This window comes from Rhipicephalus microplus, chromosome 8 (assembly GCF_043290135.1).
Source record: "Rhipicephalus microplus isolate Deutch F79 chromosome 8, USDA_Rmic, whole genome shotgun sequence".
NCBI lineage: Eukaryota > Metazoa > Arthropoda > Arachnida > Ixodida > Ixodidae > Rhipicephalus > Rhipicephalus microplus.
Window position 1 is genome coordinate 87869285 of NC_134707.1, and position 144179 is coordinate 88013463.

At 45.6% G+C, this 144179-nt stretch overlaps 2 protein-coding genes and 1 pseudogene across 2 annotated transcripts; 1 reads left to right on the forward strand and 2 right to left on the reverse strand.

Annotated features, from left to right (window-relative positions):
- Nucleotides 1–1965: 1965 nt before the first annotated feature.
- Nucleotides 1966–20530, reverse strand: LOC119163876 (selenoprotein N-like; annotated as a pseudogene).
- A 303-nt stretch (nucleotides 20531–20833) lies between these two features.
- LOC119163875 (WD repeat-containing and planar cell polarity effector protein fritz) lies at nucleotides 20834–98331 on the forward strand. The gene is made up of 27 exons (XM_037415950.2): nucleotides 20834–21033; nucleotides 21270–21344; nucleotides 21456–21500; nucleotides 21603–21647; nucleotides 21782–21852; nucleotides 24001–24060; nucleotides 24230–24350; nucleotides 40867–41066; nucleotides 43092–43192; nucleotides 44200–44262; nucleotides 44388–44487; nucleotides 45705–45741; nucleotides 45817–45887; nucleotides 49301–49351; nucleotides 51070–51141; nucleotides 52720–52811; nucleotides 53190–53294; nucleotides 65790–65895; nucleotides 67254–67368; nucleotides 67800–67923; nucleotides 73407–73470; nucleotides 75376–75478; nucleotides 76171–76310; nucleotides 82915–83246; nucleotides 87279–87382; nucleotides 89809–89834; nucleotides 92966–98331. The coding sequence occupies exons 2-27, from the start codon at nucleotides 21284–21286 to the stop codon at nucleotides 93005–93007; spliced, it is 2451 nt and encodes an 816-aa protein (XP_037271847.1). The 5' UTR covers nucleotides 20834–21033; nucleotides 21270–21283; the 3' UTR covers nucleotides 93008–98331.
- A 1517-nt stretch (nucleotides 98332–99848) lies between these two features.
- On the reverse strand, nucleotides 99849–110310 carry LOC119163874 (leucine-rich repeat-containing protein 57). The gene is made up of 5 exons (XM_037415949.2): nucleotides 109736–110310; nucleotides 109434–109569; nucleotides 107185–107453; nucleotides 104689–104874; nucleotides 99849–100245 (listed from the first exon to the last, which is right to left on the reverse strand). The coding sequence occupies exons 1-5, from the start codon at nucleotides 109814–109816 to the stop codon at nucleotides 100204–100206; spliced, it is 714 nt and encodes a 237-aa protein (XP_037271846.1). The 5' UTR covers nucleotides 109817–110310; the 3' UTR covers nucleotides 99849–100203.
- Between the last annotated feature and the right edge of the window lie 33869 nt (nucleotides 110311–144179).

Here is a 144179-nt window from a genome sequence, read left to right on the forward strand (position 1 = left end):
CCAATTGCAAAAGCTTTGAAACAGCAGTACTCAACACTTGCGTGTTGATGGCAAGAGCTCGGAGACGCCGTTAAATAGAGTACTTGCACGGTTTTGAGACATCACAAAAGGGACATGTTAAGTTTCCTCGGTACGCATTAATGCACGCCGCAGTTGGACAGCACATATAAAATACTTTACTCCGATTATGAAGTTTTCATCGCTGAGCAATCTGCAAGCCAGCCCCAATGCAGTGGACATTATCCCAACGAGCCGACACAGCTCCACTGAGATTGCGAATTCTATGACCTGCATGCTGTCAAACTCACAGATGTTGCAGTTGGGTTCACTGCACGACAATTCACTTAGCATTGTTTACGTGCGTCACAAACAGATGACAAATTTGCCGCTAGTATGTCGCAAATTTCTGTCTCCTCGTGATATCGCATTGCGATGATACGTCACTGAGAAGCCCCCTATCCCCCGATATGTCAGCTAAAAGATTTTTTCCAAGGTAGCGGTATATTATAAATATATTCAATGCATTCTCACACCAGAGTACTCTTTTTAGGATTCTCAGCACCTGTACTTTATTTGCAGGTACAATCCGCAAATACTTTAAAATTCACAACAGTGAATTTTAAAGCATGCTCGAATGACAGCAACACTGACAGCTACATACCGTATTTACTAGATCATACCGCGCCCTCGATTGTAACGCGCACCCAATTTCCACGACGAAAAAAAAAAAAAACGTAAAATATCGATTGCAACGCGCACCCATTTTTCTCGCTGGCCCGAACCATCACACCACTCGACAAAACGACTCCTTTCGGGAGCGCCTTCCATTTAAATACGAGGTACGGGCGAAGCTTGTGCCCATCTGACGTGTAACAGAGCATTGCCGTCACTGTAGTTTTACCGTGGACTGATGTCAGCACGCGAACTTGCTTCGCCCCCTTCTCGATGGTTGTGGTGCCAGGCATGTCGAAGTAAAGAGGCGTCTGATCGGCATTCCCGATTTGCCCAAGCAGGTAGCCGTTGTTGTGCCGCAAGTTTAGGACGAACCTCTGAAAACTGTGAAGCTTTTCATCGTACTCCTCCGCAAAACTTTTTGCATATGCCCGTTCCCGTTCGGAGGGATAAGCTTTTCCTCTTCATAAAGTTAGTTAGCCAGCACCTGCTCGCTTTAAGCTGGCTCCGCATTAGCCCTTTTTCTAAGGCTAACTGCATAGCCTGCACTTGGAGCAGTTCTGTCGACATGGGCCGCTGTGCCGCTCACTACTGCTCAATCACATACTCGCCGAGCAGCTCTTTCATTTGCGAAAACCGACCCTGCTGTGGTCCACTGAAGCCTTTGCGTGAAGCTTTGCTGTCGACAATCTTCTGCTTTTGTTTCCACCGGTTCCGCACGCACGTTTCAGGAACTCCGAACGACCGCGATGCGGCCCGATTTTCGTCCGTTTCTGCACACGCGATGACTTTTCTTTTAAAAGTGGCATCGTGGTGCACTCGAGTTTTTGGAGTCGGCCCTTCCACGCCGTCGATGCTAATGCACTACAAGATGACGAACTCCTCAGCACACGTACGAAGTGCCGCACATGGGAAACACATAGGCAGAAAGGGCCGACGCGCCATGCCGACGCACGCAGGAGGCGGCCATTTTGAAATGCCGATGGCAATAGAATGACCGTATTCATTTTTTTTCGTACTAGATTCTAACGCGCATGCGATTTATGAACTCGCTTAACCGGAAAAAAGGTGCGCGTTAGATTTGAGTAATTACGGTAGTAGCCTCTCATTGAAGAGAAATCCCTTAAACGAAATTGCTGCTGAAGCGGAGCAACCCTGCTCATCACTCAGACAATGGAACTCTTTCTAAACAGAACATATTATCCATGGTTTATTTAGACTCTATATAACAAGAGTGTACTGCACTGTCACTTGAGAGTTCATTACTTCCAATGAAATGACAAACATTGCAAATCGCAAACTTAACACATTTTATTCAAACAACACAAGCGGTCTGCAAAAAGCATCCGTCATCCTTCGCCGTCACGGACGGTTTTGAAAGGCAACTTCATAAGGCAGACAAACTTGAGCGTTTGCTTTTTTTCCTCGTTATTTCAGTGAGAACGAAGAATACAAAACGAAAATGGAGAACACAAATGAAAACATCTTGGTGACGAGATTTTTCACATTTGCATCGACAGCGTGCTGGAAAAACAACAGACTTTGTCCAGCAGACTACTAAATGCCAGCATTCTTGAACACATTTTTCTTTTCGTACAGAAGCTTTGTGAATTATGAAGGCTGCTGCCAGCAAACCAATGCTATTTGCAACAAAAGTTATGGAACAAAAAAAATTAAAATGAAGGCACCAACAGTGAGCAAAAGGTCACCTCAGCTTGCAATGTTCTGACACCCTATTTTTTTTTTTTTTCGGCAAGGTCAGTTAGGGTTGTACACATAGTAAGTTTTGAGGCTTAAAATATTGAACTATTAGCACCAGCAGTCAACAGAAGAGTTTTCAAATAATGAACAGCTGTTTACATTGTTACGCTGAGAACCAGTAATCATGTGTACATTGTATTTTTTCGATTTAACGTTTTTGCCAGATCACACAGTTGCCAGTCGGTTGCTGGGTATGAAATTACTAAGTTTGTCATGTAGCAGATTATGAACCGTACATTAAAAGCACAAGGCTACTAGAAACAAGTGGGCAGTTTATTTTTGTTTTCAGTACTTTTTTATTAACTAATGTGCAGTTTAGCTAAAAAAGTTCTAGCTGCCGACTTGGCATGCTCCCTTGTAATTCACGCTTTGTGCCTACCATGGTCTGCAAGACGAAATTATCAAACTTTGCCTCAAATTGTACATTTGATATTATACAGCTGCTGAATTTCAGTATTCAAAAACTATTTGAAACATTGTTTACAGTCAGAAGTAGTGATGATTCAATTGAAAGACCAAATCAAATGGGTCAACAATCGCTTCATCGCTATGAAGTTCTTAACATTCACACACCCCTAGACATATCAATTATTCCAAGCATTCTAAGGCACACCTTGCTGTTTTCAATTGTGCCAACTCTGAGGACGCCACATGATAGTCAAAGCAGTACATTTACGGGCGGCACATTCGCAGAACCGCTCGTGGCAAAGTTGTAATTCGACTGCGCGGGACTGGTCGAAGGTGAAGTTACGTAGTATTTGCGCAAAGGTATTGGGTACATTGCACCGAAACGACGTGCTGTATTTGGTGATAACATGAGAAATTCATGCAAGATCCAGCCCACAAGACAATGCTGAACAATTGCTTTATCACCGAAAGAACTGTGCAAACTGGAGTACATTGTCATCTATAGTATTCTAGCTCTGCTAATATAACAGCTTGACTTACCGAAAGATAAAATTTTGTTGTTTCTTTAAATATATTATCCTTCACTAAAAACTGATGTAAAAAAAGTAATCTATAAAATTAGCCAGGATGTTTGTTTCATCTGAAAACACGAACGACACAAGGTGGATTTTCACGGTTGTCTTTCACCTCTAAACAAACATATACATTCGACGTCGCGAAAATGACCATAGTTGGCGGCGAGTCACTTAAACACTACATTGTCACTGACTGTACAAAGACACAATATGCATCTTCAAAGCTATAAAATAAGCTTACGTAGCTATAGAATAGACCGATAGAATAGGCAAGTTGATTATCTAGGTGTGCTGGCTGACAATTATATCAATGAACTGTGCAGATACGCTGCAGTGTTCCCAATCACAAGTAATTCACTTGAGAGCTGGGCAATCGTACATTCACCGGAAAGAATAGTTTAGATGTGCTTCCTGTAAAAGTAGGCAGCCCGAAATGTCGGTCTGCATGCAAACTAATCAGTATCAACGTAATCCGATAAGTGTTGAAGAAAAATCTTCAGCGTCTTCATCACCTTCAACTCTTGTTACAGTTGTATATTGGTCCACAAGCAGCAAGGTACGCGATTACTGATGTGTAACAGTCCTGCGGAGGTGAGATCAGACCACTTAGCTTTGTCAAAGCTTTACCTCTGGCATTGAAACATGATTAGTATGTAGAACGCGAACAGCTAACCAAATTAGTTCGGTACTGGTACCACTGCATGAACACTATAAAAGCTCTTCGTGTCCCAAGAGTTTAGGAGGGCAGATCGGTGAAGCTGTTTGCACGCTCTTCTAAACAGAAATGCCGCTGCGTTCGTCTGAAATTTTAAGGCACTGCGCTTTATATTTTGCGCACTTTGAGCAATAAGGTGCTGCTGGCTTACAGAAAATGGTGATGGTGAAAAAGAGTATCTGCCACAATACGCAACATGTTCAGCATTTGTACTAGCGCTCCACTGTGCTACAAAAACATGGCTATTCTGTCACATCAGCAATATCTACTGCAATGCTTATTTTTGCAATGGCACATTTCCGAAGTAGGTTTTGCGTTACCTTGTACTTCACGAGATTCTCTCAAGTTCTTGGAATACTAAAAAGCTGAGCTAGCGGGTGGTAAGGATTCATCATTAAAAAAAAGAATCTAAAAGAATGCAGGCATGCAAAACACGGACAAAAAAGAAAACACACAAGACAATGTGTGTTCTTCGTTGTGAACTGGTACGTTCTTACGGATTTTTAATGCTAGCGTAGTACTGTTATCACACTTGTGGCAAAAAACACACAAGTCATGACTTCCCAACAACAGGCCATCGAGCAAATCCATCGAGCAGAAATGCATACAGGCTTCTGTTGTAATTGTCAACGGTTTTTAAGGCATACATCAATGTGGGACTTAGCAAACTTAAATGTGACCATGTGATCTACACGTCTATTCTTGTACCCGTGAAACTTGGCGAACAGTGTTTTTAATGTAACGAAATTCATGCAACGTTCCCTTGTTGAGCACAATCGCCAAGTTTGTAGAGTAAAAGCTCGTTAATGCTACTCGCTTAATTCGTACTGACGCCCAAGTCTCGGAACGGCCCCGTGTATTCCTGTGGGGGGCAAACTCCCGATAATTCCAACAAGTCGGTAACCAGAGTGGCTAATACAAATTGGGAGCCCCTGGTTGTCATCACTCCTCGCAGATGTCGGCCCACAGTGATCGCGATGTGTTGCAAAACCAAACCAACTTTACTAGAGATGCAAAACAACAAAACAGCAGCATTTCTCAGCAGACGAGAATTCAGACGCTGCGCCGGAAGTCTTGGGCTAGCTGTAAACGATACTCATCCTGTCGCGACAGAATGAACGCAAGCGAACGCAAATTACTGACCACTTAATTTCGGTTGCATTAACTCTGCCATGTAAATAAATATGTTTTGGGGCATAAGTCGCGCCACATATTGCCGCGCGCTGACATTGAGGCTCTCTGCTCACACCAATGCATGTTTGTGCTACTTTCTGACCCATCGCTCGTTGATCACTTAATTTTTGCTGTTGGAGCTTTATTAACCTCACTTACAAAATAAGCAGCCACAAATGTGTAGTACGTAATGCCTAATTTGTGATAACGAGTCCAGAGGTGGCTTTTTTTGGGCCCACGCAGTGTGGTGTAATGTTCGTTCATTCTAGCACATGCCTGCTAATTCACATTTCTCTCAATTCAAACAATTTCAGAGTTGCTTTTGAATTCGAATTAACAAGATTTTACTGTAAATGCGACTGTTTGCACAAGCTGCACACAACGACAAAAGGTGGAAAGCATTAGGCAATACGCTTTTAGTCCGGCAAACAAAGAGTATTGCTGAGTTACACAAAATTATTGCAGTAGAAAAGCTGTACAGGAAATGTCTTGTGGTGTAGGTTGTGAAGGCGTTTGTTTGCGTTGGATGCCGTTCACACCTGAACGAGAGAAAGTTGGATCACGTGCCTAAACATATGGTTAGCTGATGTCACGCAAACTTTATTTTCACGTCGTACTGTTGTGAAATTTCAGTCAGTTGCGTGATTTTTATGTAAGAGCCCTTACTTTCGTCTTAAATTTTCATGTTTTATGCTTTGTACAAGATTGCCTGGCAAATTCTCTGTGCTGGCTTGTACCAGATTTTGCTCTATGTTGAATACAGAGACAGCACCGCAGGTTGTACGGAAGTGTGATGGCTGGAAAAAACAGGCTCTGGAAGAAAATCTTAAAAATGTGTACGTCTGAAAAACCAAATTGCTTACAAAAATACAAAGAGGTCGACATGAAGCGAGGCACGTAAAAAAAACGAATGGGCAGTGACGCCCGCATCGCCACAATGTATCGATTAAACTTTAGGTCTCTGGTTTACTCAAGCGACAAAGGGGCACTGCACAGTGGATGGGGATTTCTTGGTACGTTCCTCGTTTATGATTCTTGTGGAGCGATGAAACATCGCTACTGCTAGCTATGTACACACCCCAAGATTCGTCTCTCTTGCCGGCACAATAAATTATTTTATAGTGCAACAGACCTAATCACTTCATTTGTCATCAATGCTGTAGCTAGCCAAACCTCTGTGGCAATGTTAAACATTTACCACGCGTCCAATGAAAAACATTTCCGGTCAGTCTTTTATAATTTTCCTACACCAGCAAACTGGGCCGCACAATTTTGTCTTGTCTCACCAGTGCATGATAGCACAAATGACAGGGCATATTTTTTATCTGAGTGAGTTCCAGATAAAACATGAACTGTGATGATTAGACTTAAGGTGAAATCAGCTCAAGGTAAAACATGGTATGCCTAAAAGAACGCTCCCCACCATTGTTTATCGGCTGCGCAACGGCCGAGTATGATCTGCGAAAAGCCTGCACTTCCAATGGGGGTGCCGCAGCCAGCTTTGCCCGTTACTTCTGGCACCGGATTTGGAACATTTTTGCAAGGTCTGTGACGGGCCGCGGTTTGACTCTACTTTGCCTACGCCGAGACCTAGAATCAGTGAAAGTCTTGTCAAGCCTCCCATATCAACCAGCCTCGGTGTTTCCCAATCTTTACTCGGCCAGTGTAAACATCTCTCCCCCCTTTTTTTGACATCACAGGCCACCACCATTACTTGCGCATTTATTTACGCCACACTCATATTGTCTCGAGGCATTACACCAGGGTGAACAGAATTAGGCTTTTCGCTACAGAATGTGGCTCTCCAACCGCCATGTGTACTCTTTGAACCAGAGAAGTGATGTCACGCGATTCAACTTTCAATGCGAGAGTCACGACAGCATTTGTTCTAACCTCTTCCCCATTAGCTTGTGTTATTGACGAACATTTTCTTATATACAGATGCAGTCTGCGAAGTGCAGTTTTGAAGGGTAAAATTTGTGGTGGTTGGTTGGTGTCGTATCACAGTGAGTAGGCTATCACAGGAAAAGAAGAAATGTAGTTGTCGGGTGTGTATGTGTGTAGGTAAATACTTTGATTTCACATAAAGGCTAAGCTTGAGTCGCTAGCATAATTCATGCTAAGCTTGAGCTGCTAGAAGCAAAACAGCAAGTGTTGTTTAAGCGTGCATTCTGCAACTCGTAACGGACAACCTTTCAATGTATGACATTGTCGAACAAGTCGGTATTGCGTGACATCATTTATAGTAAATTTGCATATATAATAACGATGATGCAAAACGGTTTTTGTAATTTAGCGTAACTAACGTGTAAACTGTGGGGTGCAAGCTCTGAGGCAGTCAATATCAACAACATACCCTTCCTTACTAGCATCACGCTTTTGCATGTTTTGCACAAGTTCATTTGTTAATTTTCGTTTCTGGTGCTCACGTTAGTGACCATGACAAAGATAAGTTCACTATAACAAGATTTCACTCTAATTACCGCAAGATTAACGTGCGGTATGTGAAAGGTACGGCATAGCATGACCATTTGATTAGAGTGCTACATAAAATATAGTTTTCATTTCATTTGGTAGCTACCAGGTGCTAAAGCAAAAAGGCCCTTTCGTGAAAAACTTTGATTACAGTGCACAATACATTTTACAACAGGCAAAGGTTTAGGAGGCCTCGAAAAAGTGCTTGGTTCTGGCTTTTGTGACGCAGCTGCTGAGGAAGTGATGGTAAGCCATTTCGATGGGGTCGGAGAAGCTAAAAACATTGGATAAAAGTGGTACTGTTAGCAAACAGAGACAAGGTTTCCTGAATGTGAATTTCCAAAATGTATGAATGTTGAAATACATGCAGTTCCATTATTCACTTTTATGAGTAGGTGCTACTAAATAAATGCTGCAAGTTTTTTTCTGAAATCACATATATTTTTTGTTTTTAGATAGTTTCACAAGTTTAGTTTATTTACTTTCATGACAAAAAAAACAAAACAAGGTTGTAATGAAACTCAAAGCAGGTTAAAATCGCTTCAAAAGAGCACAAGGTGGCCACTAAAAACTCATAAGAGCTCATTGTCTAAGTACGCTGAAAATTGTCACCTGGCTACTTGCAATAACATTTCATATGAGGAGTTCACCAAAGCCACATGCTCCAAATAACCATGATTCCCAAGCTCTCATGATGGAAGAGATCATTTTAAAAAAGCATATCTTTTTCACATAGATGAGTTTCTATTTCAACATTTAAGATGTGTTTTTTTTTTAACATGGAATCATGGGCAACTTCCTGAGATTGGACCTCATGTTTTTGGTACTTCTGATAACCCGATTGGGATGCAATTCTTCTCGCGTATTCCTTTACACGTGAATAGTGTAATTATCTGTATTGCAACCTTATATCACTTATTAATTTACAGTGAATCTGAAGTAAGGCACTGGTATGGGCTAAGCATTCTAAAACTTCTCACATTATAATTTTTATTGTTCATTAAAATGTCTTATAGAGACCTTCTTGTTAGTTATTTGCATTTTGCAGTTACATTTGAGTAACAAAAACAAGTTGTGTAAACAAATGTGTATTTACGAAGCATCTGAAAGGGCTAAACAGACAGGCATGCGCACAAGGGTGCAAAAGACAGCCACCCCCTTAGTCACTTAAGGGGGCAGACTGGTCTTTGGAACCAAAAATTAACAAAAAAATTCAGTTTTTAAAATTGACATATTTGGTTTCTGCTAGTATTTTTCTATCTCTCTGCAATTTCTCACACACCAGGAAGTGGTTATTTTTTTGTAATGTCATTCTAAGTGTCTAGATTCTTGGTGATCTTAACATGCAGAACCTGCAAAAAAAAAAAAAAAAGGGGGGGGGGGGGGGTAACGGACTTCGAGTCTTCTTTAGAATTTGCCGGCACCTGTGTCAGAAGCTCTGCTACGAATGTATGAGCACCTTTATGAGGATTGCAAAACATGCACACCATAATTGTTGCTTTTTGAAGAAGGTGCACGTTTTCAGTTTTTTCCATTTTTCTCAAAAAAAGTAAATTTACGACTGTTCAATTTTGAGGCCTCAATATTTCTGTAGCTAGCCAGTCATAACAATAATTATTTTTGCAATGGAAACCTGTATGTGTGTAGAATACAAGTATGGAAGCAGAATTTAGAGCACAAGCCTTTTTAATTAATTAATCATCAAAATTGTAACACAATTCGAACTGCTTTTGAAAATGGATAGTTTGTTTTGCTGTAAAATAACCAAAGAAGGCCTAAAAACGAAATTCTTGCATACTTTCAATCTATAATCACTAGTCTATGTTGGCATATCTTAAATATCACTTTTAATTAAGCAATTTTTTGCTATGGCAGCCTTAAACAATAGGGGTGAACTTAAGTTATCTCGGGAACAAAATAAGTAACAGGAAAACTAAATAAACATTTGAAATCAGCAGAAGAAACTGCTTAGCCCTGTGCAGTTTGATCAAGATCACTGAAGAAATAAACCAGAAATGTCTAAAACCAGTCTGCCCCCTTACGAGGGGGTTGGGGGTGCAAAATTTATGCCACACATTGACATAATAAGGGACGGGGGCACTGCAATGAATTAACAAGAACCCTTTGGTTCAAAGGCACGCCTATGGTAAAACGCAATGCTAACCTGGTTACACGAAAAAATTCTAAATAAACTCAAGGCCTACCCTTCGAGTTTTGCTTCGTCGACGTCGTCGACAGCGACAAGGTCGTTGGCGCAAATGCTGTCGACTACTATAGCATTTGGTAGAAGGCACACAATCTGGACGGGAAACTTGTACTCGTTGAGGCAGGCGGCAGCCATTTCTTTCGTTGCTCGATCAGATTTGAAGCTGGCGTGCACCTTAAAAGAAATCTCACATGGTTACCGTGCCGCCACATGTGACAGCATTTTGCCCTTTGTTCTTAGAAAAGTTTACTGAAAATTAATTAACAAATGTCTACAGTCAAGTAGAAATTTCCATCCACTCAACCTTAGCACTAAGCTACAAGGAGAAGCTCGGGTTGCTTTGCAGCTTGTCACTAGAATTGACAACAATTTTCTCGTTCATTAAAGGGACAGTGAACAACGCCTCGTGGGCTTTTGCAGAACTAACCTGCCATACTATTTACCTTCAGGTTTATTTAATCACTAAATGTTCTGGTAAAATGTCCTCAGTAAAAATTTCCAGCAGTAAGTCGTCCATTATATACTGAACCATCGAAACACACATTTCTCAATATGCCATGGCAGCTCAGACTTCCCAACATTGGCATTCAAAAAAGTACAGCCAACTTGAAATACATTACTCGGGTCTGGTTATTTCAAATTAGCGACTATTTGGGACACCAACTGAAATCTCAGCTGATGTCTGTATGTTCTATGAGGGGATCTATATATTCATTTCCGGATAAGTAAATTAGTCCTAATCACACAATTCAAACTTTACTGGTCAGCAAGCACATGATTGAGTTCTCTGGTGACTGTCTCAGACATGCCAGGAAACACTGCGATGCAATTCGCATAGAAGGTTGGTCAACTTCTCATGATCTACTGACTTTCAATGAGCCCTTGGCAATAGTACTTCATGTGAGAAGCACGGCTCTCAATTAATGAGAAGCACACTTGACCAGCAATAGGGTATACCTTCCTAACAAGACTCTTACTGCATTTTTAAAAAGTAAATCAAGAACTTGCACGTTACAATCACAAATGCACTAACTCTGAAACATTTGCGGAATTGGGCATAGCCTGCATTAAACACTATTCTTATGCAAATGTAGTGAGAGAACCGGTTTTCGAGGAAGTTTGGTGGTGACAAGTGTTGCCTACAAAATTGCAACTCAAGTTACCTGCGAATGAAATTAAATTCTATCAATCAATGTTCAAATGAATGGAACAGAGCAAAACCGTCTCTGTCATAGCTGAATCAGCAGAACTAGGTTGTGTAAATGGCATTAGCAGGTTTTATCAAACATATGTTGCCACAGGTAATGCTATAAAAGTGAGATCACAACATATTTTCTTAATACTGTCTCCATTAAACTTCACATTCATCTGAGGCCTGCAGAGTTTACTTTGATTAAAGAATAATTTTGTTACCTACGCTAAGCTTTAAAGGGAACAGACAAGGAAATAATTCATTGCAGTTAAGAACCATTCATTGGCATCATACATTTATGGGGGATAAGTTTTGTAACAAACTCGATTGCAGGACAGTTGGTGCACGCTGTCATTATAATCGTGCAACTTTATGCTGAAAATCTGAATATGCAGCCCCATGCCCAGCTTAAATTGATTTGTATTCTGGTGCTTAACGAGTCAATTCCTGTATCCCTATCAATAAAATTCCGATTCTGAGAAACCATGATTTGATTATGAGGCACAAATCAGATATTCCAGATTATTACGCAACACTTCAAGTTTTATGAAAAGTGCCAGAATCTCAGTATACGAGCGTCTTGGCATTTCACTCGCAACAAAACGCAATCATCATGGTTAGGAACTAAAAGCCACATCCCCAACCTCAGCGTTGAAACAGAAACATCTCAGCAGCCAAATTACCACAATGTGTCTGTTATGCCCAAGCTGCAAAACTACCGAGCCATTCAGAGGACCCCGTATTCGGCCGAACTTTGCTGGTAGGAGCACTTACCTGTAGCTCGGCAGTCAGGCTCCACGAGCTGACAAAGTAAGCCTGCAGAAGCTCTTGAACCGCGGAGGAAGCGAGCGGACCCTGACGCAGGGTCCGAGCACTTCCTCAGCACGACTGGTCATCCAGCGGACCCCAAGTGACGATGGAGTGGACTAGCTTTTCGTGCCGCTTGGCTTCTGCCGCCGCTGCACTCAGGTTGTGGTACGGAACCTGTAATTGCATTAAGGAATCGAATATTTGCAGACTCATTCATTCATTTATGTAATTTAGAGCAGAATACCGCTCTCACTGGCTTATTATAGGAGTATGAGTAAGTAGAACAAAACATGTTGCAAGGCTAGCTGGTGATGCGTCTTTAAAGTATTGTAGTGCTACACTTGATAAGGACAAGACATAATTAATATGACAAAACAAACACTCGTCCTGCCGTGTTCTTATCGGTATCGCTCGTCAGATGCAACAACACAATATTTTAACTATCTAAGTTAGGTGCATTAAAAGTTAAGCTAGCTTACTATGGCAAATCTTCAAAGGATTTGAACCATCTCTCGATCTTGGTGAGAAAACACATCCTGCGGGTAAGCAAACGCTTTTATGAACATCTCAGACAAATTTTGCATTCGTCTGCAGCAAGAGAGAGTCTAAAAGCAGAGCACAATGTTGCCATCTTCTAAGGTGCCCTCTTTCCATAAGGACGCCAGTGCTCACTCTCTTCAGAACTGCTGGTGGCGGCTGTTTGATGAACTGCATACGGTATGCTATTGGCTGCATAAATATATGCCATAGGTGACATGAATCGAAAGCGATGTTTAGATCAGATGCACTTCTTGCCGTGGGGTGTCGCCACATCCCAGCACCACCATACATAGTCTACTAACATTACACAGTGAGCAAACCTACCACACCGGGGATTCACAGCATGAAAGAGCGATCGCATTTCAATGCACACTGAAAGGTTATAACGCACGCTGACGTAACTTCACCTTCCTTGCCATAAATAGCTTCCTCAGTAGCTTCTAGTGCATGTGCTAGGACTTTAGAAGAGAGAGAATGTTTAAAGCGTATGACAAACATCTGTAGCTCCACCCGTTTTTGATGAATTTGAGAAACATTTGTAGCAATCGATTTGTGTGGAAGTAAATTCCGATACTGAGATTGTTCCAAGATTACTCGAAAAAGTGGTTCAGGGCTCGTTGAAGATGTACCATATTGTACCTTCTCCAACACCCTAACATAATTCAAATCCTGCAACTATTCGAATTCATTTCAAAGTTATTTGATACTAATAGCATCCACTTCGAACCAAAAAAGTGATATTCACTCAAGAGTAAAGATCAAGCACTCACAGGTAGTGACATACCTTGAGGAATGGGAAAAACATTTGATGCAGCTTTCTGAGTGCCTCGTCCTTTTTGTCAGAGCTTATCAATGACGAGTGCATTTCGGCAAGCTGCCCACCGGGAGAGTCCAGGCTGAGTGACATTTCAGCAACCTTTCCAATATCCACTTCAGTTCGCTGGACGTCCCTGTTGTGCTCTTCCACTAGCCATTCCAAATCTGTAAGCAAATGAACGAATGAATACTGCAAGAACAAAGAGGGGCAATGGAGCTCAGGCAACGTCGCGGGATCGAATCCTAGTCACGGCGGCCGCATTTTCGACAGAGCCAAAAATGTTTGGGGCCCATGTACTTGGATTTAGGTGCACGTAAAGAGCCCCAGGTGGTTGAAATTTCCAGAGCCCTCCACTCCATAATCATATGGTGGTTGCGCGACTTTAAACCCCAACAATTATTATCATTACATTAGGGAGCTCGGGCACTCGCACTCGAAAGCAAAGGCAGAACAGAACAGCCAACCCTAACAATGGGCACCGTCTCTGCTTCTCTCATCGCACTAACTGGCTGACTAAATAAATAAAATGATGGAAAATTTACTTATGTGGAATATAGCATACCACTTTCGAGGCAAAGCATTCAGGCAGGAAATCAGGCAGTTGCTTCGATTACAATTCCAATTAATTAGAGATATTCAATTTGTTTACAAGTAAAAACCGACTTAGCTTAAGTGTGTTGACAAACAGATGCAATAGGCACACTCAAAAGTCTGTCACTTTATCACATGACGGAGCAGGGTTTCAGACTTTGTAATTTTTATTTCATTATTTACAAGTGAAAAATTGTTAATAACTTTTTAGTGACAACTAGAGTATAAATGAGTCGCTGATTGTGTGAGAAATAACAGAAAAGTAATTAGTTGAAGTTTCTAGACCTCAATACTCAAGTATAGTTGCTAATTAGTTCACTTTTTTTTTCGGGTGCACGTTAAAGAACCCCAGGTGGTCAAAATTTCCGGAGTCCTCCACTACGGCGTCTCTCATAATCAAATGGTGGTTTTGGGACGTTAAACCCCACAAATCAATCAATCAATCAATTAATTAGTTCACTTTATCACATTTATTTTAAAAGCGAAGCACTTTAGGGCGGCAGGCCACCATACGTTGTTGTTGTCACTTGGCGGAATGGAGGTCAACCCACATAGACCCTAGCCAGCTGTAGCATATTGAGCGCATGCTTGCGCCAAAGACGTATTTTTCCGGCTGTTTCTCAAGCCCCTTGATCATGATATAAAGTGCAGAAATTATTACTATGGCTAGGAAAATAAGGCAGCACAAATCATGCATAAAAGTTGAAAGAGGAAACAACAAGGAAAAAAATAGGAAGAAAATTGAAATTAAGAGAGAAAGACAAAGAAGAAACTCGAAAGAAGAACAGAAAAAGAAACTGAAAAACGGACAGAAGCAAAGACGGTTGTCCAGCTCAGCACCACTTGAGCAAAGCTGCCTTTATTTATTTTTTTCATTCGTACAATTCTAGATTGCACTATTTTCAGAGGCAATTTTAGCACAATTATACACAAGCAATAGTTAAATTTTAGTGACCAGAGCCGCGTATGACGGCAAAAGTTTGTAAACCGAATAAACACTCCAGATTAACGATGTTTGTCTGAAGTGCAGAATAAACCCAGCAAACAAATACATGTCAAAAGGAAACAGTGTTCGTCAGTTATGGAATATTTTGTACAATGAGCAGACGATAAATGCAAAGTATACTGATCAAGTTAACGATAGTTCTGACTGAAATTTGGTGAATTTTTAAAATTTAGTAATTTTTTTTCACCTTGTTGACTATAATCGCAATTCACATTTCATAATAGTTACTAGCGCTAGCCTTCACACCCGGCACTTTTGATAATTTAAAAAGTAACATTAAGCACATTGAATTTAAGTCTTGCAATAATCTTGCTTGTTACACACCAGGCTCAGTTGTACCCCCCCAGTTCCTGATATTTTTGATAACCTCGCTTCTTAACTTCGAAGGGTGAATGCTTCTTACATATGCTTTCTAGCAGACAGAGAGAGAGGAACAACTTTATTTCTTCTAGCTGACATACTTTAATGCTTATCTTTCTAGCACAGTAAAATGCAATTACAACTTCACTGTTTAAGAAAAATTAAAACATTGGCTGCACATACCAACGTTGAGCTGCCGGTTGGTAGGGACGTAAGCCTCAAAGTGATGCAGCGCAGAGCCATCATCGCTGATCACTACTCGGCCTTGGAACTGGGCGGGTGTAAACCAAAGCGGCTTCAACGGTGGTGAGCTGATCTGGAACTCGACGTGGGATCTGTCGGCACAAAGGTAACAGGCTGCTCTCTGAAGTCAGTGTCGCTTTGTGCAGTGTGGTGCGGTACACTTGCAGAATTTCGATGCGAGAATCATTGCAAATGTACAAAGGTCGACCTTAGGCACTCCAGACACACGATACAGCACAAAAAGAATGCCGTTGTAACTGTTTAAGATGAGCAAAATGGTGTAACTGCCAGTTTAAGGTTCATCTCCCGGGGCAGCATTCTGAGTTGGAGGTATAGCCATAACATCACTTTCAGTGTGCGCTCTGTCTTTTCAAGCAAGGACGAACAGTCACTTCAGCCATTAGCCATATAAGATTCTACATGGCGCAAAGTGACACTGTCATCAAGAGTAAGCATTTTAGAATACAGCTCCTGAAAAGGAAGAACACTATACGAAGGATTGAGAGACGGTGTTATTATGTAATGCTAATACTGAGAACTAACTGTCGAACACGCCAAAGAAAGTATAGGGGATGTCATTAGAGGTAATTGTTGCTGTTAAGTGTGAAGAAAGAAAATAGAACAAAATGATAACATACCACCGGCAAGTCCCTCTCAGGGACAAGTTACCTTATCATCTACTTTTGTTTCTTCACATTTACATTAAATTTACTTCTAATATCACCTATACTTTTGTTGGCATCACTCTCTGTTATTTCTCAGTAATATTGTGTCAGACAATTAAAAATGGGCCCTTAAATTTACGTCTCTTTCCCATATATAATTCTGTTTCGTGTAATATATGTTGCCATATCTTGCTTTTTTCAGGAAGCAACATGCTATCAAGTGCTCGTCTGTGTCCTCTCTGAGTGTGTGTATTATTTAGCGCTTCTTTCATCATGAAACTTTACCAACACGCCCAACTGGCAGTCATTCTAAATGCTATCAATGCTGACCGAAATTGTCCTCCAACCTGAAGAGGATATCCAGCGTGCCGTTCCCACTTCTCATAACAACTGCAGCAGTCCCAGCTGGTGCCGCTCTCGTATCAAGAAAGACGTTTCGATGAAACATGCCGAAGAGCTCGCCAAGTAGGGCCTCAGCTGGCGTTCCACACGCCGACGGTTCGTATATATCTGCGTGCACGTGTCCATCGGAGTTCCGCGAGCCTTTCCCCTCCACTAGCCACCAGGGATTACAGTGAATGTTACCGCGAGGTGGCAGGAAGGCCGAAAACCTGGACAGCGGCACTGTTCTTACGTGCTGCTGAGGTTCGTTCCATGACAGGAGGGCACGAAGGCTGCTGTTGGAGTCCTGAAATAAGTGCGCGACAAAATTTAGGGGTATTAACGCCTTCAAAAGAATAGAATTCACATCCTCAGAAATAGAGCTTCAGCTATGATGTGTACTAGTCGTGTGTTCAAACTATTGTACCAGCCATTACATAAACAAGGCCCATTTTTTATGGTCTGATTGGCCACATAATAAAAACCACAGTGAAAGTGTGATCATGCAATGCACACGCATCTTGTTCAATCTCTCTAATACGTCCACCTACCGCACGAAATCACAGCTCTCAGTTCCGAGCTCATAGCGGACATGTAAACCCGCCTTGTATAATAGACACTGGCACTGATTGCGTGCTGTAATTCAATTTCCGCATGCTGAGGGATGCAGCACAGCTGAAATTTTTCGGCGAATGAGTGATGAGTCAGAACTTTCACGAGTCACAGCAGGGTGCGCCAGAGGTGCCTAAAAAGACGATCCAGATCGAACTACAGTCGAGTCTCGTTAATTCAAAACTGAAGCGATTACGTCGCTTCGGCTTTGAATTAACGAGACTTGACTCGAGGTCAGGTGACCCCACAGGTTATGATTACTTTGATTTTTTCAGATTAAAAAGCTTTTAAGCCTTTTTAAACCCTAACTACACGCAGTGAACAGAAAGCAGAGGTGTAAGGTCCACAAGTTTATCGGCCATTTACTGCTGATCAGACCTTTTAAAGAAATCGTCCATTGCCAACTGCACCTTTGCTATATGTGTTTCAGCACAACACTCCCTATAGCAGTTGAGAAGCATCACGGTTTACCATGCACATGCTTTGTTTCAAACATTTGTTTACTAGCAAAGCCTTTTTCCTTGAAGGCCTGAGGCACTTATTTCTCATTTTTTAGACTGTCAGGATTATATAAGCACGCAAATTTTTAAATAATACTGGGAAAGCAGCAGATGTTTTCTGGTATGCATCCGCAAAAAGCATGATTCAAGCAACTAATAAAGTTTGAATTAAGAGGCTTTTAAATACATTGAAAGAATAGAGGGCCAACCCAAAAATTGAATCGTGTTTGAATTAACCAATAGTACAAATTATTAGAGTTTGAATCATCGTGAGTATACTGTAACAGAAATGTTATCAAGCACTACCCCGACAATGCACAGCTGTACGGCCCTTCTGCAACAAAGAAGCTCCTTCAGTGCTTACAGCGGGAAGTGTTCGATACGTGGCCCACTATACAGCCTGGGATAGGCTCGCTCTGATTAACATCTCTTTGCCCACATGAAACACTGGCTAGGAGCACGGGTGTGCCACTCACACAGCGAGCTGCAGACCAGTGTACAGAAAAGGCTGAAAGAACATTCAGCTGCATTCTACAAAGAAGGTATCGAGAAGTTGGAGCCCAGCTACGACAAATGCCTCAATCGAAATGGCGACTATGTAGAAAGTAGTCAGTCTAAATATTACAAAAAATGCAGTTTTGATATTCGTTTACTCTTGTATTCACCGATCGCACCTTGAATAAAGACTAGCAGCTGTTCTTTGAACGAACATAAGTGATGAGCGAAACTCCTTTTAAATGTGACACGAATGACTATGTGGCTGATCTCGCTGCTGGCTTTCATGGAGGCAGGCGGTAGGGGGTGCGGGTCGGGAGAGTGTTGGGTGCGCTCGAGTGTGGGAACGTCTGAGCAAGTGAGTGTGCGATGCGGTCACCGCAGCCATCTGGCGCCGTGCCTGCTCCCTGTGGTGGGAGCACGCACCTGTTGTTCCACTCTGCGTGCTTGCGCAATGCAGGGAGTTTCGACGGTGACGGCAAAATGCAAACTTGAGGAGCTTCGCTCCTAAAATAATAATAGTAAGCCTCGTACATATGTGGCAAAGCCACACAGAATGCCTCACATAATTTAGAATGATAATATGTGGCCAAGTTTCATCAAAAGCATTGACCTCTAGATCAATTTGGCTCAGTTGGGTTCCTCACTCTTGACTGACTTAATTAGTTCTCCGAAGCATTCGATGGGGTGTTTCTTCGCTGTAGGTGCACCTAAGCCCAAGGCTGTACCAAGCACAAAGTACAAAAAAGAAAACAAAAAAACACATACTGCACACACAATGCGATGTAGAGATAGTATTCACACTTCTGCCTAAGTATGTTTCCTTGAGCAAATTAAGGGCGATCTCACAGCGAATGTGAGATTAGAAGCTTCTCGACGGAAATTCGAACAGCACAAAATCATGAGGAGACATTAGAAAGAAATAGTGAGCAAAAATTTTTCTCCATCCAGTTGCGGTTTGATTTTGCATAATTTGAACTTCATGTATCCATACAAATTCAACCATATGTTTGATCATATTCAAGGATTCTGGTTGCATACAATGAGACTACACTGCTGCTTAAAACTGCTTTCTCCTTAAAACTATGGCAGCAATTTAAATTATACACTCCTGCTGGTTTATTCTCTATAATATATTGCATCGCTCAAGAATTCTTGTTAGAACATCAAGGGTATATTGTGTTTGTCTTCAAATTATAATTTTATACTCACAAGTTTGAAAGACACATGAAAGTGGACGACTTGTAATGTTATTGAGCTAGATTCTGTTGGGTACTTTACGTTGCCTTTAACTCTTGAATGTTTTAATTTGCTTTGAATACCAAGTACTGAAGAGCTATGAACTGCCAGTGATCGCAAAAACAAATACAAACAATATGCATGCTATTACATATTGGATAGTCGTTCATGTTTAGGAAAATGAAGAAGACGCTGGGGGAAAACGTGCTATTAGGGAAAACGTACCATCCGAACTTGAACATAGCGCAGTTTCGCTTGACAACAATATCGCGAACGGTGGAACCGAAAAATCGTATGAAACGGGAACATATGAACGAGAATCTGCTTTACTGTACATACATACATACACACACACATACAGCTCTTCCTTCAACAAAAACAAAATCAAGAATACGTATTTATTTATTCGATAAGAAACGTGTTTGTAGTGTCGTATCCAATCATGCACTGGCTGAGGCTAAAGTAACGCGAAAGAGTTTTTTAGCGCAGCAAAGCAATATCGAAGTGAGACGAACTATTAAAGACCTCGATCATATTCCCGTACATTACCAATCGCAGAAAAAGGGCGATGACACTCACCGACAACACCTCTTCGGCGACGTTTTTCGTCAGCGAACTCACGTCTATGCCTCGGAAGGAGCTTCGTATCGTGACGTTTCGGCTCTCCCATTCTCTACTCTCTCGACCGAAACCTATCGAAGCGAGTAATGCCCCGACGTTCGCGTACGCGAAAGCAAACTCAGTGTTCTTCAGGCGATCGATCAATGCGTAACAGTTCGACAATCTATCGAGAGGCCCGTCACTGCGGTAGTACGTCAGCGAAAAGATCACCGCAGCGACGGCGACGATTGCTGCCGAACCGATAACAACGATCGGACGTAACTGTCGCGACGGCGTCATAGCCGCGAGTTATGCGTTAACGTGCTACATCGTCGCTTATGCGGTTGGCACGCCGGGGAATTCGCGATCGTGGCACTTTACGTCTCGATTGTTTACATAGCGCTGTGCGCACACTTCCAACACTACTACCGCAAAACATACGCACGCGGAGCGTCGACGAGTTTCGAATCGCGTTGCGCCACGGAGGAAACCCAAACTAGGCAAAGGAACTAAATAATATTTTCTTTTTTATTCACTAAACTCAGCTAAAGCAAATATTTAGAAAATAAATATGTAAGAGGCGTACAAGATTTTATTGTGATGTAAATTATTCGTGTTAGAGTTTTAATTACAAATCTCAGAGGCAATGTTTTTCTCCGCTGAGCTTATCAAACTCAAGCACAAAAAACATCATCACTGCCTTGTTTATAATGTTAAACGCTTACGAACACAGCGCTGCCTATTTTGCAGCGGTAATTTTAAAAAGTTTTGTAAAGGACGCGAAATGTTTGTTCATAAGTGGTGCTGCTTGAGATTCTCTTAGTTCCGACGCAAAGTTCAAAGCGGTTCAAACCAAAGTTGTTCAAACTTTGTTTTGAGACGTGGGGAGTTCAGAACTACCGCTTTTGACAGTGACACAGTTCAGATGCGACCACGTGCGTGGTGTTTTGGTTCCTTGGTGCAGTAGTTGCCGCAGTCTCCTGTTGTTGACATAGCGGTAAGCAACATTTTTTAGCAGTTTCACTTCCGTGGCTTGTGGTCCATTAGCCGCTTTAGTTTAGTTGTGCTGTATTGCCAGAGAACACGTACCAACGCGCAAACGGTTCGCATTGAAAACTCTGCTTACGGTGCCTGTCGTGAGAGTTTTTGCGTGCGTACGGGCGTAAGTGCGTGCAAAGTTCATAATTTACCTGAACCAGTTACTCAATCACTCTTTCACTCCTCTCCGATCAGGCTCATTTATCACAATGGTGTCCCTGCTGTGCGAGCTGCAGTTTTGGACCATGAAAGATGACGTCGATGTCAAAGGTATCTCCCAAGTTTCTCGTCACTTCTCGCGCGTTTTGCTGGCCCGTTTCTGCTTGTCTGTGGTGTTCGCAATCGTCTTCATTTCGTCTATTATATCGTTCTCCTTGCTAGGCAGTGATCTTGGATGCTTCAAGCTTTACGACAAAGGTGACGTGGGTAAGTGCAGTGCAGTTCTCTCTTCTAACGAACGAAGTTTCCATTTCGGTTTCCTTACTGTTCAGAAAGGTTTAATTAACTCAGCCTTATTATGTTTTACAGATACAGAAGAGCTGTACATCGATGCGAAGGAGGCATATGCCAAAGGTATATGTACACCTGTACTTGTAACTTGCTGCTTTCCTTGTGCCGAGTTCTCCAATCATGTACATAGCCTTTTTCATGACGAGTTCACCTCATTCATATACAACATTTCTTTTTTTTTTTTTTTTCACTGATAGCCAAGGGTATCATGTGGACTCCGTCCAACAAGCGACCTGAGAAACTGCGAGAATGCATCTGGGAGTTTGAGGTAAGCTATACAAGAGGGAATGGAGAAACATTGAGAGTTCTGGCTCTGCACTGTAACGGTATCAGATCCTTTCATGAGAGACTACTGCATTCTCAAAAGCCCTTCTTTGCAATGAAAACTTGCAGCACCTACAGGTGGCGCAATCAGTCCATTGCACTGCTAGCACCATCAGTGGCGAATTGCAACCACTTCACTTTCATGCTCCGAATCGTTGTCTCTCCATCAGCTATGCCCACGTTGTACGCAAGTGTGGGCAAGCGACAGGCTTGGTAAAATAAGCAGGCTTTCGGAAACTTAACAGTACGTGATTCTCTTGTGGCCTCAAACGAAGAGAAAAGATATAAATTTACGAAATCAATCATGCGTTCAATGTGACAGAAAGCACAGACATACAACTGACTGTTTTGAAAGGCGGTATTTGTGCAAATGGCCAGCGTGAAACTCCAAGCATAGGCCATCACCCTCAATGTTTGTATGCATTCACTCTTCTCAATTTGTCTGCCTACTGTTAAGTAAACTATGGCATTTGTGTGTCACCTGTGTTAGCTAACCCCTTGCGATGTGCGCATGTAAAACGCACGACCGACGAACTGCAGGTGTTGCGTTTAGTAATTCGTGGCAGTTCCGCCAAGTTTTATGTGCACTAGTTCAGCTCCGTTTGTAGTGGTTGCCCGGGCTGCATGAGTCCTTGAGTAACTGTCTCATGACAGCTTTGCATGTGATATCGTAGGTGTTGCATCGTGTAATAGATATGGTGCGGCTTCGCTTGTACACAAAGTGCTGTAAAGGGCAACAGCAGTACCAGAGAAATTAAGTTCAAATTCCTGAGGTTCACGACGCGTTTTGCCTGGCATTCAAGGCTTCTTCCTTACCGTTGCTGTTCACGAACCGTGCAGTCTGCAAACTGCACTGCTAGACAAACTTGGGTACAGCAGAAAAACAGCAGCAAGTTACGGGGAGGAACTGCTGGATTTTTCAATGGCTTTTTGCCAACAAATGTAGACTACACTCGACCTCACTTTGCCAGCTGCCACCGAGTTTCGGTAGCACTGTAAAAATATCAGTTAAACAGCGGGGAGAGTAAATTCACAGTGAGCTAGCTACAGCATGTACTTCATAAACGTGCCCGCAGGATCTCCTGCTTTATGCGGCATACGTAAATGTTATGTTCCCGCCGGTTTCTAAAGCATGGTCATGGCGGAAAATTAAAAATCTTTGAGCTACGTAATCCTTATAGTTTTTGGCATAGCTTACGACACAAGTCATGCGCAACGTTGCCAAGCGCTGCTAACAGTCTAACACGGCTCCGCTCGTGGGTCAGGTGCTCCACAGAGAACATCAGTTGCTTTCCTTCATCCCATATCGTGGCTCCACCAACTCTGCGCACATTTCCAATGTACTCAAAGCTGGCGTCCTTGTGCTGTGGTATTTTCTGCTGTAGTCATTCAATGTAGGTATGTGTGCACTTGCGACAGCTTAAGACACGAAACCCTGGAGGAATTTTCAGGCATGAATGTTCTGCAAAGACGTCGGTATATCACAGCGATTTTGCCACTGACAAGTGCTGCAACACAAAAGTTATATACGCAGGGGAAAATTCCTGCATTTTCTTAGCATATTAGGGCTGTAGACAATAGGAGTATGACATACTGGTTTGAATGCTATGTTCGATAACGTTTATGGTGTGATGCAAAAGAGAGCGTTTACCAAAGCAGCTTCCAAAATTACTGTCACAACAAATAGTTGTTTCTTACGAGGCATCACCTGGCTACTCAGAAATTAGTTCCTGTTCAATGTCGGGCTGTGTGCTAGCACTTACATAGTTAAAGTCGATTGGACTCAACACTAAGTAACGACTGGCTACTCATAAATGTTACTTAACATAAGAGGGCAAGTTATACATTTTCCTTGCTTCTTGTTTACTGCCCTGATTGACCCTGAAGATTAACCAATGGCTATTTCGCTCAGTTATCCTCGCTCTGTTCTGCATGTGAAGGTTTCTCGTTGAAACAGTTGTTTTTTCTGTACTGGTCATTTCTTGTGTCAGTGTGCTCTGAAGAATATATTGCGTTTGAAATTGTACATAAGGTTGCATGAGAAATGTGTGGAAAAGTGATGTGTCAGTGCAACATCTACTCACTTGTGCAGGATATCATGAATGCCCAAAAGTGTATTAGTGCAAGATGGATTACACCTGGGCTGTTGCAGGTATGTCTACCTTTTGCAGCCAATGGTAGTTCTTGTGTGTGTGTGTGTGTGTGTGTGTGTGTGCACGTGCACATGTGTGTTTGTGTGTGTTTTACTGGCCTGCATGTGTGTTTTCTGTGAGTACGTTGAAGTGATTTCCCACCTTCATAAAGGATTTTCTTTTTTGCAGTTTTTCTTTCAAAGTGGTGTCTGCGTCTTCGTCCAAGTTGACCCCGACTCGTGCAAGCTTCGCAGGGTCAGCGTTGACCGATACCTCGTTGGCAAGCTTGCTTCGGAGCATGTCACTGACGGTGAGACATTTTTATTTTCGAGATAATTTTTCGTAGCTCATGCTGTTGGATGACCTTATCAATTGATTGATTGATTGATTTGTGGTGTTTAACGTCCCAAAACCACCATATGATTATGAGAGACGCCGTAGTGGAGGGCTCCGGAAATTTTGACCACCTGGGGTTCTTTAACCTGCACCCAAATCTGAGCACACGGGACCTTATCAAATAGCTCCAGTGCAAAAAAACAAAACAGACAAGGACAAAAAAAATCTATAAGTTCAGCACTCTACCCTGTTCTTTTGTCGTCTTTGTCTGTTTTATTGCACAGCATTTATATGTAAAGATGTAAAAACTCGCCACTGTTGAAAGACATTTTGCACTGTCGCTTGCAAACACAGTTGGTGTTTGAAGCTGATGAGGTCTGGCTTCTGCAACAGTGCTCACTTCTCGCACAGTTTGACTAGGCAGTCTGTTGGTCATATTGAAAAATAAATCTACAGCCTTAATCCGATAGACCAACTTGCAGGCTACGAGAGGCACTCATAAGGTTTGTGCTGTTGGCATGAAGAAAACAATTGTGCTGTTGGCATGAAGAAAACAAGCCAGATGGGATATTGACACGAAAATTTTAGCCTCACATTTTCTTTTGCTGCAATGTGTTCCTGGGAGCCTGTTAGTCATCACACGACGAATCGTTTTCTGCAGTGCAAAGATAATTAATTACAGGCGCATTATTACCGACATGTCTTGGTTTCGGTTTCAAAAACGACAATCCACTGGATGCAACTATCACCACCTAGCGGCTGTAGCGCTCAACCATGTCAGCACACAGAACTGTGACACACTTCCACGCAGTTCGCATCAACAAGTTTTCTCGAACAGGGGACGGGACAGCAATGTCATCAGACACATAACTTTCAACTCGGTCCGCCCGCATGGGCGCCTGCACAAGTAGGCGTTTGGTGAGTAGCGACACCACGGACCCGAGCTAACGGGGGAGTTTTGGCTCCCTCCCACGCCTAGCCGTGCGTGGCTGAGCCGTGTCCGGAGAAAAGGGGATCCTGGGGGTTGAGTTGACGCTGGGTGCTTGGACCTTTAAGGCCCCCCGGCAGAGGCAACACATCCCTTTGGCCCCGGCTTCACGTAGACGGCACCCCCCTGGGCTGACCCACCCAGGGGAAATCGGCAGTCCCCTTTTCTTATCTCTCTCTCCCTACATCTTCGTCTTTATCTCTTACTATTTATCTGTCCTGTCTTCTACTCTCTTCTGTTTACTTCCAAACTTCCTGGCGGCTAGGGTTAACCCTGTGCAAATAGCCTACCTTGGTCTAGGGGCATTGGGTTATAATAGCGTTGTACGGCTGGCATCTGCAGATTTTAGCATCCGCAAACTTGTAGCGTCCTCTCATTGGGCGGGTGGCCGCCAACGCTTCTGAAGAAAATTAAACTAGCATGCATAGAGCGTTTCCCTTGTTAAGTGATCGTACCACCTTAAAGCGCGTACGCACCGAAGACTTAGGCTTTTTCAATCGATCAAATGAAAACTTTCCCCATTTTCATGTTATACATAGTGAGATAAGTGGCAAGCAAGCCAGAACTGTATCCCCCCTTTGTAGTAGCCAGGTGTCTCACAGAAACTCTTGGGGCCGGGTACAAAGTTACCGAAATGGCCTGCGGAGACCTCCTCCTTGAAGTTCGAGAAAAAGAACAGTTTGAGAAGCTACAGAATCTTTCAACTTTTGGTGACACTCCGATCACTGTAACACCACACAGATCTATGAACACAACCCATGGAGTGGTATCTGATGCTGATTTGCTCGGCTTGACCGAAGAGGAACTTCTGGAGGGGTGGAAGAGTCAGAATGTGACCATTGTACAAAGAATCGTCATCAGAAGAGACAACAAGGTAACACCAACAAAACACCTAATACTCACGTTCGCTTCCAGTAATTTGCCAGAAAGTATTCAAACAGGGTACACGAAGACATCGATCAGTCGTTGTTTTAAATGCCAGAGGTATGGCCACGGCTCACAAAGCTGTCGTAGTCACCAAACTTGTGCACAATGTGGAGTGTCAGGCCACAATTCTGACAACTGCGAAGAACCATCACACTGTGTGAACTGTGGCGGAAATCATTCCGCATACTCACGGTCTTGTTCATTTTGGAAAAAAGAAAAAAAAATCATCACATTGAAAATTAAAGAAAATATCACATTCAAAGAAGCAAGACGAAGAGTGTCGCTATTTTACGGCGCAACATATGCTGATGCAGTGTGTCAGGGGGCAACGCTGCACCAGCCCTCGCCACTCCTCCGGCCAGTGCAGAGCGAGCCATTGGCTGTGGCGCCTGCCCCCAAGGCGGCAGTAGTTCAGTCTACTCCGCCTCCAAGCAAATTGAGGCCGGAGACTCCAGGGTCCTCTAGTCTCAAGGCCTCACCTCACCAGGTGAGGCCTAAAATCCGAACCACCAGCTCGCATGTGCGAGCATCCAGTGCCTCTGAGGAGGCAATGGATACAACGGTGCCCTTGGTGCCGAAAGAGCAGCGCGGCTCCTTGGAGCGCGCCAAGAAAAATAGAAAAACAATAACAGGGCCGGACGACCGTCCTGCCACCTGAATTAACAAGCTCACTCTAACACAAGATACCCTCTGTACACACAGCAGCATCTCTATTAATATGCAGACAGAAATATTACAGTGGAACATCCGAGGCCTTTTTCGAAACCTCGATGACTTACAAGAACTCCTCGATGAACACAATCCTGGAGGGCTGTGTGTACAAGAGACACTCTTAAAACGAACAAACACAAACTTTTTACGTAACTACGTAATCTTCCGAAAGGATAGAGATGACGCCATGCCACCATCCGGTGGTGTAGCGGTTATAGTTTTAGTCAAGGTATTGCATTGTGGGAATTGAGGCTGGCCCGCTGCCTTTGCGCGGGCTTTCCCGCCTTTTCTGCCATTCTCATGTCTCGACATGTCTGCCCTCCTTTGCTGTCTGCCGCGCTGGGAAGGGCGGAGTGACGTTTAACTCCCTCACCCGGTAGCGGATGTTGACTGTGGCGCCGCGCGGGGAGCCTCCCGAGAGGTTTTCGCGCGCTGCGTCGGGAGCGGTGAGTACAGTCCGGGACTTCAAACGGTGAGCCACGCATTTCTTTTCCGTCCGTCGAGTCCCGTCGCTCGGGGCTCGTCGGACTTCGCTGACGGCGCCTCGCGCCCGATGCGAACGCTCACCTTTTGTTGCCCCGCTGCGTACTCACGGCCGAAGGGCAGTACGGTGTCCTAGTGCGTGGCCGAGCTACGCCGACCCGTCTCCCTTCGAAGCCAACGCGAGCGCCTTTGCCCTCGCTCGAGCAACCGGGCCCCCTTTGTCCCGGTGTCTCCGTGGATTACCTTACCGCGGAGACGTGCTCGTGGCACCCTGTGTAGTACTTTGTGCCCGTGGCGTGGATAAGCCTACTTGCTTTCCCGCCGCGCCTTTTTGCAACGGGCTGTACTGCGTTTAGTGTTGCCACAATAAAGTGTTGCGACTTTGAGCAGTATCGTGTTTCCCGCCACGGCGACAGTTAACGCGTGCCCTGCGGCTCGCTAAGACCGGACCCACGCTGGTGGCCGTACTCCTTCGGGATACGTGTACACCACAGCATGTACACAATTACCCCTTCAAACTTCCCTCAAGGCGGTGGCTGTCCGAGCAGTTATTCTAAACAAACTTGTCACTGTCTGCTCTTTGTACATACCTCCGCACCACCGTCTTGAAAAACTTCAATCCCAGTGATGATGGATGGTAGCGCAGACAACGAACACGGACAAGAGAAGGCACATAGACACAACACTTGTCCGTGTTCGTTGTCTGCGCTACCATCCATCATCATGCAACCATACCAACAAGCCCAAATCGCCACCCTCATTGACTTCAATCCCAGTCTTTAATAGACGAACTACCTGAACCTTATCTGGTCTTTGGGGACCTGAACGCACATAATGGTCTGTGGGGTGACTCTCGCTGTGATGCACGAGGTCGTCTCATTGAACAATTCCTCCTTTCATCGGGTGCTTGTCTGTTGAATAGGAAAGAGGCAACATACTATAACCTTGCCAACAAAACTTACTCTTCCATAGACCTCAGTATCGCATCTCCTTCACTTGTACCATTACTTCAGTGGAAAGTCATAAATAATCCATACGGAAGTGACCATTTTCCTTTAGTTTTGAGTACACCAATAATATATGAATGTCCTCCACATGTTCCCAAATGGCTGGTAAACAAAGCCGACTGGGAACAATTTTAAAAGATTACTCACTTAAGTTGGACTGACATATGCGGATTAGGCATAGATGAAGCTGTGCAGTACTTCACGGCTTTTCTTACTGGCGCAGCAGCCAAGTGCATTCCACAAACATCTGGACTGCCTGGCAAACGACACGTCTTGTGGTGGAACACTGAGTGTCAGAATGCGCGAAAGGAACAGAACAGGGCATGGAGGTTGCTGCGGAACTCGCCGACAGCGGAAAACATTGAGAGCTTCAAGAAAATAAAATCTCGAGGCAGGATAACGCGTCGGCAGGCCAGAAGAGAAAGCTGGCACAAGTTTTTATTAGGGATAAATTCATATACACAAGAGGCTAAAGTCTGGAACATGGTTCGTAGGGTAGCAGGAAAACAAGTGCACTCACTCCCACTCGTAAACACACAGGGTGACAGCCTGGAAGATCAGGCGAACTTACTCGGTGCACACTACGAGCGAGTGTCTGGCTCGTCACACTATACTGAAGCTTTCCAAATATATAAAGCAAGGATAGAAAAGCAGAAACTAGAATACAAGTGCACAAATCACGAGGCATGCAACCAACCTTTCAACTTAGCTGAACTACAAACATCACTAAACTCTTGCAGTAATTCTGCCCCAGGCTACGACCGTGTCACGTATGAAATGTTGAAAAACCTGCCGCTCAAAACGCGAAAAACTTTACTCTCTCTATACAATGCTATCTGGCTTTCTGGCACCATTCCTGCTTCCTGGAAAGAGGCTATTGTTATCACTATTTTGAAACAGGGCAAGGACCCTTCCTCAGTTTCAAGTTATAGGCCCATTGCACTAACCAACTGCCTTTGTAAATTTTTTGAAAAAATGATAAACCGCCGACTTTTACATTGCCTTGAAACACACAATCTGCTTGACCAGTTCCAGTGTGGGTTTCGAGAGGGTATATCCACCACCGACCATCTGGTGCGTATCGAGGCACAGATCCAAGACGCTTTCGTCTACAAACAATACTTCCTTTCGGTGTTTCTCGATATCGAGAAGGCTTACGACACAACATGACGTTTTGGCATATTAAGAGACTTGTCTGACCTGGGTGTGCGTGGTAGAATGCTTTCCATAATCGAGAGTTACTTGTCCAATCGGAAATTCCGTGTCCGTGTGGGCAGTATTCTCTCCCAAACATTTGTGCAAGAAACGGGAGTACCGCTAGGTGGTGTACTTATTTGTACACTTTTTATTATCAAAATGAATTCCTTGAACCTGTCCATCCCCCGCAACATGTTCTATTCTACATAAGTCGATGACGTCCAGCTTGGCTTTAAGTCATGCAACCTGGCAATGTGTGAGCGGCAGGTTCAGTTAGGTTAAACAAGGTCTCCAAATGGGCAGAGGAAAACGGATTCCGGCTGAACCCAGAAAAAAGCACGTGTGTCTTGTTCTCCCAAAAGAGAGGCGTGCACTCAAAACCTGACATTGAACTGAACGGTCAACGTCTGTCTGTCAATGCGGAGCATAAATTCTTAGGCTTAATCTTGGACAACAAGTTGACCTTCGTACCACACATCAAGTATTTAAAAACAAAATGTTTAAAAGCCATGAATGTCATAAAAGTGTTGTCACGTACTACGTGGGGTAGTGACAAGCAACGTCTCATGAACCTGTATAGAAGCCTCATTCGCACCCGCTTAGATTATGGGGCCGTTGTTTATCAGTCTGCGACTCAAAGTGCTTTGAAGATGCTGGATCCCGTGCACCATTTGGGCATCCGCCTTTTTATGGGTGCTTTTCGCATCAGCCCTGTAGAAAGCCTTTTTGTTGAGTCAAATGAATGGTCGCTTCGTCTACAAAGAACTTGCATATTGCCGCGCGTATGTGCCAGTGGTGAGGACAACGAAGCAGCGCGAGTGTCCTTGGCCGAGGGCAAAAGACGAAGAAGTCGTTGCAGTCTGTTTCCTGCGATCGATAAATCGTATTTGTTTGAGGTGCTCTCGCCAATCTCGCGTCGTCACACTGGTGGAGGCGCGGGGTACGTCTTTATGCTTGGCACCTCTTCGCGGACCCGACATTCGAGCCCGGAATCACTACCACCCGTCGACACACCAGTTCACCGTTCCAGCCGCCGTCTGCGAGGCCTAGCTCCCGAGCTCAATCCCTTGCCAGAAACTGCCAGAAATCGCTTGCCTCTTTCAACCACCATGGCCACTGCAGCTACATCGCACATGACACTTCAGAATCCCATGATTCCTGACTGCTTTCATGGTGAGACCTATGAAGATGCACAAGACTGGCTGGACAAGTTTGAACGCTGCGCGAAGTACAACCAGTGGGCCACCCCAGAAGACAAGCTCGCGAATGTGTACTTCTACCTGAAAGACAGCGCCCAGACGTGGTACATCAACAGGGAAAGACTCATGGCTACGTGGGACGACTTCCGCAACCAGCTGATCGACACCTTTAGTAGTCTTGACAGAAAGGAGAATGCGCAACGTCTCTTGGAAGCTCGAATTCAAAAACTAAATGAGAGCGTCGCTATGTTCGCCGAGGACATGACCCGTCTTTTCGGCAGGGCGGATCCCGAGATGCCGGAAGACAGGAAGCTGCGGTATCTAATGCGAGGCGTGAAGGAGCAACTGTTTGCTGGGCTTGTGAGAAATCCGCCAACAACAGTAGCTGAGTTCACGAAAGAAGCCACAGCTATTGAACGGGCCCTACAGCAACGGTACCGCCAGCAGAACCCGGTCAACGTTCGAGCGAGTAGCCCTGTTACGACTGCGGCGAGCCTCTGGGACGACAGGCCTCTGCAGGAAGTCATCCGGGAGATCTTGAGGGAGGAGCTTCGGCAGCTTGGTTTTTTCCAGCAACTGAACCGACGCCGGCATTGTCTTTTGTTGCTGATGTTGTACGGGAAGAGGTCCGCCAGGTTCTCTCTTCATCCGGCTGTAATGGTGTGCGACGACATTTTACTTATGCTGATGCAGTCCGACGCCCCGTTGTCGCACCTTCAGCACCGCAGACTCCAATGACTGGACCACTACCAACCCTGCAAACACAGCCGCTGTCACCGCCGACGACTTTCCCAACCGCACCAATCTCGCCGACAAGACGAATGCCATTTAGCCAAAATGTGAAGCTCACAATGTGGTTCAATAGTGAGTCCCCATTTACCTACCAGCGTCGGAAAACCGATTTGTGGCGTACCGCTGACCGTCGACCGGTATGCTTTCATTGTGGCGAAGCCGGGCACGTTTACAGAGTTTGCCGTTATCGCGACGCTCAGTACTGGATATTTCCTCGCTATCATGATTACGCTATGTACGATGATCGATGCACGAACAATCACACTCCTATGAACACACCGCCGCAGAATCCAATGAGGCCCGGGTCACGTTCTCCATCTCCTGCGCGGGACAGTTCACATAGTCCTCGCAGTTTTGCCGACGTCACCAGGGGCAGGTCCCCTAGCCCGCGACGGGGAAACTAGACGCAGCGACCTCGGGGGGGTGGGGTTGCCATTAATCAAACTTCCGAACAGCTCCCATTGCAGACATATAACAGCTCGAAGCCACCGATGCCGAAGACGACGACAGCAACGACTAATCCGACGAATGGAACAACTGCCGACGTAACCGACGTTATCACCGCTGGCCTCGTTGTTCACGTTGACGGCCACCAAGTGACGGCTCTTGTGGACACCGGCTCCCACTTTTCTATAATAAGCCTGCAGCTAGCCGACAGACTAAGGAAAGTCAAGATGCCATGGCATTGACCCAATATAAGAACTGCAGGAGGTCAGTGGATGACACCGGTTGGAAAGTGCACGGCCCGACTCTTCATCGCTGGTTCCACCTTTGTCGCCACCCTCGTCATTCTTCACGAGTGCTGTAAACAGCTCATATTGGGAATGGATTTCTTGCGCGAATACGGGGCTGTGATTGACATCCGTGACAGAAGCGTAACGTTCACTGTAAGCTCGGAGACTGCTACAGATGAGGAACACCAGCCACCTCGCTTCCGTATTGCCGATGACGACGTCATACTGCCGCCACGAAGTTGTTCCCTCATATCCGTGCACTGTGGCAAGTTACAAAACGGTACTGGCATTGCTGAACACATTAAGGAGCTCGCATTCACTAGCGGCATTTCTATTGCCAGGGCTGTCATCACTGTTATTGACGGATGCGCTCCAGCAGAGAACGCCAACACAAATTCCAGCAGAGAACGCCAACACATAGTTAAAGGCACGGCTATTGCCTATTTTGACGAACTCTCGCAAACAGAAGATTGTCATTTAGTGGAGAAAGCAGTAGCGTCTACTATCACTACACTGACACCTGTCGACGTTGGTCCAATGTTATCTCCCATAGAGCGAGACCGCCTTCTCACGCTGATCAACAAGTTCCACGGCTGCTTCTTATCCACATCAAGAGTTGGTCAAACGGCACTGACAAAACACCGCATCATCACGGATCCCGACGCCAGACCCATCCGGCAAAATCCTTATCGAGTCGCCCCAAAGGAGCGTGAGGCAATTCAAAAACAGGTGAAAACCATGCTAGAAGATGGTGCTATTCGGCCATCTAACAGTCTTTGGGCATCACCTGTAGTACTCATCAAAAAGAAGGACGGTAGCTTGCGTTTCTGCATCGACTACCGTAAGCTTAATCAGATCACAAAGAAGGACATCTACCCTCTGCAGCGTATTGATGATTCATTGGATAGACTACGAAACGCATGCTACTTTTCGTCTATGGACTTAAAAAGCGGCTACTGACAAATTGGAGTGGATGAGAAAGATCGTGAGAAGACCGCCTTTGTTACGCCCGATGGACTTTATGAATTTCAGGTTCTTCCTTTCGGTTTGTGTTCGGCGCCAGCAACATTCCAGCATCTCATGGACACGGTTCTGTCAGGACTCAAGTGGCAAACCTGCTTGGTGTACTTCGACGACGTGATTGTCTTTTCGGCGACTTTCTCGAGGAACACTTACGAAGGCTCGAAGCAGTTTTTCAAGCAATACGCTTGGCCGGTCTTACTCTAAGACCAGAAAAGTGCCACTTCGACTTCCACGAACTTCAATTCCTCGGTCACGTCGTGAGCAGCCAAGGGATCCGACGTGACCCGGATAAAATTGCCGCCGTGGCAAACTTCCCGACGTCATCAGACAAAAAATCAGTGCGACGTTTTTTAGTACTTTGTGCCTATTACCGGCGGTTTATTGCTAATTTTTCGCACATCGCATGGCCATTGACACAGCTTACTTGGGAAGATACCCCCTTCAGATGGGGTGAAGACCAACAGCAGGCATTTCACGAGCTTCGTCAGCGAATGCAAACACCCCCCGTGCTGGCCCACTTCGATGAAGACGCGCCAACAATACTTCATACAGACGCTAGTAATGTGGGTCTTGGAGCAGTGCTCGTACAGTCGAAGGACAACAACGAAAACGTGATCGCCTACGCCAGCAGGACGCTGTCCCGAGCTGAAGCTAATTACACTACGACGGAAAAAGAATGTCTTTTACACTACGACGGAAAAAGAATGGGCCGCCCATTCACTGTTATCAGCGATCACCACTCTCTCTGTTGGTTAGTCAACTTGAAAGATCCATCTGGCCGCCTTGCACGACGGAGTCTTCGGCTCCAAGAATTTGACTTCACTGTTGCCTACAAGTCGGGAAAACGACACACCGATGCCAACTGTCTTTCTCGGTCTCCTGTTGAGACGGCATCCCCGGACAACGTTGATGACGATACGGCCTTTCTCGGAATTGTGGACACTGCCGCCTTTTCTCAACAGTAGCGTGGCGATGCTGAGCTGCTACCACTTATAGATTACCTACAAAGGCGAACGAATAGCGTTCCGAAGTTATTTGCGAGAGGGCTGCCGTCGTACTGCTTGTGAAATGACGTTCTTTATAAGAGGAACTTTTCACCCACCGACATCAGCTACTTGCTCGTCGTTCCTTCTTCGCTTCGCCGTCTTGCCGAAGTTGTCAAAACTTAAGTGCAGGCATGTCTAGATTGCCAGCGCCGCAAGCCACCATCCATCAAACCAGCTGGCCTGCTGCAGCCTGTCCGAGTGCCGGCAACACCGTTTGCACAAATTAGCATTGATTTTCTGGGCCCCTTCCCAAAGTCTGCCACTGGAAACAGGTGGATAATCGTCGCCACGGATTACCTGACCCGATACGCGGAGACAGGCGCTCTGCCACGGGCAACAACAGCTGAAGCGGCGCAATTTTTCATCGAAGCCATCATCTTAGGACACGGTGCTCCCGCAATAGTCATCACCGACAGAGGTACTGCGTTCATGGCCGAGCTTTTGGACACCATTTTCCGACTAAGTGGTACAGCTCACAGGAAGACAACGACGTATCATCCCCAGACCAACGGGCTCACCAAACGCCTCAACAAGACCCTGGCTGACATGATAAGCATGTACGTAGATGTAGAGCACAAGAACTGGGACATCATTTTGCCCTACGTCACGTTCGCGTACAACACAGCTCGTCAGAAGACCACTCGGAAGACACCTTTTAGTCTTCTTTACGAACGCAAGGTTACGACAACGTTAGGCACAATGCTCCCTCATGAAAATGATGGCAATGAGACAGATGCCAAAAAGTTTACCCAGCTAGCAGAAGAAGCCAGACAGCTTGCCAGGTTGCGAATCACCAAACAGCAAGACGACGATGCCAAGTATTACAACCTCCGGCACAGACCCGTCATACACAACGTGGACGACAAAGTATGGGTCTGGACACCTATTCATCAGCGTGGGCTCTCCAAAAAGCTGTTGCGAAGATACTTCGGACCCTACAAGGTTCTGTGACGCATCAGTGACGTCAAACTACGAGGTTGTTTTGGACGGCGTGCAGTGTTGAAAGCGGCGCAGACATTCACCAGAAATTGTCCACGTGCTTCGCATGAAGCCTTACTTTCAGTGACTAACTGTGCAGTTTAGGTTTCGCCTTGCTTCTCAAACGTTTAACATCGGGACGATGTTTTTTTTTAAAGGAGAAATAATGCCGCGCGTATGTGCCAGTGGTGAGGACAACGAAGCAGCGCGAGTGTCCTTAGCTGAGGGCAAAAGACGAAGAAGTCGTTGCAGTCTGTTTCCTGCGATCGATAAATCGTATTTGTTTGAGGCGCTTTGTGTGCTCGTCAATCTCGCGTCGTCACAATATCCTTTGTATATTTTCTTAAGGTGAAAGCAGACAAGAAGCACCCCTCATACTCTACTATTAATGATTTGTCGAGCTCCATTCGGTTTCAAAACAGGCCTTCGGTGAGGCAGCCCTTCTCAGTTCGCCTGAAGGGTCTAGCTGAGGAAACTGGAGTGTCACTTGAACACAGTTTAATGGCTCCGGTAGTATACCCGCCACCGTGGCAGTGGCAGATTATAGACTGCGATGTGTCTTTTCTAGAAGTTACAAAACATGCACCTATTGCCCATATTCGAAACTACTTCCTGTAACTTCAACACAAATACACACGTCCTGAGTTCTTCACAGATGCCTCCAAGACTAACTCCTCTGTGTCCTACGCTGCTGTTGGCCCATCCTTTTCGGATGCTGGCCCTCTACATCCACGCACAAGTATCTTCACAGCGGAAGCTTACGCGATACTGGTGGCAGCTAAACACATCAAACAATTACAAATACAAAAAGCAGTAATTTATACAGACTCCCTCAGTGTGGTTACGGCTCTGCACAATCTTAAAAAACAAAAAAAACCCTGTCCTCATCTCACTTTACTCTATTTTATGCACACTCTACACACTCAACAGACATGTTGTTGTGTGCTGGGTGCCAGGGCACCGTGAGATTCAAGGCAACATGATGGCGGATCAGCTTGCTGCATCCGCCCACGAAAGCACCGCCATTACACCGACATCAATCCTGGCCCTTGATCTTAAGCCGTCTCTCAAACGAAAGGTCAGGGACTACTGGTAGAGCAAGTGGGATAGACACACACAAAACAAGCTACACGTTATCAAGCCACACCTTGGCCATTGGCCACCAGTATCAAAATCACGTCTAACAGAGGTAACAATAACAAGGCTCAGGATAGGACACACATACACGACACACTCATATCTTTTGTCCGGTGGCGATCCACCATTGTGTGACAGATGTGGTGAGGCATTAACAGCTCTACGTTTTAATCCAGTGTAAACAATTAGACACTCTAAGAAGACAACACTTTCCGTTACCCTACCAACAACATATACCATTACACCCTGCAATGTTAGTCGGTAGGGAACCACTTTTCACCCATAAATCATTGCTAGCTTTTTTAAGAAATGTCGGTTTTTTACCATGTAATATACCCAGGCATTGCGTAGCGTGACCTCTCAAGAGAGGTTGCTGCTGCAGTGGCTACATTGAGAAGCACTTGCCTCTCGGCCCTTGGACACAAGGGCGCTGATGAGGCATTTGTGCTAGTGCCAAATAGTTTTACAATTGCTTTTATTATCGAAACTTTTTGTCACCCATCTTTACTATCCATATCACGTTTTACCCGCGTTAGCGCGAGGAATTTTAAAGCCCCTATACAGCCACGCACCATATCATTGTCCACATATTTAGTCACTGAAATGGCGCTTTTTGGCCACCAATTGGCCCTTGTGCCATTAAGCCCTACACATCAACTTTCAACTCGTGCGCCGCTACCACCGACTCGTGAGCCACTGCCAAGTGATAGTCTGCTGGAGGAAACGTGACCAAAGAATAGTGGCGGCTATGACATCGTCATAACTTGCTGCAGCGTTGTCACGTGAGGGAAGCAGAAATCCCCAAGGGTCTCCCTTGAGGGTGTCAATAGCACGATGAAGTTGATTGCTCATGCAAACTTCAAAATTAATTTAAAGTACCTTCAGCGCTCTATTCACTGTTTATATCTGGCAGATCATACAAGCATGTTGATGGGAATCGATCTTGCAGGCTATCTCAGCTGCAAAATTTCGTGTCAATACCCCTTTAACGAAATTCGAATAGAAGTTTATTCTTTCTCTACATGCTTCTGTAAACTTTATTTCGACATAGCGAAATCGGATATAATGAATGATCGGTTATAACGAAGTAAATGAAGGATTGGTCTGTCATAGATTCAGTGCTGCAAATATATGTTCATAAAAAATTTTCGGGTGTAACGAAGTATTTTCGTGCTAGGTGCAACATTGTTATAATGAAGTTTCAGTATACTGCCTCTGCTCCTGTAATGCATCTGTGTACTGTATGTATGCCAATGTATACTTTGGCCGATTGATACTAATGCCTTATCAGCAAAAGCGCATCACATTCTGTAGCAGGGAAGCCAGAGACTTGACATAAAAAGATTCTGTAACTTTTGTCGAGCCAAAGCGGTCAAATTATGAAAACAAATTAAAATTTGTGAAGTTGGACTTGCAAAGCAGTGTTTGGTGTCTTGGTGCGAAATCGGAAAAAAAATAAAAGGTTCGTTCGATTCACCTGCCCCATTTAAACTCATTCACGAAGTGCTGCACCTTGCCATTTTTGTCGGCAATGGAGCAATGGTGACCTCCGAACGAGGCCATTCATTTGAAATGGTTTGGGAGAGGTGCTGCGCCGGTTCACGATCTTCCAGCTCCCCCCTGTGCTGGCAGTGATGGCTTGATGCAGTTGTCCATGTGCGCACTAGAAGCTGTGCAGACGACACAGCAGTCAGACGTAGGCGCCGCACCTCATTTGCTAAATGTGGTGTGTTTTGCCGAGTTGTTCATGCCTCAAAATTGTCCACATGTGCAGTTTGCCAACAGTCAGTTTTAGGTTATAAAAATAATAATGATATCTGCAGTTTAACGACCCAAAATCACGATATGATTGAAAGGTGCTGTAGCGGAGGGCTCCGGAAATTTCGACCACCTGCAGTTCTTAAACGTCCACCTAAATTTAAGTACACGGGCCCCAAACATTTCTGCCTGAATTATTCAGCTGCCGCAGCTGAGATTCGACCCTGCGGCCTTCGGGTCAGCAGTCTAGCAGCATCACCACTAGACCATCGTGGCGGGGGTTGTCGATGATTGGTGGGCGGCATAAATTAAGCGAACAAAAACAAGACTTGCGCCATGTCGGCACCTCATCATTTGTTTCTGGTGTTGCACTATGCCTGCATCGCTGAAATTATGCACCTCAGTGAATTGGTGGCTATGGCACTTGGAGCCTGACCCAAAGGTTGCGGGTTCGGTCTCAGCTGCAGCGTTTGCATTTCAGTAGAGACGAAATTTTAGAAGCCCATGTACTGTATGGCGTCCCTCATCACACCATGGTTTTGGCATGTAACACTACAGATATTATTATTATTATTATTATTATTATTATTATTATTATTATTATTATTATTATTATTATTATTATGCATCACTGAACTTGTACAGCTCAGTTTCTGAATATCTCCTGCACAGCTGTGAAATGGCTTGATTGGTGCAAGCGAAACAAGTGAGCCTAAAATACTTACCTTAATTTCCCTTCTCATAGCGGAGCTATGGTGTTGCCGGAAAGTTAGTGATCCTAGAGATTTCAAAGAATAATGTAATAGACTAAACTGGTTTAACATCCAGTTACAGTGCCTTTTTAACATTCAGCCACAGAATATAGGTTATCTCCCCTCGACATTTATACTGTCAACGGACACATTTATTTGTGTCCGTGTTTCCATGCCCTGTCTTTTTCAATGAATCTCTCCTCTTTTTACCACCGAAAGAGGTTATGGCCCTGAGGCTGCCAGGACTGAAATTCACTCGCTGCCGTTGGTTGATCTGGTGCTCGGGACACGCAGGGCTTGAAGGCAGACAAAAGGGCAGACGCTCTAGCTTGCGCATTTTGTAACTAAGCAGACAATCCTTCTATTTCGTTGATTGTACCAACTCTACCTGTGGAGATTCCTTCACATGACAAAAAAAAAAGTGTGGGACACCTCACAGATCCCTCAATAGGAAAGAGGCCGCCGACCTTCTTAAAATTGTGGGGTCTCCATGTGGGAAGCACCACGCTCTTGGAGCAAACGGATTCAGTAGACACGGTTGGAACGAACCAAAACAACAGATGTTTATTTAACTGCCTTTAGAACAACTATATCGTCAGCCGAATAGTTATAATATCAAATGGGACCAATACGCTCAACAATCTCACACAACACTCAACAATATGACAAACACAAGGTGGTGTCGCCAACCGCTGACTCACCACAAGGGCCCCCAGCAGACGGCTTGCGGTGCTGTGCACTGGGGTCCCATCATGAGAGATAACCGTTTGTGCCAACTGCCACCCGTCAAAGAGGACCGCTCATATCTCGAGCGCCGCCACCGAAGCCTGCCATCAGGCATCACTGCCGGCGCTATGCGCTAATCATGAGGATGATGATGTTGATAAAAAAGGCTCACGAGCACTACGCCCCCTTCTGCACAGTAGTTGTCAACCCAAAACGCGGCCTATTCGTGAAACACATGCGCCGTGAGGCTCAAACAACTTTACAGGGGGTGTTAGCACCTTTACATCATTCAGATGTACGTATGTCCGTATCTACTCCAATTACGCTCAATACATTTTGCACCATACATGGTCATCTGTCCTTGGTGCGACAGTTGGCCGACTCTCTACCACATGTAGTGGGGATGTGGTTCTAAACCAAATGACCAAGCCACTATCCTCAGCAAACCTGCAACATCTAGTACGGAGCAGTGTGAGGCACAACTCACCAGCTCAGACCTTGGAGTGCAGCTCGTGCTCTTGGATCAACTTTCGTTGCTGGCTAAGGCCTATGAAGCTCTGGACATAGGATTTTAGTTATAGGAGGTCCAAGGTCCCCTTTCCCTTTCACTTGAATAAAGTTTCACTCTGCTCTTTCGTTGGCCTGCCCTCTGGATGTCGAATGGTGACGTTTGGCAGTACACTCGTACCTTGATATAACGAACCTGGATATAACAAAATACCGGTTATAATGAAGTAAATGAAGAACAGTCTTGCAATTGGTGAATCGTTAGGAATATATCCTTACAATGAATTTTTTAATATAACAAACTTATTTAGTGTAAGATTCAAATTTGTTATAACAAAGTTTGGGTGTACTATTCAAACGGCTGTTTCAGTCATTGCCAATTGTGGGCTTGGGCTTCCGATTCTGGGCAGCAGCATTTTAGCCTTGACGTAGGTGGATAGCAAGCACAGTCCTATGTTAATAAGGACAGTATGCATTTTGCATGAAGGATATTGTGCAGTGGCCTGAAGCCCATTTTGTTTTCAGCTATTCTGGAAAACCACAGCCTGCTGATTTCGTATTACGAGCCCAAGATGACTTACGCCTGTTTCGGGAAGCCGCTGATCGGGACAGACAGCGTGCGCAAGCTGTCCTCCGTCGACGCCAAACTTGTCACGTTTGACATCCTGGGATTGCCGGGACGGCGTCTCGAACGAAAGTTGAGCCTCAATTCACTGAAAGACTGGGTAAGGCGAATTTCTGGGGGTGTTGGGAAAAGGAGGCATGGGTAGGGAATGAGAGTAAAACCCCGAAAACGCCACTTACTGCAAAACGATGCTTGGTAAGCAAGAAAACGCGCAAAAAGAAAATGCGGGTGGAGACGTCATTGTCTGATTACCGCAGCCCCAAGCGCAGCGACGTCTTGGATTTCTAAGGCATCTACTTGGTCCTACGTAGCTTCTATTCGATACAAATAGAGTACATTGTCATCTAACGCACCAAGTTTCCGAGAATCTCATCGAGTCACTGTCGCAAAAAATATGAAAAATGTATTTGAAAATTTTGACGTCGTGCATGGAGATACTGGCGCAAAATTTAAAAATGAAACTTCATCTTTTATTTTCTCACTAATGATGAACTTGTGATAGTGGGACATGTGGCTCTAGAGTTCTCTGAGTGAAGTTTGTCAACATAAAGCGAGCCATTGTTTCTCCTTAGTTTTCCTTTAATGAGTACTCACACCACTTAGTAGTGCCAGGTCAGGGTGCACGTCTCATGATTATAAAGAACTGAGGGGTGACCGGTGACACCGGGAATCAAACCCAGTATCTCCTGCATTCGGGGCACATGCTCCACTATAACCCTTGCCAGTGACCAGTGCATACTTAAAATGCAATTGTGAGAAAGATTTGATGGTAATGTGTTGATCTCTGTTTTTTTTTTTTTTCTGAAAATAATCCTATGGAGAACTATTACAGATTTTTTTTATTCTAAATCGGGTCTGTATATTTTTGTATAAGAATACAGTGGACTCTCAGTAAACGGAAATCTGATTAATGGAACTGCTGCTAGAAGGGAACAACTGCCTCTGATATGATTGGTTTCATCCCTGCATAGCGCACCCCAGTTCATCTCTTGGTAAATGGAACTCCTGTTAAACTGAACACATTTTCTCGGTTTCAGGTTCCTTTTAATGAAAGTCCACTGTAATTAACTTTCAGGTTCCAAATACTTAGGTAACTTATTATTGATCACATGCATCATCAGAAAGCAAAAGTTTTAGTTTGGGTGTTGTTTCTGGTGTGCGGCTTGTTGAGCGTTGTTTTGTCATGGGGTTGTGATAGTAAGTTAGATTTCAATCAGACTGTTAATGGTGAAACTATTCATTGGGAAAACTTGTACCACAAAAATCAAGTAACTTTCACTGTACAAGCGATTAGCATTCACAAGATAGGAATATTGACTAGCGCAGTCGTTGATTGTCGAATAATCTGATGGTCAGCAAAAAATGTTTCCCTTTATGCATGAGTGATATTTCTGGTGCTCTCATAACTCATCTGCTCACGTCGTGCATGTAATCCTATTCTAACAGTTTGTAAATATTGCAAAATTTCTCTAAACATTACAGCATGGCGCATGGGGCACACAAAAAGTAACATGTGGCATATGATGTGCCTCCATAGTTGGTGTACACTCAAACCTCATTATGACAAAGTTGCATCTTAGAAGACAGTAAATGTATTGTGTCCGAAAATTTATTATTAAGGTCATTCCTAACACTTTATTTATTGCAAGACTTTTTCATTTGCTTCGTTATAACTGATATTTTGTTATATCCTTATTCACTATATTGAGGTTTGAGTGTGTACAGTTTTACATGTTGCTGTTGTAAAGGTTATAGCTGGGGCAAGTGAGCAGGTAGATTCATTATGAAACGAAAAGTGTAGTGATTCACAGAGCTCTAAGTCGTTAAGTGAAAATGGTCTTACAACGTAGAAGTGTTTTGTGTTGAAACATGCAAATACGGGGAAAGCTGCACCTTCGTGCCAACTAAGCCCACCTATGTGCAGTAAAGCCCATCTTTGCGATAAAGTTCCTCTAAAGCTTGGCTTCTCTTGCGCAGACTCGTCATTTGGTTTCACATGGTACGATCGATAGCTCGCACTAAAGATAATGTACTATATCTTTCGAACGTGTTGTGCGATTTTTTCAGCTCTTTTAGTAGAATAAATGCATGCTGTGCTAGATGGCTTGGTGCTTGTCATGTGCAGGTGTTGAACTGGTGGTCGGTAGGTGACGGGGAGGTGTGGCCCTGGATGCCGTCGACATCCAATCGGGAAAGATCGAACATGGTTGTCTATGCGTTGAATGGGTGAGCAATTGTTTAATAGTGCACACTCAGTGTCTTCTCATTAATATGCATTCTGTTGGGGTGACTAGAATTGGTGTAGACGAAAGTCGTTTTGATCAAGCGCTGATAGGATGCTTACAATAGTGGTCCGACTCAAACTTTTCAAAAATTTATGGTAATCATTGTCAAGGAATTTCTTAAATCCCTGTCAATTTATTTATTTATTTATTAAAGTTTAGGTAGGCCACTAGATGTAAATTGTTTTATTTTTATTGCCATTTTTATGTGGTACTAGACAGTGAAAACTTTCTCACTGGATTTTATTGAGATGCTCAATACTATACAATAAAAAAAAAACAAATATGCCATGTTAGTATGTTATTCGTAACAGGCTTATTATATATGGCCATGGTAGGCATCAGACTGCTCAGCTGGACTATTTGAAATAGGTGTACACTAAATGCTTGAGAAATGGCAGATTTGAATGGGCTAATCTGCTGCTTTAAAAAAAATGTAGTTTTAAGGTAATACAGGCTAGAACTAAAATGAGGTGCACCACAAGGGAAAAACTTCAAATTAATTTTCACCACCATAGTTTCCCTAATGTGCTCCTAAATATAGTGTACATACACATTTTGCATTTTGTCCCCATTTAACTGCATCTGCTGTTGCTGGAATCGAACCCACAACCTCTATTATGCAAACCCGACTTCATACCTACAGGACTGTGGTGGATGCCTTTTCTTGCGCTGTTTAAGTTTGTTATCGCGGCCCAAACTTTTCTAATTTATTTCTTGGCCTGAGCTTTAAGAAAAAATCTTTTCTAAAAAAATTTTTGTTGAGGATGACTAGTGTTGAGGATGACTGGTGTTTTGTTGAGGATGACTGGAATAGCACATGTCCATGATCCTTATTACTCGGTCCCCATCTACCAGAGTGAACCAATATACTGTCGGCCGCAGTTTTATAATGGAGGTTTTGAATATTGCTGCAAGCACGGTTTGATGAATCAATTCGCTCACTTTCAGACCCAACATTGAGTTGCTCACCTATGGAAGAATAGACAAGGTTCCAGTTTTGGTGTCTTTCAGGTGAGCTCTCAATACCTCACTCTTGCAGCATGAGCAACTTCAGAAAGCTTCAACTTCGCAGTGTTTGTACAAAGTTGCAAGTTCAATTGTGATTTCATGTATTCTGTTTTGTTCTCTCTAATCAGTCAGTACCAGTCGAACAAACTCCTGATTGTCGAAGAGGATGCTTCTCGTGGTGGCAGCGTCGCCGTTGACGTCTGTGTGTACGAGCTTGGCAGAGGAAAGGTGAGCCACCAATTACTAATCATGTAGCTCGTTGAAAACAAGACAGGCATAACGATGCATTAGCCTTGGTTGCATTTGTTCTGAATACTTTGCGTTACAGTAGGGTTATGCTTCAAAAACAGTGGCACCGATTCTAGCACATTCCTGTCACTCGGCAGTAATCGTCATCTATATTACATGCCATATCTTGACGTTACATGCCCAGTTCTTCCAGGTCACAAACATTCATGATCGGTCTATTTGTGACTTTTCATGACTCAGAAATACTGGAAGGATAAGAAACAGTCATGAAACGCTATGAAGGCGATATGGCACTCGAAAAGTAGCAACCGCACAATTTATAATAAAGGCAGCACAAGCAGGCAGAACGATGATTATCTTTGGCTACAAAGAGATGTCTCCAAATGTTGCAGCTATTTTTAAAATAAGACTTCAATGATTGATTGATTGATATGTAGGGTTTAACGTTCCAAAACCACCATATGATTATGAGAGACGCCGTAGTGGAGGACTCCGGAAAATTCGACCACCTGGGGTTCTTTAACGTCCACCCAAGTCTGAGCACACAGGCCTACAGCATTTTCACCTCCCATCGAAAATGCCGTCGCCGTAGCCGGGATTCGATCCCGCGCTTGAAGTAAGGCTTCAGAGGAAATGGCTCGATGCAGAGCTGACAAACTTTTGACCAGCTTAACTTAAATGTGCCAGGGAAACGGACAGAGACTACACTGTACCAACTTTCATATTTCACGCATATGCATACACACATGTGGAGGCGTTTGTGCATAAAACTGAAAACAAATACTCGGCATCGGCACTTCATATCAGCTACGAACAGCAAGACCACTATGCAAGCGGAAGTCACCTGCAGGAGTATCCACAATCAACAATGTCGAATTGCTTAAATTGCAATTAGTCACATCATGCACAGTTTGTCCGAGTTTCAAAGAATGCATCTTTTGCTTCTTCACTGAACTGTTGAGCCCACTGACATAACAATAATGTGGGTACCGTAGAAATTTTTCATTTGTATTTCATTGCCAAACTTGTTATGTCAGAACAGTGTTATGTTGAAATGATGGTGGTGCCAGCATCATATGGTAGTCAAATTTCCCAATATCTGAGCTGTGGCCAGATGTCTATTTTTGTATGTTTTACTCATTCTTTTCGCACATTTATTTCCTTGTTCATTTGTTTGCTGGTACCGTGTCTTTCAGTTCGAAAGGGTTTCCATGATATCGATCTCTTTACAAGGTAAGCTAACTCTCTCATCTTCAAAAACGTAGCAAACAAGCATTGATGCCTGATGACTGTTTTTTTTTTTCATAGGTCGTGTGGTGACGTCACAATGGAATAATGCAGAAGACAAGCTTGTGCTACTGTGTGATGACGCATCCTTGGTGAGTGCATATAGTCGTACCTTATCACAAATATTCATAAAATTTAATTGTAATGCGAATAACTACAGAAACCTTAGAGCTCTTTCTCCATGTCACATCACTGTTGTGGAATAGATGCTTGTCAGTTCAACAAAGGAGCCTTATAATAAGTTAAGATTATGCAGTGTGAAATGAATTTAATTATTGTCAATATACATTTAAGGCCTGATTTTTCAACTTCCTGGTAACTATTAAATTGTCTAAGAAGTCAGGTGAGCCAAAATATTACGTACTTAGCAAAACGTTATATCGAGCTAAGTAGTTGGTAGTCCATAAGTAGATCATACCGTGAGTAACGAAATTAAAAATTAGATACACTCAGTCTGATTTTTAACGCAATAGCATTAAAGAGCTCGTTTCGCTCATATCTTGGCGTCGGTGTTGTTAGTTGTGAGCGACAAACCAGTATAGCCTGTGACCGGAAAATCAAGGAAGATGCAAATAAAATAAATTGTAAAAACCTTCGGCTGAAGTGAGAAGTGAATCCAAGCTTTCTGTGTGGCAGAGAGATGAGCTGCCACAGAACTGCACTGTTTCTTGAAACTGCTTTGGAAAAAAACATGTGAATGTCACGTAGTGGTAGGAGTCTTCTTAATGCGTGTAATACGTGGCAGAAGTGTATAATCATGCGATGCATTGCAATGTGAGTTGGGCTGCGAGGGGGTGTTTCAAAGGCCCACCCATTACAAAGTGCTCAGACAGTAGACTCTCGGAAACTGAAGGGACCAGGAAAATGTTTCGTGTAGCAAGAGTTCAGTTTACTCAGAGATGAGCAGGGGCGTGGAATTCGGGCATGAAACCAATTTTGCTAGAAGCAGCTGGTTCTTTTAACAGGTTTCCATTTACTGAGAGTGTGCACTGTATGTGAAAGGGTACTGACACAAAAATTTCGCGGCCAAGATAGCCTGCCGGGTCGATTCCCGTCCCCGACGTCACCACTCTGCCGTCAATAAAACAAGTTATGGCGATGTCATAGCCGCCATTTTTTTTGCCACGTTTGTTCACGCAGTCTATACTTTTCAGCGACTGGTCCAGAGTGTGTGGCCGTGGCGCACACTTTGAAAGTTTTGTGTTTGGCGACAATGCAGTCCTGTTGCCCATATGAAAGAAATTCTTGATGCCGACCGTGTGGAAGTGTGTCACAGATCTGTGTGCTGACGCGATCGAGAACTGCACACACTAGGTGGCGATAGTTGCACCTGGCGGCTTCTTGTTTTAGATGCGAAGCATCTAATACTCGAGGCTTGTAGTGCGGCGCCGTCCGCAAGCTTCCTCCTTCTTCCACCATCTGTGCATCCCTTCCTCCTCTACACACCGCGCGCGCTTCACTCCTCCACCATCTGTGCACCATTCCTCCTCTACACACCGCGTGCTCTTCTCCTCTTCACGAACATTCGCTAGCTGTATAATGTAGCGCGCATGCGCCGTCACGCTTCGAGAACATCGGCAGCTGACGCGCGCGCATGCGCCGTCGCGCTTCGAGAACATCGGCAGCTGACGCGCGCGCATGCGCCGTTGCGCTTCTCCCCCTTCTCGAACATTCGACAGCTGACAGTGCATGCGCCGTCGCGCTGTATATATACTCAAGGTCGGCGCTCGCTCGCTCAGTTGCCGCTCGTCGGTTGGTTTGTACGGCGCGTCGACATCCAAGGTCGCGATGAAATGAATTCCAACGAATCCACAAACACAATGATCGACGTCCCTTCGACCAGCGCCGCCCTTTCGCATACGTGTGTACGTGTTCACTCATTTAACACCCCCTCCTACAACCACGTTAACCAATTTAGCCATCGACCCAAGTAAGTCGCAATTTAACACACCATTTCACAACCACGTTAACCAATTTAGCCATCGACCCAAGTAAGTCGCACTTTAACACCCCGTTAACCAATTATATGCTCCGCATCCTCCTCAGTGTTCCCCCGAGGGAAGCTGCGGGCAATTTTTTATTTGGAGCTCTCTCAAAGCGGAACTGGAACTGTTCGATAATGAGAGGTCTGTAATTATTTATCTGTCACATGCTGCAGCAAACGATGTGCCGTGTTATGGCTAACAGGCACCCTGCAGCAGAAAAATGAGGCCAGAGTTTGTGTCAGTATTCTCTCTAATCCTCATCAGCAGCAGCAAATGCAACAACTAAGTGGGCAGCTGCGTAGGGTCGCGTGTTACCTACGAATGCATAGTGGGCCCTTTGCTGATTCACTAAAAGAAGTATTATGGAGAGTGGGTGCTGTGCAGATGTACTTGCAGTAGGCTTTGTAAAATAGTTCGAAGCTGCCGATGGTGTGCGTCGTTTTACATTTCTTTACGGCATGGTTGAGGTGTGCACTGAGAATGGAAACCAGGCCAGCGATCGAGAGGGCAGTGCATGTGGGGCCCTATTTCAGCTTCAGCCGCAGTTTTGGAAAGCGTGCATGCAACATCAGGTCTTCAACAAGCAGCACCTTGGCAGCACGTGCGTGCACGTGCGACTGTGCTCCACTGTGCAATGACTGTGAGGTCCTCTCAAGATATCGCAATTGGATTGAGCGCTAAAACGCTGAAGCATTCCAGGTCAAGAAAGAAGGGAACACATGTGTCAGCGAGCCCTCAATCAAGCTTTAAGAAAAGAGAGATAGTGTTTTTGTCGAGTTAAATGTGGTATCTTAACTCATGACAGTTAAGTGTTGCAGTGTCATCGTTTTGACCATGTGACAGTTATTGTCTTTTATTTATTTGCTTTTAATTTGCATTTTTATTATATATATTTCTCCTTGCCATTGCACAGTTGTTCGTCTGCGTTTTTGTTGTTTGTTCCTTAGATTTAGTCCTGTTATCGTGCCGTTTCTTCGCAGGTGGTGGATTTTTATTCTCTTTTTTTATAGTGTGGCAATTTTTACTGATTTTGGTGCAAAGCATGCAAAATAAAACACTCTGTTCGTTCCCATGATTATAGGGGGATACAGCTCAAGCTTAATGTAAATATGGCATTCGTGATTTTGCTATGCAACAAATGCAAAGAAATGATTTATCCTAAAAAAATCAAAAGAACACTAATCACAAGAAATTAAAGAAAAATATGTTTAGTTTTCCTATGACAGGGGCTTTGTTCACAACCTGGGAATGTGATCAATGCACTCACATTGAAGCTGAAATGTTTTCTTCTTGTTCTTTTGGTGTCCATTTTTTTTGCTTGCTTTCTATGATGTTACTTCCTTACGATACAGGCTTCCATGAAATTTTCGACGTCATGTCTTACTCATCCAGCATGACATGTCCTAAATTGCTGCTTCTTTTACTCTTGTTATATACACATTTGTCTCGCTTTCCTGGAAAGTTTCTGCTAAAAGAATGTCCTTGTTTATTGAAGGCAATCTTTAAACTTGCCTCCCCAGGTTCTCTACGATGCTGTGCGACAGACCACACACTTCACCACGACTTCTTTCGTAAGCCCCGACCTATTGTACCCTTGTTCTTGTCATGCCTACTGTTTCATTAGACTTTATTGTGAACACGCTTTCTGTTGTGAACACGCTTTCTGATGCCTTTAAAATCAAGCAAGAAAGAATCTCGGAATGCCCTGGTTGCTTATTAACACTATGGTTCATCCACGTTTTCATTTGCTATTTACACTCAAGCCTCATTATACCAAAGTTCATCTTACACAAAAATAAGTTTGTTATATCTGAAAAATTATTATAAAGGTTTATTCTTAACACTATATCTACTGCAAGACTATATATATTAATTCTTCACTATAACCAGTATTTTGTTATGTCTGGGTTCAATATATCAAGGTTTGAGTGTATTAAATGACCTTAAGTACTGCTACCCAGCTTAAAGCTGCATTACGTTACTTTAGAGTTGTTGCTAATTCATATTAAATTTGATTGAAGTATTGTAATGGGAAACTTACATCATATACACTTGAAACTCAATATGATATCATTAGATAATGCAAAAAGGGATTTCTCGTTACTCAGAAAACTGAAATGGTGATGTAACCACATTTAAATTCTGCCATAGTATTGTTTTCATGAACAGCCTATGCCTACATGTCGGAGCTTGCGATGGTGACCAAGGCACACTGTGTGCTAGCGATGCATGCCAAAAGACGGTCACGTCAAGCTGTGACAGGCTGCCAATGCATGATGACACAGAGAACGAAGGCAGCGATTGTTTGAGCAGTCCGAGCGAGAAAATTTCTTCCAAGAGAGACGATTAGTACTATCTGTCACAGATACCATGTAATCACAAAAGCAAGCACCGCCCACTCTAGCACGTTCTGGAAAGCCGGAGCTGTACTGACTACCGAGTCAGTTATTCCACACATGGACACAGCGTACAGCGCCGTCAAAGTAAAGGTGGGGGTGATAGCTGTGGTGCCTAAATGTTTTAACGTGATAGCATTAGGGCGTGTGCTTGAAGAAAAACCTGTCTCAGTCAAAATAGAAAGGAATAATTGCCTTGTCAGTCGGTTATTTCAGGAAAAAAGCTTCATTAAATCAAGTTTGATGGCCAAATTAGTTCGTTGATTGGGACTGATGAGAACACTGAACCCTATGGATATTTGCCAGGGAAAGGAAATTTCTTTAGTAAAATGGCAATTTTATAAAATTGAGTTTTGTTTGATTGATTTTTAACTGTATGTTATGAAATATACCCACAAAGCCCAGCTCATATAGTATCTGGTGTAATGAAAAGCTCCATGCAGGCAACGCTGGTGTCCAAGGTGTGCAGAACAGTAGATTCTCATTAAACGGAACCTGGAGGGACCACGAAAATATGTGCCGTTTAACAGGTTTTCCGTTTACTGGGAGATGGACAAGGGTGCAGAATACAAGAACAAAACCAATCTTCCCGGAAGCACCTGTTCCCTTTAAACAGTAGTTTCATTTAACAGATTTCTGTTTACTGAGAGTCTACTTTAGTATGTTGCTATTGAATTTGCATCAATTTATGCGGTTGTAAATGCATTGCTACATTCTCGCTGAGAAATGCATATTTCAAATGCTACCAAATCGTGTAGCAGTCCTCGGTGAACATAGAAGAGGAATAGCCATGCAGAATCAAGCTCTTAATTAAGTATATGTTCAGGAGAACAGAAATGCCTTCACTTGATAATTGTGTCATTGGGTCACTCACTATTGATCGTCACTTATAGGTTGGAACAAAAGTCACCTGGCATCCGAGCGGCTCTGTTGTGTTTTTTGCCTCAGAAGAAGGACAGCTTCAGGTAAGACCTTCGTAGGCTTCATTATCTGCCTTGTTTAATTAAGTTCTTGTTGATAGTTTCACATGTTCATCAGGCACATGCATGGCAAGGACTAAAATTCAACAGATGTCATGTTGAAAACAATGATAAAAACTGGGATGCGGCCACTGAAGTCAATTTTCGCAGTGACCTTAAAGGCCTTCATGAGGCTATTACATTAGGGAAGCCCTAATAATCGACATCAAGCATTTTTGAAAGATTGTGTAGAATAAAATTAATTGGCATTTCCACAAAATTTTTGACATTTGTAGAGTTGAATGCATCTAAAGTATTAAGCGTACAGCTTTGTAGTAACTCTATCGACTAAAGATTGTATTAAATCTAAAGTAGATAAAATTCATACAGTATACAGTTGTGTCAAAGATACCATTAAGCATTATAATAATTTCATGTGCACAGTGAGTTCATGTTTTGCAGTTGTGAGATTGAGATCGTATACTTTAATAGATGCCATTGACAGAGCTGGAATAATTTTGGTGCTATGTCATGAACTTGTCAACAGTGATCTCATTGCTTTTTTTTTTTTAACTTTACAAGCGTTGATCATTCATGTCAAAATCCTCATTTGACATTGTGCTACCTACTGTACATAATTGTTACAATGTTACTTTCTCAATTTCAACAAGCTTTCTACCAATTAGTTCTGTAGTTTTCTCATAAAGACATGTCAGTAAATCCAGTGAACAGTAATAATAAAAGTAATAACATACCTATGTTTGATAGGGATGCAGAAGTTGATGTCAAGTTTGTCTTAGCTGTGCTTAATTACTATTTCTCGCTCACTGAAATAAAATTGTTCATATTTGGATGACATGTGTCTGCTTTACCTTTTGCTTGTCAGGTGTTTCTGGCTGTGACGCGCCCCCGGTGTTGGCTCGGTTCTGTGAATATCAGCTGCTGTTGAAACGCGGAGAATTAGAATGTTATGAAATCAAAACGATATTTCCTGAAAGTGGATTACAACAACTTCGTTTGCTGCCAATAACAGTAAGTAAGGCCGTGGAGATGCAGTGAAAGCAGCAATAGAGTCATGTCTGGGTCTACCAGAGAAACAACGTGCGCCCGGGAACATTATAGCAGACAAGCCAGCAGAATACAAAAAAAAAAGGCCCCTCCAAAGCCAACAGCAGATCGCAAAACAATCCTTGCACGCTTAATTACATGCGTGTGGAGCCACCAGGAAGCCATCAGCCAAGAAAGTTGGGCACAGTGACTTTGTACTCTTCAACATCTGTACCAGCATAGCAAGGGGCGAAAGTATGTGGTCTTAGAAATATTCGGCAGATGGTGCAGCTTGTGGGCCACGCTATGCAAGCCAGCATTACGCTTCGGTGTGAATTTTCAGACGCATAATAGAGATCGTACTGATGTTGTGCAACACTGCAAGTGAGAAATGCAAAAACATACCGGTATGTCATTGACCTCAAAAAGGTTAAAAAACTAGAATTGAGGAGGAAATGAGAAATGTTAGAATTTTGCTGTGCAGAATTAGGCTTGGTGCTTTATTTGTCATTCTTTATATTTTTTTCTTCAATGCAGTGCTTCGACACAGCGCTGTCCACAATACAGCTGAGGCTTAATGATGAGTCCGCTACTGCGGCGCCGACACTGAATGTGGGCTCCTATCTCAGGTATGCTCATAATGTCTTTGACATTGCAGGCAGCTAATGGCATTGTTGTCTTTCATTGGCATACAATAAGTCTTTCATGTTCCTTCTTTGTTAAAAATTGATCGATTGATGGATTCATTCTTTGGGACATCAAGCAGTATTAATAGACATTTAAATATTTGTATTCTTCACCAAAAATATAAGTCGCTAATGAGGTGCTCTCAGTTCTTTTTAATGCTTTTTGATTCTTAACCCTCCTGCTTGTGTGTGCCAGCTGTTGCATCAGAGAAAGAAATCGTTCATGATTAACATCAACTGTCTTGACCTTTCAGTGCAGTATCCTGGTACGCTTACATTGACGGGCACATCGCTCATCTTACTCTCTCTCAACTTTTCCAGCAACGGTGGTTCCTTGCATCGGTTGATGTGGCAGTCAAGCGGAGACGCCGTCTTCCGCTGCCCGACGGCTGCCACCTTCAACTGTGCTGCCTTGTTGTTTGACGGGTGAGTCTGGGCAACGGCACTGGACTTGTGTTCATTGCTGTGGAATGCTAGTTATGGCACTCAGCTACTGACCTGAAGTTCGCGGGTTTGATCCCGGCCACAGCGTTAGCATTTAGATGGAGGCGATACGTTAGAGGCCCATGTACTTTGCCATGTCACTGCACATCAAAGAAGGTCACTACAGCATCTCCCATAATCATATTGCCACGTTCCATTTCCCAAGTTTTTGTTATCGTCCGAAAACACCGCACGATTCTCAGCGCAAACCGCGCCTGCAGTTTTCTAGAAGGTTCCGGACTGTAGTAGATCATTTCGATAAGATCACGCCCACTGTGCGAACGGTACAGATTGTTCTGGAAGCTACGCCACCGCCAGCGATAACGCTAGAACATTCGACGGCAAGAGTATAAATGCCGACGCGCTTCGCCGCTTGTCAGTTGTTGATCAAAGGCCGACGCTCCGTTCGCCGCTATCAGTCCGAGACTGCTATCTGTGCGAGACTGCTGCTGTAATTGGACTTTCAGTTTACCGAGCACAGGTTCGCCCAAATAAACAGTTAAATCCTAACACGAAGTCTCCTCTCTTCGGCCACGTCACGACCCCGTGACATCTGGTGGAGGTGCTGCTTCGTTCATGTACCGGACGCCCCCGTCAAGCCGTGAACCCAGCCCACGTCGCGTAGAAGACACCGACGCCAACCAGGAGCAGCGAACAAGCCACCGACAGCAAGGGACACCACCGGAGTACGGGCTTCTACAAGACAAGGCGCGGAAGACCAAGGCCATGACCGCGACTGCAGCGACAATGACAACCGCAGCGTCCCAGCCCACGATGGTCATGCATCAACCCAGGGAACCACCAATTTTCCATGGGTCATCGTTCGAACACCCGGAGTCCTGGCTGGAGACATACGACCGTGTGGCCGCCCTCAACCACTGGGACCATGACGAAAAGCTGCGTCGTGTGTTCTTCCATTTGGAAGACACCGCAAGGACTTGGCTTGAAAATCGGGAGTCCACGCTCCGAACGTGGGATGTTTTCTGCGGCGCATTCCTTCAAACGTACGCGAGCGTCGCTCGCAAAGAGAGGGCCGCTGCTTTATTAGAGACTCGGGTTCAGCTACCAAATGAAAATGTCGCCATTTTCACAGAAGAAATGACCCGACTATTCCGTCACGCTGATCCAGACATGCCTGAGGAGAAAAAAGTTCGTTTCCTCATGCGAGGGGTCAAACAGGAGCTCTTCGCGGGACTGATGAGAAACCCACCGATAACCGTCCAAGAATTTGTAGCAGAAGCGACCACTATCGAAAAGACCCTGGACATGCGCACCAGACAGTATAATCGTCGCCTGACTGCAGACTGCGCTGCTGCTCAAGCCAGTAACTCCGGAGACCTGCGTGAAACGATCCGAGCGATCGTGCGGGAAGAGCTGCGCAAGCTGTTGCCTTCGGCCCAGCCTCAAGTGGATTCAATTGCCGACATTGTGCGAGAAGAAGTTTGGCAATCGCTTCAAATTCCCCACGCACCGCTGCCCAAGCCGGAAGCTATGAGCTACGCCGCTGCACTGCGCCACAACGCTCCTCCCCGTCCACGCCAAAACGCCGCCCCATCGCACTTCCGTCGACAGACGCCACCGCCGCCACCACCCCCACCGACGTCATACCGTTCGCCAGCGGCCCAGCGCAGTGCACCAAGGAAGACTGACGTCTGGCGTACCCCTGACCATCGCCCGCTCTGCTACCACTGCGGCGAGGCTGGACACAGATACCGCCGTTGCCAGTACCGACAGATGGGACTGCGTGGCTTCGCCGTCAATGCACCGCGTCCACAACCAGGAGAACGACCACGTGACATCGCCGACTACCTGACAGGAACTCGGTGGACACCACGAAGCCCTTCGCGTTCGCCGTCGCCCAGCCGCCGCACGTCACCGCACCACCGGCAGTACTCTGGCCCAACGCGGAGCCGGTCTCCTAGCCCGCATCCGGGAAACTAAAGGCAGCAACCGGTGGAGGTGCGGTTGCTGTGCGACGAACTACCGAAGATCCTCCTACGACGACGACGCCGCGACGGAGCTTTCCGAACACAACGCCAGCCAGGCAAAGCCCTGACGGCGAAAGCTCATTTACCGAAGGTGGCCTGACGACGCAGCATGGAAGCAGCGGAACAAGCCGACGCAGCCGTGACCCGACGCCACGCCCTAACTGTAATGCGAGACGGCGAACTAGCGACCTCGACGTTCTTATCGACGGCCACAGTGTGACTGCTCTCGTCGATACTGGAGCCGACTATTCTGTCATCAGTGGGTCGTTCGCCGCGAAGTTAAAAAAAGTTAGGACAGCTTGGAAAGGCCCTGAAATCCGCACAGCCGGAGGTCATCTCGTAACGCCTGCAGGAATCTGCACAGCGAGAGTCACCATTAACGGCCGTATTTATCCTACAGACTTCGTAGTCCTACAGCGTTGCTCGAGAGATGTCATCCTTGGCATGGACTTCTTATGCCTCCATGGTGCTGTCATCAACCTAAAAACAAAGTCGATAACGTTATCCACAGAAGAAGCACTACCGCCGCGCACGCCGTCAGGACACCATGCCTTGAATGTGCTGGAAGAACAAGTCACCATTCCGCCTCGCTCAAGCGTCATTATTTCAGTCGGCGCTCCTAAATCACCTGACTTGGAAGGCGTCGTTGAAGGCAGTCAGCATCTGTTGGTCACCCGAAATATTTGCGTCGCAAGAGGAATGGCAGAGCTGCGGGGAGGCAAAGCAACGGTTTTGCTCACGAATTTCAGCAATGAGTACAAACATGTGAACAAAGGAACAACAGTCGCATACATCGAAGAAATTGTCGATGCCACCAGTGCTTTCGCCCTTGCCGATTCTGTGGAGCCTGCTCAGAGGAACCAAGCCCCTCCCCTAGCTTTCGACGTCAATCCCAGACTTCCGAACGCTAAGCAAGAACAGCTCAAGGCCCTGCTCCTGCAATACGAAGATTGCTTTTCGTCGTCATCGAAAATTCGGCAGACCCCAATCACGAAACATCGCATCATAACCGAAGAAAATGCCAGACCACTCCGTCAGAGTCCGTACAGGGTTTCGACGCGAGAACGTGAGGCCATGAAGAGACAAGTTGATGAAATGCTGCGGGATGACATTATTCAGCCGTCCAAGAGTCCATGGGCATCCCCCGTGGTGTTAGTGAAGAAAAAGGATGGGACCCTACGTTTCTGCGTCGATTATCGCCGCCTGAACAAAATCACAAGAAAGGACGTGTATCCCCTCCCACGAATAGACGACGCACTTGATCGGCTCCATAACGCCAAGTACTTTTCGTCAATGGACCTTAAGACTGGCTATTGGCAAATTGAAGTCGACGAAAGAGACCGAGAGAAGACGGCGTTCATAACACCGGACGGCCTCTTCGAGTTTAAGGTGATGCCCTTCGGCCTTTGCTCAGCGCCTGCAACGTTTCAACGCGTTATGGATACAGTACTGGCAGGATTGAAGTGGCAGACTTGCCTTGTGTACTTGGACGACGTCGTCGTGTTTTCCTCAAGTTTCGACGAGCATCTTCGGCGCCTTGAAGCTGTACTTCAAGCCATCAAGACTTCCGGACTCACACTGAAGCCAGAAAAGTGCAGATTTGCGTATGAGGAGCTCTTGTTTCTGGGGCACGTTATCAGCAAGTCTGGAGTTCGTCCCGATCCACGGAAAACAGCCGCCATCGCCGACTTCCCGCCGCCCACTGACAAGAAGGCCGTGCGCCGATTTCTGGGCCTGTGCGCCTATTATAGGCGGTTCGTGAAAAACTTCGCCCGCATCGCCGATCCTCTCACTAACCTTACCAAGGCCGACGTGGAGTTTAAGTGGGAAACGCCGCAGGAACACGCTTTCCAGGAGCTTAAACATCGCCTCCAGACGCCTCCGTTACTTGCCCATTTCGACGAATTCGCCGAGACAGAAATACATACTGACGCAAGCAGCGTAGGTCTTGGCGCCGTTCTTGTGCAGAGGGCTGACGGACTTGAAAGGGTTATTAGTTACGCCAGCCGATCGCTATCCAAAGCAGAAGCAAATTATTCCACAACAGAAAAGGAGTGCCTCGCCATCATCTGGGCTACGTCGAAATTTCGCCCCTACCTCTACGGCAGGCCCTTCAAAGTTGTGAGCGACCACCACGCATTGTGTTGGCTAGCCACCTTGAAGGACCCCTCAGGTCGCCTCGCACGATGGAGCCTGAGACTTCAAGAATATGACATTACTGTCATTTACAAGTCCGGCAAAAAACACTTTGACGCCGACTGTCTGTCTCGTGCGCCTGTCGACCAACCGCTACCCGACGACCCGGATGACGACTACTTCTTAGGAACGATAACTACCGACGACTTCGCTGAACGACAGAGGGCCGACCCGGAACTTAAGGCCCTAATAGAATACCTCGAAGGCAGGACCGCCGAAGTCCCGAAGATATTCAAGCGCGCACTTGCGTCGTTCTTTCTACGAAACGGTCTTCTACAAAAGAAAAACTTTTCACCGCTTCGAGCTAAGTACCTTCTTGTGGTGCCTTCAGCTCTGCGACCAGAACTCCTGCAGGCCCTTCACGATGATCCGACGGCAGGGCACCTCGGTGTTTCTCGCACGCTCGCGAGGATACAAGAAAGGTACTACTGGCCACGTCTTACCACCGACGTCACTCGTTATGTGAGAACATGCCGGGACTGTCAGCGACGCAAGACACCGCCGACAAGGCCAGCGGGACTTCTGCAGCCAATTGATCCACCTTGCCGACCTTTCCAGCAGATTGGTATGGACCTACTGGGGCCGTTCCCGACGTCGGCTTTCGGAAACAAGTGGATCGTGGTAGCTACCGACTACCTCACCCGCTACGCCGAGACAAAAGCCCTGCCAAAAGGCAGTGCATCCGAAGTAGCTAAATTCATCGTCGAAAATATCGTCCTACGTCATGGCGCCCCAGAGGTCCTTATCACCGACAGAGGAACGGCATTCACTGCCGACTTAACTCAAGCAATCTTGGCATACAGCCAAACAAACCACCGCCGGACGACAGCGTACCACCCACAGACCAACGGCCTCACCGAGCGGCTTAACAAGATGATCGCCGACATGCTGTCAATGTACGTCGATGTCGAACACAAGACGTGGGACGCCATTCTTCCGTATGTGACCTTCGCATACAACACGGCGGTGCAGGAGACGACGCAGATATCGCCATACAAATTGGTCTACGGAAGGAGCCCGGCAACGACGCTCGATGCCATGTTACCCAACGTCACCGACGAAGAAAACCTGGATGTGAGCGGGTACCTTCAACGCGCCGAAGAAGCCCGACAACTTGCGCGTCTCCGTATCAAGAATCAACAGAGGACCGACAGCCACCGTTACAACCTTCGACGACGCTTCGTGGAATACCAGCCCGGTGAACGTGTTTGGGTGTGGACGCCGATACGTCGACGTGGACTAAGTGAAAAGCTTCTGCGACGGTACTTCGGACCGTACAAGGTGGTTCGACGTCTCGGCCCACTTGATTACGAGGTTGTCCCCGACGGCATCACGAACTCTCAACGACGCCGATCGCGACCTGAAGTCGTCCATGTGGCGCGCCTCAAGCCGTTTCATGTGCGTTAACAAACTGAACTAGTGTTTTTTTTGTATTATTGTTGTATCGTAATTTATTCATTGTACTTTCTTGCATTATTATTGTACTTTCATCTTTAGTTAAAGCATCGGGACGATGCCTTTTTTCAGAGGGGGGCAATGCCACGTTCCATTTCCCAAGTTTTTGTTATCGTCCGAAAACACCGCACGATTCTCAGCGCAAACCGCGCCTGCAGTTTTCTAGAAGGTTCCGGACTGTAGTAGATCATTTCGATAAGATCACGCCCACTGTGCGAACGGTACAGATTGTTCTGGAAGCTACGCCACCGCCAGCGATAACGCTAGAACATTCGACGGCAAGAGTATAAATGCCGACGCGCTTCGCCGCTTGTCAGTTGTTGATCAAAGGCCGACGCTCCGTTCGCCGCTATCAGTCCGAGACTGCTATCTGTGCGAGACTGCTGCTGTAATTGGACTTTCAGTTTACCGAGCACAGGTTCGCCCAAATAAACAGTTAAATCCTAACACGAAGTCTCCTGTCTTCGGCCACGTCACGACCCCGTGACAATATTATGGTCTTGGAATGTAAAATCCCGAATATTACCTTTATTATTATTGTTAGTAGTGTAGTGAAGAAGAAGAGCTTCAGCGGCATTTCTCGGCGCAACAGGGGCATCGCCATCAGTATAAGCTCGTGCTTGCTGCGCTTGGCCGGACGCTGCTGACTGCTTCGCTTTCTGTGTTCTGCGCTGCTAATAAACCCCGTTACAAGTGGTGGATTCTGCTGGGTTTCGATCACCCTGGAGCTTCGGAATCGCATTTTACCATCCATTATGCCTACCGATGCAAGCGCCACTCCAACTCCTCCACTGGCACCGCCTACTGTTCTCTGCGCCGGTTCTCTGCATCTGCGAGATCCCCCTGTCTTCTCAGGCACAGAAGACAAGGACGTTGACGACTGGATTTCAATGTACGAGCGAGTGAGTACTCACAACAAATGGGATGACACCGCCAAGTTGGCCTACGTCTCTTTCTACCTGTCGGACGTGGCCAAGCTGTGGTTTATAAACCACGAAGCGGAACTCCCTACAATGTCGGTCTTCAAAACGAGCCTCACACAAGTTTTCGGGCGGCCTGAGGTACGCAAACGCCGTGCCGAACAACGCTTACATACTCGGTCCCAGCAGCTTGGTGAGAATTTCACAAGCTATATTGAGGACGTTCTGGACCTTTGCAAGCGAGTGAACGAGTCACTGTCCGAAGAGCTTAAGATCAAGCATATCATGAAGGGCATTGAGGACGACGCTTTCCAAATGTTGCTTTCTAAGAGTCCTCGCACTGTCCTAGAACTGACCGAGTTATGCCAGAGTTTTGACGAGTTGCGCAGGCAAAGTCTTTCCACCCGACGTCCCTCGGTGCTCGACGACTCTTCGTCCAGCCTTTCCACCCTTGGCATAGGAGAAGACCATGCCCCTCTTCTCTCCAAGATCCAAGAGTTCATCCGCGCTGAGGTCGCTCGTCAGCTCTCTTTGATGTCCTGTGTACCCGATCAACCACGCAGATCGCCGTCTACACTCCGCGACTTCATTCAAGACCAGGTCGCACAAGTTCTTCCTCCCGCCCGTGGACCTCCCCCAGTCGCCGCACCTCTCACGTACGCCGAAGCCGTTGCTCGACCTCGACAGCCTGCGTTCCAGCCAGCGCCTATGTATTCGCCGCCGCCCTTTTCGCCGCCGACCTATTCACCGCCGACCTATTCACCGCCGCCTATGCCGATGCCACCTCGGCCGCAGTTTTCTGCCCCCCAGCCGCAAGTCGGAGTCTACTCCGACCAATGGCGGACCTACGACAACCGTCCCATATGTTTTGCTTGTGGTGGTGTTGGCCACGTGGCACGTTATTGTCGTCGTCGCCAGGCTGCCCAGAACATTCGACGAATGCCCTCTTTCGACCCTCAGTTTTCGTCTACGCCTTCAAGCCCTCCTTCCTCTTCCTTTCCTTCTGATCGTCCACACGGCCCGACCCGCCGCTTCCCATCTCCACGTCGACGTTCGCTTTCCCCTATGCGTCGCCGTTCCGGACCCACCGACCAGGAAAACTAACGGCCGCAGTTCCCGAGGCACGAACTGCGTCCCCGTCGCCATGCACAAGTCCTCGCCCCTGTCCAGCTAACGTCATTGAAGTGTCAGTCGATGGTATCGTCGTCATGGCGCTTGTTGACACCGGAGCCGCTCTATCCGTCCTGTCCATGAACCTGTGCCGCAAACTCCGCAAAGTTCTGACGCCATTATCCGGCCTCTCTCTTAGAACGGCTAACGCAGAAAGTGTAACACCTTTCGCAGCCTGCACCACACGAGTCGTCATCGAAAGGATTGTGTATATCGTCGAATTCGTAGTGCTGCCCTCGTGTTCCCATGACATGATACTCGGCTGGGACTTCTTTGCGAATAATAATGCCGTCATTCACTGCTGTCGCGCTGAACTTGAGCTATCTGCACTTCCTGATGTTGACGCTGTCGAAGCCTCCCTGCCGTGTTATAAACTGTTTGTTTCCGACGACACCACCGTACCACCGCGTTCTTGTCTGCTGGTAACTGTGTCGTGTGACGCTATTTCCGACGGTGATGTTTTATTTACGCCCTCTGCCCTGTTCATTCAACGCAAATGTTCTCCACTGCCCATTGCTCTCCTTACTCTCCACCATGGCGTCACGAAGACGCACGTGTACAATACGCTAGAAGGGCCTTTACCTTTATTCTATGGTGAATGTCTCGGTCACGTGCATCCGATCGACGCCCGTCACATTTTTGACGCTCCATCTAGTTTACTTTCTACGGACATCAGCGCACTCATTTCTGACTCTGTTGTTGACCAGTCACTCCTTGACGCTTTCCACCGCTCCATCGATGTCGCAACGTCTTCGTCAGAACGAAGCCAGTTAGTGAACCTGCTCCAAAAGTTTCGTACTTCTTTTGACAGCCACGCTTCTGGCCTCAGTCGCACATCGAACATATCTCACAAGAGTGACACAGGAAGCCATACGCCTCTACGGCAGCGCCCCTACCGAGTCTCAGCGTCGGAGCGCCGTGTTATTGACGACCAGGTTGCTGACATGCTCCAGCGGGGTATTGTACAGCGTTCTAACAGTCCCTGGGCGTCACCGGTCGTTCTTGTTAAAAAGAAGGACGGCTTCATTCGGTTCTGTGTGGACTATCGACGTTTAAACAAGATCACCCGCAAGGACGTTTATCCGTTACCTCGAATAGACGACGCCCTTGACTGTTTGCAGGGAGCAGAATACTTCTCTTCGCTGGATTTACGGTCTGGATACTGGCAAGTTCCTATGGAAGCATCTGACCGACCGAAAACAGCATTTGTCACACCTGATGGGTTATACGAGTTTACCGTTATGCCTTTCGGCCTTTGTAACGCTCCAGCCACTTTTGAAAGAATGATGGACGCTATTTTACGAGGCCTCAAGTGGAACACATGTTTATGCTACCTCGATGACGTAGTTGTCTTTTCCACCGATTTCGACACCCATTTAAATCGTCTCGAGCACGTCCTCACACATCTCACCGACGCCGGCCTTTAACTCAACCTCAAGAAGTGTCGTTTTGGTGCTCGGCAGCTCACCATTCTTGGCCACGTCGTATCGCGGGACGGCATACTTCCCGACCCCGCCAAGCTTCGAGCAGTCGCCGATTTTCCGAAGCCAAAGAACTTGAAGGAACTTAGAAGTTTTGTCGGCTTGTCGTCATACTTCCGACGCTTTATTAGAAATTTTGCTTCCATATGTGCGCCCCTTACGGACCTTCTTAGCGGCGACAAGGACCTTTCCACCTGGTCACCAGCATGCGACGATGCATTCACCAAATTACGCCACCTGTTGACTTCACCACCCATCCTCTGCCACTACGATCCTGCCGCTCCCACGGATGTTCATATTGATGCCAGCGGTGTTGGACTTGGCGCTGTGCTCGCGCAACGAAAGGCAGGGTTTGATGAATATGTCGTCGCCTACGCAAGCCGTACTTTGACGAAAGCCGAGGCTAACTACTCCGTGACCGAGAAAGAGTGTTTAGCTATTATTTGGGCCCTTAGAAAATTTCGCCCCTACCTGCATGGTCACGCATTCGACGTCGTCACTGACCACCACGCCCTTTGTTGGCTATCCACACTTAAAGACCCTTCCGGACGACTTGCTCGCTGGGCGCTCAAACTTCAGGAATACGACATCCGCGTTATTTACAGATCTGGTCGTAAGCACACGGACGCCGATGCCCTTTCTCGCTCACCCATATCGGATGAAGGTGTTTGCCTCTCTTCCCTCGAGCCTGCACTTGCGTCATCCGCCTTGCGCAACATGACGGTGGAACAACGAAAGGATCCCTGGATCAGTGGCCTCATAAGCATTCTTTCTGATCCTCTCACTCCTTCGCCGTCTCGCGCTCTCCGCCGCCAGGCTAGCAACTTTTGCCTAAGGGATGATCTTCTTTATCGACGCAACTACCTTTCTGACGGTCGCAAGTGTCTCCTTGTGATACCCCGCCATCTTCGAGCTGCCATCTGCGAAGCTTTTCACGCGGACCCACAGTGCGCCCACGCAGGCCTCTTCAAGACATACGCTAGGCTTCGACTCAGATATTATTGGCGTGGCATGTATAACTACGTGCGAAAGTTCATTCGCTCGTGTGCTCAGTGCCAACGACAAAAGTTACCTCCCGGGCAAGTCTACCCGTCACAACCTCTTCCTTGTCCTAGTCGACCTTTTGATCGCGTCGGCATTGACATTTACGGACCACTACCATCAACTCTAGCTGGTAATCGCTGGATAATTGTTGCGATAGACCATCTGACACGCTATGCCGAAACAGCCGCGCTGCCGACTGCCACAGCCCGTGACGTTGGAACATTTCTGTTGCAACGTTTCATTCTGCGTCATGGTGCCCCTCGCGAGCTCTTAAGTGACAGAGGCCGTGCCTTCCTTTCTGACGCCTTGAAGGCATTACTCAACGAATGCCGAATCGTGCACCGCACAAGTACAGCGTACCACCCTCAAACAAATGGCATGACGGAGCGCTTCAACCGTACTCTTGGCAGTATGCTGTCGATGTACGTCGCCTCTGATCATTCAAATTGGGACCAAGTTCTCCCGTTCGTCACCTACGCGTATAATACTGCCGTACAAGCTACTACTGGGTTTTCGCCATACTTTCTTTTGTACGGACGAGAACCTTCAAATACAGTAGACACTATTCTTCCATATAAACCTTATGAGTCCGAAAGTACAACTCTGTCCGAAGCTGCCCGACATGCTGAAGAATGCCGCCAGCTTGCCCGCTCTTTTTCTACCGAGGACCAGTGGCAGCAGCAATCCCGCCAGACTGGGGACCGTTCGGCTCCAAACTTTCCACCTGGTTCATTAGTATGGCTTCGGGCACCTGCTACCGCGCCTGGCCGCTCCGCAAAACTTCTTCCCAAATACATCGGGCCATACCGCGTTGTAGAGCAAATGTCACTCGTCAACTATATCGTGGAGCCCATCATCCCATCCACAGACCTACGCTACCGCGGCCGCGACACTGTCCACGTCTCTCGTCTCAAGCCATATTACGACCCATTAGTCGTTTCTTCTCCCTAATCCGCCAGGATGGCGTCTTTTTGTGCGGAGGGCGATTGTAGTGAAGAAGAAGAGCTTCAGCGGCATTTCTCGGCGCATCAGGGGCATCGCCATCAGTATAAGCTCGTGCTTGCTGCGCTTGGCCGGACGCTGCTGACTGCTTCGCTTTCTGCGTTCTGCGCTGCTAATAAACCCCATTACAGTAGTAGTAGTAGTAGTAGTAGTAGTAGTAGTAGTAGTAGTAGTAGTAGTAGTAGTAGTAGTAGTAGTAGTAGTAGTAGTTTTGGACTAGTCTCTCAAGACTGCTGGAGGGCTCTAGCTAGACCTCTTATGGCCAACTGTACAAGAAACACAAGGGGGAGAGAGGAATGAATGATGGGCACAGACTAGCAAACCCAGAACATCGAATACCATCTACATTATAATCTTCAATCTTCTCTATCTAGGTGGGCCGGTGCAGGCTAGAAGATCGGACTGAATGAGGAATTGCTGAGCGCTTGTTCATTCATAAGCCCAGTAACAGTGGCAATGTCATTTATGATGCTGTCTAAGCTAGATATCTTTGCGCATGAACATCTTGGCCGACGCTCTCAAGTCTATCAACAATGCAGAAAAGCCGTCAGTCTGTGAGCTTTCACATTTTCTCTTTGTGTTATCATATTTATACGTGTTTCTGACCATAAATCTTCGGTCGCCGTTCTACCCCTGTTGTGTTCCTTTCTCGCTCTTAGTGTATTTTAAAAATTTTTTTTGTAGTAACTATTACCAACTCACCCGGCGCTTAGTTTTTCTCAGTCTTTGATGTGGGGGCTATTAAGTACGTTAAATTCAGGGTTATTGGGAGATACGATAATAAGGTTCGCTGTACTAGTGGACTCTAATAAATTTTGACTACCTGTAGCCTGTAGTTTACGTTAATGTGCACCACGGACACTTTTGCATTTTGGTTTCTTTCCCTTTAAGAAATGCTAGACGCTCAAATATTAATACAAAATATTCTCATAACAAACTTACATATTACATGAATCTAAAAAAATTCGTTATAAAGGTAAATTTCTTAACACTATATCTATTGCAAGACGATTCTTCGTTTATTTTGTTATAACCAATATTTCGTTAAATCCGGGTTCATTGTTTTGAGGTTTGAGTGTACCCTGCTGTGGCTGGCACAACAGTCATATGGGGGTTATGGCACGTAAAACATTGGCATTTGTTAATTATTAATCTCGAGCTGCGTCTTTTTCTCCGCTGCAGTGGCCCTCTGGCCATCCTCAAGTTACCACTCGGCCTGCTCACCAGAGGGCAGCTGGGACCACTTGAGCTTGTATCAGAATACTTGAAGCACCTGCAGATTGATGAGGTATGTTGATAGGTGTTTACTATGGACCGTAGCTTGTTTGTAATTAATTGCCATTGTGGAGAAATCCCTCAGTTTATTCGCTCGCACCTTCATCACTTCCTAACTAGAGAGTGTTAGTGCAGTCCTCTTAAAGGGTCAGGAAATAAAAATAATGACTTTATTTGGACTGACAAACTGCACTTGGAAAACTCTAATGCTACATGTTTCACTTTCTTAAGACTACATGTCTCACTTGCTTAAGTTCGTTAGCAGCAGAAAAAATCAAGGTTGAAGTTTCATTTTTAGATCTCGTGCCTCAATCTCCACATGCGTCGTAAAAAATATTTAAATATTTTTCGTATTTTCATGGCATTTTCATGCGTATTTCATGCTCGATGAAGTTTTTTGAAACTTCATATTCTGGGTCTTTGGCACCCACAGATGACAGTGTACCTCATTTTTACCAGAAGTTATGTCGGATCCAGTAGTTGTCTCCAAATTCAATTACGTCGCGGTGTTTGGTGCGGGAATCTCAACGTGGCATCTCCACCCACGTTTTCTCCCTTACTCGTGTCATCTCATGGTAAGAGTGGTGTTTTCGGGATTGTGAAACTGTACTTTACTAATAAGTGCAAAAATCGTTTTGCTCTTTCGTTACCCTTAAAGCAGCAAATGGGAACATGGGGCTTTATTAGATTAAAAATTGTGTAAGCTAGGTAGGCGTTCGGTGTGTCACAATCCAAAAGTATGAATACTGTCGCATGGTAGTAGCAACTGTGAAGAATGCGGCAGTCGCACTGGCCAAGGCAAAATGCTTCATTGGATGAACCTGTGCCCAGAAAACAAACTCGAAGTACAAGCGATTCACGCTGCAAACTGATGGCGGCGATCACAGTCATCGGTAATCTGATCATTGATAGAACGGGTTTTTTTATGTACCCATTGTCACACCTTCCGGTGTTATCTGGTGTTATATAACCCTCCAAACCTTCTTATAGTTTAGGTGGATTATGTGCAAGAAATTAGAGTATGTCCCCTGTGGAATGGAAGAACTTCTTTTAATTTTTTTTGAGGGCAAGAACTAGCACATAGCTTTGGTAACACAAAAAATAATGCATGATCAGTGAAATTGTGGGATTTCATTAAACTTACCCAATACAAGTCTGAAATGGAAGTAGTATATCATAGCAGAAGTGCCAGAAATGAACAAAGTATGTATCAGTGAGGTTCGACAAGGTCTTACTATGGTTGGCTCAGCTAACTGAAGAATGTTTGTCATGAATGCATATTTATACGTTGCATTCTACGCTAAATAAGGGTTGCAGAGCTTTTCGTTATCAGCGTGCGCTGTTTGTTCTGTGGCCTTGTGAACGTTTCAGGCCGTTCACCTCCTGTTGAGCCTTGACTGGGGCCGTGTTGCAGAGCTGACCTTCCTGTGCCTCGGCAAGATAGTCAACTACCTGCTTCGACAGCCCCTGGATTCTAAACGCGAAGGTCTGTAGTCTGGCCGCCACTTGAAGTTGTTATTACTCAACTAGAGGGGTAAATGCATTGTTAATAAGTGCCATACAATTTAGGTGCATTCAATTGTTCTGCTTTTAATGCATATAGCTTTTAATTTTTCTGGTGGTTCACACCCCTCATAAGTAAAAAAAAAAGTTTAAAGTTGTGCATTGTTACGTGCTTCACTATTAACCTGCAGTTTGAAGAGATGCACTAACTTTTAAAAGCATAACCATTACTTCAGCTTGCACAGTGAGCAGGAATAAGTATCAGCAGATCTGCAGTGACGTGCATCAAGTGTTTTTTTGGGCTATTTTTATGCTGCGCAGTTCCAAAATGTGTTGATGAAACACTTGTTTATTTTTCCGCTCTGATCGGAAGTTTATAAAAACCATTGGTAAATACAAGTAAATACCTTGCAGTTCAGCTGGAGACAGCGCTGGGAAGCTTCTATGGTCCTGCTCAGCCAATACCGGACTCGGTTGTTGCCGAATATGGCGTTCGCATCAGCCACCTGGCAAGGCGATTCTTTCATCATCTCTTGAGGTGTGATGCATAAAGTGATTTCGTAGTCATACTGCAGTGTTTTATGCATGCAGTTTCAGCCAGCAGTGTAAAGAGATACCTTGGAATGTCAACTGTGTTCAACCCTTTGGGGTCTGTTGTCGATCCCTGCCCGACAGCGGAGCACAGCCCCAGCGTTACGTGGTTGCGCAGTGCTCGAAAATTTATTTTCCAGTTGATTCACATGTGCGTTTTGTTGCTTCATTATGCGTGATCTGAAGAAGAATAGAGTTTTCTACAAATACTCCAGGAACTCTGCCGCTAGTGTACATGGGAGCTGCAACGCACGGCGCTTCATTGAGCACGGGAATAATTGGTAGTAGACAAATTTGTCTAATATTCGTACTTTCGGCTCCGTTTGGCTTCACGTGGCTTGGAGTTCTCTGTCACGAAACAACAACCTGCAAACGTTCGGCAGTTTCTCTTTGCCACCTCGACATTTTTAGTCTCACCTATTCAAATCGGCTTGCAAAGTTTACAATGGTTGGTTCTTTTATTCAAAACAAAACCAGAACACAACAATAAACAAGGCCACAAGTGCATTTGAAGCCCGCAAGCACAAAGACCGGGCAAGTCTGTGTACTGGCCATTATTCCCATGGTCGCTGAATGATCGCAGCACCCGTCTACTCTCTCCTCGAACATGCCAGCACAGCGGGAAAGTAGGCTCTGTTTGCCGATTTTATGGTTGCGGGCGCGTAAGATGTCTGTGTTATAACTGGTATTTTCCTTCGTGCGTCTATGCAATAAACGGTCTGCCTATACATTTTCTATGGGCAACATATCGGTGGTCAGAAAAAACGATACGCCAGGCCTGCACAAAAGGCGCAGCACAGTCACAGTGAAAGCTAGCAGAGCGGCCTTTCAGAGACTTTTCAAAACACTCATTGGGTAACTACTGCAAGCACACTTGCTTGATACCCACTAGGTCATATTTAATAAATTTGTTTGGGTAGTAGGCCGGCATTCGCTCTGCTATTTCTTGTCATTCTTCTGAGAAGCGTGGTATCCGCTAAACACTTGCAAAGAATTTTAAGCCAATTGTTCATGCAGTGGCTGACAACGATGAGGAATTATGGCTGAAGTGGGTATGAGCCACAGTTAATAGTGGAACAAGAACTAGCTTTTGTAATGGGTTAGAGCATTGGATGACCCACTCGTTACGCTACTCGCATTGTGCGACGACTACACTACTCGCATTGTGCGACGACTAGTTCTTTCGCTGTTTTAAAATGCTTTATAAGTCATAATAATGCGATTGCTTTCCCAACATCAAGAGGCAAGTTTGCCAACAAGTCATAAGCACCAGCGTAGCTCAGTGGTCGAATACTGGGCTGGCACCCAGCAGACCTGGGTTTTGAGCCCCACTGTGTCTTTGGGGCTAGGTTTTTTTTTTCTAATTCTGCACGATGTTACAGAGACCGGCGGTGGCGTACAACTGCGCGTGACTTAAGTTGGGATCTTATAACAGCTTTCACTGTAAAACCCACGTAATAACTGGTCCCGTGCTAAACGCGGTTACGTTATAAGTGGTCTGCACTGTATATGCAGGGTACACTCAAACCTCATCATAACGTCACACCTGCCACAAAAATACCTCGTTATATCCGAAAATTTGTTATAAACATATATTTTAGTACTGCATTTATCACAAAACTGATATTCACTTCTTTTATTATGACTGACAATTCGTTATATACATGTTAATTATAATGAGGTTTGAGTTTATTTACATGAGCGCAGAAAAAGTACTGACGGTTCTAAAGAAACTAGTTTTGACGACTGTTTTGCATATTGACTAGTGCGCCACCATAGTTTTGTAAGAAGAGCTTTTATTTATTCTTAGGTTGTAAACAACTATAGGTGTATATTGTGAACTACCATTGCTTCGACTTTATTCACTGAAGGCAGCCATAACTTGAAACTGTCGAGAAGCTGTTGTGAAAACCATGTGGTAGGCTTCCAGCTACAGACACTTTATAGCCACCTGTATGCTCACTGTTACGGCACAGTGGATGGAAAGAAGGCAGAAAAAAGGGTGAAAAAGTTGTACATGAACAAATATCAGTATTACTTAGAGACACTCAATCGCAAAGCATATATTAATGTAGTAAGAATGAGCAATGCTTTATTTTTCACTTGTTGCTACATAGATCATGGATTATAACCCCTTCGGGCACCAATTCTGATGCACATTTGGAAATACGTAAAATTGACATGACGTGATTCCAAGGCACTTAGTATTACATTCTAAAAAAGAAAATGAAGGAATATGGTGTTCTTTGTTATATTCAGTAATTAATTTTAATTAGCACATTAGGTATTTGATTATTCTGAAGTTATACAGCTTCAATCTTCATACGAAAATAATCGAATATTATATCAAAATATGGGCACAGTTTGTTTTTTGGTTGTATTCACTTTGAGCGGATAAAAAAAAGAATACTGTTGACGTTGGTTTTGGAACACGGCACATCGAATGTTCGTAGAACCTGATTGGTGTCTCCAGCAAAGCGATTCTTTGCATTAATATGGAGCAGAATGAAGTTTAATGACTGCTAGTTGTCCACTTAGAAAGCCTGCGCCAATGTGCACACCCCGTTTCAAGCCATTTGAAAAAACACGCACTGCGTGATGCGCCTCCTAAGTTTATGTGTATAATTGTACACGTGGCCGCTGAAGGGAATAATCAATGCAGGAACAGGCGCGCTTGTTTCCAAGTCTGTCAAGAGGGACAATTCACCATGCTGAGCAACATTGTAGAAATACAAAAATAATTATTCCAGATTCGTCATCTTTGTTTTACAGTGTAGTGTTTGCTTTTTTTGCATGTTTCCCATTGCACGTTGACTTGTTGAGAAGCATTTGTAATGCCGCTTACCACTAGGTGTTGTTCTCCTTAGGACGTCATTGGTACATTATTGTTGCAGGAATTCTAAAAACCTAGCCTGATCAGCATGACGACATAGTGTTCTAATTAGCATAGTGTAATCAAGCTAATTATTACGGCCTATGATATCACAAATTATATTTTTAAAGTTTTAAGTGTGCAAGAGATTATTAAATGTGTACCTTAGTCAAGTTTCCTCGTCATGAATCTGAGGGCTATTTGGTATGTACACTTGTGGTTTCAGAATGTGTTATAGCATTTTATTATAAATCGGAAATGTTTAAATGTGTCAACTTTAAAACCACCAGTTGTTTACTGATTTTTTACGATGATTCACTTCCTTCTTCCCTGCTTGACTGACAGAGCATGGCGCTACAAACTCTTGGAGTGATCCTAACCTCTTTCGGGTATGGCTGCATGGCTTCTTCCCACACAAGCACATTCACAAAAAAAAAAGCATGTCCATTGCTTCATCACGGTGATATCATTTCTTTAGTTTTCATGACCTTTGATATGATATGAGCACGGAACATGTTTGTATGTCTACAAACTTTTTAGGTTGGAGGTTCAGTGACTTGCAGTTATAAATGCTTTATGATGGAGATGATATGTAGAGGCACTCAGCTATTGAACTTTTGATTCAGAATAGAGAGCTTTAGTTGGTTAGATTTTACTGCTATACTTCTCTCCCTCCAACATTCTTATCTGGGTACTGTGCCATTGTGGCACTCCTCATAGATGGGCTGTGAACTTGGGTCCATAAAGGTTTTGAATCAATGTTTTTATTAGACTTTTAGTGCGATGCTGTGCTTTTTTGTTTTATTACCAAATAGACTGTTCAAGCATAGCAGTTCAAAGCAGGTTTGCCAAACCATATCCTTCATCCATAAACACTGAAACCTCATAATAACAAAGTTGCATCTTGCACGAAAAAAGTTTGTAGTATTCGAAAGGTTGTTATGATAGGTATATTCCTAACCCCAAATCTATCGCAAGACTGTTTTTCATTTACCGTGTTGTAACCAATATTTCGTTTTATACGAGTTAGTTAAATCAAGATTTGCGTGTATTCTTGCCCTACGCACTGGAACTCATATATGGGTCGGCAAACTGAGCACTGTTCAAGAGAGCACCGCAAAGTGTCGCGGAAGAAGCACTTGCTGTTGCGCTTGTTCGTGTCGTTTTGTGTGTCGTGACCTGATGTCCCAAACTGCTCACTCGGAATGGACACTGCTTTCCATAGTGTTATCAGGCATCGAATGCACTTTGCACCGAATCATGAATGCGGACTTGCACCGGCTGTCCCATATACTTTTATGGTGGTGGCAGTGTTTGCACGCTCACACTGTAAATGCATCTGCTTGCAGTTGCACCGCTGCTGCACAGTAGCATAATGAGTTACATTTAGTGTTGGAACACGTTTATGTGTGAATTTAGAAAAGATCGTAGAGTTGGGTCTGTGCGCTTCCAATGTTTGTTCACTTAAGGACTAGATATACGTCCAACGTGGTCAGCGCATCAGGTCTCGAACCCTGAGGTTGGGTATGCTTGGTGCACTGCGGTGAAGGCAACCCTTTCCTCACTCTGTAGTTCAGTGTACACACCGTGCCGCAATGAGTAGCTTCGTAGTAGCACATCCAGACTCTCTTCGTCGAATTACTCTGTGGCTCCGCGTTATTCGCTACATGCGCAGACAATTTTTTCGCTCTCAGCTTCGCTATTCATGCTTTTTGGTTCATGCGCTCGTTTTTTCTCACTCTCTGCACTGTTTAACTTTGCATCGGAAACGTTACCCCTCACAAGCATTGCTTTAAAGAATCTGGGAGCGAGAAAATAGGTACAAAGGTTGCATTAGAGATGAAAGAAGATTATGTTGTATACTTATGATAGCGCCTTCCGAAGGCTTCCAAAGCGTTTCTTTTTGTCTCTCCGTGTCAGCGATTAACTCGTGCAAGGGATCTATAATCCCTTCGAGCGGACACAGAATCATGGGGTCATCGATCAATGCTAAGTTGACCACTGCCACGCTTTCCAAACACAGCCCACAAGCAGCCATTTTGCCGATGCCCACTGGCGCATTGTGGTCCAATGCTAGCCGCGTGGAGCACAAGAATTAGGAACATGCTCTATCTCTGCGATGGCCGCACAAAGCATGCTGAATGTCGCTGGGCGCTCCGGCTACGCCATGACGCCAGGATTCTCCACTTTTTGCCAGTTTAGCTTAACCGCATCACACGTGCATGCTTCGCTGGACTATATCTAGGCCCATAGTGCGAGCAAAGCACTAACAAAAATGCACAAAAAAGAGCATAAGTTTTAGCCATATTTAACTGCTCTTGTGTGTTTTTTCTGCTTTGCTACTAGTATATCATACTGACAAACCCACTTTTTCACCTCACTCAAGCCGACTGCAGCTGTGTTCCACACTGCATCATAGACAATGCAATCATAGTGTTAATCTTCCGAGTTTCCCTCTGCCGTCCAGCTTGTATATACTAGTTTTCTTGTAGTCATTTTATGACACACTTGTGCATTTGTGTGTGTGGTATCTTGTTGTAAATCGTCACACATTTTAGGTTTGACAGGCTGGAAAAAGCTTTTCTTCTGGCAGTTGACTTGGGGTACTGGGATCTCTTCATGGTAAGTCCGTGTTTCCTGGTGTGGGGTGTGTTCGTATCACATTGTTGGAACGAGCTGTGGTGGCCGCCATCAAACCAAGCGAAAAAGACGGGAACTACTCCTTTCGTAACCTCTTCGATTCTCCTCTTGCCCACTCAACTCCCTCACCACGTGGGAGAGGGGCAGGGTGACAATTGAACTGGTTAGGAGGAAAGAACTGCCGTGTATTTTTATCTTGGTGTGTTGCCAACCAGCACAACATCGTTGATCTTCAAGAGGAAATTTGTCTGCCAAAAAAACTCGTGTTATTCAAACGTTATTAACTGGTACTGAAAATTCTTTTTATTTATTGTCTCAATCCTCATTAACAGCAGCAGTAAAATTTTAACACATTGAAGTAGTATTACAAGACTGTGTTGATATAAGATAAATTAGCATTTTTCAGGCTGTTTGGGGCTGCTTTTCTGGTGATCAAATAAGCTTGCCTTGTTATATTGAACTCAAACATATAAAAATCTGTATCCTGTCTAGATTGAAGATTTCATTAAAGAGTCGAAATTTGGGGAATCAGCCTTCAAGAGTTGATCGTGATAGCAATGTCTAGCCCTGTCCTCATCGCGCTTTTTTTTGTTTGTCGTTATGTTTAGTTGCCCAGCTAGCTACATGCGTACCTACACATGACATACCTAAAGGTAAAGGTGTCCACCTTCTTCAAGGGCACCTATGGCAACACTGTACCAACTATGTCTGCGTAAGAGAAAGCATCTACTAATATGTGCACCCTTTGAAATGAGCGGCGTGCTTTTACTGGAAGACCAACTTCGGGCTGTTTGGGAGGTCCACAAAACGCAGTAGAGTTGATCAATTGATTGATGGACCCTTTTACCTGGTGCGACCCATCATGGGGGACTAGCCATGAAACGAGTCGAGTTTCAGGCTTCAAACCAGCAGCAAGTATGCGCGCGATGCTTTTTCAATGTTGCTTGCACCCACTACAGGTTCATTAGGGATGGATGACTGGTCAAACTTGATTTAGAGTCCCAAGAGGCTCTACTATCTGGCAGTAGGCCTCATTGGGATTAGCAGACTAAGCCTGACGCTGCATTGTGGGCTATCTGGATGGCCCAGAGCTGATCATTCTTGTTGGCGCTTATGATGACGGAGCTGCACTTGACTTGGTTGGCTTCATCGCTGCCCAGTAACAAAGGGCATCACACTGTGAGCAAATGCTCTAAACTAGCTACTTCCCCACAATCGAGGCACAACCTGTTAGTGCAAGTACAGGGATAAAGTTTCTGAAATAAAAGCCGAATTTGGGTACAAACCTCCCTGTAAGAGTCCCAAGCTGGGGAATATTCACAGTAATGTGAGAGCCTTTTGTAATGAATGGCCGGCTTTAAACCAACAACTTGTTGTGCAATTATGCCCAATGGCAATATACACTTGCACCACTTTTTTTCTGCAGTGTTACAGCTCACACTGTGACATATGCACACAGGATGCATATGTTTCTGAAGCATGAAAAACACTTTCAGTGCAGCACTGGTGTAGCTCTGTGGTAAAACACCGGCTTGCCACGCCAAAGACTTGTGTTCAGCTTCTAGGATACATGATTTTTTATTATTTCCATTTGGCGATATTTTAGTCACTACCAACAACGTGGAATTGGAATTTCTGCAACCCGAGCTCTTGAGCGCTTTTGCGTTGAAACATGGTTGTGTGTGACACTAGGATAGCTTTATTTTGTATAATGTTTGCTATAAATTTACATGTGTGCACTGCTGTTGATATATTTGGTTATATCCTATAAGTCTTTACGTTAGTGTTTGTTATATTAGAGTATGTCTGTGCAAAAGTTCATTATATGGAGGTTTTAGCTATGTTCACAAGTGTTCATGTCTCACTTCATTGATTTCACTTTTTCAGGACCTACACAACGTTGCCAAGAAAAAAGGAGAAAACGGTTTGGTGGAGGTTGCCCTGCGACGCGCAAACGCCCTGAAGCCAAGCCGAGCACTTTCTGAGTGCGGTGAGCACCTCAATACGAAGTTCCTATTTTCTTTTTTTAACCACTACCTTGTTGCAGAACCTGTGCTCCTTACCTCCTCAAGGCAGGACGGTCAATGAAATCTTCGTGGAGAAGGCACAGCTTGTGCCAAAAGACTTCTTTTGATGCAAACCCCACTGATTCTTGTCATTAGCTTTTTCAATTTCTTCGTATGCACCGTAATGTGTACATTACGCATACAGTAATGTCTTAAGTTGTGCGTGAGAAGCTTGCAAGCAGCTCTAATTTATAGCTATAGCAATGGCAGCTCATATCACATATTGCTGCAGGTCGATAACGCCAGAAAAATACACGTCATTTCGCTTGTTCTAATGCCTTGTTGCGTGTCCGTCACTTTTGTCTTTCATGCATGTGGCATTCATCATATTTCAAACTGTAGTGCAGTTTAGATTCCAAAATGTACATATATTTACGTCTACATCAGCTTCATCTAGCCAAGGAGTGTTTGCACGTCAACTTGGTTATCTGTAGCATCTATTCTGTTTATTATTTGTCTCATTGTTTCTTCAGGTGATGCTAACTCTATCCTACAGAAGATCATTGCATGTAGTTAATTAATTTTCATTACTTTTTAATGCTGATAAGGGTGCTTAAGGCACTAAAGCAAATTTAAAAAATAACTGTGCTTTTGTTTGCCTCGTACATCCCTGCAGATTCGAACGACTGTGACTCCTCAAGTGAGCTCACCGACGATTGCTGTTCGAGCGATGACGGAACTCGCTGCACTCCAGCTGTGGCTGTGGCGTCGTGCTCGGGCGCCGCGGGTTTTTCGGAACCGGGCCGCCTAAGATTGGTATGCATTACAGGGCTTGAATTCCTCATCTATGAAGATATCGTTTGTAACTTCAAGTGCATGAAAGCCCCCATGGTTAAACAGCATATAGGGAGCTTCAGTAGGTGGGCTAAATGAAAAGTTTGTTCATATTTTTTTAACACAGAGTAAGCATCAGCAATGTATATAAGAAAGCAAACTTGTTACGAAAAAGATGAAGTGTAGGACGGGCGTTAACTGTGGTGGCTCTGACTAATCTGTCCACATCAACATTTCAGTTTACTGTGGTTCGGTGATGCATGATCTTTACTAAAACTGCTGTGAAATAACACTGAGCTAGAACCCCTCGAATTGACGAATGTTATACAGGCAATGTAGGGGGGGGGGGGGGCTTGTTTGAGTTAACACAGTCACGATAAGATTTCCCGGCAGAAATTATGTACAGTAGACTCTCATTAAACGGAACCTGAAGAGGCCAGAAAAATATGTTTCATTTAGCAGGAGTTCTGTTTACTGACAGATCAACAGGAGGGCATTATGCAGGGATTAAATAAGCCCCATCAGAGGTTGTTGTTTTATTTAAGCAGCTGTTCTGTTCAGCATATTTCCATTTGCTTATAGTCTACTTACATGCTACGAATGTGAGATATTTCAGGACACTTGCCTATCAAAAGTAATGATGTCCTTTGAGGACAGCATCAGAGCATGTGTAAATGTACGATGTTTTATACTCATTTGATAGCTTGACGTGTGGAGCTTCCACAGAAAGCTAAGCTCAGCCCGATTGTCTATCGATTTACCCACTACTGCATATGGCAGCGCACGCCAGGTTACACAAAGGGACGACACGCACAAAGGGACGACATAAGCACCGAGTTGAAGTTCAGCGCTTGCATCGTCCCTTTGTGTGGGAGTTCTTTGTGTAATCTGGCGTGCGCTGCCATATGCAGTAATCTTTTACCAACGAGCCCGCCTGCACGTTTTACGCAAGATTTACCCACTTTCCCAGACAGGCCTTGAACCATCAGTGGAAGTGCATTATTCTACTCTTGTAACGAAATTTCACTAGCAAACATGTCATGTTGTACTTAATCATATGCATTCATGTCACCTAATGGCACACCATAGGAGGAGCACAGGAGGAGTACAGTAGGGTATATACACATACTGAACATGCCTGGATATGCACGATGGACAGGATCGTTCCTGGTGCAGTAATATTTTTCCTCACATATAATGCTGCCGAAGTGATGTCCCTCCACTGTTCCCAGCCACAGTTTTTTTTTATTTTTTTTTATTTAAAATTCCTTACAGGCCCTTTACAGGGCATTGAGTAAGGGGGCTAATTGGTGAAGTTTTACAGATCACACAAAATTAATTCACGCGTTACAAAGCGTATCAGCACAATGAAAATATGACGCGGTTCGCAATATAAGTTGAAGTTAACAGGCGATAACAAGAAAAAAGAAAAGGCGATTTCATAGTGCACACACGACAGTGGGAACCGAATACAGTCATTATAGCATATGAAGGCGACATCAACCAAAGATAGCCAGCTGGCTTTACCTCAACGACGTGCCGTAATTTGTTTATAAGTTGCAGAACATACAATAGAAAAAGCACCAAAAAACGCAGAACCTATGCCCATATACAGAAAACATTTCCAGTGTGCAACAAACATAATCGGGCACAAAATCCGACACTAAAAAAAAAAAAAAAAGTGCAGAACAGTGGCAAGTCTATTGTGAGAAGAGAGTAAGCAGCAACTGACGGAAAGAATTATTGTCCGATACAAATGCGATGTTATCTGGAAGACCATTCCACAAACGTATGGCGCGAGGAAGAGCAGATGAGTTGAATGAATCCGTTGCCCCGTATAATCGCTTGAAACTGAAGTGATTATGCGACCTACGTGAAGTAATGGAGGGAACATCGAGGTGGAGTGGGAGGGGTCTGTTGGTGTACACGTATTTGTGAAAGAGGCAAAGAAGGGAAATGTCGCGACGAGTGCTCAGGGGTTGAAGAGAAAGATTGTTTTTAATTTGCGTTATGCTGCTGTGATAGTCATGATTGCGTGAAATGAAACGGGCCGCCCTATTCTGAATAGCTTCAAGCATGTTAATTAAGTAGTTGTGATAAGGGGACCAGATAGGAGCGGCAAGTTCAAGCTGGGGACGGACAAAGGTTTGATAGGCTAGTTGACGGACGTGAGCGGGACAGCTATGTAAATTACGGCGTAGATATCCTAAGGACTTGGAGGCTTTCGCGCTAATGGTGGTGATGTGGGGAGACCAGGAGAGATTGGGTGTGAAATGGACACCAAGATACTTATAGGATGATGCCTGTAATAGTGCAGAATTATTGATAGTGTAGTGGAAAGTGCAAACGTTTTGTTTGCGCGTAAAGGAGATTATTTTACATTTTTCCGTGTTCAGGGACATTAACAATTTGTTACACCAGTCATTAATGTGGTGAAGGTCGCTTTGTAGAGTTAAGTGGTCGTCGGGGGATGATATTGGACGGTAAATTATGCAATCATCTGCAAAAATACGCATGCAGGAAGAGATGTTATTTGGCAGATCATTTATATAGATTAAAAACAGTAGGGGGCCGAGGACGCACCCTTGTGGAACGCCAGAAGTTACGTGGGAAAGAGGGGAAGGGTAATTGTTAATTATAGTAAACTGCTGACGAAGTGAAAGAAAGTTGCGAAGCCAAGATAGGGTAAGAGAGTCTAATCGGAGGGCAGATAATTTAGAAATCAGACGGCAATGGGCTACGCGATCGAAGGCTTTAGAAAAATCGAGGAAGATACAATCAGTCTGAAGGTTACTGTTCATATTGGAATGCAGCTCGGTTGTTAGTTCTAGCAGCTGTGTTTCGCAAGAAAAACCCTTTCTGAATCCTTGTTGGTTCAGAAAGAAGAAATTATTTGATTCTAAGTGTCGGAAAACATGGGAAGCGATTATGTGTTCAAGAAGTTTGCAGCATATACATGTAAGAGAAATTGGACGGTAACTTTCGGGTAAATGCTCATTACCGGTTTTAAACACAGGCACTATTTTACCAATTTTCCAGTCAGAAGGGAGTTGACCTGTCGCTAAAGATTGCCTGAAAAGGTGATACAAAATGTTAACAGAAACGGGGGCGGTGTTTTTGAGAATTTTAGAATTAATGTCGTCGATGCCGGCTGAAGTGGAAAGCTTGAGGTTATTAACTAGAAGAGCAATACCCTCGGCAGTTATTTCTATAGGTTCCATGTATGCAATGTCAAGTTCAAGAACGTATGGTACGTCGGATTGGTCTTCCAGGGTGAAAACAGATGAAAAAAATGCGTTAAATGCTGATGTGCAATGACTATCTGAAAGAGGGACATGGTCGTCATCTAGCAAAGATATTTGTTGGCCATCTTGTTGAGGAGAAACAAGTGACCAGAACTTCTTGGAATTTGATTTCAAGAGGGAAGGTAGATCGACAGAATAATATTTAAGCTTAGCAGATTGTACTGCCGCGCACTAGCTTTTCATAAAATTCTTGTATGTCTGCCACGCGGAGGGCGTGTCATGGCGTTTAGCTGTGCAGTATAAACGTTTCTTTTTATTTCTGAGTTGCCTGAGAGATTTAGTAAACCATGGGTTTGTTTTATCGTTTTTCACTTTTACGAGGGGGACATACTGATTAGTTAGTGTACAAAGTTTATCTCAGTACAGCACCCAGTTATCATTTACTGAACGACGGTCGAAAAGGGGTAGGAATGTGTCGTTGTAAAAAATTTCGAGTTCGGCGTTAAATTGGCTGTAGTTGGCCTTACTATAGTCGCGAATATTTTTGTGGTCGGTGCCGGAGAAAGGTAGTGGAATGTTAAGAGTTACTTGGAGGAGGCTGTGGTCGCTAAAACCATCTGTGTTAAGAACGGTACCTACTGTTTCAGGAACTGTCGTAAGAATTAGGTCAAGGATGTTAGAGCCGCGCGTAGGTTGGTTTACTATTTGAGATAGGTTAAAATTTAACGCAAGGTTTATAAATTCCGTGGAATTGCGGCAAGAGGAAGACAATTGGATCCAATCTATTTCGGGAAAGTTAAAGTCGCCGAAAATGTAGATGGTGTCGGTGCGACATAAATTAGTGGCCTAAGTTATGCTACTGCGCAAGTCGTCTACAAATGAATGGGAACAATCAGGGGGCCGGTAGCAATTGCCGATAAGCAGTGTGGTGAACTTTGTAACACAGGCAACCCAGATCATTTCTAAATCAGAGTGAACATTGATAGCATATGATTGCACAGTTTTTCTTACTGCAAGAAGTACACCTCCGCCACGCTTATTTTTACGGTCATTTCGATATATGTGGAAGTTGTTACGATCAGGAAAAATTTCGATATCGGTGATATCTGGGTTTAGCCACGTTTCAGTAAGGGCAAGTATGTCGCAGTCGCTGTCATCTAGAAATGAGCAGACTAAATCCCGTTTTGGCACCAGGCTGCGGATATTAGAAGATGACAGCGATAATGTAGGAATGGTATGAAGTGAAGTCACATTGGGATCTTGCAAGGACTTGTTCGACTTTAGCTATCTGCTTGATAGCACAACTGCGTCCGTGTTGATGTCATAGACGTATGTTTTTTTATCAATGTGCAACCTGTCAACTGACACTTTGAAAGCCTTATTTTGGGCTTTGGCAAAGCTCACTAATATGCGCCTGGCCTGTCGCGTCGCCGGCGAAAAATCTTCGCCGATAGAAAACGGTGAACCTTTTAGTTTCCGTGCAGAGGACAAAATCTGCTGTTTATCTTTGAAGAAGGTTAGTTTTGCAATTATTGGTCTGTTTTTTCCCTCGGTGAACCTGCCAAGCCTGTGAACCCGTTCAAACTGTGCACTAGTTGTTGTTATGTCGAGTCATTCAGAACAAAAGTTAATTATTTTTTCCTCGGACTGGGCCCAATCCTCTGGTTCGCTATCCTCAATTCCAAAGAAGAGAAGGTTTGACCGCCGCTGCCTATTTTCAGCATTGTCGCATCTAGACGTGATTTCCGTCAGCCGATCCGAAACGTGCAGCAGAGCATTGTCAGTGGGTCCTCCTGCGTTATTTTGCAAAGCAAGTGTTGCCTCGAGGGCAGCGATTTTAGCATGGAGTAATTTGATCTCATTTTTAGTAGTCTCGTGCTCGCCACTTAGTCGTTTTAGGTCAGCTGACATCGGGGTGTGATCAGCTTCAAGTTTTTTTATTGTTTCTAATGCCAAAGCAAACGAATCAGCTTCAGTTTTGCTCATTGGTCCCGGATTCGACTCGACGTCACCAGAAAGCATAAGCAATGTCCTTAAGGCATCAGAGCACAACCTATACGGCAAACACAACACTCGCTTCAGCACATCGCAAAACTCTGGTGGGCACGACACCGCAATGAAACAGGAATGACTACACTTGGTACAGGCAGCACCCCTCATATAACTAACCTGTAACAGCAGTGGTCGTGAGTCACCCATCCCAGATGCTGCGTCGTACCCAAAGTAGGCGGCTGAAGGATGGCGCTTATATACTCCCCAGTTGATGTCATGAGGCGATACAGAAGTTCCGCGTTGCCAGATTGAGGCGCCGATTTCATCCAAGTTAGGCCTCAGAAGGGTTTCGGTAGGCCAAGGAAGAGGCAGGCGGTCGGTGCCAGCCAGCTCGCAGGATCCGGGGACCCAGGAGCAAGCAGCCCAGATGACCACAACCTGTAACAGCAGTGGTCGTGAGTCACCCATCCCAGATGCGGCGTCGTACCCCTTCGTCGTTGTTGGCTTGGTGTCCGTGCGTCTCCAAACAGTTGCCTTTCACTGCCTCACAGCTGTGGAGATGGTGTGATTATCCAATTATTGTAAGCTTGAACACACAAAGATGTATAGCCAGTACACTATTGTATTACTGAATAGTACTACCTATTATATACACAGTCACATGCACAGTCATAACAATGTTGCTGAATTCCCGTGAACTGACCTTGCATTTATAAGTCTTCCTGCGTAATAGTATTCTTTTTGTGTTCTTGTGATATGCTGTATCTGGTGCATCTAATGTGTCTACTCTGTTATATAGTTCAATGTGAATTGCTTAATGCAGTAGACATTGTCAGTAGCATGAAGTAAAGTCATGGACAGATATAATGAGAAGGTGAACGGAAACACATTTTATTGTTTTTGTTTTTTGCTGGCATGCTGAACGTTGAAAATATTGTAGCCTGCACACTGTGTGGGGCCAAACCAATTCTTCAAAGCCACATAAAATTACTTGGGCGAGATACTGCTCTAGAGCTTGCTGGGTTGGAAGATTGGGCTAGTTGTTTTATGCTTGTAACAGAGAAAAAAAGAGCACCAGACTCAAGATGAAGAAAGGAAGATAACAGAGTTGTTCTTTTCCTTTTTTCTTCTTGTGTTCAATCATAATTTTGTGCTCTTTTTTTTCCCTCTGACAAGTTCTGTAGCTATCACCTACAGAATGTTTCACTATGTATTTTCTTGTTTGCATTTCACTTGTTCATCACTGCACAACACTGCTAAAGTCACTTAAAGGTAAACGTAGCAAGTCTAAATGACAAAGAAAAAAGCGACATAGATTATGGTCTTCTCTCGTGACAACATTATTCCAGCCTCCGCAAGGCCATTCAGCGGGTCCGCGACCATCCGGGCCAGCTGCTTTCGCAGCAAGTGACACCGGTACTAGTGGTTACCACTGGCCACCACCGCGAGCGGTGCCGGTAACGCCAGCGGCCGAAGAAGACCTCATCGACCTGAGCGATGACTATGAGTGCACGTCGGAAGGCGTGCGGGTCGCCGTGCCGATCATCGACCCTTTGGTTCCGCAGACGTTTGCTTCAGCGTCAATGCAGCAGTCCGTCATAAGACCCATCCCGAGAATCCAGCCGATCGACCCGAGAGGAGCTCCAACGGGGCTGAGCTCCGTCAGATCCGAAGCCTACAAGTGGGTGTTTTCTGCCATGGCAGCTTTCTTCAGTGCCATGTACCGAAGAAGGCAACACCGAAAAATGTGTGCTCTGATGTCGAGGATGACAATTTAGCTGAATTTAGCTGTGTTGGAGGGATGGTGGGATCCTGTGCGATTATTTATATGAGTGCAAGACATATTATATATACAGTTGAATCCCTTCATAAGAAACAAGGCTTCAACTCTTGTCTCTTATATGAGGTGTCTCTTGTAAAAAGGGTGCCAGGTATGCGTTTTCTTATCGACCCGTGCTTTACTCTAAGACACACTTGTGTCTCTTATACCAGTTTGTCGTTTACATCAGGGTCTCTTGTTAAGGGGTTCAACTGTACTTGGATAAGTGCAAGTTGTTTTCATCGTGTGACAGTGTGAGTACTGGAAAGTGATTGTTCCGAATTGAAGGTCCGTCTATTCCCTTTTTCTTTCAAATTTGCTCTTGACATTTTATTTCTGCTTTCGGCGACCATTGTGTGCTCCGTTTCCTCTGTCTGTGCTGTTCTTTTACCTCTTACCTGTCTGCGAATAAACTGTCACCTGTTCTTGTCTATTTCCTCTTTTTTCTTTGCTGTATCTTTGCACTCTCTCTCTCTCACTGCTCTTCTGTTCTAGCCATTTTACCTGTGCCTTGCAGTTCATGCAGATATGAATACATATTCAATCTGGTAGAATAAAAAAATAATTAGTTTAAAGGTCAACAGGCAGGAAAAGATTCTGCGGATCGGACTTGCGAGACAGGTGTACTTCTGTGGATCGGACTTGTGAGACAGGTGTACTCCTTTTTAACGAAACCTGAAGGGACAAGGGAAATATGTTTCCTTTAAAGGGGTATATATTCAAGTACGAAACCAAACATATTAGTAGAAGTGAAGTTGTTCCATTTAAGCAGCAATTTCATTTAAGAGAATTTCGTTTAATAGGAGTCTACTGTAGTTTATATTCTGTCTGAAATTAAGAAACAGTTTGGAACGTCAAGCATAGCGTAGAGCACAGTAACGGCGGTTTGTTATGGTAAGAGAATAGGTGCACGAAGAAAAAGCATGGACCGTCTCCCCAAAGGGAACCATGATAGGATCTGAAGCAGCAGCGGTGCACACGTCGTTGACCTAGCTGAAAAGTGCGTCAGTGCGTGTGCTGAAAAAACTGTTTGAAGCGAAACTCATTGTAGCCTTTACTCTAGTAAACGTTTCTTTAAAGTGCAAAGACACAGGAGGTGGATTGGGTTACATGTAAGTTTCATCGCAGATAAATGAGTCAAAAGAGTCTTTGTGGAGAGGGTGAAGTGAGAGAGCTGTGTGTTGCAAGCGGGTGAAGGAGCAACACCACCTAGGTGTGGTGGGAGGAGCCAACAGCTGCTGTGGCTGAGGGAAAGAGCAACGTCAACACACAGCTGCGATTTAACCTTCTTGGCATCATTCCAACAACTGTGGCGGGGAAACGCGGGGAGGCACGTTGGCACAGAGACACGGACGGACAACGTTACACAGTGTTGAAGAGCTGCTTCGTATCTAAAAACAAGCAATGTTAAAGGCATTCGAAAATAAAGTGTTATGACAAAAAAACCAAATTAGCAGGTGCAGTGTGCTAGGCATGGCTCATAACTGCATTTTGCCATCCAGTACTAATGCCAATTTTTTAAAGGCTGTTAGCCATCGTTTCAGTATTAGAGAGGCACAATCGGTGTCCCATGCTTTCCAGTAATCATCCTCTTCAATTGGCTAAAATTTCGAAGGAAACAAAATTAAGCGGAGCCAAGTGAATAGGTTTGGCTTGTTCAATGCAAAGTGCACCAATCTTCGCATGAGGAGAAACATCAACACGCTTACAAAAAACTGAAGGGCTGGGAATAGATGCACCTCCCTTTGTGCATTTCGTACAGATTGACTTTCAGGCAGAATTTCAGCATGGGCAGCTTTTACTGGGTTTTCTGGCACAAAAAAAAAATGCCCGAAAATATGCAGTAACACCTTTGAATGTATAGTATTTATAGGCATGTAAACAAGGGGAGGGGGGTAAGAAAGAAGGGAGAAGAGACTTCTGCCCTGTTAATTATTTATTATTATTATTATTATTATTATTATTATTGCTATCAATAGTAGTAATAGTAGTAGTACTAGTAGTAGTAGTAGTGCAGGCATTAATTACGCATGTTCGCGATCACGTAACATTCTTCTTTATCACCAGTTGTAAGGGCTCATTTGGTCCATGATGTGGACCCACGGAGGAAGAAACGTTTATGTGATGCAACTCCGCTCCTTGAGGCGACTAGATAATGTGACATTTCCAGATAGCAAATTCATGCTGGTGGCGTTTTGCGGCATAAAAGGGAATTGCCAATGTTTCGGTTTCCAAGCGAAGCGGTCCCGTGTTTTTCACGTTCTTTCACTATCCCGTGTGGGATCTCGATATGAACAGAGCCATGCCACGCTCTTGGAGTGAACGGACACAGCAGACGCGGTCGGGACAAACCAAACAATACACACATTTAACTACCTTTTGATCGACGATATCGTCAGCCGAATTATTAAAACATCAGTTGAGATCAACATGCTAAATCATCCTTACACAAATTAAACACCACTCAACAATATGACAAACAAGGCGGCGTCGCCAACGCCTGGCTTACCACAGTGGCCCCCGGCAGACGGTTTGCGGTACCGTGCACCGGGGACACACCGTGAGAGACAACCGTTTGCGCCAAACGCCACCAGAGAAAGAGACTCGCTCAATTCTCCCGTGCCGCCACCTAGGCTTGCTGTCAGGAGTCACCGCCAGCGCTACCAATCTAACCATGATGATGATAATGGTGGTCACCGCTTGCGAACACAATGCCACCTATCGCTCAATAGTTGCGACCCCGAAGTATGGCTTCTGCGCGAGATACGTCCGCTACGCTGCGCAAACAACTTTGCAGGGGGCATAGGCACCTTCACACTCGGAGCGAGAACGTAGAGCGCGTCGACCTGTAGTGTTTCCTTTCCTGTGTTTCGTGGTTGCGGCTTTGCACTGCAAGGTGCCCCCAACTGAAATGTCTCCGTCAGAGCGTGTTATTTTTGTATTTTATGTGACGTTATTTAGACGCCTCCGTATGCTCGTTCTAAACGGAGTTTCAGCTCCTAAATATTTATTCCTCTCTGTATGGACCAAACGTCCATGGTATGGACACTTCACCGTCACCTTTGGCCTAATAATAAAGGTCGCATCGAGTGTCGCATCATGCTTGGTGGCACAACAGTATCAACAACAGTATGATTATTTATTGCAAGACCACTGTGGTCTCCATACTGCTGACCACAATTTGGACCATCCAGGAAAGGCACTTATTAGCGTATGAAACAGATAAAAATATCAATGCGCAGGAGGTACGAATCGGACAAAAACAGATACGTGACTGTACCAACAGGATTATCAAACGTCGGCAGTTAGGAAAGTTGGCCACAACACCATGTGTGCAGAGTTTCATTCTGATATTGATTAAAGCAAGAAGGAAAAGTTTGGCATGCATTTGCTTAGGCAAAATGAGAGTTAATTAGGGTTGTGTGATTATTTGAGCACCTCAAATATTCAAATGAATATGACATTATTCAAATTCGCTTCAATAACTTGGGTCTCAGCCATACTGTGGTGTTGTTCTAATGAAATTCGCATTGCTTAGTCATTTATTGCTGGCAAATGAACTGCTGAGCTTAAGAAGCTGAGTTTGCTGACTGTGGAAGAGCAAATGCAGTTATAATATATAAATTCTGAGAAATTATATATAATAATATTACCCCAAGGTAATAATGTTACACTAAGTTGGATAACTTGCCGTGATGTCATGAAGGCATTTTTTTTCTTTCATGTATTTCAGAAAGAAGGTACACAATCACACTTTCTGTTTGCTCGCTAATAATATAATTTGATAAATGACAGCAGTATTTTTCAAAGGTTAACTTGCCGTCTTCAGTCTGCAGTAGCGCTCGTCCTTAGTGTTATGCATTCCCCGTAGCCTTGTATCTGTGTTGATTGCAGCGAAACGTCCGGCACCCCTCGTTTCGAAGAGGGCCATCTCAGGGCTGTGCCGCTATCGCCGCCCAGAGCTCCAGCCGCTGCTGCAAGCCGGGCTTCTCTGGATGGTACGTACACAAAAGTGAAGTTTGGATTAACCTATTTGTGACCAAAAAAGAAAAAAAAAGAGAGAGAGAGGAAAAGGAAAAAATGACAAAGAATTACTTTTTAATCACTTTTTGGAGCTTTTTTTTTTTCTGAATAAAGTGGTACCATTATTAGCAGAAGAGTTGATAAGCAGGCTACTTGGTATACATTCATTATAACAGCTTGGCAGCGCAAACAAACCGGACCAAATACAAACAAACGCCGCTGAATCTATGAATATGGAGTGTAATCGTAACAGAAATATATACAGAAAAAAAACAATGGGGAAGGATGTTACAGGATCACGTGTAGTCATATCAGGTGTAGTTAAGAAACGCAATCTCACAATCTAAAAGTGATACAGATGGTGAACTGACAAAAATGTCAATGTTTATTTTATAACTATTATTTCTATGAAATGTTTCTTTATTGTTCTAATTGCATAAGAAATTAGTGGATGCGCGGTATCAAAGGTGGCAATGCAAACAGAGGCGAAATAGAGGAGGAGGAATGAAATTCACAGAAAAAAAAGTGCACAAGTGGGCTCATCCCGCATTGAAAAACACAACTACAGAGAATAAAGTTGTCATTGGTTTCGCGTAGACCACTTATTGTTAGTGGTGGGTATCGTCATCGGTCCTTGTGTTAGAACACTTCATGACTGTGCTCGTCAGCAGCCGCAAAAGGGACAAGTCACAAGGCGGCCATTGCTCCTGTTTATTGAGAGGTTAAACGGAATGGTAGCCTTTCTGAAAGTGTCGGCAGTATCACCGACGACTGCAAGCGTGATTACCTGTGAGAGTCTGCGAGCATGACTAGCGCTGCAAGTCATGAGGAATCGTCGAGCAGGGGATGTCGCTGGAGTCCAGTTCACTTCTCAAGGCATGGGCAAATGTTCGACCATATTGAATATTCGTAAGAGTATGAAAGCGTTCGAATTCGCTTCGAGATGAATTTAAGATTTCAGAAATTTTTATTTATGTACTCAGATTGAACAAATAGAAGTACAATTTGCCGCATCTAACACGCCTAAAGGGATGTCTTACTGCATTGCGGGTCACTATGCCATGGATTCACCTTATGAGGTGATGTTCTCACCAATGTGTAACCACACTTGAAAGTTAAATTTACGTATTACTTGCTCCCAGATCAAATTCCTTACTCGCTTGCTTTATTATTATTATTATTAGTTCAGCTCAGAAGCATGTTATACCAGCTCATAAGGGCAAAGCTCAGCAAATTTTAAAATGTAACATAGGTATTTTACGGCTTATAGCTTTTACACTACTAGTACTGCCCAAATCTTGCTTCTATCCATGGTTGCTTTCACTTTGCTTCAAGCTAGTTCTGATTCTTAAAAATATTGTTACGAGAAGGAGACCGGCTTGGAAGAGTAGATACAGATATATTTACAGCCGGTTAAGCAAGCAGTGCCAGTCATACAGATTAGCTCATGCCAGTCTATCTCCTTTTTCCCCTTAATCTCTATGCCACTGGTGTGAAACGCTACTCTCATGTGTTTATATTACTTAACACTCATTAATGATATTAGCTTTGAACCTCAAGCTTACTATTCACCATGAGTATCAGCATCATTCTGTTTTTGTGGCAACTCGCGTTGCATAGCGCTGAGGGAGGAGGGGTGGTCGCTGGTGAGGCTTTGGTGCGGGGCAAGTGCTGGTGTGTCCCGAGAAGAAGAGGGGTCAAGCACGACTTTTGAACCCCCTCCTGCCGATGCTCATGCTATTCACCCATCCCTAGACTTCTCTCCATCAAGGCAGCAACAGTTTTTGTGCTGCCTTGCTGTTTTACCACTTGCTGCCTCCATAAAGACAACTCCACTTGCTAAAGCATTGGGCTCCAGCTACGTAGTCATTCCAATGATTTCTCATTGCTTCCATCTTTCCTCGAATTTCTATATCTTTAGCTACGCGAGCATTGCATGGCACTGCGAAGCGTGAAGGCACAGGTTCGATTCCTCGCCGTAGCGGCCTATCCACCGCAGCGGTCTTGTGGTTTATGAGTCTCAACCACTCACCTGAAGGTCGCAGAATTGAGTCCCTGCCATGGCAGTCACATTTCGACAGAGGTGAAAGGCTAGAAGCCTGTCTACTTGGATTTAGGTGTACATCAAAGCACCCCAGGGGATAGAAATTTTAGGAGCCCTCCACTACGAGGAGCATTCCTCGTAGTCATATCGTTGTTTCGGGACATAAAACGCCATCAATTATTATGCCAGGGTGGCTCATCTCGACGGGCAAAATGCAAAAATCTGCAGGAAAGACTCCATGGTAGTTTCAACCCTATGCAGAGTATTGTGATAATGCTTCTTCACGTGTAATTTAATGAGTGGTTTACATTTCCTACAAGCTCAAGATAACACCTGCAATGATGCCTTTTATTTCAGGTGAGGGATCCGGGGAGGAATTATTGGTAAGTGACGTCAAATTTAATTTCACCTTTGATAACACCGTAGGCTAATGCTTTGAAAAGTGTAGTGTAACTTGGGCCAATTTGTGTGAATTCTAGGCTTGTGCAATTAGCGAATTTTGGGTTCAAAGCAAATAGTGATTTTGGCCGAATAATTTTGAATTAAATGCAAATAGTATAATATCATATATTATAAAGAAAAATGGGCGTACTTGTCATGACTGTCCCCTACTCACATCCCCCCCCAAAAAGTAATTGGTCATAGCCTAACTAACCTGCATAATATTAAAAAAAATTGAAACAAGGCCTGTGCAAATGACAATTTTTTTTATCAAAGAAAATTCAAGAAATTTTGAAAAATAGCAGGATTTGACTTTCAGTAGAATTAAAGTGATAGCATGTAAAATATATTACTTTTTTAGTATACTTAGAGCATATAAGTTGGTGCAACAAGTTTTTAAACATGAAAAAAAAAAAGGGTAATATCCTCGTTTAACCTTGAAGTGGGGCTTTGTGGCAGTGCGAATTTTTCCTGGATATGTGTTTTAGGGGCATAGCACCACTTCACTGCAGTAAAACCACTTTTACAGAGAGTTCCATGCGAATTAGTATACACCTAGATAGATGCTTTCAAGGCTTAGCACGGCTCCACGGCAGTGGCACCATCTTTACAGTGTGTCACGTGCAGACTAATATGCACTTATTTGTTCATTTTGAATCATTCGAAATTTACAAAAATTCAAATTAGTTCGAAGCGAATTCAAATACTGCATTATTTATTTGAATATTCGAAGCATTTGAATATTTGCACAAGCCTAGTACATTTCCTTTCCCTTGGCACTTCAGCTCAGTGTGGCAGAAAATGAGCAAACAATTCAAATGTGCAGCGATCTCCATTATAGTGCACAACTGAAGAGGGTTCGTATTTTATGTAGTAGGAAAAGAAATTTTCTGAAACTATTTGCATAGTTAAACTAGTTGGTAAATAACCATCACGAAATAAACCTTTCAAGTGACATTCAGCACATTGTCATGTGTTTTCTTGTATACTCCCAGTTTCAGCACTCTTTCTTTTTTCAAAACATTTTTAAGAGCAATCTCTTCCGAGAACAGCTTATATATTTTACATATTGTTAAATACTTTGAATATGCCGTATTTTCCACGGTATGAGGCACACCTTTCCAATATTTTTCATACATCAGGACGTCTTATATATGCAAAATGGTAATGCAATTCTGCATTGAGACATCGCTCTAGTCCAAAAGTAGTCGCAGCTTTCAGCTTCCAGTCTCCATTTATGTTTTGTATGCATGTGTGTAGGGTGTCAACCATGCAACGCAATTATTGTTTATGTGTTCCTATTAAGCCTCATAATGCTTAAGACATAACACCAACGATGTGCTCCATAGTGCTTACAACACAGCATAAAAAGAGTTACTTAGAGTGTGGCAACGGCAACCCAGCGATGCAGCCTACTGAATCAGAACTTTCGACTGTGCACCTGATGATGTGGCTCTGATTGTAGGGGGATAAATATTGGTTTTTTGTGTCATAGGACAGCGTCATTTCCAAGTGTTATTCTACTGCTTACAGATATTGAAAGCCATGCGTGACTGTGTATTTTTCAATGAGCGCACTCCATGTGCGTCTTTTTGTTTGTTAATTCTTACTGAGTTAAAAATAGGTGCATCTTATACAGACGTGCATCTGATATGTAATTTTTTCCAGCGATAGATGTAAAAAGTAGGGGCTGCATCTTTTACAAAGGTGTGACTTATACACATAAAAATACGGTCTTGATTTCAGAAAGAAATATTCATTTAAAAGAGTTTCAGCATACCTTCGAGCTCGGTACTTCTTCCTCTTGCTATCACTTCATTATTCCTTTCAAATCAGAGACACAAATGAACAGTAGTGATAGTGGTTGGGCCCATCTCACGCATCTAGTGAACCACCATCATAGAAACCCATCAGCTTGTCTTTGAAACGGCTGCAAATCTTTACGAGGGTGGTGTCACAACTGAAAAGTTGTTTCCTGTTCATTCTATATGGGGCAGGGGGGCACAGGGGTGGTGCCAGGATTTTTTTTTTTCTGGGGAGCACCAACGACAATTTCGTTCCTTCAGGGGGCAGGGAGGCACAGAACTTATGCATTGTTGACAGTACCTGAATGTACGCACAGCACAACCCAGAAGTAGTTACAGTGTAACTACAGAAGCAAAAAATGAAGGATAGAAAAGAGTGCTAAGCTCTTGGAGGGTGGGCAGACGTGAATTTTCGAGGGCCAATCCATGCTGGCACTTCCCGCCCCTCCCTTGGAGGGGAGGTGGCATATGTTAGACTCCTGTGCAGTTTGCAAAAAGTTGTCATTGTCCTAGCTCTGCCAAAGTTGCCTCTATGCCCACGGAATCGACTCATGTCACCTGATATTGGCCAATGTTAGTTAAATATAGAGCGAATCGACTCATGTCACCTGATATTGGCCAATGTTAGTTAAATATAGAGCTGGATAACTCCATGTTGACTATGGTTGCCTGAATGATAGTAAGTGTCTGCTAACATAGGTTATCTGTTCTTACAATGGCTGTCCTGTCTTCATTTAATCTCAGTCTAGCAATGTGTATTATGTACAGTCGTGAGCAATATAGCAGGAAATATTTACATTGCCTCTTAAAGGTCATAGCGGTTAGATGCAGTTGGCAAGCACAGAAGCATTCATAACACTAAATGCTCAAGTAGAACGGTACCAATACGACAGTGAAGCAATGACTAGGGTTTTTTGGTTCATGTCAAAGGCTTGATTATGCACTGATTGAAAAAATCTCAACAAAGACACTCAGATGGATCGAGGTTAGTGGTACAGAGGTCGTTGTGGAAACCTCTGTCCGCCTGGGTATCTTCGCTGTGATCTTTTCAAATGGCACATAGTAGTCAAAACTTTACCAATGTGAATATGTCGCATTCATATCAGCCCGTTACAAATAAGCATTCAATAAACAAGGTTTCGGCGTTCCCTCTCATATTGCTGACAACTGTATATATACCACAGACACAAGTTGTATTGGTTACAGCTGACCTGTTTACTTGCTGTCTTTGTGTACATCTGTGCACATTGTCTATTTTTACTCCTCAGCAAGGGCAAGCCATTCAGTGCATTCACTTCGGAGTCGTCTAGCAGTGGATGGAGCGTGAAGATGGCAGCCACAAATCAAAACCAAAGACAAAAACGCAGGAGCTGGTTTTCTGTGGAGATGCATGTGCATATTTATATTCTTGAATAGCTAATGTGTGTGTGTGCAACATGGTCAAATGAGTTTGGCTCCTGTGAGGAGCAGTTTATATTACCTAATTCAGCTGGTGGTTTAAAGACTTAACACCTTTTAACGAAAGATGATGCACAAAGAATGATCTAATCCTTAAATTTTCAAAATTTAGTGTCTTTGTTATGAGTGACAGGATCATAGATTAATCATTGTTGTTAAAGAGAAAGCATAATGCACCACGAAGCAAAAAGTTCAGCAACTGTCTGGCAAGCTTTGCTGTGACCAGGTGATGGCAAGAGAACTTGTCACCGAGTGATGATGTCATCACATCATGTCAAGGGACGTCACATGGCATACTAGACATAGACGTAGTCATCACATCCAGGCGTTCTGTGCATTCACATGCATTGCACTTAAGGAGACTTCAGTGCCGGTGGAACTTTTTAGTTGTCATTTCCAAAATTGTAGCCTCATGGTTCAGCGTATTTTTGTGCAAAACAGCATTATGTGTGGCATAACAATTTAGTTATGTGTATAAATGCATCTATTACATGGAGGCTCTCGTATTTAAGCCACAATGATTGAAATTTGATGCCAAATATATAAATGTTTAAAGCGCTATACATTTTCTGTGCGTGGCACGATACCAGAGATCTGCCTATACACATTTTACAGCAAAAGCTATAAAAGCGGCACTGTAGTTATAAGAGCGGCGCCGTAGTTGTCTGCCGCCGGTGTCCGTAACCAGTATCGCAAGAAATAAGAAAAAAAAAATCACAGCATATCCACGGAGTGACTGATGATGAGTGGAGAAGAGCGTCCGTCCAACCGTGAGTCTGTCTGTCTGTCTCTCTCCGTCCGTCCACCTGCCTGTCTGTGCATCCATCTGTCCATGGGTTCGTTTGTGCTCCCGCCCATGCTTTCGTCCGTGCCTGCATTTGTCTGTCCGTCCGTCTGTTTGTCTATCTGCTTGTATGTCTGTCTGATACTGCCGGTTAAGCCTGACGCAGGACAAGGTTAGACTAAAAGGAGCCTCGTCCCCAAAAAGCTTCGTAAATAACACCGAGGACACAACGGGATTCGAAACCAGGTCCACTGCGTGCCAGCCCAATATTCTATCACTGAGCCACGCTGCTGCTTGGAACTAAATTTCTAAACTGGCCTTAGACAGGCTTGATGTAGGGAAAAAAATCTCGTTAATATGAGTAATAAAGCGTTCTAGAACATCAAAAGAACAACCAGGCATCACACTATGTGAATTGTATAACGATTGGGTCTTCCAATGCTCGAACCCACTGAAAAACTTGTTCTTGATAACCTATTGACTGTGGCGCGTACCCACTTCAGGCATAATTATTCATCATCGTCAGCCACTGCCTAAAAAAAATTGTACGAAATTCCCAGCAAGTGTGTAGCAGATACCACGCTTTATCAAATAATGACGGAGAGCATAGCCAATGCTGGTTTACTACTGAAAAAGTATGATTATTTATGGCACAATTGGTACCCAGCAAGAGTACTTGTAGTAGTTGCCCAAAGAGCTTTTTAGAAAAGGTTGTGAAAGGCCGCTCTTCCAGCTTCCACTGTGAATGTGCTGCGCGACCCGCACAGGTCTGGCGTTTTTTTTTATTTATTATTGTTATTTTTGTTTCAAAAGGGGTGGAGGCAGATTTCATCTCCACCCACTGTGTTGTGAAGTTAGTTGTCTACATATTATGGAACGATTGTACTTATGTTTAATGCACTAATAAGTGTCACAGAAAATTTAGCATAACATGCCATTGCACAATAGGGAAACACACAAAATGACTGCATCCTTTTGGTCTCCCATTTGTATGATACAACTGTACTCTGTATTTTTTGTGATGTCGCTGTAAACTATGTTTCTAACAGCTACTGGAAAGCCAGCCTTTCACTGAGCAAAGGCATGTACACTCAAACCTCATTGTAACAAAGTTGCATCTTCCATGAAAATAAGTGTGTTATTGAAAATTTGTTATAAAGGTATATTCTTAACACTATATGTATTGCAAGACTATTTATCACTTACTTCAACGTAACCGATATTTTGTTATATCAGTGTCTGTTATATTGAGGTTTGAGTGTAATGCCGTGCTGTCTGCATGGTTTCATTCTTGTAATATTTCTGAACTTATGTTTACATATAGTTTTTCCTTTTTCTTCGCTTCGTGCTCATACTGCTGTCGTGATTTCACTTGTGTCTCTGTGTTTTTATTGCAATAGCAATTATACAAACACTTTAAGCACATTGTTTAAGCACATACGAACACTTTAAGCACAGACCCTGAGGCGTGGCGGTTGTGGTGTTGCGAGCCAAGTTAGCCTGGCCTAAATGGCCAGCGATTGTTCGGCCTGGTCATCTCCTGAATTATAGGGGGTCTGTCACCAAGTGTTACCCAGCCCAGTGTCTCGCCGAAAGGCCATGGGAATTTGTTGCATGCGCCTCCACGTTGCCATATGTAGTTTAGGAAAAACGACATCGTCAAATTCTCTACGCCTGTGACAATCTTTTTTGAAGCTGCATACCATCGCTGCTCATCGCATATCAGACTGCAGGCAAAAGAGTTAGCTGCTTGTTGTACTCCATTAACATTCAAATTTGTTGCTGTCGCGTTCATTGCTTTGCCCTTGTGACATAGCTGTAGCTTCATTTCTTAAACTCTGTCCGCATCAGTGGCAGAGTGGATAAGGCGCTCGGCTGATGATTTGAAGGTCGCAGGTCGATCATGGCCGCGGCGGTCACATTGCGACGGAGGCAAGAATAGAATATTTCTGTGTATCGTGTGATGTTAGTGCACATTATAGGGCCCCTCACCAGGCTAGAGTTGTGTGTTTGATGAAGAGCATTATGGCACGAGAATTCTTTTGATCTGTTCATTACAAGCTGAGAAAACTGGCATTTTGACGCGGCACGAAACAATGATGTCAGGAGGTAAGCTTGAAACCCTTGCTGCTCACACGGTGTAGCCTTCGCAAGCCAAATTGATTCCCTACCCTCTCCAGCGTCCGAGCAAGAGGAATATGTCATGCACAAGCCAGGGCAAGTGCACACTATGGCCCCCAGCAAGATCATAGCCACGTTGTTTTGCTGAGCAGCGTTATTGTGTCGTTTACTGCCTCGCCCACCATAAGGCTTGCAACCCATTACCGAGTGCAAAAACTGCGACATTTCACTGACAAGAGTGACGGTATCACGAGCCAATACCACTTTAACATTTACATGAACCCGGTAGAATAATTAAGAATTATGAGTGCTCGAACGCACCAAAACATTACTTTTGTTTCCAGAACTTGTGCATGCCTTATGCGTAATCCGTGGGGACAGAAATGCATGCGGAACAGAGGCAGATTGGCCACACATATTGCTGCAATTCCCGGGAATAAAATGAAAAGGAAGCACACATTTTTTTTGTGTGTGCCATTATTTCTGTCAAGCTTTATTCATCTATTCAAGCAACAAATTGCACACACTACACATGTCGTGTCAAATAATTTTCGCCGTGTCACACGCTGCTGTTGGCAACATCAGAGCGCTGTCGTCTATGTTGAGGACCAACGTTGCAGCACTACAGTCTACGTAAGGAAATTCTATTGTCTAGGCCATCCCCTCATTCTCTGGGCGCAAGCAGGCAAGAAAAGAAGCAAGCGGTGTTCAATTTGAGATTTGACCCATTTCCACGGTGCTTGGTGTTGCGAATTTCAGCAGGTGCGATCGTGAATGTCTAGTGTATGCACTGCAATGGTCAGCTAAGAAGTGTCGAACCTGGTGAGGGGCCCTTTCAAGAACATCAGATGGTCGAAATTTCTGAAGCCCTCCACTGCGGTGGGCCTTATGGTCATATCCCGGTTTTGTGGCTTAAAACCTGAGGTAATATTATTTTGACTTTTTCTATGCTCATCTCATGTAGCACCCAACATGTAACAGCTGTTGTTCTAGTAAGCACTGTTTTGCTTTATAAATACATACGAATGAAGGCGTGGAAGAAATGCATTGAATAAATCTATCTGTCCTGCCTTGGGGTATGTGACCTCGAGGTACCATGTAGGAACCATCGTTATGTTCAATCACATTCACATTAGCCAAGTCCAGTGTATGCTACCTCATTACAGCAAACTTTCATCGTGTGTCATGTTTCTAGTGACGGGTAATAAAGTCTGTTTATGAATTCGCCTGAACACGTCTGCTCTTTTCTACTTCATCTCGTCACATGCTCAGTGTTTGCTCCACTTAAAGTGACTGAGTTTCATAGAGTGCTCTTTTATAACAATGTCCCCTAATTTCAACATGATTTCACAAAATCCCAAGCAAGTGCTTCCATTAGAGCAAGCACCTCTCCTCCCTCTTTCAGGAGATTTCGAATATGTGCCAATGACTGAGCAAGTGCACTCCATGCCCTCCTGCTGCTTTCACTGTTTCATTCACCGTTTTTATTTGTCCGACAAGGGCAAATTACAGTGAATGCATGCGTATTCGATAAAGTGTTCCATTGGAAGCATGTGCAGCTCTTCTGCCACTATCGTGAATTTCGATTTGTGGCCAAGCAAGGTTCCCCCACCCCCTCATCTCGTCCCAAATGTCTTTCACCAGGTGATGGTGGTGGGGGGGGGGTGTCTTGTTCTGGATTTTACAGTAGGTCAATTTATCTAGAGAACCAAAGACTGCAGCAGATATAAAGCATCCTGTTGGAATCTACCTACAGCTAATGTGTGTTGCGCCATGCCTCCCGCGTGCATGCAAAACGTTGCGTTGTCATTCTGGTGCTTTCATCTACGATTTCTCGACCACAGCGTATGTGTTCGAACTGGATCGTGCTTCATAATTTGCTAGCGTTGAGTGCGAAAACGTCTTTGCCCTTTTTTTGACTATTCTTGGTGAAGAAAGCCTTCTTGGCTGCCTAAGTAAAGGTGCCACCTGTTTCGAATTCTTGTTCAGATTACCAATCCTGTGGTCATGACAAAGGTGGCCTTTTTTGTTTTTCAGAAAGCTAGTTCACTGATTAAAAAAAAACTTTTCTCTGCAACTTACCCATGCCGCTGTAAAAATTTTATGATGGGTACCGGAACTGGATGTGTTGGTTTAACGTGTTCCAATCAAGGAGGTTCTATACTACCTCTTGTTCTATAGAACCTCCTTAGTTCCAATGCAAAAAAAGATGCGAAGACCATGACAATAGTGCCACCTTAGATAAATATCTCAGTAAAGTGATGACTTGGATATGATTGGTTTGTGTCTTCTTTAATTGTGTGCTAATTAAAAGAACCATTATAAAGAATACATGCAGACATGTGCACCTCTCTCCACAGGAGTGCCTTTTTTGTGATCTTTTAACCAGCGCCTAATGAAAACCTTTTGTATCTTCCTCTCTCTACTGTCATCCTTGCACCTTTCACCTCGGCTTATACCCTAAGCAAGTCATTATTTTGCTGAACTTTTTTTGTTAAGGCTGACAAGCATGCGCTGTCTGTGCACTTTTTGTTCAAACGTGATGTATTGCAACACCTTAAAGGGCCAGCCAATAGGCTCAGACTTCTTTTTTTTACAATCCCCCAAAGAAGCTCGGAAATTCGTAGAGTACACCGTGGCGGTCATGTTTTTTGGATATTACGGCGCTGCGAGCCGTGCAGAGCCTCCGTGTCGAAAAGCAATTCTTGCGCTTCTTTCCTACGCCTGACCGATCCTTGTTTCACACGCAGTGACAAAAAGTCACCGATCGCCGACATGTCGTAGCACACAGCTCGTCAATTGGTCTAAACCAGTCACGGCTTTGTGTTGCGCCTTCCCCTCCCTGTGAGGGAAAAGGGTGGCGAGGCCGTGCGAAAATTACAACAATTTAACTAATGCAGATGGGCTCTGCCAACAGTCGGGCACAATAGAAGACTATGTTGCTGTGGGTAATACTGTCCGGCTTAGAAGAGAATTCGTGCAAATGTGGCTGTTGATTCTGTTTGGTCATTTCCGTGATGTTGTGTGCTGCTGTGTGTATAAGTATCCGTATTTATGTACAAGTTTCTGTATAAGTATTCCTGTGTAGCTGGTTTTGGTAGAACCTCTACATCCTGGTAAGTCTTGCAGAAGATTCTCATCACCCCGCCACGGTGATCTAGTGGCTAAGGTACTCGGTTGCTGACTCGCAGGTCGCGGGATCAAATCCCGGCTGTGGCGGCTGCATTTCCGATGGAGGCGGAAATGTTGTAGGCCCGTGTACTCAGATTTGGGTGCACGTTAAAGAACCCCAGGTGCTCAAAATTTCCGGAGCCCTCCACTACGGCGCCTCTCATAATCATATGGTGGTTTTGGGACGTTAAACCCCACAAATCAATCAATCAGAAGATGCTCATCAGTGTTTTCTGCTAAACATCATACTCTAGCTAAAGGGATTTATTTTTCAATAAGCCTTGCATTTATTATTTGGCCTGGCAACAACACTGTTGCGAAAAACATCCCTCTTACTGTGGCAACGGACAGGTTTACCTTGCCATAGTGGGTAGAGGTTGTGCTGGATTCCTTGGTTGTCATCTTGTAGAAGTTTTACTACCCTATAACCTCATTATAGCGAAGCTACATCTAACAATACAAAGTTTTTTTTATATCCAGAAATTTGTTAGGAATATATTTTTGTGGCACTAGTCTATGAAAAGACTAGTGTTCATTTATTTTATTATATCTAACCATTCGTTACATCGAAGAATGAGTGTGCAACCGAGGTAAAGAAAAGAACAATTCCTTAGATGTGCGGTAATTTAAAATACAGCGTTTAATAAATATAGATAAGTCGCGACAGTGCAACTTGTAAGGCGATTTAAATGTGATAGCTTCCACAGCTGCCTGCCCAACACGAGTCGTGCTTGGGTCTAGGCTACAGTTCACGATTCGTCCTTTCTTGACAGTGCCTCCGATGCCCCTGGAATGACTACTCGCTGCAAGCGGCTACTTGTACAGCGACAATTTTTTTTTTTTCTTTCCCGCACCAAGGCACTACTGCCCTGTCATCATTTTTGTGCGAAGATCGCGAGGGAAGTGTGAGCTTGATCGGGTGCTCTTCCTTGCTTTGCCACGTGCTGCAGAGGTTCTGGGCCTCACGTCGTCTCAGAACATCTTCTTCTTGGTGGCGGTGTAACGTTCCATGTACTGCAAGAAAACGTCACGTGCTACGTTAAAATGACACAAGACGGAAAAATTATTTCCCTGGCATTTGAAATTGATTTCCATGGTATTTCAGAATTCCAAGCCCCGCTTCCCCCACCCTTACCGTGAGAACAAGCTAGATAGGTCAGGAAACATGCCGAAAAAAGAAAAATTGGCTGCATATTGACGTGTTTCGCTGCAAATTTTGTCAAAAGACGAGTCTTCTGCCGTCGTTCTTTCGTGCATAGTGTCAAATTTTCAGCACAGCCTGAGCAGCAGTCGGGTCTTTATATCTACGTATCAGTGTACTTTCTAGTAAAAGAACACACCACGTAATACATATTAATGTTGTGCCTCAGATATGATGTTTACTTTTTGATCTACAATGTTCGCAAGTATGAACGCAGTCACCAGTTCAACACAGCCACCACGCAAACGATTCTGCTTCAATCTTCACTCGGACCCCGAATTTTTAAAATTTATTTTGTTTGCATCTTTCTCGATTTTTCAGTCATGTACAAGATGATGATTTTTCGTTCACAACCAACAACACCAACGACGGAATTTCTACGAAATAAGCTCTTTAGCCCTATTGCGTTGGAACGTTCCGGCGACGACGCCATGCTGACATTCCCGCATCAAACGGTACGACTTCACAGATTTTGACGACGTCCGCTAGGCCCTACGTAGTTCCAACTCGGTAAAAAATGAGATCGACTGCCTTCTGAGGGGGCCATAGACTTAAAGGCCAAGTTTCAGGAAATTTCGTTGAGCCACTATCTCCAAAATATAAAAGATACACTTTGAATCCATGATATCGCGTGAAGCGATTTTGATGCATAATTTAAAAATGGTACTTTCACCTTGATTTTCTCCTGTGTTTTAGCAAACCTATTATGGTAAAATTAATGTTAAAGGTATCGAAGTAAAATTTGCCAACGAATCTAAACCACTCCACCGTTTGCTAGCGTCCCTTGAAAATGAAACCATACAACAAGACTTCTTATAATATGCACAGAACATGGTATAAAAGAATTTCCACACCTGTTACATGCTGTCAGTTATGTGAAAAGTGGCAGGATATGTTTTCATGTTGCCTTTTCCATGTGATCACTTTTTACCCACACTGATGTCGCTCTCTGCCAGCGTCAACCATAGTTCCTACTTATTAGCGTCGTTACAGATTATAATTACCATAAAAACACGCATATAGCCCGGGCTTTTTTTTTTCTCTCTAAATTTTACTATTCAAAATTGTTGCCCGGGATTTATATGCGAATCGCAGAAATTTTGACCTGTATTTGTAGTTTTTATTTCGAATATACACAGTGCGATTGTCATGATTAGGTGTCTGCACACTTCTGCGGTAGGTGGCCTTTTAGCATTAGTGACCCTAGTCCTACAGGCACGCAACAACGGCCATTTGAACCACTTGACGCACGTAACGACCATGATTTTACATCCGTGACTTTATGCCATGCCAGCTCCGCGAAGGCAGCATTCGCTTGCCTTTAAAAGAAAGGCTATCTTATCTGCTGAAGCTATCGGTAAGTGTGCTGCCGGGCGACAGTTCAGCGTGGATGAGCAGTGCATTCGCGGCTGGAGGAAGCAGAAAGAAGCCCTCTTTGTATGCAGCGGCCAGCGAAGAAGTTTTCAAGGGTCGAAACATGGTTTCTTTTCACGACTTTGAACAAAAGCTAGCGAAGTTTCTTCGGGAGTAATGGGCTGCACAGCTAGCTGCCAACATAGAGATGCTGCAAGTAAAGGCAAGGGAGATCGCGCGAGATCAAGGCATTGAGCAGGTGCTCTTCAAAGCGAGCAAGAACTTCATGCGCCGCGCTCGATTCTCTCTACATTGGGGTATATCGATATCACAGAAGCTGCCAAAAAAACTACGAAGAGCTGCTTGTGAGCTTTTAGATGCACATGATTTCCTTGTGAAAGGAAGTCTCCTTTTATCTGGGCCAAAGCATAAATGCTGATCAGATGCCTGTGTACCTCCATATGCCCTCAGCTCTAACAGTTCACGAAAAAGGCTCCATGCAAAATACCGTGTGATCAGCTGGGAATAAACAGGGGTGACTGTAATGCGGGCCTGCACAGTAGATGGGCAAAAGCTGCCACGCTACATCGTGTTCAAACGAAAGACGCTACCGAAGTGGCAAACGTTCCCAAGGAATGTCGTCTGCTGCCAGGACAAGAGTGGATAGATGAATCGCTCGTACTTGACTGGATAAAGTTCGTGTGGTGTCGACGGCCCGGAGCACTACTAGGGCTCCCATCGATGCTTGTGCTCAACGCATTTGGGTGTCATCTGGCAGCAGACTCCGTGAAACGATTGGTGCATGACTCCCGCAACGAGCTTATCATTATCCCAGGAGGGATGACATCCCAGCTGCCGCTGCTTGATGTGTGCCTCAACAAGCCATTTAAGGACCACATCAAGCCCCTGTATATGGAGTGGATGAGGTCTGGAGAGCCAGAAGCGGCCTCTGCTTGACTGGAGCGGGCCTCGCCAGCAATGCTGTGCTCGTAGATCGCCGAGGCTTGGACCTGCATTTCCGAGGAGCTCGTTCGTCGATTCATCAAAAAGCACTCTATCTCAAATGCCTTTGATGGCACTGACGACGAGGGACTGTGGGAGGACATGTCCGACAAGGTAGCTTCGGATGAGAGCTTGTCAGATGACGAGTAATTGAGTGTAAATAAATGTACTTTTCTGTTTAGCTCGAATTATATTCATGTGAAAAATGTTTTTTCCTCACATTTACTATGCCCGAAACGCACCTCGGACTATATGCAGGTCTGACCTATACGCTGGTTTTTACGGTACATGCCAAAACCACGATATACCATATTTACTTGCATAATAAATGCAGTTTTTTTCTTGACATATAGGAGCAAAGCTGGAGTGCGTTTATAATGAGAGGCAAATTTAATTAGAACTTTTTCGGTATGAGCAAAAAAAAATGCCGCAATGCAAAAAATTTGTGTTGCTCAGCTTCTTTGTTGCAGTTCACTCGTCTTCGGTGGTTGAAGGCGCTACTTTCTGCAAGCTGTTTCCATATAAGCATATAAGCACGCCATATAAGCATTTCGCGGCTTCCTTTTTTCGCAATCGTTTAACCGCAACAGTGGTATCTGCTGTGATCTCAAGGGGCACCCAAAAGCGTGCGCTTTGACGCCACGGCACACTTTGCCAACTTCGTGGCAACCTCGCTTGACAACCACAATGATGTCATTGATATTGCAGTAAACTACCACCGAACCATCAAAACAAAGTGTCAACAACAAGATTAAAGACAGAGAACGGCAGCCACCTCGCTTGCAACCGAAGCGAGAATCAAGGACCTTGTGCAAATAATCATGATCTTTTCTGGGCAACAAGCGATTCCTTTCTGGTTTTCCAGAAACCTGCGACGCGATGGTGACGAATGACCCTTTGCGACAGCCATAGCGGCAGGAAATCCTGTCGTCGTCGCTCGAAAATTGCGTGCACGTGGTTTGGCCTTAAAGTTTCGTACATGCAGGAAGCGACCCTCAATTGGAGCGGGAAGTTTCGTGACCTTCGCTCGCTGTGATGTCTCTGCACTCGCATCGTTCGTGAACCTCGCTGTGAGGCATAGATATTTTTAGAAATACTGGGTACATGTCGCGCACAGGCAAAAAGAAAAACTATAAGGGGCGCGGCAGCAAGCGAAGAGCGATTTGAGCTGGCCGAGGGAGGTCGGCATAATAATAAAAAACGGAGGAGATCCAACGGGCAAGGAGGCACCAGGTGTCAGTTAGCGGGACTGCAGCAGACGAATGTGGGGGGTGCGTTTATGACGCGGGGAAAAGAAAAATCCATATTTTGATGACTGAAGTCAGGGTGCGTTACCTAATTATGCGAGTGCGTTCATTACGCAAGTAAATGCGGTACTTGTGTGAGATGCCTGAGAGGAACAATCTGAAAATTTTTACTACTTTAGGTTCTTTAGCGCACACCTAAATATAAGCACCTAATTGAGCACACTGCCTGCATCGAAAATGTGGCTGCCATGGTTCAAATGCCACCATGTCATCTTGGGTGCAGCAGTTGAACACCATAACTACTAAACCAGCGTAACCGGTTGCTACGCATGTTCACTGTAGCTTCACCACTGCAGAAGTATCAAAAGTTAGGCCAGTTGGTTCATGTTTACATGTGAGAAAACCAGCAAAACTCAAAACAAGGACGAAAGACACCATCGGGCAGCGGTGCGAGTTTGAATGTGCCTTCCTCTTTTATCCTTGTCCTGAGTGTTTGCTCGTTTTCTCACACGTAACCAAGCACATGGACAGAGTTTTATTAGAACAGTTCATTCAGACACTTTTGCGGTGTCCCGTGTGGCGAACTCCGTAAACGACGAGCTCACAGAGTGTTACCATCAATGGAGAGCCACAAGATTGAGCCGCGACACGCACCGTCTCGTAGCCATCCTTCTCCTGGAAGTCCTTGAGCTCGAAGAGGTTGCCCTCGACCGCCAGTAAAGAGACATTGGAGTTGGACAGGAGCTGCGTCGGGATGGAATTGATCTGCAGGCAGTTTTCCTCCAGCCGCAGCACCTTCAGCCTCGGGCAGTTTGCTATGCTCTCCGAGATCATGGACACCTGCGAGCAGAGAGCCCTGCCGTGAATCCTCCTAGCGTAACGTGACCCTGTCAAGAGTGAAGCAACCTCCAAGAATGAAGCAACCAATTATGGGTACAACCTTTCAAAAAAGAATGTTGCACCCATCATTTTCCTTTCAATCGCTAGCTGCGTCGTCCTCAATTTAAGCTGAACCCTCTTCGTAAACGTCCTGGTTCCTGCTCCGAAGGCAAATATAGGTAAGATGAAGCTGTTCTATACCTTTCTCAAAAGTGATCGTGGTAAAGTACCATTCATGATTTGAGAATACTTGTCAGGTGTGCTCCACCCCACCCTTCTTCTAGTTATTTCACCCTCGTCGTTCAGCTCCATGGCTACTACTTGTCCTGAGTACTTTACAACTTACAGTGTCTTGCAACAATTCCCTGTTCTCTCCCGAGACTGGTGCACATTAGTTCCGTTATATGCATATTGGTTTCCTGACCTACTCTTCTGCTTTCCTTGTCCGATTCATTAGTCTCGAGTTGTCATTCGTCCCCTGAGTTACTCACTCGTCCACTGAGTCATCAGCAAACTGCAGGTTACTAAGGTACTCTCCGTTGGCTCTCATGCCTAACTCTTCCCAATCTAAGGCCTTTAAAACCTCTTGTACACATGCAGTGAATAGCTTTGGGGAGACTGTGCCTCCCTGTCTTACTTTCTCCTTTGCGATGCTGTCACTTTGTTCATGAGCATTATGGGGGCAGTTGATTCGCTGTACATTTCTTCCAGGATGTTTATGTATGCTTCGTCGACGCGCTGATTCCTCAGTGTGAGCATGACTGCTGATATATACTGAATCAACTGCCTTCACGTAATCTATGAAAGCTATGTATGGTGGCTGAGTGTATTCTGAGCATTTTTATATCACCTCATTGATTGTATGAATGCAGTCGACTGTTGAATAGCCTGTTCAAAATAGCTGTGGATCTGCTGTAAATTTTTTTCCAGTATGTTTATTATGTATTTCACTGACCAGGGGCATGGCTTTTTAAGGGGGGGGGGGTTCAACTATACTTCATGTATGTGTGCGCGAGTACATATAACTGAAAAAGTATTTTCGGAAGAGGGGAGTTAATTCCCCCCTTCCCTGGGAGGCTATGCCCTTGCAGTCAACGCCATGCTTGCGCAGCGTCTGCAAGCCAGCTAATATCCCAACCGAATCAAACGCCTTATCGTAATCTATAAAGGCTATATATAGGGCTTTGGTGTGTTCCGAGCAGTTCTCTTTCACCTTATTGATAGCATGAATATTGTCTATTTTTTAACTGCTCATACAAAATCCTGCTTTATCCTTTGGCTGATTGAACTGTAATGTCCTCTAAATTGCATTAGCTATCATTTGTGTAAATAGCTTGTAGACAATGGACAGTAAGCAGATTGGCCTGTAATTTTCAAGCCCTTGAAGTCTCCTTTCTTTTAGATCTAGGTGGTAGTGCGACATGAAAAAGAAAATCTATAAAAACTTGCAGTGTGTTTTACAACGAGTACGTGTCAAAACAAATATTCAGTGCTGCCAGCATTCCTCTCAATATTGCAGCCAATGCTTGAGGGTACATCTTTCTGTGATGAAAGCCAAGACAGTACTTCTAGTCCTACCTGAATAAATTATAGTTTTTACATAGACACGTACGATTTAAGATGTTTTCAGCACATTTAGATGAGAAATCTTGCATGCAGACATACGCACACCTAATGGGCCTCTCGTGGCTAGTAAAGCTGGCATGAGACTTCGCCTCAACACCATCTTCATTGAACAACCTAATGGAACTTTACATTGATGGAGTTCAATGGAGTTTGCTGGTGCCCATGTCACAAGGGTATAAGATTGTTTTTGCGGCTTTTGTTGAGTTAGTCGCATGCATGGTGATCGGATTACAGGCACATGATGGAGAGGCCCTTTTCATGTTCTTTTAGTGGGGTTTACTATCATTACCCATAATTTTACCACAGCACAATGTATGTTTGCTGCCAAAGCCAGCAGTCGATCGTGCCAGCACCTACAAATTACTCCAGGGCTGCTATATTATAGCAAATGTGATGCTCAATTCTGTGCTAGTGTTATTGCCCAGTCGTGGATAATCCCGTTCATGAGGGCCAACTATTGCTCTGATTGGTGACGAAGCAAGAAAAGGCATTAATTTATTCACTACCTTTATTTTTCTGTCAACAGACAATGCAGAAAACAAGAGGAGAAGCTAAGGGCTGTATTAGCCTTACACAGACAGAGCTCGTATAGGAAATTGCATCACTGCACAACAGCAGCGCGACAGCGCCCTAATCACTGCTCACCTGGTTCTGGTTCAGGTTGAGCTCCGTGGCGTGCAGGTCGCCCACAAAGTCCGGCACTTCGGATATCCGGTTGCGCGAGAGGTCAAGCACGTCCAGATGTTTGAGGCCACAGAAGCAGTGCGGAAACGCGGTGAGCCGGTTGTCGCTGAGGTTGACGTTGCGGAGATTGCTGAGCCCAGACAGCGTTTCTGGAAGCCGCGACAGGTGGTTGCTCCCGAGGTTCAACGTCTCGAGCTTTTTCAGCTTAGACATGCTGTCCGGGAGAAATGCTGTAGGGGTGGGTGGGTGATGACAGAACAGTGTTAAACAAAAAAAAAGTGGAGAAAGAGAGAGAAGGTACCGTTGTATTTACTCGAACATAACACAATTTTTTTCAGATTTTTTCCTACCTGAAGCTGATCCTTCCGTTACAATAAAACACCAATGTTCAAGCTCTCTGTACAATGCAATGATGTGCACAATTCTTTTATTTTCATTTTACTATTCTTTTTTCCTGAAAAATCACCCCTCATGTTACTGTCATGGTCACACACATTAAAGTGAGGTAAATATGGTAGTTAAAATAAACACCGTAATGGGCACACAGTTTTTTCATTCCATTCCATGGGCACACACAATGAAAGCTTTCGGGGGTCGCTTACGCAATCGCACAATATGGCTTGATGCCATCTTCTTTTCTTTTTCAGTCAATGTATTGTCCTCCTCCCCTCCTACTCTGAAAGCTATCTGCATCTAATGTGGTTATCCAATGCTTCTGTACTCTGCTTCTATACGCCACTTGTGCAGACGCCAGCTTGAGGACGTTGTTTGGTTTTACGCTACGCTTTTACGAATACCGGGCGGACCATGCCTCGCAGCGACGTGGATGACATCCACACTTCTAGCATGACAAACGCGAAGTAAGAAGCAAGCAGCTCAAAGCGTCCCACAGCAGACGCAGGTGACTCGGAGAGCCGAGAACAGATGATGCGGCTCGCCGATCCCCAAGGCGCGGTTCTGCGGTGGCAAGGTTCGTGATAAAAAAAAAAAAATCTGCTGGATGACTTCAACCTGTATGCTTCTGTTTGATGAACGAAATTCCGACGGTGCGCAAGCTCCGAGTTAGTGGCACTCGCCGCTTGCAGACGACAGGGCGCGGAAGGATACATTTAGATGTGCTCACCATTGGTTGAGAAGAACTGCAGCTTCCACAGTGCAGCACGAAACTCATAAAACAGAGAGGATCGGAGGCATTGCAAGCTGCCTCCGAGATCAAAGGCAATCCAATAATCTGCACCTCAATCGGCGCAGCACTGCCTCAGTGATCGTCCAACTTTGACGACACAGGATGATGTCATAACTATCTCACCAATTTTGCCAATAAGTGACACCATTATGATGTTGGCCACTAATGATTTTTTTTTGCATCGCTCGTATCGATGCCGCAAATGCTAACGACCTATTTTTATGTTCGATGAGGCATAGCAGGATTCCACCTCAAAAGCATCACAGCGGGGCAGAATGGCATGACAGGGCAAAAGACTTGCCTGTTGCAAAACCTAGAGAAAAAAATTTAGACTAAAGGCAGCGGGAGAGTAGATGCATTCCCAGAAAGCTTAGTCAGGGGTGCGTGAACACATGAAAATTTCAATGTCAGGTTGAATTTCTTCACGTTAGCCAAATTCATGAAATCATTCACAAATATTTCTCTATGTCAACTGCACACTAAAAAACGTGCAAAGGTACAACAACTCTCAGCTTCACAGGAGCGATGCAGTGGTATAAAACACAAAAGTTTATGCAGTTCAGCAACATCACCCCCCCCCCCCCCCTGGCTTTGGCAATGCACAATTCATCACAAGCAAACTGAACACATTTCAAAAGAACTAAACGTTGGTTAAGTTGATCGTGCACCACAGACTGAGACATATTAGATCATGAATAAAATGACAAATACAAGAAATAAGACTACATCCGAGCTGTGAGTGGTGCTTGTCTTTGTGTTCTTTCTTGTGTTCGCAGTTTTATTTCTAGCGCTTCTACGTCTCAGCCTGTAACTCGAATACTTTCAGAATACTGAGGAGCCGTTTGCACAGTTAACATAGGCTGGCGCTCACAACCTAGTATTTGGAATTTTAGCATCAAGGGCACGAACGGATCCCCGGGAACGAACGATTGTTATATTCTGGCTGCCTAACAGTGTTTAATTCAATTAAACGTTCGCACACCCCTAATGGACGCGACAGTGCAAAGGACACGACTGCACTTACCGATGCGATTGTTCGAGAGCGTCAGATGCTTGAGTAGCTCGAACTTGTTGATCGTCGCCGGGATCGAGGACAGTTTGTTGCCCGAAAGGTCGAGTGTCCGCAGCACGCCCGCGGTAAGGAACAGCTCCTTGGGGAACTGCGAAAAAACACGAAGGGCAGTCTGGTGCCCTGACCTCTGTCTTGTGTACGCGTTTGCACGCGCAGCCTTCAAGCACGAAGACGTGCCGACTTTTAGGCGCCGCGATCAAGCCCTTCTCAAAAGAAACCACGGATCGTGCGATTCAGACGACGTCGCCACTCACCTCCTTGAGGTTGCTGTTGGGCAGCGTACACACCCCAGTCTTGCCGGCATTTTGGATATGTGGCTTTATGGAGTTGCCCATCGGATCACACGCGGAGGCGCGGCTTAGTTTGACCTGGCCTTCTGTACCGCGCCTAAGGAATACGATTAACACATGACAAGATATAAACGAGCTCAGCTGCTTCGCGTTGACGGCCAACTGGCGTTGTTAGCGCTCCCCCGAAGGAGCACCGCACTGGCTTTGGATTGGCTATCGCCGAACGCTTTGATCGTAAACGTTGACTCAAAGATTCAAATAAAACGTTAACCTTTACCAATTTACCTTGCTTGGTATCTCTCCGTACATAGCATTTAATAGTTTCTTCTTTTTTCACAGTACGCAGGTTTGCGCTTTTGCGTAACCATGTTGTGATAAAAGAAAAGCGGAAACGTGAAAGAAGGGCCTCTCACTCCTAAGTAATACAGCAGGTATTATACTCCGTCAGAGTTAAGAAGAATTTAGTAAGATGGCTTAGTTTTAGTTTACGTTTAGAGTATAGTTTGAAACATATCCCCCTTCCGCACCTCACCTGCTGTCCGTGTTCTGCCTCCCTTTCCTCGCCTCGTCACAGAACACGCCTCGTTGCGACTGCAGCTCGTCGTCGCAAAAGTGCACTGCGATCGCTCATGTTTTATTAACGTTTGTTAATTGCGCAAATTTTTACATCAAGTTTTCAGCATAAAGATCGATGTTTAGATAGTTAAAAAACCAAAAAATTATATTGACTACGCTTTTCTTGCAGTGGTTACTGCAATAATGTAGATTTACTTACAGAAGTCACTTGGACTATTGTTTGTGTTTTTGCCGCTCATGTTTGGGAACACACGTTTGGAAGCACTCGTCGAGTGCTAGTAATGCGTCTCCGTATTGCTTTCTGCGGGACGGCTTTAAGCTCTCCCATGGTAGAGTACCTGGTACTCTAAATCGCTACCCATTTTTTCCTACCCCCCCCCCTCCGTCAGCCGAACTTCTCTGAGAACATTTAGCGGGACGGCTTAGTGAGTTGGTTGAGTAGGTGGTGGTGGAAACATATTTATTTATTTAATTACATGAAATTTTCTGCGGAGAAGCTCCGAGTAGTCGGACATGCTTGGCTTGCGGTGGGGGTGCCCTCATTTAGTCCAGGGCTCCGCTTGCAGCAGCCGCTCTGCGGGCCCGGTTGATCAGACTCAATTGATCTTCCAGGTTCTCGCTGGCCAGCAGCTCCTCCCATCGCTCCGCTGTTGGATTTTGTATTGGTTGTAAGGCTGTAATGTCCTGACACTCCCACGTGACGTGGTACAGAGTGGCTTTAGCTGAACACCATGGGCAGAGAGGAGAGTATGCCGAGGGGTGCATTTTACTCAGGATGTGCAAATTTGGAAACGTGCCGGTTTGAATTTGCCTCCAGCTGACCGATTACTCTTTATTTAGTGTTCGGTGTGGTAGCGAATAAGCTTTCCTAAGTCCTCTGTAATGGTTTAGGATGGCCGAATAGTCGCAAGGGACCGGAACGAGTTCTTCAGGGGCGGAGTTGGAAGGTGCTCGGCTCGCATACCCTCGAGCTACCCTATCCGCTGCCTGATTCCCCTCCAGTCCCATGTGGCCCGGAGTCCATATAATCCGATGCCAAATTCTGAGTGGATGTGTAATGGAATGCTCGCCAGTGTCTGTAACGCTCATGATGACGCTGAGAGCGGGTTGGCTGATGCGCCCCTGTAGGTAGTTGCGGCAAGCTGCTTGAGAGTCCGTGAGAACTGTCAGCGGCCTTCGTTGTCTGTAGCCGAGAGCGAGCGCGATGGCAGTTTCTTCAGCATCGGTGATGTTGCGGCACCGCACGGAAGCGCTGGTACGTTCTGTGAGTGTGTGGTCCACGACTGTGGCTACAGCCTTATTGTTTGCATGGTCGTAGTTGGCGGCGTCAACATAGTACGTAGTGTTTTTGTGTGCATAAGTTCGCTCGAGGGCTTCCACTCTGGCTTCCCTCCGGCCCTGATGTAGTCGGGGATCCATATTGCGGGGGATGGGAGCGACCTTATAAGTGGCACGAAGTTGGTCCGGAATGGGCTTGCGATGAGCTGCGTTGTGAAACTGGCTGATGTAGCCGAGGCGTAGGAGCAGGTCACAGCCTGTAGGTGTTTGCTTGAGCCGTTGCAGTTGTGTGGCGAGTTGCGCTTCACAAAGTTCTTCAAAGGTGTTGTGTAGGCCCAATGCGAGGAGCTTGCTAGAAGGAGTACCCGGTGGTAGCTTGAGTGCCGCTTTGTGGGCCTTGCGGAGCATTGCGTCTACTTGGCCCTGTTCGCTCTTGGTGAGGCGTTGGTAGGGCAAACTGTATGTCACCCTACTGATCACGAGGCTACGTATGAGTTTCAGGGTGTCCTCCTCAAGCATGCCATGGCGACGAGTGGCTACCCGAGATATCATTCGGGCCACTTGCAGTGTAGTGGTGCGGAGAAGGGAAAGTGTGTGATTCACATGGCGGTTCGACTGTACCCACATGCCTAATATTCGAATGGTGGATTTCTCTGGGATTTGTTTGCCAGCAAGGACAACCTGGAGGCGGGAGCCTTGGTTGTTCTGCGTCGATGGTGAGAGCTTGCGTCGATAAATTCGTAGAAGCTCAGATTTTTCTGTTGCACAGGCCAGGCCTCGTGCCTGCGCGTATTGTTCGACGCATGTAGCTGCCTGCTGCAGGTTATATTACCAGTGAAAGCGTATTAGTGGAGTGTACAAGTGTCAACTGGAGTGTTTGGAGGTTAGCTATTTGTTTGCCTGTGTACCACTGCACTTCATGCAAAATTTGTGTTCTTTTTGGTGATGGTTTCTTTGTCTTTGCAGATGTAAACAATTTGTATATTTTTCGCGCTTGTACTTTGTGATGACTGTCATTTCACTACATTTCTGTTAATGTACCACCTGCATGTACAATCTGTACGCCCACCTGCTATGGTCTCGGAATGAGACTGGCAGTATTGAAAATAATAATAATAATAATAATAATAATAATATTCTTTTTCTCCAAGGGACCCCCGCGTAGCCCAGACGGTGATATCGTCCGCATACATTGCGTGATGGATGCCATCGATGCGGTGGAGTTCATGTGCCAGGCCAACCATATCTACATTAAAGAGTAGCGGGGAAATCACTGAGCCCTGCGGGGTGCCCTTGTTCGGAACCTTGATAACATCTGATCGGATGGAGCCGAGACCGACTGTGGCAGTGCGGTCCGACAAGAAGGCGTGAACATAACTGTAGACGCGCTGCCCACAATGAAGGGCCTCGAGGCCCTCAAGTATGGCCTGGTGGCTAACGCTATCAAATGCGCCCTTAATGTCTAAAGTCAAGATAATGTTTTCTCCTTGCTGGGGGGCGTTATCAATGACTTCTTTTAATTGTAGCAGTACATCTTGCGTTGAAAGATGTGCCCGGAACCCGTACATTGAGTGCGGGAAAGGTCATTGTCTTCGAGGTAATCTTGCACGCGATTAGTGATGACGCGCTCGAAGAGTTTACCAAGGCAGGAAGTGAGGGATATTGGTCGGAGGTTTTCGATCTGAAGTTTTTTGCCCGGCTTCGGTATCATTATGACCTCCGCGTGCTTCCATTCAGGAGGAAGCGTGCCACGTTGCCAATGATCATTGAAAAACGCCGTGATTTCTTGTACGGCGCTGTCGTTGAGGTTCCTGATAAGGGAGTACGTGATTCCGTCTGCCCCAGCAGCTGTGTTGCGATTGCTGCTGCGAATGGCTGCGTAAACTTCGTCCACCGTTATTGGTCGGTCGAGAGTGTTATTGGCACGTCCACGATACGCAGCTTGAGATGCGGGTGGGTAGAAATCGCCAAAGCATTTTCGCCGGACTTGATCCAGCAGCTCATCGTCAGTACCCTCAAAGGCGTGTATGAGGCGCATGACTGACTTATTCGTCTCATTTTTTTGTGCGAGTGGGGTCCATCAAAGCGCGCAAAATGTGCCACGTGCGGGCCGTGTCCAATGAGCCTCGAAGAGAGTCGCTAAACTGGGCCCAATTGAGTCGCGCCAGTTCTGTAGCGTACTGCTCTGCCGGAGTGGTGAGTGTGGCGATCCTTAGCTTGAGGCGTCGGTTATGTTTTTGCGTCCTCCATCTGCGGATGAGGCTCCTTCGGGCTTCCCACAGATGTAGCAGATGGCCGTCCACTTCCGGCAGTGCAGGTGTTCTGTTAATGGTGGTGGTCCAACGCTCTCGAATATCTTTAAGTTGGGTGCACCAGTCGGTGAGGCTTGTGAGGCTGTCGAGTGAATATTCGCTCTCACGACAAAAGGCGTCCCAGTTTGTGATGCGTGCTTCTCCAATAGACCGACGCGCTGCGCTCTCTGTAACTTTTGTGCGGAGAATGAAGTGGTCGCTGCCCAAGGATTCCTGCAGGTTGTCCCAGTTATAGTTTGCACGGCCACGGGCGAAGGTGAGATCGGGGCAAGTGTCCCTGCACACACTGTTGCCGATCCGGGTAGGGAACGCGGGATCCGTAAGCAGTTCAAGCTGAAATTTTTCAGTGGCAGCCGCAAGCTGTTTGCCTTTGACATCCGAACGGTTGTAACCCCAGCGTTCGTCGAGAGCGTTGAAGTCTCCGAGCAGTAAGAGTTCTTTTCCCTGGGCCAATCGGCAGGCACCTTGGACGAGGGCATGGAAATCAGTGTTTTTTTGCTTTGGGGCGCTATATACGTTGACAATGATGATACTTCGCTTTTCTCCTTTCTTTTTTTGCCTGAGAACTAGCTCCACAATCACATGTTCTATGTTGGTGTCTGGGATATTGTCTAAGCCAACTGCGGTTAGCGCTTTGTCAATCAGGATGGCCGCTTTGCCCTTTGTTTGACTATTATAGGACTCATAACCTGAAAATATGGGTGGCGTTCCGGGCTCCAGAAGCGCTATGACATCTGGCCGAGTGTCACAGAACGAGCGCTAAAAAAAAGAGCGCGCCGCCAAATCCTTGCGACAACGGGCGGCAGAAACGCCGCGAGGTAAAAAGAAAAAAAAAGAAAGCAAACATCCAGGGCTCCCGGGCGCGCGCTCTCCCTGCAGAAGCACGGCTTCGCAGACGATCCTCCTCACCCCACATCGGCGGCCCAGCAAGGCCGCGATTTTTCTAGAACGAAGGAGGCGGGGTCAGACCGAGTGAATCATCCTCCGGAGAAGGCAGTCGAACCGTCTCGTGCCTCTTCCCAGCCTTCGCTGCGTATCGCGCCGACGAAATGACGAGAAACATCTGGAAAGTCGCGCGCAAGGTATTTAACCGAGCAGCCGAGACGAGAAATCAGGAGAAGACGGAAAGTTAGCGCCGGAGCGCGTAGGAATTCCGCCGTGGAGTCGGCGAAGGTTCTGCCCGCAGTGACAGAACAGGAGGAGACGGAAGTGAGCGCCAGAGTGCGTAGAGAGTCCGCCGTGTAGTCGGCGAAGTTTTTGGTCCGTAGGGACGGCTCGAGCTACAGGCAAGAGCGTGGGTTTACCGCTATCGAGCGAAGACGCGGGCAACAGCTGTGTGTGTGAAGCCGACGGATTTCCGGCGAAGAAGTTTGAAGCTTGGAGAGTGACCATTTGAGAACGCGAGGTTTCCTGGAAGAGAAACTTCGAGAACTACGGAACGACAACAACGCTGGACTTTGAGTGAGTGATTCTCGGAAGAGTATCATTCAGACTTTTGTTCCAAGGACTTTGGACTGAATAGGTTTTCTATCTCTTTAGTCCTTAAGTGTATTGGTTGTTCAATGCATGCGACTGCATTGTAGTGCGTATTGTTGTCTGTGTCAGTTGTTTTGAGTGTGGCTGATTGTACTGTGTAGTACGTTGTCTGATTGGTGACGTATTGTATGTAACTATTGTGGAGTGTGCATTTTTGTGTATTATTTTCGATCTGCCATTATTGAGAATATAATTTCTTTGTTTATCAACTCTCGGCTCTGTCTTGTTCTTTGGGCCACAGCCGGCGTCCGCTGGCGCACCAATAAGGACCACTTCTAAATTGTCCACGCTTTCGTGGTGCGGTTCGGGGGGCCGATACTTCGGCTCTTGGAATTAGCCCGGCGATCGCCTCCCTAATAAACGGGACAGGTGTGACAATTAATCTGGCGTCCGCGACATAGGACCTTTTGGTGCACAGTGTGTCCAAAGTAGTGAGAAAGAGCCTCGAGTTGTTGATAGTGCTATCGGAACGATTTTGTGTGTTGTTCAGTGTTCTCGTTAACGAGTCCAGGAGAGTGCTCCGATAGACTGATCTAGGCAGATACTTTTTGCACGCGGCAAGGTTTTATTTGCGAGACACCGTGGATCTCGAAAAGTTAGTTGCTCTTGGTGAAAAGATGGGTCTTTCTGGCGCCGAACTACGGAAGTGGGTCACCCAGAAGGAAAAAGAAGAAAAAGAGAGAGCCAAAGAAGAAAAAGCAGCCGAGCTGGAAAAAGAGAGGTTGGCGGTCGAAAGAGCCAAAGCGGAAAAAGAAGCTGAGGTGGAGAGAGAGAGGTTGGCGGCAGAGAGGGCGAAGGAAGAAAGAGAGCAGCAGTTGAAGTTGGAGTTGGAGAGAGAAAAGCTTGCAGCTGAAAGGGCGAAAGAAGAAAGAGAGCAGCAATTGAAGTTGGAGCTGGAGAGAGAGAAGTTGGCAGCCGAAAGGGCGAGAGAAGAAAGAGAAGCGAGGGAGCGCCAGCTGAAAGAAGAAAGAGAGGAAAGGGAGCGGCAGCGGCAGCACGAGATGGAACTCGAGCGGCTCCGTTTGCAACAGCGAAGTGAAACTCCCGTCCAAGCTAGAGTTGAAAGCAGCGAACGGGAAGATCACGGCTTCCGCTTGAACCCAAGCAAGCTGCTCGTAGCGTTTGATGAAAGGAAGGAAGACCTAGACGCGTACCTCCACAGATTTGAGACGATTGCGAGGAGCCAGAATTGGCCGGAACAGCAATGGGCAACTGCTTTGAGTACCTGCTTGAGTGGTGAAGCGCTCAGTGTGTACGGTAGGCTGACGCCGACCGATGCAGCCAACTACGCAAAGGTGAAAGCTGCTTTGCTGAAGCGATTTAGATTTACCGTGGAAGGATTCCGGGACAGATTTCGGACAGGAAAGCCAGCTGATGGTGAGACGGCTACGCAGTATGCCGCCAGACTTTGTCATTATTTCGACAGATGGATTGAACTTTCCGGGACAGCGCAGGAGTACGATGAGCTTAGAGAGCTGCTAATTAGAGAACAATTTCTCACTAGTTGCCACCCAAGCCTGTCACTGTACTTGAAAGAGAGGAAGGCTGACTCACTTGAAGACATGCTTGAATTGGCTGATCAATTCTTGGAAGCGCAAGGTGGCACTAATTTGGCCAAGGTCAAGAAGGAGAGTCCCGATGATTCGAAGAAATTGGCTCCCGAAGAAAAGAAGCGTGCACCAGAGAGCATTCCGCGATGTTTTTTGTGCAACCGAGTGGGTCATCGCGCGAAAAACTGTCGAACGATATTTACGAGCCTTACGGTTGTAAAATGTTTCAAGTGTGGTCAGACTGGGCATAAAGCAGATGCATGTCGGAACGGAGTGAGTCAAGCTCACCAGGTATCCTGTGTGCAAGCAGCACCGAAATCTGATAATAATGCCGTCACTGATGGATTCGTAGAGTTGAAGAATGGGGAGAAAATTCCTATTGTGGGGGCTGTAATGTCAAAACAGCCAACCGGGGTTACGAAGGGAATGCCAACGCTGCCTGGAAAAGTTGCGGGCAAAAAAATTACGGTGTTAAGAGATACCGGCAGTTCCACTGTTATCGTGCGGAGAAATTTGGTACGGGAAAGAGAGTTGACAGGCAGAACGAAACCGGTTTGCCTAATTGACCGTACGGTCCGGATGCTTCCCGAAGCAGAAATTGAGGTTGAAACCCCGTACTTCAGCGGGAAGGTTACTGCGTTATGCATGACGACCCCCCTGTATGACCTTGTCATCGGAAACATCGACGGGGCGCGAGGGCCAAGTGATCCAGAATGTTTGGGAGAAGACCCGAAGTTAGAGCCCTCGCCAACACAGCGGCCGCGAGATACAATGGAGGAGCATCCCGTGACGGATCTCACTAGAGCCCGAGGCGAAGCCGCGGCGCAAGAGACAGCGAAGGAGAAGACGATCGTGTCGAATAAGTTCACGGGCCGAGCAACCGGACTTACGTCGGCACGACCTCGACCGACTGACAGTGTAAAGGAGACGGAGTTGGCCAGCCGGGCAAAATGTAGAGGCATCATCAAGCGGGTAAATAAACAGACAGGACCCGTCAAATGTAAAGACGCGTTAACGGTGTCGGAAGAGACAACGATGGCTGAGACGACGCCTCAGATATCGTCGTTGGAAAGGGCTCGCCGAAAAAGAACGTGGAAGCACAAGAAGAGATCGAGCGAGCACCGCTAAAAGGGGCGCAAGCGCTGTTCGAAGTACTCAAGATAACTGCTGAGGTGGAATCAGAATGTGTTTGGCAGGGCTGAGTGACATATGTTGTGTTGATGTTCTCGTTATCCTGTGTCTCAAGTGTATGTCGAGCGAGTCAGGGTTCTGTGCGATGATGTGATGTATAGTGTTGTATAATTGTTGTATAGACAGAACCTTGTACGTTTGTATTGTTTGGAATGTGTGATGAAGTGTTGTAATCATGTGCCTGTGGTTATATTTCATGTGCTGTGGAATTGAACTACAATGTAAGATTGTATTGAGTGATATATTGTGAATGAGAAGTGTCATGAGCGACGGATTGTGTTACAGTCTGTGAGAATGTGTGGTGACTGTTCGCGCTCGTTTGTGTGGTTTTGAATATTATGAGATAATATTCTTAAAGTGGGGGGCAGTGTCACAGAACGAGCGCTAAAAAAAAAGAGCGCGCCGCCAAATCCTTGCGACAACGGGCGGCAGAAACGCCACGAGGTAAAAATAAAAAAAAAAGAAAGCAAACATCCAGGGCTCCCGGGCGCGCGCTCTCCCTGCAGAAACACGGCTTCGCAGACGATCCTCCTCACCCCACATCGGCGGCCCAGCAAGGCCGCGATTTTTCTAGAACGAAGGAGGCGGGGTCAGACCGAGTGAATCATCCTCCGGAGAGGGCAGTCGAACCGTCTCGTGCCTCTCCCCAGCCTTCGCTGCGTATCGCGCCGACGAAATGACGAGAAACATCTGGAAAGTCGCGCGCAAGGTATTTAACCGAGCAGCCGAGACGAGAAATCAGGAGAAGACGGAAAGTTAGCGCCGGAGCGCGTAGGAATTCCGCCGTGGAGTCGGCGAAGGTTCTGCCCGCAGTGACAGAACAGGAGGAGACGGAAGTGAGCGCCAGAGTGCGTAGAGAGTCCGCCGTGTAGTCGGCGAAGTTTTTGGTCCGTAGGGACGGCTCGAGCTACAGGCAAGAGCGTGGGTTTACCGCTATCGAGCGAAGACGCGGGCAACAGCTGTGTGTGTGAAGCCGACGGATTTCCGGCGAAGAAGTTTGAAGCTTGGAGAGTGGCCATTTGAGAACGCGAGGTTTCCTAGAAGAGAAACTTCGAGAACTACGGAACGACAACAACGCTGGACTTTGAGTGAGTGATTCTCGGAAGAGTATCATTCAGACTTTTGTTCCAAGGACTTTGGACTGAATAGGTTTTCTATCTCTTTAGTCCTTAAGTGTCTTGGTTGTTCAATGCATGCGACTGCATTGTAGTGCGTATTGTTGTCTGTGTCAGTTGTTTTGAGTGTGGCTGATTGTACTGTGTAGTACGTTGTCTGATTGGTGACGTATTGTATGTAACTATTGTGGAGTGTGCATTTTTGTGTATTATTTTCGATCTGCCATTATTGAGAATGTAATTTGTTTGTTTATCAACTCTCGGCTCTGTCTTGTTCTTTGGGCCACAGCCGGCGTCCGCTGGCGCACCAATAAGGACCACTTCTAAATTGTCCACGCTTTCGTGGTGCGGTTCGGGGGGCCGATACTTCGGCTCTTGGAATTAGCCCTGCGATCGCCTCCCTAATAAACGGGACATGTGTGACACCGAGCAAGGTGTGTGTTAATGTACTGTTGGAGGAGGCTCCGCTTTCTGCGGAAGCCGCGGCAGTTCCATTGCCAGACTTCTAAATGTTCGCCAATGAGTGGGGCTGTGCTGCCCATGGTTAATTCGTTGAGTGGAAAGGCGTGGGTATCGGAATCTCGGCTTGCGACGCCGATGTAGGAGTGAGGGTGAGGACGCTGGGTGTCAATGCGGGGGTAGCGAGGATTTCGGATGCATGTGATTCCAATCCTAGTCTATGGTAACCTTGATCTGTCGTGACGTGCGAGCTACGAGTGGCCCTCTTCCTGCGTATGTTTTCGCCTGTTTCAGCAATTTGCGCCTCGAAGCGTGTCTCGAGAGAGTCGAGGCGTTCTCCGAACTGCGTGAATACGGCACTGAATTGTTGCGATAGCTGCTGCGCGAGCGTTGAGAGCATTTCGCGTAACTCTTCGCGTGTGACTGTGGTGCCCGACGCAGCAGGAATTGATAGCGTCGTTTTAGGGGTCTTCTGTCTCTTGGGGGAGGTTGGGGGGTTTTTTTCGGGGGAGTCGGGCGGCGATCCAAAACGTGCCATTAGGGCATGAAGTTGAGAACTGTCCTTTGCTTGACGTGCCCTGACGGCCGCCAGCTCCTGTTTGAGTTTTATGTTTTCCGCGAGAAGGTGTTCGTATGCGGTGGACAGGGTATTGAGTGGAGCGATGGGAGGATCTACATTTGCTGACCAGCTCACCTTATTGTCGGCACCGGCTGATGGAGTGGAATTGGGCTTCTCATTATGCTTGCTGGAGGCGTGCTGGGACTGTTGACAGGTGGGTTGCTGCTGCTGCTGCTGCTGCCCCTTGGTCATCGGGTTCTTCGGATGTTGTCGCTGCTGTGGTTGCTGCTTTTGGCCAGGTTCCACAGAAGGGAGGGGCGGGAAGGACTGTGACCTCGAGCGTGAGCGGGAGTGGCTGCATGAGGTCTCGTTTTCCTTGCTGAACCACCTACGTTTGGGAGTGGGTGGGTTACGATGGGGGTTGCGACCCCTGGCTGGTGCTGCTGGTTGAGGAGGTGGCCGTGGGCGCTGGGCCTTCAGTCTCTGAGAGCACTCTTTCGCGCCCGTTAAGTGGGCATCTCCACACAAGTGACATTTGGGAGCACAGGGGTGACCGTCAACGGGGTTGAGGATACCACACTGCCGACACACGGGAGTGTTTGGCGTGGGGCATACGTCTGAGCGGTGCCCCGGTTGTAAGCAGACTTGGCAGGCTTGTCGCATCGGCTTGTACGGATAACAGGCTACCTCCCCACCGTAATACAGTACATATCGGGGCAGAAGGAGGCCTTCAAAAGTGATCACGGCAGATTTGGTAGCACCAAGCATTCGTGCACTGTGCACGATCACTCCTTGCGTGCGCACGCGGAGGTTGGCGGTGAGTTCTTCCGGAGTTGTGCCAGGGTCTATCCCATGAATAACTCCCCGCAAGGTGCCCTCAGGGGCTGCCACTTAGGTATTGAATTCGTAGGTCTTCCTCTCAAGCGTGAGGGTGGTGATCCGACGAAGAATTTCGGCCGTCTCAACATGTGGCGTGCTGGCAATGATGATGTTCGACCCGGGGCGAGTACGTGTAATGAAATGGTCACCAGTACAATGTTGTCGTGAATTGCCCGCCAGTGCTACGGCTCGGGAGATTTGATGCGTAGTGAAGTTCCGAATGGCCAGGCCCTTTTTCGGGCGCATGATGATCTTTATGTCCGTGCGTGGAAGCGGCGGCAGCTTCCGTCGTAGCTGGCGCGGCTTCGTTACGGGTGGTGGTGTTCGCGCCGGTGCGACGCCGGCCGCGTCTGCCTGCGCAGCAGGAGCGCTCGCACCCGCAGCTGCCCCGGCGTTGGCGTGGCTGGGCGGAGTGCTTGCAGGACCGGCCGGCTGCATCAATTCCGCTCGAGCTTTGTCGAATTTTTTCTGGCGTTGACGCTGGCGATGGGAAATCGCCAGTTTCCAGTTGGCGTCGGTGTCGCTCGCCGGTCCCAGCGATGCAGACGATGTAGGATGGTGCACGGCAACTTCATCTTCGCTTGCCGAGGTGAGCTTGTCGAGGTCGAGAGATTCCGTGTTAACATGGGTGTCGTTGGGGCTGAATGCAGGTTGAACGCATCCGGTAGTAGTCACGTCAGCAGTTGGCGTAGTGCTAGCGTCCATATTGTTGTGGAAGGGGTCCCGCCATTAGGCCTAGTCACCCGTACTCGCACAAGCGAGCTGGGTCGACGCTTAGGCCCAGCGGCCCAGCGCTCACATGGGTTCTTCTGAAGGCGATAGAGCAAAATGGAGATGCTCTACAGCCTCGGGAAGGGTGTGCGGTTCCCAGGACAGTTAAAACTTGATGATCCGACACAGTGCCGGCGACGATATCGAAGTAATCCGGTCAACAAGAGCACACGTTCGGCGGAGCGCATGCGACGCGCGTCCGCTCGCTCCGGCGTCCAAGCGCCCTGTCTCCTTGATTGAGTACGAAGTACTCGAAATCGTTAAACTTTTTTTTCAAACACACTCGTTGCTTACTGCGGGATGGTTGCGTGCTCTCCCCTTATTTAAATCGTAATTGAATGGTGAGGGGTTAATGAGTGACAAGTACTCTGGGACGTGGTGCTTTCGGGTGCTATCTCCCCTTCCTTTCTGACAACGGTAGGAGCATAGAGAAATAAAGTCTTCTTCTTTCTCTATGGTAGGAGTATTTCAGAACGGAACATGATGCGGAACACTGGAATCTACCTCTCTACCATAGAGTAACATGTTTCTCTATGTCTCTGCTGTGAGTTCTTGACATGCGCTGAGCAACAACATCGTGTCCTGCTGCAGCGGCGTCGATGACGAAGAATGGTCGAGCATGGGTGGAGTGTCTTATTGCTCCACTTTATTGACATATCACCTAGGCACTCGTAAATGCTGACCAACTCGTAGTAGGTTATGCGATTGTCCTCAAGTTGAATGTTAGTGTACAATAAAAAAAGTCACAGCTTTCCCGCAAATGCGAAGCAATGATCGCGATGGCAACAAATTGCAAGGTCACGTGCAAAACGGAAAGCACAACGAAATGTGGCCCATGTTTCTCACGCACAAATAACGCACGAGACGTACTCACAGGTACAGTTGTTACTTCGCTGTGCCTGAAAAGCGTGCGCTTTTCGCAAACAGAGACTGCAATCGTTGCAGTGACCTTTGTGTGCCCGGTAACTACAACAGAACTGTTCCAGGTAAAGCCCGAGGCCAGCCAAGACGTACGATCTTCCCCACCACGAGATAGGGGTGCGCGAGAGAGCGTCGCTCCCCTTCTCTAAGCGGGGCAAAGAACGCATTGGAGATCAGCGCGGGCGCTGCCGCGCGATGTGCCAGTTTTGTGGAAAATAGTAATTAATGCTTTCTCAAAGGCTTATCCTGCTTTGACCTCGTGCTTTTGCTCTTACTTTGCTTCTTTTATGCAAGTTCCAACTGATTATTATACCAAGAGTCCGATCCTGGGATGAAGGAACGCGTGTACCTCCAAGTCATGAACTCTGCGCGAAAGGTGGTTATCTTGAACATATTAAGAAAAAATTCGGTGATATATATGAGCCCGCCTGTTAATCTGCGTAAATTCACTGTAAGCTGTTCTCATTTTGTTCGACAGCTTAAATTGTGTTGCTTTCAAAATATTCTATTGGCGTAACCTCATTGCAAGCCAGAAAATCTATGACGATGTTTTGTATTATAAGTGTAGTTCTTTTATTAAGTGTCAAAATTGTAGGTAGTCAGTTGTGCATTTTGTTTTGAGAAATTTTATCTTTATATGTACACACGGACATTATATATATATATATATATATATATATATATGTGTGTGTGTGTGTGTGTGTGTGTGGAGAGAGAGAGAGAGATCTAACAGGCTACAATGCCACGGAATGTATAGGCCAAGTTATTAGAACCAATGTAAATTAAATAAGAAGAAAGAAAAGTGGGTGAAAAATTAACTTGCCGTGAGCAGGAATCGAACCTACGACCTACGAATAACGCGTTCGTTGCTCGAACGCGTTATTTACTCATTCACTAATTAGGGAGTTTTAGAATAGCACACCGCGAGCCCTTGCGGCACGGTCGCTGCCACTGCGCATGCTCCGTTACGCGAGTCGGCGTTCGCGTTCGCGAACCGCACGCAAAAATTCCGAAATCGCGTGTGGTAATGGCGGCCTGCGTGTGGCCCGCAAGCGCTGGTTTCGAGATTACGGTGTCGCTGCGGTCGTGCGTTGCGGATCGTAGCAGGGCAAACGCTATTCTAAAACTCATATGGCGCCCGCAACGCCCGCAGCGCTTGCAAACGGTATTCTAAAACTCCCTATTCACTCACTTATGTCGCAGTCGATACCTCGGGGAGAGTTCTAACTTCACAAAACTTGACAATTGGCCTTGCTCCACCACAAAGCTGCGCTCAGAAGTCGCATTGGGCACTATCCTAATCGGGCAGATTTTCTCTTTTTTTTATTTTCAAAGATTCGCCACCGACCAGCACCGAAGATGTCGAAATGAACCTCATAGACGCAGCGTGTCAAACAGACCTCCCCCTGGTTGAATGTTCCAGCTGCGCTGAAGTGCAGAAGCTGCAGTGCAAACTTCCAGCCACGAAAGAGCTGCTCCGGAAGTGTCAAGCCAAGCTTGCCGAATTTCGAAAGCAGAGATAGCGTAGGAGTGCAAATCTCTGTTGATAGCGCTCACGTGCGTGTCGACAAACGGGTGTGTAGCAGCTCGCGTGTTTACAAGCGACAGCGCTTTGTTGCGAATACATTGCGTTTTGTTTCACGCAAAAGCTTACTTCGAAAACGCGACCTGTCGCAGTGTTGAGACTGCGGGCGTTCACCGTGCCAGGGTGGCCACATTTTGATGCGGGTGAAGTGCAACAGCAGGTGTAAAAAATGCGCCAGAAGTTCCACCGCTACAACATCATGTATTGGTGCGTGAAACCGCGTACCTTTGTTTGTAAAAAAGAAATGAAGTGATTACAAGATGTTGGTTGCAGCAGTGTAGAAGCCATGGTCCCGGGCTGCTCACCCATGTTAATTCAGTCTTCAAGGTGTATTCGGATTCGTCTGCTGCTCTCACGGGAGCGAGCAGACGGCAGCGTCCAACGCTTTCAGCGTTAAAGCAACACTAAAGAGAAGCAGGGACTTAGTTTAGATTGATAAAGCGTATACTCCGAGAATTCTAATGTCATTGGTTTCACTTCCATAAGTTCATTATTAGCTAATAAAATCACAGTCAAAGTTTCATATTTAAATTTCGCGCTGAAAATGCTGCGCCTGACTTGCCCAACTTCAAATGTAGTTTCTGTATTTCCACGACATTGGCTCGGCGAAATTTTCCAAAACATCGTATGCTATGTCTGTGGCACCCAAGAATGCCAATTCACTAATTTATGGTGGACAGGCTATACGTAGGACTCAGTAGACGCATTCGAAACGTATTACGTCACGTTGTTTGGTGCGGGAATCTCAAATTAGCGTCTCCACAAGCATTTCTTTCTCGCGCGTTTTCTCGATTTGCAAGTGGAGCAGGAGTGGTGTTTCCGAGATCTAGAAATTTCACTTTACTAATTCACGAAAAATCGTCTCTGTCTTAACTATTTAGCCGCTATGGTAACGCCGCAAAGTAAACATGGCGGCACTCGTTGAAGCTGCTTCCTTGTTATGGTGCCACAACCTTCCTTCTCGAAATCATCAAAACCTCGTGGTAAGTTGTGTGCCCCGTACGTTCTATACGTTCTAGACGAGTAATTTTCACTGTATTTTTGTTCTTGCTTTTCGATAGCGATGTTTTTGTGCCTATTTTGCACTGTTTTCAAGGTGCACTGATTAATTCTCGGGGACAACTCTTAACAGGCCTGGCTGTACAAACAGATGACCTCACTAATACAGCCAAAACGTACCTGATACTTTGTAGCCAGAACGAGATGATACAAAGCGACAGCCGCGATTCCACCGTTTATTTATTGCGGTCAAGACTGATGGCATGTATTGCAAGTGCGAGTTCGGATCGAAGCGGGTGATTGCTGTGTTGGTTCGCCACGCAGTGATTCGCCGTCTCAGTTATGGCCAGTTACTGACACAATAATCAAGCGCTTATGACGTACTTGTGAATTGTGATTAGTGTATTACGCAGTGCTTTTACATTCGTGGACTAATCTTTCGTGCAAGTCTAATGCTTTTATGCCAAGGAGCGCGTCTGACATTGTTGCGTAAAGCTGTTTGCTCATTGAATCGTGTTATACAGCCTATTCAACAAAGGCTCCTCTATTTGATCAAAGCCAGCCAGGTGAGCCAGATCTAGCCATTCAACACCCTTTCCTCTAACCCTTTCCTGCTTTCGCCCATCGCCTATAGCCTTCGCGTGTGCTTCGTGGTTATGGAAGAGAGAACCCCTCATGCAGTGCATCACGGCGGAAATCGTACGAAGTAATTCTTATTCACTTATGATACAGATCCCTGGGGTGGTGTCTTGCATTCTTCGTGTTCACAATACTGGCACTCACAATGGATCTGTAAAGGATACAGTGATTTGAGATACCGTGTTGCCGTTCATGGTGCTATATGCCAGCAACCAATGGCGAAGCGTCATTGCAACGTTACTGCACGCGCTGTGATGCGGCGGTGGCATTGCTTCGAGCCACAAAGACTAAGCGCGAAGGTACAAATCTGACAGGCGTGTGATATCGCACCGTGGGGCCCAGCGATGACCCCTTCGTGCGCTGCATCACATTCATCTCGAAGGTCCGTTGGCACCACCTATTGATCGAATATTTGCTCCTACGCGGCTGTGTGTTATCTGCATATTATGTCATAAAGTAAATAACGTTCATTTTTGTGGCCGTCAGCTATTGCAATGCCACCTATAGATAATGCCAGGCCTGCTAACTGTATGTGCCGCGTGCTATGACATCGGTTCGTTTAAACCGGTGTGTTTCGCTGCACAGACGCGCCTTCGCTCGCTCTCGTCGCTCGACAGACGTGGATTGCCAAGCCCGACGAACGCTTTCGTGGCGTGCTTGTTGGCGACTCGAGAAGACCGTCTTTTGCTGTGTCCGCTAAACTGCAGCGTGGATATGTGAGTCGTTTTGTGCACTGGATATTCGCAATCTGTACGGCTGCGAGTCCGAATGATTGCGGCGATGCTGCATGGCGAATTATTGCGGACTGAAGTTGTCAATGTTCCCGTGTCCAAAGGGCAACCGAAAAACGAAATGGGAGCGTGTCGTTTGTCAAGCTGACATCGACATCCGTTTTCTTTGTGACCAGAAGGTATGTGTGTCCGTACTACATATTTCCAAGTCGTTCCAATGGCCCTATCTTCACCGTGTTGAATAAAGGTTTCAGGTGTGCTTCTGACTTGTTGGCGTAAGCTCCGGCATTAAAGTAGTAAACGCGCGTGGCAGTACGTTTTCAGAACAGACGCTTTTCCTTCAGAGTCAGCAAACATTTTGTTATTAGCGATCAGCGCCGTGGACTTCATAGATTACCTTGGTTTAGTTGGTTGAGAAAAATGAAGGAAAGGTGTTGCATTGCTTAGTGCATTGGTATTGTGCACAGTATTTTCTTGGTGGTGTTCCTACCACTTTATTGTGGCAATATTAATTTTGCGCCAGTCTCGTCAGCACCTAAGCCTACTATGCTTCTTTCAAATTTTTATACGTGTGGTAACTAACGGTAAAATGCTTTCTTAAATGTGTTTCAATTGTGGGAGCTAGAATATTGAAGAACATACCAATACCGAAATTACACCGATTCTAGAACTTACAGTGTAGTAAGAGAACCCATGTGGGCTGCATGGTTTAATACATTTTCCCCAGGCCTTAAGTTACCGACTATGCACCACGGCTACGACCGACTATACACATCACTGCGAGGAGGGCCAGAGCAAAACAGGGAACGCCGCTCCTTGTGTCGATCGCAAGAATTTTTTTGTGAGACGAAAAATTTTGTTTTCTGGTGATCTACCCATAGCGCTACACGCCAAAGATGGGCAGCGAATACCCCGAGTGGACTCCATACGCATTCTCGGCCTCCTCGTCGAGGCCACTGGCTGTCATGCAAGAACAATTAAACATATCACAGCAAAAACAGAGAACATGCTCCGACTCATTCAGCGAGTCTCGGGTCGTAGACGAGGCCTTGGAGAGGCCAACCTTCTGCGCATATACCACGCGTTCCTAATGAGTCACATCAATTACGTCGCCTCTGCCCACAACTGGACGAAGGTAGAAAAGACGAAACTAAACACACTCATGCGCAAAAGCATTAAACAAGTCCTTGGTTTGCCTCAAAACACGAGCACTTCCCGTCTCGACCAACTAGGCATGCACAACGGCATCGATGAAGTGATCGAGGCCCAGACCACGGCCCAAGTGATCCGCCTCTCCTCCTCCAAGGCAGGCCGCCGACTTCTAAGCGAGGCCGGCATGTCCCCACACCCCTGCCTTGAACGCGCAGTAACCCTCCCCAGAGTTGTCCGAGCTACTTACATGGTAACCCCATTTCCGCGAAATGTCCACCCACAACACAACGAAGGCAGACGGCTGGCCCGCGCTCGCGCGATCCTAAACCGTACCGCCGCGAATCGCAACTCTACCGCATTCGTCGACGCAGCGCAATACGGTAACTCCTCCTCTTTCGCACTCGCGGTAGTAGATGGCGACGGAGCCCTACGCTCAGCCGCCTCGGTTAGGCTATCAACAAGCGCCATAGCCGAACAAGTTGCTATAGCTTTAGCGATGACCGACCCCTCACTCACTAATGTCTTCACAGACTCTCGCGCCGCCATTCGGGCTTACGAAACCGGCAACATCGCTCCAGAAGCAGCCCGCATTTTACAAACACGGAAATATACGGGCTCGCACTACCTCTCTTGGTTCCCTGCCCACATGGGCAAAGACGTTCACCCACAACAACCCAACCTCAACGAAATGGCTCATGATCGAGCACGAGAACTGACCCGCCGTGACGATCAATCAGCCACCGAAGAGCTGGGCCCAGACGTGCAGTTTAATGACCCACTACTCACCTTCCATGAAATTACCTCCCACTACCGACACAACAGAAGCCGATACCCTTTACCCCATTCAAAACTAGAACGCGCGCAAGAAGTAGCCTTTAGAATGTTACAAACGAGATCGTACCCATCACGGGGCCGACTCAGCCATTATAACTCAGACATAAATTCACAGTGCCCAGATTGCACAGAAGTGTACTGTTCACTCGCGCACATGCTCTGGCAATGTCCCGCGTTACCTCAGGGACCTCTCACCAGTGAGTCCGACTGGGAGGAGGCACTCAGGAGCCCCAATCTCCGAAACCAACTTAAGGCAGTCCAGAGGGCCCAAGAACTGGCGGAACGCCACCACGTTCCCGCCCCGACTCGGGCGTCGCCTACGGTAGCGGCTGCTAGGATGTCCCACGTGGGCACCCTGGTGGCTTAAACTCCTCAGGACCATATATTAAAGTTCTTGACTGACTGACTGACTTCTCCTGCAGTGGTCGGTGAAAAGCCAGGGGGCGCTCGTCCAGTGCGGATGTGCGAACACGTCGGCTCCCGATTGTTCAAGTGTTCTGGCACGGATTTTTTGCCTCAACTAGCAAGAACTGTGCATCATTCGACGCCGTTTGTTGTAGTGAACCAGCAGATACCAACATCTTACCGGTGGGTGAAAAATTTTGGACATCCCCAGGACTTTTACCCACGCCACGCAGACGCCTCACGCGTCGACGCGTTTCTCGGGCGCTGCAACAGCGTCGCGACGACGCCTAACGCGTCGTAGAGCTGAAGAATGGCCTCCAACCCCAATGTGTCGGTTGTAGAAGGCATGGACATCAATCCGGAAGAAGCGGAGTGCGCGGGATGGATTGAAGTAGCCAGCAAGAAGAAGAAACTTGCCGAGCGGGCGGATTGTAACGCTGGTAATGCGCCCACGTCAGCGACAGGAAGCGGTAAAGGCGGCTCCCGCACTGCCGCCTCACAGAACGTGTTGAGGCGTGTTGTGAAAGCTTCCAGGATCCCAAACCTTCCCAGGGATCACTTTAAGACCATTATACGGCCACGTGGAGGGATGGATGTCAAGAAGACAGACCTTCTTATCTTCAAGCACTCGCTCGCAAAGGCGGCTTCCCTAACAGCAGAGCAGGTGTTCGACGACACGCTGTGCACGAACCCCTTCCAGAACATTTTCGTCGTTGCCACGCCGTTCGAGGCGAATGCGCGCGCCTACGCCAGGGTCCAAGAGATAAGTATGGGCTCGACTGTCATAGGCTTGGCGGCTTACGTGGCTGCGTCTGACAACACATGTAAAGGAGTGATCCGTGGAATCAATGTGGATCTCAGTGACGCAGAACTGACAGAGATGATCGTCAACCGGAGGAACCCTGACGCTCTGGGGGTTCGAAGAATCAAGAAGACACCAATAGTGATCGTGTTGTTTGACGGACAAAAGGTCCCCCAGCACGTCGTGTGTGATGGTGTTCGATACCCTTGTTCTTTGTATCGTAGGCAAGTGGACGTGTGCTATGCATGTGGTGATTTGGGCCACAGGTCCGATGTTTGCCCCAAGGGCGATGAACAGAAGAAATGCCGCGGATGCGGCATGCAGTCACCATCACCGGATCATCAGTGTGATCCCACGTGTGCCATCTGTGGCGGAGCGCACCCAACGGCGGACCGCAAGTGCAGAAAGCGCTTCCAGGTGCCCTACATCGTGCGCCAAAGACGGCGGCGCCGCCGTAGGCGCGCGCGGCGTGGCTCCGACACAGCTGGAGGCGAAGAAGGACTGGCGGAAGAAGAATCATTCTCCAGCGCTCATCGCAGCAGATCGGCATCTAGAGGACGCTCCCGCTCCAGAGGACGCTCCGGCAGCAAATCGCGCTCTCGCTCCAGAGGGCGTGACAAGGGCAGCAGTCGCTCCCGTTCGAGAGGACGATTGGGTTCCAAGGGCCGCGTTCAGAAGCAAATGTCTTGGGCGGACAAGGCCAGGATGAACATCCCAAGCGGCCAAAAGGTAACGCAGGGCATTTTACCAGAACGAAAAAGAGAACAATCAGAGATTTTAATGCTTAAAAAAGAAAATGCAGAACTTAAAGAAGCACCACGAACGCTGAGGGCCGAGTTCGAGCTCTTCCGCAACTCGCGTGAACCCCGTGAAGTAGCCACACCCATACCGGTTCAAGCAGGAGGGTCGAATAAGCGCAAGGCCGTTTCGCCCCCCGCGATCGCGGAAAGCGTGGCAATGCAAAGTGACGAGTCCCCCGCTCAGGTCCCTGAGAAAAATGTACTCGCGTCTTTAACGGCGATTGAGGAATCGCTCAAGCAGGTGAGAGAGGCCTTAGCCATTCAATCTAGCACAATCGAACGTATGGACGGGAGCGTCTCCCACCTGACACGTCGAGTAGGAATCCTCGAATCTAAAATGAAAATGATTGACTCTAGCAAACTCAAGACGACCAACACTGGTACGATTGCAAAAGCCAAGATAGTGCAGCAGGATTCGGACGCTACGAGTTCGCCGCAGGCTATGTTCCTTCAATAATATTCAAAATGGCGGGCCAAACCGGAAACATAACTATCTGGCAGTGGAATTGCGCAAGTTTCTTAAGGCGTAAAGCTGCTCTACTGCAGCTCATCAAAGCACAGGCGTCAATGCCGCACGTCCTGCTCTTGCAGGAAACACTTAGCGAGAAGGTAGTTCTCTCGGGCTACCGTTCGATTAGCCAAAAAGGCGCAAATGGCAGAGGTATCGCCACGTTGGTCAGGAAAGATACCTCCTTTGAGCAGCACGAAGTCAAAATTTGCGACTCGGATAAGAGATCCGGTCTCGAGGCACAATTAATTGAAATCATCCCCAACGGCAAAATCCGAAGCAACATATTCGTTTTTAACCTGTATAGCCCTCCTTCGGCTTATAAACATAATATCCGCTCACTCCTTCATAGGGTCGCAACTGCCGCCAGATCGCACCCTTTAATAGTAGCTGGGGATTTCAACGCTCCCCATCCGTCTTGGGGCTATGTTACGAGGACAAAGAAAGGGGCCAATCTAGTTGCAGCCAGTATAGACTTAAACCTAATGCTTATCTCCGACCCGCGTTTTCCCACGAGGCTGGGAAACTCGGTCGCCAGAGACACGATGCCTGATCTCAGCTTCACTAGAAATGCGGTGGTCGAGTGGTCCAACTTACAGGAGAACTTGGGAAGCGACCACAGCATCATAGAACTCCGGATGGAAATAAGAGCACCACCCCCAAGAACCTATAAATATACAGACTGGGACCTTTTTAGGCAAATCAGAGGTGAAGATGAGTCAGTACATGACACCTTCAGTGAACTTCTTGTACAAATCCAGAAGGATGTCGAGAAGGCCACCAAATAAATAGTAACAGAATTTGATGCTCCGGGGATGGATGCAAGGTTAGCGCACCTCCTGGACGCCAAACGCTCTCTCATCGCGAGATGGAAAAAACAAAGGCTAAATCGCAGGCTACGGAAAAAGATTGCGGAGCTCAATCGGCATATTGAGGAGCACTGCTCCGAACTCCATAAACAACAATGGAGGGACGCCTGCTCGGCTGCGGACGGGAAAATGCGCAAAGGAGGCAAATGGACCTTCTTCAAACACCTCCTAGATGATGGACAATCCAAAGGCAATCAGAAACTAGCCATAGACCGACTTATTAATAAGGAGAAAATGGCAGGCATCTCAGGAGCTTCCCAATTTCAGATACTTGCCAACAAGTACCTCCCGCTTAGCCAGAGCTCAACTTCTGTCCCCCACCGGTATGAGGGTGTGCCTTCCCCAGAGTTGGACGCTCCCTTCTCGGAAGCTGAGATCAGGGAAGTGCTCCATAGCCTAAACGGAAGGTCTGCCCCAGGTCCCGGTGGAGTTACGAATCGGCTCTTAAGAAATTTGGATGATAAAGCCATTCAGGCCTTAGTGAAGGAGATAAACAGGGTATGGGAGAGGGCGTCGTACCAGAAACTTGGAAGAGGGCCACAGTGGTCTTAATCCCCAAGCCAGGTAAATAACCCAGCTTAGATCACCTCCGCCCGATCTCCCTTACTTCTTGCTTTAGCAAAGTAGCAGAACATGCAGTACACAACAGGATATCGCGCTACATCGAGAGGAATGACCTATTTCCATATAATATGGTAGGTTTCAGGCCCTCACTTTCCACGCAAGATGTCATGCTCCTCCTCAAAACACAAATAATTGACTTTCTAAGCAAAGATGTAAAAGGGGTCCTCGCACTGGACCTCACTAAAGCATTCGATACTGTCAAACACGACTATATTCTTAAGGAGATATCGGCTTTGAACCTGGGAGTTAAATTCTTCTCCTTCGTTGAATCTTTCCTCGAGAGTCGGACGGCGGCAATAAAACTGGGACAATCAGTCTCGGAGCCTTTCAAACTCGGACGAAGGGGTACTCCCCAAGGGGCAGTTATCTCCCCCCTTCTATACAACATAGCCATGCGCAAGCTGTCGGCAAGCCTTTCTAAAATTCCTAATGTCGGACACGCTTTATATGCTGACGACATTACAATCTGGTGTCCCGGAGGATCGGAGGCGGCGGTTGAACAAGCTCTACAGGAGGCTCTGGACGTTACAGAGTCTTTCCTGGAAGGTACGGGACTGGCGCTTTCGCCGGAAAAGTCGGAACTCCTGCTGTACAGACAGGCCAGACGAGGTGTTAGGGGACTCACCCCTCTCGATCAGGTGCCCATTAGCGTTTGCACCAAGGATGGTCGCACAATTCCTAGAGTCAATTCTATGAAAATTCTGGGGCTTTTATTAGACTCTAAGGGATGCAACGCAAAGACTATAACCCATCTCACCACAAAAACAGAGAACATTCTGAGATTAATTATGCGGGTGTCCAACAAGAAGGGCGGCATAGGCGAGGATATCCTCCTTAGGGCCCACCACGCTTTCCTCATGAGCCATATCATATACATAGTGGCGGCTCTCAATTGGACCAAAACGGAAAGGGATAAATTGGACACGCTCATGCGCAAAAGTGTCAAAAAGGTGCTCGGCGTCCCAATCACGACTAGCACAGAAAAACTCATGAAGTTGGGAGTGCACAACACCACTTCGGAATTAATTGAAGCGCAAAGGTCAGCACAAATAATTCGGTTATCGAGTTTCAAAACAGGAAGAAAACTGCTCGATGCGGCAGGCCTCCGTCCTATCTTCAATCAGGGAGAAACTACGCAGCTTGATTATCAAACAAGGAACTCCTTTATTGTTGACCCTCTTCCACGAAACATCCATCCCCAACACAATAAAGGTCGTAGGTTGGCGAGGGCTAGGGCTTTCATAAAGAACCTCTCCGGAACAGAGACATTTGTGGACGCGGCGCGCCACGCCGGCGGCAGCGGGTTTTCCGTGGCAGTAGTCAATGACAGGGGAGAACTTGTCTCGGCAGCTTCAGTGAAGACCTCCTTGGTCGATGAAGCAGAACAGGCTGCTGTAGCGCTGGCATTACTGGACACGAAACGCACCACGGTGTACACCGATTCCCGAGCGGCCGTTAGGGCGTTCGCATCGGGATTGATAGCCACAGAGGCAGCCAGAATTCTCCACAGCAAACCCCCCTCAGACGTTATTCATCACATAGTCTGGTTTCCCGCTCACATGGGACCAGACGTACTGCCGGGTCATCATCATCATCATCAGCCTGACTACGTCCACTGCAGGACAAAGGCCTCTCCCATGTTCCGCCAGTTAACCCGGTCCTGTGCTTGCTGCTTCCAATTTATACCCGCAAACTTCTTAATCTCATCTGCCCACCTAACCTTCTGTCTCCCCCTAACCCGCTTCCCTTCTCTGGGAATCCAGTCAGTTACCCTTAATGACCAGCGGTTATCCTGTCTACGCGCTACATGCCCTGCCCATGTCCATTTCTTCTTCTTGATTTCAGCTATGATATCCTTAACCCCCGTTTGTTCCCTAATCCACTCTGCTCTCTTCTTGTCTCTTAAGGTTACACCTACCATTTTTCTTTCCATTGCTCGCTGCGTCGTCCTCAATTTAAGCTGAACCCTCTTTGTAAGTCTCCAGGTTTCTGCTCCGTAGCTAAGTACCGGCAAGATGCAGCTGTTATATACCTTCCTCTTGAGGGATAGTGGCAATCTACCTGTCATAATTTGAGAGTGCTTGCCGAATGTGCTCCACCCCATTCTTATTCTTCTAGTTACTTCAATCTCGTGGTTCGGCTCTGCGGTTATTACCTGCCCTAAGTAGACATAGTCTTTTACAACTTCAAGTGCACTATTACCTATCTCGAAGCGCTGCTCTTTGCCGAGGTTGTTGTACATTACTTTCGTTTTCTGCAGATTAATTTTAAGACCCACTTTTCTGCTCTCCTTGTCTAACTCCGTAATCATGAGTTGCAATTCGTCCCCCGAGTTACTCAGCAATGCAATGTCATCGGCGAAGCGCAGGTTACTAAGGTATTCTCCGTTGACTCTTATCCCTAACTGTTTCCATTCTAGGCTTCTGAAAACCTCCTGTAAGCACGCGGTAAACAGCATTGGGGAAATTGTGTCCCCCTGTCTTACACCCTTCTTGATTGGTATTCTGTTGCTTTCTCTATGAAGCACTATGGTAGCAGTTGATCCCCTGTAGATTTCTTCCAGAATGTTTATATATACTTCATCTACGCCCTGATTCCGCAGTGTTTGCATGACGGCTGATATTTCTACTGAATCAAACGCCTTCTCGTAATCTATGAAGGCTATGTATAGTGGTTGGTTATACTCTGAGCATTTCTCTATTACCTGATTGATAGTATGAATGTGGTCAATTGTTGAGTAGCCTGTTCGAAATCCTGCTTGTTCCTTTGGTTGATTGAATTCTAATGTTTTCTTTACTCTGTTAGCAATTACCTTTGTAAATAGCTTGTATACTACAGAGAGCAAGCTGATCGGCCTGTAATTCTTCAAGTCCTTGTCATCTCCTTTCTTATGTATTAAGATGATGTTAGCGTTCTTCCAAGACTCTGGTACTCTTCCCGCCAGGAGACACCTCGTAAACAGGGTGGCTAGTTTTTCTAACACAATCTGTCCTCCATCTTTCAGCAGATCTGATGTTACCTGATCCTCACCAGCAGCTTTGCCCCTTTGCATGCTCTCCAAAGCTTTTCTGACTTCTTCTATCATTACTGGTGGGGTGTAATCTGGGTTACTGCTAGTTCTTATCGTATTATCGTATTAAGGTCGTGGTTGTCTCGGCTACTGTACAGATCCCTGTAAAACTCCTCCGCTATCTTAACTATCCTATCCGTATTGGTAGTTATTTTGCCTTCTTTGTCCCTTAGTGCATACATCCGACTTTTGCCTATCCCAAGTTTCCTCTTCAATGCTTTGACACTTCCTCCGTTTGTCAGAGCGTGTTCAATTCTCTCCATGTTATACCTTCTTACATAGCATACTTTACGTCTATTAATCAACTTCGAAAGCTCTGCCAGTTCTATTTTGTCTGTTGTACTTGACACTTTCATGATTTGACGCTTCTTAATTAGGTTCTTCGTTTCCTGTGAAAGCTTGCCAGTGTCCTGTCTAACTACCCTGCCTCCAACTTCCACTGCACACTCCATAATGATACTCATCAGATTATCATTCATTGTATCTACGCTAAGGTTGGTTTCCTCACTGAGAGCCGAGTACCTGTTCTGCAGTGACACTCTGAATTCCTGTACTTTCCCTCTCAGTGCTAGCTGATTTATTGGCTTCTTGCGTATCAAGTTCTGTCATTCCTTCTTCAAGTCTAGGCGAATTCGTGACCGTACCATTCTATGGTCACTGCATCGTACCTTGCCAATCACTTCCACATCCTGCACGATTCCAGGGTGTGCACTCATTATAAAGTCTATTTCGTTCTTATTTTCGCCATTAGGGCTCCTCCATGTCCACTTGCGGTTTTCTCGTTTGGGTTCAGGTGACTGCCGGGTAACCTGAACCCAAACGAGATAGCCCACGACTGTGCGCGAGGTTTCACAAGCCGCGACGGGGTGGTCTCTCGGGTGGGTTCGGGAGAGCTCGTCCACAGTGATCTTCTCGTTACTTTTCACGAGATAACATCTCATTACAGAGGAGAGCGACAGACTTTTCCCTTTCCCCATCATAAGCTCCACAGATCGCAAGCAAGCACGCTCCGCATGCTCCAGACGGGGTCTTACCCCTCTAGGGGCTTTCTGAGCATGCTTCATCCGGATATTGATCCACTTTGCCCAGATTGTGGTGAATTTTGCTCTTTGAGTCACATGCTCTGGCAGTGCCCTGCGTTACAGGATTTTAAAACAGAAGAAGACTGGACGACGGCAATCAAAGACCCCAGACAAGACGTCCAGCTTCAGGCTGTCCAGAGGGCCCGTGAACGAGCGGAGAGGCATGGCCTCTCTGTTCCGACATGGGACTAGCCAACGGCTGGGTGGGGACCTACATAGTTGGCCCGCTGCCTTGCCTCTCAGGACCAAATAAAGTTGTTTGTCCTGTCCTGTCCTGTCCTGTCCTGCAGTGGTCATCACCTTAATATGGGGCTGAATAACATACTTGTGGCAGCGGCACACACTCCTCAATAACTACGTGTGTATGAAGACAGACGTTCGAAACAGCACACATAGAACTGCCGAAACTTTGCAAATGAGTAGGGACAGTTTCTCTGTATGTTCTAGATTGTGTGTGTGTAAATATTCAAAGAATGAATAAAATTTACCTAATTGATTTCACGAATTTGTTCGTCCATCAAATTTTGTTCTTATAAGAGCAACGTTTGATGGATCTATCGTGTGGTTGATCTTCATATAGATCGACCACACGTTCGATAGCGCACAGTGTTTGACTTTTTCGTGGAAGAAATGACTCACAGGTGAATCTCTCCAAACGCTTTCAAGTTCAATGAATTACTTAAACCAGTGAGGCATTTTTTTTATACCTAAAAGGGTAAACAAAGTTGTTGAGCATGTAAAACTCGCCGAGAACGCTTTATGTTTTAACAGGACACGATGGTGGCAATGGATTCACAGCCTTATGTACGCGCGCTCGCTCGAGAAAAACGAGTGACGTCACTGTGGCAGAGAGCAGGCCTGACAACATTCTTCTAGGTGTCATTGGCTGTTGTCATCTTCTCGACTTCCTCGAAGCAGCACCTCAACAAGCCATCGTTTTTGCCGATAAGGAATTTTTTTATCAAAACTGGTACAGTTCCCCGATAACCAAGGAAGTGATAGAAGAATTTCATAATAGACGAATGTACGACGCATGCGTCTCTGAGGCATCGATGTATCTACGGAAAAAGAGTTCGCCCATCTTCTCCATGCACATGGGACGTAAGCTGACACACTGTTTGACTTTTTATATTCAATTTTAGCACTTCCGCGCAATGTTGATAGGTTTTTCTTTTATCGCTTTCACGTTCGTGTCTTCTTCGAATAAAACTTTTCAGTTGCGAGTCGGCGCTCGTCCGTGACCCTTCTGTACTATTCCTCCTTCTTCGTTCTTTCGTTGTACCCAAACATATGCTAGCTGGCTTACTGACAAGCCTAAATTTCTATACTATATTCAGTTCGAAGAACCATTATAGGAGTTTCATACAATAATACCGGTAGAGAGGAATCTGGCGCTAGTATCTACGCGGGCTCCTTCAGGGAGGCTTGCAGCCCCATGGGGCTGATGGGAACACTCTTCGGATCTGCTTCCAACGGATTATGTTCGTGAGATTCACAACGCTTCTTTGCCGACTGTAAAACAAAGTGATATGAACTAATATCCCATTTAAACTTGCTTAATTCTTGTGTATACGTAATTATTGCAAAATGTTTTCGTAGCCATGAGATAGAACAATGAAAACTAGGCAAGTTTAACCACCAGAATATGCACTACTCCCCCATTGCGTTCCAGATTGGGCATCAAAATATAATCAATTATTTGTACAACACATGATAACGAACATGCCTGTTTTATTCTCGAAAGCACGCAATGTCTATTTATGGAAATAACTGTACAGTATTAAGTGAGAAACTCTTAACGTTTCGTCTGCTGCGATGCCAGGTGGGCTGCTGTGGAATACCTCCCATCACCCACAAGGCGTCTTCCCGCAAACTATACCACATCAGGCGCCACCAGGCGTTCCTGCGGATCACTACCCAACTTCGCGTACCTCTGCTCCCACTTATATTAGCACATTTCCTGCACTGATCGGTTACTGTCGGGTGACCCGGCTATAGGAACTATAGGCCATATAAAAAACTGGTCGTTCACGTCCATCCACTGGCGACAGTAAGCGGCAAGACCACTGTCGTAGAAGTTCCTCCCCCTTAATGAAAAACGATTCCCCCGACAGAAACGGTCGGAGTTCGAAGAATAAGCACTCTATAACCGAAGAGAGAGCACGACGACGATGACCTGCTGCAACAGCCTCGCACCTGTTACGCATCAAGCAAGAAGCTCAGATGGCGTGCAAAACGACAACGTGAGCGTCGAGATGATCCTACAAATTTAAGCGATTAACACCTGTAGCCACGGAAACCTGTATTACGGCATTCCAAAGCACCTTAAAGACAATGCTTCAGGACGTGCTGTTTAGCCTCCTGTAACGGAGAGTTAGGACAAGTGGAATATGGAACCATGCCTTACTTCTCCAGTCTGTCCCATGTTGGGAGTACTCTCCATCCCAGGCGCCACATGAAGTCACTGAGATGTCCTGGCAAAAAGTAAGCCGTTACCGCGCTCCACGAGACATGTCTCGATCGTGCTAGACGGGCTGAAGGAACCAGAAGGAGTAGAAACACGGCTTTCTAGAATGACCACATCGGGACAAACCTGCTGCTTTCAGCGATAAAATGCTACACTCTTAGAAAAAAGGCATTGCTACTTACTAACTTTGAGGTAGTACATTGTTGTCACAACATTCACTACATAAGTAGTAACTGTAGGTAGTAGAATACAGACATTTACTATCTCTGGTTCCTTCTAAGGCAGTAAACGTCTGTGGTATACTACCAGCAGTTACTACTTGGGTAGTAAATGTTGTGACAACAATTTACTACGTCAAAGCTAGTAAGTAGCACTGCCTTTCTTAAGAGTGTACTGCCGCGGAGTAAAATGCAGGCACGTTAAGTGCTTTCGGTACAGAATTAATTCGTGCATGCGGTAGCAAATATCACAACTCGGTACCTAATAAATAGCAGGAAAGATCACGCGCGGGACACTGATCGCCGTGCAACAAGCGAAGTAACAGTCGCATTGCAAGTAGCCGCTGCATGCGAACCGATGGGAATGCGAATCCACCGCAGTTGCGTGGGTGCCCGAGGGCTTCTCGGCAAACCAGGTCTGTTCCACCCGACCAGAAGGATGAGCTAAGGTGAAATTGTAACGACCTGGTTATTGGATCGTAATTGGGGTTGTAGGACATGAGATATGCACCATGCACGGCCACAAAACACAGTCTGTGCTAAATACCTTCTTTCGAGCATCGGTAAATCATACTCTTGTGCTTCCCGGACGTGTCGTTTTACATCTTCGAGTATACTGAAACACACTCGGAGGCTGATATGTCGTAGTAGGTAAAAGGCGAATGGAGTTGCGTTCTTGAAGACAAAAAAAAAAAAAACTTAGGCAGGTGTCCAGGGGACGAGGAATGAATGTCGACATCTGGAAGATTTAACGCAGCGCCTGAAACTGTCTCAAACTCTGCAAAAAGCCGTAGGCTACGGGATACAATGTCAAATAGAACGTGATGTCATCGACGAATGCAGTGTCTTTGACGGCACCACTGCCGTCCCAGTTTCGAGAAACAAAGGCTCATGTGTTTAGAATAATTGTCGAACAATTTAGAGTACTCTACTATACGAAAGCATTAAGCCGTTCCTGTACGCTATCTTCTAGAAAAACGACTTGTTGCATTTAGAAAAAAAAGATTGAAAGATTTTCAGTACTTGGTACTCTACTGTGGGGGACCATGACGCCGTCCCATAGGCCTCACACCTGATAAGGCACTGCTGGCAAAAACATGTGTTTAGAAAAAAAAATTGGCATATCCCACGTAAAGTGGGAATCGATGATAGACGAAGCATGAATTAGGAATGTTGATAGGTCACTTTAAAATCAGTACAGCGTTACGAAGTAAAAATAAACGATCCCGTACAAGGCTTCTGTGTCATGATTATCATGTTTGGATATGTCGTTTACCTTCGTCATCTATCCACGTCCCGTAATACCAAATTTAGCTAGCGAAACGGCCGCGACACACTATGACGTGGGAAGTTGTCATGTTCTTACGTAACATGCGTGTCAGGATTATCATGTTTGCTCCCGTCATATATTTCGTCATCCATTGACCGCACGTAACACCAAATTTGGTATAAGTGAAGCTAGCGAAACGGCCGCGAGCGCATCATGAAGAGCCCAATATACTCCAATCAGTGCCTCCTTAGATTTTTATACAGGAGGCACTGCTCCAATGTAGCGTCGACGCGCGCGCACGCAGGTCACAGTGACGCTACGTTAGCAAAACGCGAGCATGCACTCTATAGTCTGACGCCAGGCGCGACCAGAGTCCGTCGGCGATGCCCGACGGCAACCGGCGCGAATTGCGACATGCTGCATTTTGCGCCGATGCGTTACTTCTCTTTTCGTGACGGAGGGACGCTGGACGCGCTGAAGCGGGCATGCGTCAAAGCAACGCAGCGCGGCGCGCGCCTCTGATTATAAGGCAGGACAGGCGCCTGGCCTGGCAACGCCGGCGTGACGCGACGAAATGAACGCCGGTAAGCACGCGCACCGCGTCGAAATGTATTGGAGCCTTGACTGTGGCATAAAGTCATGTTCTCACATGACATGCATCTCATGATTATCATGTTTTCACAAGTCCATACCTTCGTCATCGATTGGCATCACGTGATACCTGATTTGGCATATGTGAAGCTAGCAAAACGACTGCAAGCGCATCATCAGTGTGGCATGTAGTCATGTTGTTACATGACACGCATGTCGTGATATCATGTTTGGATGTTTCATTCACCTAAGTCGTCCATTTCCGTCGCGTAATACCGAGTTTCGTACATGTGAAGCTAGCAAAACGGCCGCGAGCGCATCATGAGCGTAGCATGTAGTCATGTGGTTACATGACATGCATCTCATGTTTATCAGGTTTGCACCAGTATCATACCTTCGTCATCCATTCACGTGCCGTAATACCAAATTTGGTATAAGTGAAGCCAGCGCATCATGAGTGTGGCATGTAGTCATGTTGTTACATGAAACGCATCTCGTGATTTTCATGTTGGGGTCTGTTGTTTGTGTTCGCCATGCAATCATGCCATACCATACCACTTTTGCGACATGCCGCATGAAAGAAACTACCGCAAGGGCTGCAGAACCATGAAATTTATCATGGCATTGATGACATCCTTGTCATGATTTTCATGTAATGACTAGTCAGATATGTTCTTCATACAGTCATGTTATGTCATGCCAAGTTTGGTTTCGATACCATTATCCAAACGGCCAGGAAAGCTAAAGGTCGTAGGCGGCTAGATAGATAGATAGATAGATAGACAGACAGACAGACAGACAGACAGATATATATATATATATATATATATATATATATATATATATATATATATATATATATATATATATATATATATATATATATATATTTATATATATATATATATATATATATATATATATATATATATATATATATATATATACAGTATAAAAAGAGGTCGACAAACGTGCGAAAAAACACTAGTTTTACTAACGTTTCGGCAGGTGGGCCTGCCTTCGTCGGAGTGAATCCGACGAAGGCAGGCCCACCTGCCGAAACGTTAGTAAAACTAGTGTTTTTTCGCACGTTTGTCGACCTCTTTTTATACTGCATTTTCCACCGGATCCATTGAATATCACCCCACCATATATATATATATATATATATATATATATATATATATATATATATATATATATATATATATATATATATATATATATATATATATATATATAGATAGATAGATAGATAGATAGATAGATAGATACGCTCAAAGTCGCTGAAGCTCGCTAAGAAATGCTTCACATTTAAAGTGGGTAACGATTTATAGTGCTGGGTAGTCTTCTACGGGAGAGCATAAAGCCGTCCCGTGGGCCTCACACTTGATGAGGCCTCCTGCTCTGCTCCACGACATTGGGAAGACTACAAAAGTGTTTAGAAAAGTGTGGGTAACAATTTAGAGTACTAGCACAGAACAATTATCTCTACGCGTGCGCCGGCAGAGGGGAGGGGGAGCAGCGTTCAATTTGAAATTTGACCGATTTCCGCGGCGCGTAGCGTCGCACATTTCGGCAGACGTGATGATGAACGCCTCGTCTACGCATTGTGCTTGTCAGCTCAAAATTGTCAAACCTGGTGAGTGGCCCTTGAAAGATGAAGCACTGAGGTCGTATGAAAATGGTGAATGACTAAACCTTACTGCGTGACTCTGCGCGGACTCTATGGCGTCATTGAGGTAGTTCTGATGAGGATTCTATATGGGCGATACATATTCGAGCTTAGGCCTTACCAATGTTTCATATGCGAGAAGTTTTAAGGGTTGAGGAGCACTGCGAGTGTTACGTTTGAGAAATCCTAAAGTTTTGTTTGCAGATGAGGTAATGTTAATCACATGGGAGCTCTTAGTCAGGTACTTGTATGAGTTGACATGGTCGACGGGGGCTGTCGTCAATTGTGAAAGTTCACTTCGTAGATTATGTCTGCGAGAAATCGACATGGATTTACATTTATTTCAATATAACACCATCATCCACTTATCACACCAGCTTTTAGTGTTACTTATGTCATTCTGTAATGAGATGTGGTCGTTGTAGATCGATAAAGGACGCAGTCATCTGCAAACAATTGAATTTCAGATGATATATGGGATGGTAGATGGTTTATACATATTAAGAATAAGAGGGGACTTAAAACGCAACTCTGGAAGACGCCTGACGTGACTGGTAGAAATTTAGAAGCAGTAATGGTAATAATGACTTCATGTGATTAGTTACATAGAAATTTCTTTATCCAATTCAAAACGTTTGGTGCAAGTTTAAGTGAGAAAGATTTAGTATTAATCTTTGGTGAGGTACTTTATCAAATGCTTTCGCAAAGTCAAAGAAAATGAGTTCTGTTACAATATTATGATCAAGGTTTGAGTAGAGGCCATGCAGAAATGAGGCTAGTTGTGTTTAACGTGATAAATTCTTACGGAAGCCATGCTGTGACGGATAGAAAAAGTTATTACTGTCAAGAAAATTCATAACCTGTAAAAATTACGTGTTTCATGATTTTTCAAGGTATATAATAGCGATAGATATGGGGCGATAGTTCAATGGTGATTCAC

Coding starts and splice junctions, on each gene's coding strand:
- LOC119163875 (XM_037415950.2), top strand. CDS start 21,284: ATGGTGTCCCTGCTGTGCGAGCTGCAGTTTTGGACCATGAAAGATGAC. Junction 43,193..44,199: donor GTTGTCTATGCGTTGAATGG/GTGAGCAATTGT, acceptor GCTCACTTTCAG/ACCCAACATTGAGTTGCTCA. Junction 44,488..45,704: donor ACGAGCTTGGCAGAGGAAAG/GTGAGCCACCAA, acceptor CGTGTCTTTCAG/TTCGAAAGGGTTTCCATGAT.
- LOC119163874 (XM_037415949.2), bottom strand. CDS start 109,816: ATGGGCAACTCCATAAAGCCACATATCCAAAATGCCGGCAAGACTGGG. Junction 109,570..109,735: donor CCAACAGCAACCTCAAGGAG/GTGAGTGGCGAC, acceptor GTTTTTTCGCAG/TTCCCCAAGGAGCTGTTCCT. Junction 107,454..109,433: donor GCTCTCGAACAATCGCATCG/GTAAGTGCAGTC, acceptor CCACCCCTACAG/CATTTCTCCCGGACAGCATG.